The 117,146-nt window shown below is 41.3% G+C and overlaps 1 long non-coding RNA gene across 1 annotated transcript; it reads left to right on the forward strand.

The window, feature by feature from the left end:
* The first annotated feature begins 28,550 nt into the window (after positions 1–28,550).
* LOC128315537 (uncharacterized) lies at positions 28,551–93,835 on the forward strand. The gene is made up of 3 exons (XR_008298374.1): positions 28,551–29,111; positions 67,979–68,147; positions 93,750–93,835. It is a non-coding gene; the product is annotated as an uncharacterized LOC128315537 (long non-coding RNA).
* Positions 93,836–117,146: the final 23,311 nt, after the last annotated feature.

The raw sequence follows: 117,146 nt of genomic DNA on the forward strand, positions 1-117,146 counted from the left end.
TGCTTTCTTCAAGTGCTAAAGCTGCCTAGCTCGTAGACTTATTGCAAGAACAATTGTAGGGAAAATCTCAGGTCAACCAGGATACCTTGAGGATACCTCAAGGATACCCTGAGGTCACTTTTAACCAGTCCACAGCATTTGGGAATTCAGAACCAACCTACACTCAAAGTCTGGATCACTAGGGCCTACCTGCCAGCCAGGTTAACCTTCCAGACGGCCTCGTTCCAAATCTAACGAACTCACAGGGTGGCAGACGAGACCAGTGCAAATTCCTCAGTGTTCGGAATAATATCTCCCATGTCTGCTTTCCTTATTGTTAACATTCAAGAAGATAAAAGAAGGCTCCTGGCTCATGTTAGTACTCCCATAAGGGTTTTGCCGTCTATGTCCCATGCAACAAGTGCCATAGCCCCCTCAGGTATATGGGGAGCCATTACCCACATACCCCCTTCACTGTTTCTCAGAAGACATGCACAAGAAGCTGTAGAAATTGCTCCCTGTGATACACTTTTCTGTTGTTCTTATATCAATTCCCTTCTTAAAGGCTTAAAAATGCATCTAAATATAATGTTTGTATTAAATATTTATTAAATATTAACATTACTGTTAATAATGTATTATTGTATTTCATATTTGAAACTTGACATTTCTGTCAAGTTAGGCTTAACTAAATTGTTGATGTGTCTATGTAAATACTCTGATTCAAGATAAAGTCTCAGAAGGGAAATAGGATTTATACACTGGGCCTGATCTCCCCCAGGAAGTAGGGTATAAGTTATTTATCTTCCAGGCACAAATGGTTTTTAGGCCACTCTTCTCTATGTTTGGTTAGAACCTTAAGCGTTGGCCAAGTTGAACCACCAGAAAGGTTCATTTTTATGTGGGGGCAAACATGGTTTAATTTAGGACTTTCATAATAAACCAAGCCAGTATGGTAATACTACTTAACACATCTGATCTGACTTTTTCAGTGCCTACTGATACATAAAGAAGACCAGGAAGCCTAGCAAATTGAGAATCAGGCGAATTGGTTTCTAGAACCAAGTGATCAGTAGCCAGCAGTATGACCTTGCTGTCTACAAGGCTCTTGTCCATAAAAGAGGATTAAGCATTTCTGATTCAGGTATTACTGAGTTACAAAAGAGGAAAACTTCAGAGGCTAGCTGAAATAAAAGGTTCACTGCAAGGGTATGGCAGGGAATCTCATTAAGGGCAGGAAACAAAGTTTAACCAGCCTACATGACCCTGGAACTGAAAAGCTCTCTCAGCCTCTCTGGGGTTCTCAAGGTCCCTTATCGCCACTTCTCATGGTGAGCATGCTCCCAAGTACTGTCCCTCTCTGCAGCCCTGTTCTCTGTGCTAACTTGGGGTTTCTCTGGTGCCTTGCAGCTTTTGATCTACCTTGAGGCCTGGCTCCCTGCTGTTCCTTTCTCTGATCTTTCCGGAGGACTCACCTATCTTCATCTTACAGATTCAGGTTCAGTGTTCACTTGGTTCAAGAGGATGTGGGGGGTGAGGGAGTGAGTGGCCACATGGTACAAACAGCATCCGGAACCGTGGGTGGAGTCCATCTCCAACAATGGGGTGAGAGGCTGTGATTGGCCAGTCTAGCAAACTTCTGTCTTCACAGGGTTTTTGGGTTGTAAGTTCTATAATTCTGTAACCTTTTTTGTTTCTGTTACAGTTACTGAGTTGAGACAGCATGCCTCTAAAGGTACTTGGATCATCTTTCCTAAGGGAGCCTTGTAAATTCCTGCCCGACAGCAACTAGGTGTTTTTCAAGGATTGCGAGCCACTTTGGGCTTGTTGGAAGTGCAGTTCAGGCTACCGGCCACCGAGGGCGCTGTTTGTTTTGTCACTGGTTATTAAGTTTCCATTTTTCTGCGCATAAATTTCTCATCATAACTCCGTTATAGGGTTTAGAAATACTTGGATGAAAATCAAAATATATAGGAGCATTAAAAGACATCTGAAATATACTTTAGAAATAATGTCTGCAGTTAAGATATACTTTAACATTTTCCAAATTTTCAACTTTATAATTGCCAACAAAGCAGGGACTAGATCCACTGTGAAGAGAGGAAGATACATGTGTCTCAGGACTACTTTGGTCCTTTTAGAATTACAGTTATTCCAGGATAATTTTAAATTGAGGATTCATACATATACTGATCTCTAATCTTATTTTACCATTGTTGGGAAATTAAACTACTTTGTAAGAAGGGGAGCCCAAAGCTGCCTTGAAGGATCCAGCATATTGGAAACCTTTGATTTTCTGCCTTTGAGAGGCCTCCATGCGATGGGGAATGACAAGTTGCCTGGAGTACGGTAAACCCCTGGAGACCACCCCCACCCCCAACACACACACCATTTATATACTCTGTCCCTAAGAACTGGTAAAGATGAACAAAATAGTGTAACACAACCTATCCTTGAATGGGAAGTTACCTGCCAGACACGGTCCAGACATTTCGCTTCCCAATATCATCATGTGTTCATGAAGGTTACAAAAACCAAGAAATTTTAATTTCATTATAATTAGATATATGGATGTTATAATTGTTTTCTAAAAAAATGCTAAAATAAACTGAGTTTCAAAGAAACCTTGAGCCAAAGTTAAATTTTAAATTCACAGCAACTGAAATATTTCTAAATTGGTTTTAAGTGCTTATTTATTTCAATGAGATTTTAATTACAACATGACAATCATAATATTAGTACTTACTCTTCAAAACACAACACATGACATTTGATTTTCACATTAATACTATTCATAATGAAGGTGATACTTTTACAAATGGGGGAAACCTCAGACATTTAAATAATTTTTTTTAAAGAAGAGATGTTTGGTTTTTTTTTTTTAAGAGTGTTCTTTTTCTTTTCTTTCTTTCTTTTTTTAAGTTTATTTAAGTAATCTCTACACCCAACATGAGGCTCAAACTCACAACCCCAAGATCAACAGTCTCATGCTCTTCAAACTGAGCCAGCCAGGCACCCCTAAGTGATTTTTTTTTAATGTCTTTAACATTCCTTATTTGAAAGATTAGTTTCTGGAACATATTTCTCAACTCCCCTTTTTATTGCTCCATTAAAAATAATATCTATTGATCGAGGGTAAAAATTATCTATTTATATTTCTTACTATGTGCTTATTTTTTAAGCACTTTTCAATATTTAGATGAAGGTATTAACTCATTCTATCCTCCCAGCAATCTATAACATAGGTAGTATTGTTATCCTGGTTTTACAAATTAGGTAGCTATAGCCTAGAGACACTAAATAACCTGACCAAAGTTACATCATTAGTGTCAACCTAAATAAAAAGGTAAACTGAAGCAAGCTTGAATTTCCAGAAATCTAGTTTATGTGGGAAAAGCTGAGGAATTGCAGTTTGGAAAATGCATGCTATTGCAAGCTCCAGGGAGTCCGTTGAGGGTTTGGGGTATTTATGGGCAAGGAGTAAAAGCCAGAGTTCAAAAAGCAAGGTCATGGGCTTGAGGATGGGGAGATTCTTGGCATATATTCACTGGTCAGGAGGGAAGGCTCTGTCTTCTGTAAATTAGGCATTTCCAGGAAGTCAGGCTCTCAGTACTTAAGTTCTGTCCTTCTGAGGCGCTTGAATGAGATTCTCCGTTTCATACCCTCCCTTCCGCTGTAGACCGAGATCCCCTACAAGAGTTAGCAATGTGATGCCTGTATTAATTCCTAATATGAGAGAAGAAAGTATTACCCAGAAGAAACCCCTCACTTTGTCATGCTCTTAGTCCACCTCACACCCCCTGCACACCTTTGCTAGCACCTGCCCCCCTGTGCCCTGCCTTCTGTCCTGTGACAGAGGGGACTATCCACACTCCTATGCGAAGAAAGCCCTTCCACTTGGGCTGGATCGTGCCCCTCCTGCCTCTTCAGAACACGGCCCAGCATCCTTCCCTCACCCCTTAGCAGTCCCCCTCCCCACTGTATCATTTCCACCACGGATTCAAAACAATAAAAACACCTTGCTTGACTCTACTTCCCTCACTATGTCTGTTTCCCCTCTTAGCAAAACTTTTTTGGAGAGTTGTCTATACCCATCTCCAGTTCTCGTCCCTTCTGCTGGCCCACTCCAGTGGAAGTTTTTGGCCTTAATGCTGCTTCTGAGAAGCCTTATCAAGGTGACCTTCATTGCTCATTCTAAGCCCTGATCTTACTTGATTTGATAGACCTGCTTACTGTCTCCTCCCTGAAATCCTTCCTCACTTGTCCTCCAGGACAACACATGCCTGTGGTTTTCCTTACTAACCTCTTCTGGCTTCCTCAGTCTTTTTGCAACTTACCTAGTTTCTCTTCCTCTTGTAGACCTTTAATGTTTGCGTGGCCCAGGCTCTTTTCTATCCCCGTGATTTTCACGAAACCTTAGGGTTCACAGAACCTACCTGTTAGCTGATGATTCCTGATCTCTAGGCACTGGTATCAAACTCCTATTCAATGTATCTCCTTGGTTATCTAAAAGGCATCTGAACCTCAACATATTCCAAATCATACTCCTGATTTTGTCCCCCTAAAGTTGCTCCTTTCCCAGATTTATCCATCTTGGCAAATTAAATGGATACTCTATCCTTCCAGTGCTTGGGGCAAACATTTGAGTCATCCTTGACAATTTATTGTCTCTTGTATCTCATACCCCATCTGGCAGAAAATCCTATGGACTCTCTATTTTAAAAATATCCAAGGACGCCTAGGTGGCCCAGTTGGTTGAGCATCCAACTCTTGATTTCAGCTCAGATTGTGATCCCAGAGTCATGGTATTGAGCCCCATAGTGGACTCCACACTGAGCATGGAGCCTGCCTAAGATTCTCACTCTCTATCTCTCTGTCTCTCTCTCTCTCTCTACCTCTCTCTCACTCTGCCCCTGTTCCCTGTTCACACTCTCTCTCTCTCTCACCAAATCTGCTATCACCCCAGTACAAACCACTATTCTCTCTTGCCTTGCCATCCTCCTTGACTTCCTACAGGTTGTTCTCAGCATAGTAATCTAAGCGATCCTATTAATAAGTAAAGTCAGGTCATGATACCTCTTAACCCAGACCCTCAAGTGGCTCCCCATCCTATTCCTGGTAAAAGCCAAAGTCCTTATAATAATGACATCTAAAGCCCTACAACCTCCGGCCACAAGCTACCACCAGCCTTGCTGTTTGTGTAATTCTCCAGACATGAACAGGCCTCAGGGCCTTTTCACTTGCTGTTCTATCCGTGAAGTGCCCTTTCCCTGAAGGTGATACCCTCACCTTCTTCAAGATCTTGCTCAAATGTCACTTCAGTGAAGCCTACCATAACCTATTCAAAATTGCGAAACATTTCTCCCTTCCCAATTTTTCATAGCATTTTCATCATCTAACATAATATAACGTTTATTCACTTATTGTGTTGTCTGTCACAGGTGCTAACCAAGGGCGAGGGAAATCTAGAATGGATGGTAGAGAAAAGAGACCATGAGTTTCACGTACTGACTCCAGATCAGCTGCGGGAGGGGTGGGGGGGTGGGGAGCTGTGGATCGTACCACTTTGTCATGCTCTTAGTTACAGTTGGCACTGCTAGTTGATGGAGCTTGGGGTACTCTGCTGACATCTTCCAGGGTGGGTAGGGGCCAGACTGATGAGTTAAATGGAGATTTGATGGGAATTACCACTGCGCTTCCTTTAGGTCGTAAAGGTGGCACTAATTTCTGCCATTTGCCTTGGGATGTTTGTAATTTGCAGTCTTGTCCTCAGGAGGGGCATAGAGGAAGCTTCAGAGGCTCCCACTTGTCCTTCCCCAATATGATAGCTTTTAGTCACAGGCCAAGGAACTAATATATGCATGTGGACATTTTGTCAACTTCCAAGAATTGTCTATTTCAATTATACATCAGGGACCAGGGACATAACCACTGGATTGGTCCCTGGACTGAAGAGACCCACTGTGAAGTGGACCTGGGCTAGGAGTCCATTTATTACCTGGCTTCCATGCACATCTACTCTGCCAGAAGACCATGATTTGTATCATACTGGTTACCACTGTTGACTCAGACCTTATGTTCAACAGTTCTTAAAATCTTGGGCTATTTCCTTTCCCCGGGGTATGGTTACCCAAGTAAATATCTTTTGGTCCCTTTGGGGAAGGACCGGGGTAGTCATTGTCATGCAGACAATGGTGTTGTACCCAGGTGTTACAGGGTACTTCTTCCTGAGGACCTGGCCTTCCCGTTAGTAGTGGGCTCTGAGTCTGAAAATTAGTTCAGATCCAAAGCTTGTCAAAGAATTTTGATTTCTTGTTGGCACAGCTGCCCTTAGCCTCCTCATGATCTTTCTCTTGACTGTATGGATCAGTGCATCAGAATCACCTGGGGCCTTATTGAACTATAGATCGCTGGCCCCCATCCCAGTGTTTCTAATCAAGTGGGTCTGGACTGTAGCCTGAGAATTGGCATTTCTTACAAATATCCAGGTAATGTTGATGCCACTGGACAGGGGATCACACTTGGAGAATTACTGGCACAGATTGATCTTGTGTCTAGAGACTCCAGTCATTTCCCCAGCTCTCTGTGCATCTGTCTCTCTGCCTGTGGCTCTGACTTGCTGCTCAGTGAGATATTTGCTCCCGCCTTGCTTCTGATGGTTAAGCATTGTCATTTGGCCTTTGTAGGGGCAGGGACTCAGCTGTGAGCTGTCAACACTCTCAGCAGCTGAGTACTGTGTGCCGAGGTCTTGAAGGGGAAATGTGGGTGGCACCCTTCAGACCCTACCATGCATCTTCCAGCATCTGTCTTAGATGCTTCTTCCAGCATCTGTCTTAGCATCTGTCTTCCAGAGCTAGTGAGGGGAGTGAGATTTGCTTCAGGCACAAAATTCAATGGGACCCCCCCCAAATATAAGCAAGATAAATATTTTGATGCAATATTTTAAAATGAAAATGCAAGAAAATCCATGATATGAGCATAATATCAAAACTTTAAAGTCAGGAATCAATGTCACTGATTTCTCCTTTTCCTTGGGCTCCAGTATGGCTTAGCATGTGGCACTGTCCTCCCTCACTAGAATGTAGGCTCTATGAGGTAAGCAGGGATTTTGTCTGTTTTACTCACTGATGTGTCCCTGGTACTTTAGAAGAGTTCTAGGCACACTTCTAAACACACAACATAGCAGATGTTGAATAAATACTTATTGAATGAAACATTTAAGACATTTGAGAGGCGAATGACCATTTAATCTACATTTCCATATTTCTGTCTCTTTTTTTCCCTCAGTGTTTGTTCACTAGTGTTGAATGTATGCAAGAGGCCGCCTTCACCTTAGAGCCAGGAGACTTGGAGGGAATTAGGTACAATTTAGGGGAAGCTCCTGACAAAAATAGGATGTATTTAATTACAAAAGTCAATTTTGACATGTTTAAAAATATTTTCTTAATTGATTCCATCATCAGATCTAAGATATATATGTAGTGCACGTCGCTGTACTAACCACACTATTATCTGTTAGCTTATGTAATTATTAGAAAGTTTTCAGGAATGTTCTGTTGATCCTAGAAAATCTCCCTGCCTGTCCCCCCACCCCCAAGTACAGATGGATTTAGAATTCCAAGGCCAAAAGTTGAATAGAAAACCTTGATGCAGAGGGAAAATGTCATGGGCAGCAGGCTGTCCACCTCTCCTGTGTTCTGTCCCTGTGAGACCTATCAGGATCCTGGGGCAGCTCTGAGGTTGGTGTCAGTACATAGAGAGAACCTTCTGGGTATGGGCTAGATGATGTTTTGCCCGGGATGCTGGAAGAGCATGTGGCCCGAGCAGCCGGGCACTGACTCTGGTAAGTCCCTTCCTCACTGCAGGGCCCGCTGTCACCACACCCTACCTTTTTTGCACCCACAACAAATTCTAACTTCTTTTTAGCCGGTGAAGGGAACTTGGGAGTCTTTGGGTCAGATAAGAATCTCAGTGCGTTAAAGTCAACTCATACTCGCCCCAGAAAAATTTAGATTGTTTATGTCCTACCCAGGCTAGATGACAGAAGTCCTAAGCCTCCGATCTCATTTCAAAATAAAACAAAATAAAAACAAGCCTGCCTAATACAAATTTAGACACGGTGAAGGGAATGAACAGTACTCTTATCATGATGAGCACTGAGTAGTGTATAGAATTGTTGAATCACTATATTATGCACCTGAGACTAATATAACACTATGTGTTAACTCTACTGGAATAAAGAAAAATTTTAGACCTGAGGAATTTCAGAAGCAGGTGAACGGAGTCTGGTTGTCTTGCCCCTCTCAGGAGCAGGAGCCATAGATGCAGACTGTAGGGATGTTGATGGAGTTCCATCAAGCCCAGGGAGATCTGAGAAGAGCATATGATTGTGAAGATATGGGAGGATGAGGGGCACCTGGGTGGCTCAGTTGATTAACTGAGGCCGACTTTGGCTCAGGTCATGATCTTGTGTTTCATGGGTTCAAGCCCGCTTCAGGCTCTTTGTTGACAGCTGGGAGCCTGGAGCCTGCTTCAGATTCTGTGTCTGCCTCTCTCTCTGCCCCTCCCCCACTCACTCTCTGTCTCTCTCTCTTTCTCAAAAATAAATAAACATTAAAAAAAATTTAAAAAAAAATCTGGAAGGATGAGGGAACTGCCTGGTATTGAGCACCTACTGGGTGTTAGCCATCATATATAGACCCTTTATACATGTGATAGATAGATAGATGGTAGATCATTTAGTTCTCACAGGAATTCTGTGAGAAATGTTTCATTAACCCTGTTTATAGATGAAAACACAGAGGGACTAAGTTAATTTTTCCAGAGCACACAGCTAACCAATGGTGTCTGGTGGAGGAGGAACTGTTCAGTTCCAAAGCCAGTGCTCCGTCAACGACATCAGGACAGCTCCCACAAGAAATGTGACTGTATCAGGGCAAGGCCGAAGTCATCTTCCATTCAGTCATTGTGCACTTCCAGAAAGAAAAGCGTGGCACAGCGCTTTCCTGATGGTCACTGAGCCGTGGCAAGGATGCTGGGCTGAGGGCGGGTCTCCTCCCCACTAAAAGCAGAACTCGGCCGCTGCTCCGTGGTCCAAACAGGGGAACCCTCAATGCCTTGCCTCAGTTCAGCACCTCTGAAACCCAGGAACGCTGCAGGGTGGCCATCCCGTGCCACACCAAGCCAGGCCATTCGCAGCTTGTTGGGCTCCGGATACCGTCCACATATGGATGGCAAGGTGTGGCCCTGCCGAAGTTTCCTTTTTATTTTCATCAAATGTGTGCAAATATTTTTTTTCCATGAAGAAATTTTCCTCATTAAAAGGTTTTCAATTGCTGGGCCCTGGACAACTGTCCTGAGGGGGGTTGTTTGTTCGTTTCCTGCACTTGCTTGCCTTGGACAATGATCGCTCTCACAAGTGAATAGGCTGGTGGCAGGGAATCTAGGTCAGCTTGTTCTTTCTGCCGCTCACACCACTAGGGGGCACGAAGCACCTCTGATAGAGGAACTAAAAAGGCTGGAACGTGTAAATTGTCCGGCAAAAGCTGGAGGCTTGCCTGCATTCACCTCTCACGATGAAAACATTTCTTCCCAAACCAGTCTCATTGGGGCACTTGGCAGCAGCCACCCAGGCCACCTGAGCAGAATGGCGAGGGTGACTCAGGTGGCTCGCCATTTCGTCATTACAGAAAGCCTGCTCCATCTTCTGAAGACGCTGAAAATGCCGACCTAAAGAACCAGGGTGTAACTGCGCTTTGAAACCCTGTGAGCCACGAAATCAGAGTCCATTTCATAAAAGTCTATAATCTGAAAGAATATGCTCGTACAATAATGTCATTTTGGGGGGGAAGGTGGGGAGCAAGCAGTTAGACTCCAATCCTACAAGATCCTCAGAAAGATTTTGCTCATCAGAAGCTTTAAAAAATTTTCATAAAATCTCATAAAAGCAAGAGCCTGCATATTTTATTGAGATATAATTGACATATAATGTATAAGTATGAAATGTATAGCATGTTGATTTGATAATTTACATATTGCACTAAGATTACCACTGTAACTCTAGCTAACAACCTCCATCATGTCACATAATTGTCATTTCTTTTTTACAGTGAGAACAATTAAAATCTAGTATCTTAGAAACTTTCAAGTGTATAATACAGTGTTATTAGCTATAATCATCATGCTGTGCATTAGATCTCCAGAATTCATTCATCTTCTAACTGCAAGTTTTTGCATTTTGACCGACATCTCTCCAATTCACCCAGCCCCCCAGTCCCTGGAAACCACCATTCAACTCTCTATTTCTACCAGTTCAGATTTTTTAGATTCCAAATATAAGTAATATCATCACAATATTTGTCTTTCTCTATCTGGCTTAATCTCACTTAGCATGATGCCCTCAAGGTCCATCCATGCTGTCACAAATAGCAGGATGTCCTCTTTTCTCACGGCCAAATAGCATTCCATTATATATATAACATCTGACATCTTTATCCATTTGTCTGTTGATGGACACTTTGGTTGTTTCTGTATCTCAGAGACTGTGAATACTGCTGCAAGGAAGAATGCAGGTATTTCCCCAAGATCCTGTTCTCATTTCCTCTGGTGTATACCCTGGTGGAATTGCTGCATCATACAGAGTTCTATTTGTAATTTCTTAAGGACCCCCCATCCTGTTTTCCATAGTGGCTGCACCAGTTTGCATTCCTGCCAATAGCGCACAAGGGTTCCTTTTTCTCCACATCCTCACCAACATTTCTTGTCTTTTTGATAACAGCCATCTGACAGGTGTGAGATGATATCTCATCATGGTTTTGATTTGCATTTCCCTGATGATTAGTGATGTTGAGCCCCTTCTCACATACCTGTTGGCCATTTGTGTGTCTGCTTTGGAAAAATATCTATTCTGTTCCTCTGCCCATTTTTTAATCGGATTTTTTTTTCTTTTATTACATTCTGAAATGATCCCCACAATAAGTCTACTTACCATCTGTCACCAAAGTTATTACAATATTGTTGACTATATTCCCTGTGCTATGCATTACATCTCTATGACTTATTCATTTTATAACTGGAAGTTTATACCTCTTAATTCTTTTCACTTATTGTGCCAACTGCCCCACCCCCTCCCAGGAGCTCACTCACTGCCCTCCCTGTCTCCCAAGGAAAGGATACTTGGCCTCCTCTTTCTCTAAGCTGTGCTGTCTTAGGGAGAAGGGTAAGGTGGGCAAATTTCCTCTTACCCACTCAAATGCATCCAAACTCTTTTTTTTGTTTGTTTTGTTTTGTTTTTGCTCCGACAGAGTGCTGAACTTCTCCTCTAGACACTTGGGACTTCTGGATAGTCTCTCTTGTCTGTGGGTTATCTGCCCAAGTCAGCGTTTTCCAGGTGCTCCCGGATTACAGCCTGTTGAAAAGAGTTAGAGCCAGTTTCCAAGCTGCTGGCAGTTCCACAGTCCATACTGGGGTCTGTCTGCCTATTGCCCAATGCACAGGTGGGTGAGGCTCTCCCAGGTCCCTTGGTGTATGGTGCTGGGCCCCACAACTCCCGCAGAAGCAGAGTTGTGAATAGTTGCCAAACTCTAGATGTTAAAGGAGACAAAAATCTTATGCTGTCATGTTGCTGATGTCACTCCTCCCAGTGGCCTGCATGCATACTGACTGATCCATATTTAGCATCCATATAGGTGTGATGATGAAAAGAACATCAGAACATTTGTGACTGCCAGAGTACTTAATCTGAACATCAGCAAAATTGCAGAGTATCTCCTTTGTAGGACTGCTCAGCACCAACAACTATTTAATGACCTACTGTGTGCCAGACATTGTGCTAGGCCCTTTGGATCTGATAAAAGATAACACAGATATGGCTGGTCCCTGCCTCTTGCACATTACATTGTGATGAGGATCATCTCACCAGTAGGGACTTATCTAATGTGACTGCATTGTGGCACTTAATACATGTTACTTATTTTCTCCCATTCTTTCCCTCCTGTCTCTTCTTCCTCGAAAATAGAGATTGTAGGGCCAGGTCAAGATCCCCCTTGGCAATGTGGGTTTCTAGAAACAAAGAGGAGATTCATTCATACTTTACATTGTATCTGCCTTTACTTAGCACTTAGCTATTTGCCACGCTGTGCTAAGCTTGAGGGATCTATAATGGATATTGTCATTTTTTTCTGACCGCCATTATCTGATTCACCTTCCTTATTTGAGGAATTCCCCACCTTCTCTGAACAGGCTGAAAACATCAGCTACTCACCTTCCCAGCTTCTCTTGCATTCAGAGTATTGGTACTTTCAGGCTTAGCCAATCAGATACACGTACCTTAGTGTGATTTGGGAGTCAAAGAGGCCTCAAAGGAAGTAGGAAGGAAGTAGAGAGGGTGGATAATCCAAAGGGGAGGACTATAGCAGATGCTGTAACAACCTCTAGTTTCTAGCAACAGTTGGCATGCCAGTGGGAAAGCAGTTGGTGGTATGGCTTTGAATGTGGCTATGGCTGCATTTCACACCTATTTTCAAACTCAACTCTCTGATCTTCCTACTGGTTCAGTGAGCTACCCAATCCCTTTCAGCAAAATCCTTGTGTACTTAAATCAACACAGATAGGTTTTGTTCCATGTAGCTAAGAACCCCAATTGACCCAAGAGGAAAAACAAATAAGATCCTGACCTCTGTCTCTTAGGAGCTCCGTATACAAATGATTTCAATACAGTCCATGGGATGGAAGAAAGATAAGACACATTGAGGGCATCTACTATACTGGACAGTGAGAATCAGTAGTGAATACACAGCATTGCTGACCACAAGGAATTCAGTCTATTGGGAGAGACAGATTCATCAACAGATAATGGTATAGCAATGTTGTAAAGATAAAGCTAGAGATGTGCACAGGGTATGGTGGAAGCACCAAGGAAGCATACAGACCAGGCGAGGGCTGGTGGGAATGCCAAATAAAGAAGGCTTTGATGAAGAGGATGCCATATATATATAATATGCACATATATATATATATATATATATATATATATACACATATATAATATGCACACGTGCACGCTCTCAAAAAATATATATAATATACAAAATATAAATATATTTATAAAATATATTAAGATATAAAATATAAATATATAAAATAATATAAAATAATATATTTTTTTTTGAGAGAGAGAGCGTGCATGTGTGTGTATGTACAAGCTAGGGAAAGGGGCAGAGGGAGAGAGAGATAGAATCTTCATCAGTCTCCACACTTCAGCGCAGAGCCCAACATGGGGCTCAACCCCACAACCCTGGGATTATGACCTGAGCCAAAATCAAGAGTCAGACGCTCAACTGACTGAGCTACGCAGACACTCCCAAGGATGCCATATTTGAGCCAAGTCTTCAAAGAAGAGTGAAAGGAAGTCAGACAAAGGTGGAGGAGACTGGGAGGAAAGAAAACATTCCCTTGTGCAAGAGGAGAGATTCAACACAGGATATATGCAATTACACAGTTTGATGTTGCTAGGACCACTGTATTCCTAGTGAAGAATAAGAAAGTTGTCATGGGTACAGGACTGATGTGAAGTAAGAGTTGGGAATAGCTGCCTAGAAGAACAGGAGACAGTGTGGACCAGAGGTAAGGAAAAAGACTCAGGGGTGCAGAGGGCTCAGAAGAGGCTGGACACCATGATATTTTAGTGGAGCCAGCCCACATGCTCATCAGATTTTCTCCAGAAATATTTAGCTACTGGTATATAGCAGTAAGGAAGGACATTGGTCCAGAATGAGGATTTTGTTGTGAAAATGAATGCAGACATCTGAATTTAGAACCCCTGATCTCGGACCAGGTTTGCTCAGGTATATCTAGGTACGCATTTGCAACCTGCCTTTGGTTCAATGAGGGAGAAGATAGAGAACAAGGGCAAATAGGGTGGCAGGATTTAGTCTTGACTGAAATCTGTGACATATGGCCCAAATCCGTTTCATGCCCTAATATAAGGGTTTTGAATATGTTTTGAATATAAAAGAAAGTTATGATTATAAAATAAGAAGATCATCATCTCAATTCACTGACCAGAGGGGTCAAGATGTTCATCACATTTTTATAGTATGTTGACACAGCATGCATTCTGTGGAAATGAGGAAAATGTATAAGCACTTTTCAAACATTTTAAGGAAAAAGCTTGAAATAATTATACAATTTACAGAGGGCTTTCAAGGTATAAAGCACTTATTTAACCTTTATACAAGTCCTCTGAGGTAGGCCTGATTATTTACTCATTTTATAGACGGAACGACTGATAGGCAGATAACTTACTTGACTTGCGCAAGGTCCCATGGGTGGCAGGCAGGAAAGCTAAGATCTGGGCCCAGATGGTCTGCTCCAGAGGTGGTGCCCTTCTCCACACACTCTACTACCTCTCCTTGGAAATGCCCCCTCTTCTTCACTGTTATGAGATGAGTTCGTCTGTAGAATCCCTAACCTCCCTACCTCAGAATCTGATTGTATTTGGGAAAAGGGCCTTTAAGGTGTGATTATGCTAAAATGAGTCCATTTGGATGGGCCCTAACCCAATCAGATCAGTATCCTTAGAAAAAGAGGAAATTTTAGGGTGCCTGGGCGGCTCAGTTGGTTAAGCATCGACTTTGGCTCAGGTCATGATCTCACAGTTTGTGGGTTCAAGCCCCATGTGGGGCTCTGTGCTGACAGCTGGGAGCCTGGAGCCTGCTTTGGATTCTGTGTCTCCCTCTCCCTCTCTCTCTCTCTCTCTCTGCCCCTCCCCTGCTCACGCTCTGTCTCTCTCTCTCTCAAAAGTAAATAAACACTAAAAAAAGAATTTTTTTTAAAAGAGGAAATTTTGACACAGACATGTACAGAGAGAAACTGGTATGAAGACGCAGGGAGAGATGACCATCTGTAAGCCAAGGAGACAGGCCTCAGAAGACACCAATCCTGCCAACACCTTGATCTTGAACTTCTAGCCTTCAGAACCCCAAGAAAATAAATTTCTGTTGTGTAAGCCACGCAATCTGTGGTATTTCATTACAGCAGCCCTAGCAGACGATACCCTCATTGACCATCAGCTGAGAAGGAGCAGGAGAAGGGAGAGGTGAAACAGAAATAAATTTTTTAAGTGAACTACCCTCCTTATTTAAAATACGAAATATGTGCATTTCATTAGGTAAGTGAAGCTTAATTGGATCATGTTTCAAACAAATCAATCTGGAATTCACTTCTATAATGGGAGTAAAATAAAGCAGGAACTGTCTTCATTGATATTGAAGTAGTATCATAGACAGGAAAGGGCAGCTTATTTAAGGCCAAAGTGTGTTTGTTAATTAGCTGTCATCCTCTCCAGTGAGCCTACCAGGGGATGCCATAAACAATTAGGGAGCATGGATTTATTGACGGAAAGATGAGGTAAGTTGAGCACTAAGTGCACTGTGTTTCCTTAGAGGGCACAGTCCTTTCATTAATAATGAGTCCTGTCTTTCCTTATGTCTTCTGAGTTTCCCACTACACTGGAATTACTGGTGTGAAACATGAGGTCTTCCAGTAGTTATAGACAATTGAGAGATTCTTAGAAAGTGCAATAGTGTTGTATTCCAGGGGAAAAGTAATTTCCAGCATTTTTTGTTTTTCCTCTAATGAATTTTAACTCCCATGGACCAACTACCTGCAAGGTGGCTCCAGAGACTTCACTGTGTTCAGGATTCTGGAAGTACTCATAGTAGAGGCCCTTTAGATGTCTATTTTCTAAGAAATAAATTAGCAAGTGTCCCAGATACAAGTCTGAATTGTTTAAAGACTGAAAGCCTTGTTTATAGATTTGAAAAAAACTCAAACTTTGACCAGTCGGTCACATTTTCATTTCCTGTTCCATGCTTTATAGTCATGTGTTTTCTGTTTGAAAAAGTTTTTAAAAGTTTAAAAGCAGCAATTAAATATCTCATTTTTACAGAAATTATTGTTTCATTTCTTTCTACACCTGAGGGGTCTAGTTCTCCCTTGACCAACTTATTTCTTACTAACCTTGAAGGGCATCAACAGTCTGTGTAGCCAGCCTAACATAGGATTAACATGATGTATTTCCCTAGAAAACTCCATCACAGGTAGGGGAAATGGTCAAGAACAATTTTTCTTTTCTCCTCAAATGTCACTGAGTTTTGAAAATAAGATCAACTGAAGTGCCTGCATGAAAAACTACCAGATTCAGAGTTTGGAGAAGTAGAAATTTTATAGTTTTTGGAGACAATATAATACAGTGGCTGGCATTCAATCCAATCTTGTATAAATGAATGAGAAGAAAAGGAGAGGAACGTGCAGGGAGAAAGTGGCAAAAACAGAGGAGAGAAGTAGAGACAGATTGTTTAAAGGAGAAGCAATACAGAGAGAAAAGCAGAGGAAGATGTTCCCAGGCCCATAGACATGTGGACAGAGATATATATATTAAAAGGAAATATGATGGGGGGTGGGAGGGAGGGGAAAGTGGATGGGCATCGAGGAGGGCACCTGTTGGGATGAGCACTGGGTGTTGTATGGAAACCAATTTGACAATAAATTTCATATTAAAAAAAATAAAAGGAAATACTGAGGGTCATACTGGGGTCATATACCCCAACTTTCATGACACCCTACACCTCATCTATAGCATACTATTGCTTTAAAAGCTGTGTCACATTTTTCACACAAAAACAAAACAAAAAATGCAAGTTAAAAACATACATAAGAGATAAACCTTGTTCCACAAGCTAAAGTAAAATAATGTTCAAGGCCAAATCTGAAGAGACTGGATTTCTCATTTCTACATCTACGTGTGTATGTATACACACACACACACACACACACACACCCTTGATGTTTTTGAATAATGAGAGATTCTAGTGTTCTTCCAGTTGAAACACAGGATGGCTCTGCAAAGCCAGTGGGAATGAGATGTGCAGTAATAATGATTCACATCAACCCCCAGATATGCCAGCAGCTGGCTGGGCTGACATGGCCACAAACTGTCATCGCTTTGACTATAGGTAGAAGTGGCCAAAGTCTGTTTTAAACAGATTTAAATCTGTACTCGTTCTTGATTTTCTCTTCTTTCCTTTTAGAAACCTGCCCTGGCCAGGCCTGCTCCCCTCCTTTGGTCTCACCACATCTCTATTGCATGCCCACATTGTTCTAGATGCCATGCTTCATGGCCTGAATAGAATGGAAATAGTCGAGTAAAAAGAAACATCCAAACAGGGAGAAGAAGGATTTTCCAATATCTTGCCCTTGACTGGTCCCTCTTGATTAACCTCAGAGATTTGGATCAATCTTGTAATTCCCATTACCATACTTCTCATTCTCTACCTGTTGGAAGCATCTCCCTACTCTTCTTATAGGAATTATAGTATAGTGGTCTCTATATAGTACATTGGTCTTTCTGTATTTCTGTCTCTCTAGATGGCTTAACGGTATAATTTTCTCCAACTTTGATGATAGCTTAAACTAACAGTAAACTATTGAACCCTGATATATTTTAGAATGTGTTTACCTTGGAATTATTCTGAAAGCAGCCACAAGTAAAAAATCTGCTGGGAAAATACAGTAGTATTGCAACTGGTGGTTGAGAGTGAACTTGCAAACACACTTTTGTTTTCAAGTCCTCCATCCCCCAAGACATCCCCAGATCTGAGGAATTTGGTGAATTCTGGGAAAATAAAGAAGCTTGGGGATGCATGTGTTGGTGGCTCACTTAGATGTCCTGCCACTTACCCACAGACCAGGGGGAATTTCACAGCTAGTATCTATGTGGCAGAGGATGCCAGGCAACTAAGCATGGAAGTCAGTTGTGGATTTTTCTATCCTTTCATTCAGCTTTCTTTCAAAGTCTCATCTCTTTACAAGAATCATCGAAATGCCTTTCCTTTAAAGTTAACACCACAAGGAATGGAAGTCTCATTTCCTGGAAATACAGGCTGGATGGCAGCCATCCCTCAAATGAGCCCCCATGGAGAAGACTTGGAGACGTGAGCTCCCAACTCAGGTTTCCGGTGGATGCGTATTAAATCCCATGGACTGGAAGCTGAGGTCATGGATTACTTTCTCATTGCCATCATGGGTCAGCTCAGCTTATACTTCCTGTCATTATTGTCTTAGATCATGCATGACTTAATCCTTCTTAGCCCATTTCTTTACACACAGATTTCTAATCAGCTCTGAAAAAATACTCTTAGTATCTGCACATTCAAGAAGAGATGTTAATGGGATAAGGGCTGAGGAGCTGCTGTGGGTTGGCAATAGTAGGAGTCAAATAAAATAGGACAGCAGATTAGGAAATAGAGTAATGGTAAGCATTTGAGGAGAAGAAATTAAGCAGATTGGTCACCATCACGGCTAAAATGTTTCTTGCTCTGCTCTGAACTTCATTTGCACAACTGAGATAGCATGGGTTGTGGTGGGAGGAACAGGAGTTTGCTATCACATAAATACAGGTAGGAACCCTGCCTCTATCTCTAGGCTCCGTGAGATCGGACAAGTTTCTTAACCCTTCTCGGTCTCTTGTCAGGGATAATTCCAAACTTTCAAAACTGTGGCAAGAAACAAAGATCATGAAGGTACCTGGATGGCTCAGTCAGTTAAGCATCCAACTTCAGCTCAGGTCATGGTCTCACAGCTGGTGAGTTCAACCCCCGTGTGGGGCTCTGTGCTGACAGCTCAGAGCCTGGAGCCTGCTTCCGATTCTGTATCTCCCTCTTCCTCTGCCCCTCCCCTGCTTGCACTCTCTCTCTCTCTCTCAAAAATAAACAAACAAACAAACATTAAAAAAAAAAGAAACAAAGATCAGGTATTGAAGAGCAGTTGGTACAGAGAGGCACTTAGTACATGGTGAAAGGATTAATAATAATAACTGTGTGCCCAGTAATGCGCTGGCCTGATGCTCACTTTGATGGGGGCAAGGAAAAAGTAGAGATAATGAGGAAACTAGCAGGAATCCAGAGAGAGCAACATTAAACTCACGTTAGCCATTTAATTTGCCTTTGTTGTCCTCATCATGTCTTCACCAGCCTTTCCCTTAACTTCAAGTTAAATGATGACCCAAGAGATGACAAGCAAAATAATGTTAGGAATTGTGAAGTGTCTGAAAATTTTACTCTGTTCTCAAGCTAACAAATCAGCCAATCACAGCTTCACTGAAGCTGGCAGAAGTAGTGAGACTCCTGGATAGAGACAAAGGACTTTATCACAACACAGAGGGCAGCATGAACTCCATGTCCTCATAGGTTCCCTCTGAACCCCAAGTCCCATGGGAGTGATGCAGAGATGGGACCAGGTGGATGCTGTGCCCCCAGTGGGTTTATGCCACAGCTGAGGAACCATGCATTTAGAAAACCCCCAATCTTATAGTGTGTTGCTTGTGAGACAGGGAAACTGAAGGACTCCATAAACATTTGCCTTTTGCTCCTTTTCCTGATCCTATTCTAGGACCTGCCCCCCCCACCCCACTTTACACATGCCTCAGAATGCAAATAGTGTATGTCCTCTGTAAAGGATAAGGAGTTAATGATTTATTTAGAATAGATAACATGTATGGAAGGACCAGGTGAGAATGACCAAAGCTATTATATGTGTATTCCAGACCACCAGCACTAGACATCTCAGAGCCAAGACCCCTTGGCTCCCCTGGCTCCAAGGAATAATCCTTGGGCCCTCGTCTTTGTTCTAACCGGTTCTTGGATGCCTAAGAGAACACATACACCAGACCATAATCCTCAATAAAATCCCCAGATCATAAACAAAGACAAGACTCATGCTGCTTTCCTTTCCAAGTCTCCCAGACACTCCATCTGTATCTGCTCTCTCTCTATCTTCAGTAAACTCTGCTCCCACTTCCTGCTGGCTCATGTTTGATTTCTATCCTGCATGAGGCCAAGGACCCTCTTGGCTGATTCTGCTGGATCCCCTCTGGGTCTTCAGATCCAGCCTGCCAGTATCATCAGCAAACCTACCCAACCTTTCTCCCAGAGAGACATTATCTTTATTATCCTCGTCAGGAAACATACCTGTCCTCTGCCCCAGGGACTGACCCTATCTCCATCTTTCAAAACTCTTTTGTATGTAAGTATCTTGAAAAGACAGTCTGGAACAGGAGCTGTCACAAGACATATAGAAACACCACAGGGAAGTGTTCCCCACCTCCAACAAGTAAGACACAGCCAAAGGCAGAACTCAAAAGAAGACACTGATTAGGTGAGGTGTCTTAAAACATTTATTTATTTACTTCATCAATAGAATTGATAACCTCACATGGAATCTTAAATAACGTGGCTCCTGGAGTTGCCTGGGACTATAGAGAAAGACTCCATTAATGTGCTGTTTTGGAAGCCACTACCTGTACATCAGAGCACCTCAGCTGTGCTGAATGGAACATGGCACTTCCTGCTCCCAGTGCCACTGAAGAGCCTACAGTGATGCTTTCGCTCTTGCAATTTCCAATCAGTGTCTAATGGAATTTTAGCTCAGTGAAAGAAAATGCACTATGGTTATTTTGTTTTTTGTTTTGTTTTGTTTTGTTTACCTAAGGAAAAAGAAAGAAATAAGCAGCTTTGTTCCTTTCTAACTTTCTTTGGGCTTTATGAGATTAAAAATGGCTTTGGGGAAAAGATTTCTTTTAGAGGCCACTTGGATGGAATTAAGGATTATGGAATCCTGAGATTTATCCAGATCAATCTTCTTGTTAATGTGCCTTTGTGAGGTCAGATATGGTTCTCCTAATGACTTGAGAAACCTAGAGCACACACTACCAAAGAGCTTCTAGCATCTCAGATCCCACCATGGAGTACACCGTTGGTGTCCTAAAGGCAGAACCATCTCAAGGACCTTACCTTCTTGTTTGGAAGGACAGTTCTGCTCCTGTGTCAGACCACACAGGAATCGGTATCCCAAGTTTTGGTTCAATCAGCGGCAAAATGAAGTAATTGGTAAGGAATTCAGGGACTGTCTTATTTGTGAGTTTGGTGACAGAGCAGCCAGGTGTCGGTGGGAGGAAGGGGGAGGGTGATTCAGGCAATGTCTCCTGTCTCGACTTCTAACAGAAGGACACATGCCCCATAGTTACCAAAGCCCAAAATCTGGTTATAAGTCTTCCTTCTCCCTTGCATTCCACATCCAATCAGTCACAAAGTGCTGCTGATGCTTTTATTTATTTATTTATTTATTTATTTATTTATTTATTTATTCATTCATTCATTCATATAAAAATACATATTTATATACAATCCACCTGAACTTTTTCATTTTTATTGTTGCATTCTGTGAGGTAGAAATCTAATTGGATTTCTCTCAAGCTCCCAGAAGAGTTGGCAGTGTACCCTTATGACTCCCACTCCCTTCCACGGCACACTCAACACCCATGCACATACACACACACACACACACACACACACACACACACAAAAGGGGGAAACAACACTTCCTTTCATTCCATGCACGTTCTTTCCATTTGCCCAGAACTCAATTTTTCTCAGTTATCTCCAGGTGTTATCCAAGAGGACCCCCTCAAGTGTAGGTTTTCAGCACGGAGGCAGGGGCTTGGCTGGTGCAATGAAATGGGATGTTGGTGGCCCTGTCTCCGCCTGGTGCCAGCCCAGCAGAGCAAACCCAGAGAGCGTCCAGCCCCAGCTTCAGGTGTCCTAACCTCTCTCTACGGCCTGAGACAAGGCCATTCTCCTCTCAGTGGGCCGGAGCTGTGTGAGCTGAACTAAGAGGCAAAATCCGCATCCAAACTACAGATGCAAAACATGCATATGAAACCATTAATATTTAACTCTTAAGAAACATACTCCCAAAGATTACCTCCACCACAGTTCTTTGTAGCTGAGCAAATCACTATAATGCAAACTTGGAATCACACCTTCTTACTAGAATCCCGGGGTCCTAGTATTGTATTAAAATACAAATACTATGTACTTTTAATCTTTAACATTTTATGTAAATTGCATTTTATCGGTTGTCAGACATGCCTTGTGTATATGGCAAATAAATTTCAGTCTCCTGTTTTTTATACAAATCCCTTTACTTTAGATGAACTTTAAAGGGAGTCCTCCTCCCCCAGCACACCCATTCCCAAGGAAGGAGAATTGGCCTCTGTGATTTCACAGGGAGTCTGCCAGCAAGAGCTGCCTGAGAGAATAGACAATGGAGTTCTCTGTATCACTGCAGAAAGGAGAACAGAAATACTGACATTTCAATGATTATATTTGGGTCTACAGTTGCCCTGGGGCATCCCAAAGATCACTTAATAGATGAGTTTCTCTATTTTCAGAGCTTAAATTAGCTTTCAAATATCTAAAAGGTTAGAGAATATATCACTTAGAGAGGGAAACCTAGCTTCCTTCTCTGTTCCCATCAAGCACTGGTGTGTGTGTGTGTGTGTGTGTGTGTGTGTGTGTGTGTCATTTTGCATTTTTTTGCATAGATTCTGCAATGCTGGGAGCTGCAAATAGCTACAGGCATTATGTCCTCTACATAAGTTAACTACACATTAGGGTAGTTATTTCAAATATTCTGTTCTTTTTTTTTAGGATGTGTCATGGTTTTTTATTGAGCAAATATATTTACTTCAGTGTTTTAATATCAACACTCAGCACAATGCCTCACACAGAATACTGAATACATGATTACGTTACGGCCTTATACATTCTGGAATTCTACTAATAAATATGGGTACACAGAAAACCCACTCGGTAATATTCCTTAATTATCCTTTGATAAAACAGAAATTCCAGTAATGCCTATACTTCTTCACACACAGGATTGCAAGGATCTCGCTCGTGACAGAAATGAACCATATGGTTGCTGCCCTAAGGTCCCACGTTACCCAAATGTCACTGCTTTGCACATTCACAGCAGATTGTTTCCTTACCAACCACAAGAAGCTGTATCTTAAATAACTGAAGCAAAATTATAATTGTCAAATGTCAAGAACAAAGTGCATTTTTGCAAGTCAGTAGTCTTGTTTGTCATCGACTCAATATCCTGAATATTCAAAATTCAATACCCTGGCTTTAGGTTTCTGGTTCATTTGCACAAACTAATAATGCTTCACAAAGCTCAAAAGCCACTTTCGGCTGTCTTCACACTGTGAGTTCATCAGACTGCAGAATTACAAAAGTGAGTTTGTCAACCCTCTTAAAGATGTCGTGTGGACCCCTGAAGTCCCAGCCAGGGGACTGGGACAAACCCAGCTGTGGTTTGTCCACTGCTGCCACACCACAGCTCAGGTGTGTTAACCTGCCAGCTATTTCCGGCTGTGACTGAAGAGCTGACGAGGCCCTCAAGCGCGCATATCGTGCTGCAGGTTAATTTAATTAGACTAATGCCAAGCCCCAGTTTGAGCCAGCCTGACTCCGACTTGTGTTTAGAAGTGGGGCATAGGACCATAACAGTATGAATTGCATGATGGTTTTTCAGCTGAAATAAAAAGGAAGAACTTTTATGTTTAATTTCTGTGTATATATCTGAGAGAAAAATTAAGATGATGAGGACCTGTACCTCAGGTACCAGTTCCTTGGGCAAACCGAGGGACTGGGGGACCAGGACAGAAAATGTTCAGAGCACAGAAAGACCATGCCGTGGGCACGAGTGGGGGAGGGACAGAGAGAGAGAGAGAGAGAGAGAGAGAGAGGGACATAGAATCTGAAGCAGGCTTGAGGCAGCCCCGAGGTGATGCGGGGCTGGAACCATGACCTTGAGCTGAAGTCAGCTGCTTAACTGACTGAGCCACCCAGGTGCCCCTTGTGCTCCATCCATTTCAATATGGATACTTCGATTTGGTCATTTTGACCAGAATAAAACCACACTATTAACTTTTCTTTGTATTTCCCAAAATGAAAACCACTTTCTTATTGTCATCAGATGACAAAATCAATAAATACTCACTTAAAAATTATCAGGCAATGCAAAAAAGTATAACATAATAACCATCCTACATAAAACACTTGCTGGATATTTTTTGCCAGAATTTATCTGCTGGGTAGGTATAAAAAAATACTGGTTAGGTTTTCTGGGAAGCAGATTCTGAGATGGAGTTTATCGTGCAAGACATTTCTTAAGAATTGTCCCTGGGGTCAGCATCTTGTAGAAAGAAGGGGATGAGAGAGAAATGAGGTAGTGAGAGAAATGGAGCTGTATTTCGGGCCTGATGACAGCCTCAGATGACCTCACAGGGAGAGCCACGGTGAAAGTAGCCCATCAGAGTTGTTCTCTGTTAAACTAACATGGCTGCCTTGTTTTCCTGCCTCTATCAGGATGTGCCCACCAGCCTGCTCAGGAGGGTAGGACATTGGAGAGGTGACTCTGCAGTGAGGCAGTTCTTGAAGCTGCTGACAGTTGGGGCAACAAGTCCTTTTTGAAGGAGGTGGGAATCTGGGCAGTGCCTCTGTGCTGTCAGCACAGAGCTCGATGCTGGGCTCGAACCCACAAACCTTGAGATCTTGACCTGAGCCGAAGTCAGACACTTAACCAACTGAACCACCCAGGCGCCTGCTTCCTATACTTTTATAAATTCTCACACTTTCAAGTTTTCTAGTAAGTAATGTTAAAAAAAAAAAATACATGCTCTGTCCAACCCACTCCTTAATGTCGTATAATTCCCCAACCACACTGAATTACCTCATACTGAGAAACATTGTGAAGAAAATACAGTTTTTACATTTCAAAAAAATGGTCATTTTGATGTAGTTGCGTCAAGGTGGCTGCTTTAATGGTCTTCCCTCTATCAGAAATGCCATCAGAACATCTGTTAGAGTCCGTGGAAAGAAACCCTGCCTCTAGACTACAATAGGAGGCAGTGTGCTTTCCACCCCTCGCATGCTAACCTCAGGTGACCTTCCTGGGAACAAGCTATGGACATTGTAAAGTGGGAAAAATAAAGTTCCAAACAACAGCACCCGTCTTAAGCATTTTTCCTGCTCACCCCTACCTTACAGGCTTCCCAGTTCTGATCTGGATTTACACAGGTTATCCACTCTGCTTTTCCCTTCAGTTGTTTTTTGAAAAACAACTTTACTGAGATATGACTTACATATCATAAAATTCACCCATGTTAAATGCACATCGCAATGATTTTTAGTAAATTTACCAAGTCGTACAAGTTGTGTGCAATCCAGTTTAAAACATCTTCATCATCCTGGTAAAGTCCTTTATGGCCATTTATAGTTAATCCCCATTCTCATCCCCAGCCACAGACAACCACCAATCTATTTTCTATCTCCATAAAGTTGCCTTTTCTGGACATATCACATAAATGGAATCATATACCCCTCTAGTTTTGACATTGCTTCTTATCACCAATGAGAAATTCCAGATTCAACCTCAACTCTCAGAAACTGACCAGCCAGACCCAGGTTTGCATAGCTAGTAAATGACAGAGCTCTGACTCAAATCCAAGTCTTGTGATTCCAAATTCTTCCCAGTGATCTGAATGCATTTTCAATGTTGAATGGAAAATTTGGTGATGGCTGTTTAGAAAGCCTCAAGAATCACTGGCCTTCTGGGTCAGGACACTGAGTTCTTGACTCTTCTCAGCCACCAGGGGGGGCCCCAAAGATCTATCTTTGAGCTGGCTTTTGCTTGTCTGTCGCAGCTGGACATCTTAAGAAAGAGAATGTCAATTGTGACCTGAGTGGGATTTTTCTGGGTGGGTTTTTTCTTACAAAACGTTTCCTCTCTGGGTGATTGCAAATAGCAATGAAGAATAAAAGCTAGAATGTTTTGGTGCACACTGGAAATTTCTTTTCAGGCTTCTCAGACCAGGATTGCTTTTTTTAATATAATAAGAATGGGAAAATACAGACTTGATTCAGGAAACTGATGCAGAGTTCTTAAGTTATGATGATATAGCATAACAGATATTAATTATTCATAATATTAAGGGGATGTTGCTGATCTGTTGCATTTTTACATAACGAAATCGATCCTTTGAGGGAAGGGAAATGGAAACATGTTTTTAAGTTGTTGCCCAATTCCAGTTTCTGTGTAGCTAGAATTAACCAGATAATAACTCAGTATGACAACCGAATTAATCTTTTGAGAAATAATTTTATTGTGATATTTCCCCAGCTATCTGGACTAAACATGGCTGAATGTGGTTGACAATTTTGACTTTTTTTTCCAGGCTCTGAGCTGTTAGCACAGAGCCTGACACAGGGCTCGAATCCACAAACCATGAGATCATGACCTGAGCTGAAGTCAGATGCTTAACTGACTGAGCCACTCAGGTGCCCTGATAATTTTGACTTTACAAGTTACTCAGCACTGTAGTCTCCAGAATCCAGAGGGCATGTGTGCCTCTTGGCCTCCCCCAACTGAATACCTTCTACACCCCCTTCTATTCTGGATGAATGGAGGGATGGATGGATATGGCTGCTCAACAGCTAGGATGGTAGCTCCTGGGAGCATCTTCAGGAAAACTTAATGATGAATTGCACTCAGCACCATACCTGCCAGTTGTGAAAGTCACTGGAACCATATGCCTGGTAGTGCTATGTCCCTGTTCTCTTCATGGACTTCAGGATGGCCAGAATCCCGGCTGCAGCTGTGGAACCAGCATTAGGCCAGAGTCACAAGACATGGGTTTCGTGACCAGCTCTTCCATACCTTGCTGTGTGTCACTTTTCCTTTCTGTATCTCATTTGTAAAATCCATAAAATTAGCCACCTTCTACCTTGCAGAGTTGTTTCAAGGAATAAATGATTAGAAAAGAATGCTAGACAAATGCAGTGTATGACTACTATAGCAGTGGGCCCGTGCGAGAAAGAGAGAAAAGAACTCCAGGCAAAGACTCAAAAACAGAAACAGAAGAAATTCAGAGAGGGACAGGGAGAGGGAGAGAGCGAAGGAGAGAGAGAACATCACAGCTCCACAGGCACAGTCCTTCTTGCAAACACACTGTGGTACATCAAGACCTCTTTCCCCATCTTTATGCTAAGCCACCCTTCTCTGAAAAGTAGAAAATAATTCATCCCAGGTTCACAAGATGATTTTACTATTAATATCATTCAAACGTCAGAACTTCAAGAACATTTTTATGCTTTTCCAGGAGGATTAATGTGCTTTTAAAATATAAATGCCCCAACCAAATCTCAGGATTGGATGGTTCCAGTTAAAATCTCACATTCACTGAAACGCGAGGTCTGAACTGACTCACTGGAAGTGGAAGCCGTGCCTCTTACACCTAGCCTGCACTTGACAACAAAGCCATCGGTGAGAACCTGCCTTTAAGTGAGGACATTGAAAGGATGGTGCTTAGAATATTCAAAAATAGCAAACCTTCAAATTTCAGCACATCTAATTATATGCAATTAATATGCTAATTAGGAAACAGCATTCTGGCCACCTCAGAAGGGTCCCTGCTGCCTGTGGGAGGCACTTGCATTTTCACTACAGGTTTCCATCTCCACATGGCAGGCCAGTAGAACTTGGGCCACTTCATACTCTGACTAGGAAGTATTGTGTCTCTAAGAACTGATGAAACTATAATGTTGAAATAGCACTTTTTAAAAGAGTGGTAAAATACACATAAAAGTTACCATTTTAACCATTTTGTAAAATGTTTATTCATTTTTGAGAGAGAGAGAGAGAGTGCAAGCTGAGAAGGGGCAGAGAGAGCAGGTGGACAGAGGATCCTAAATGGGCTCCGCACCGTCAGCACAGAGCCCAACTTGGGACTCGAACTCACGAACTGTGAGGTCATGACCTGAGCTGAAGTCCGACGCTTCACTGCCTGAGCCACCCAGACGCCCCCCGCCCCCATTTTAATCACTTTTAAGTGCACAATGCATTGGCATTAAGTAAACTCACAAGGATGTGTAAACATTATGACTATCCATTTCCAGAACTTTTTAAAATCATCCCAAACAGAATGAAATATTAAACAAGAACTGCCCACCCCACCCAGCCCCTGGTAATCATGAAATAGCACCTATTAAAAAAGTTTTTATTTTAGTTCCGGTTAACCTACAGCGTCATATTAGCTTCAGGTGTACAAAATAGTGACTTAACAGTTGCCTACATCACCCGGTGCTCATCGGGACAAGCGCGCTCTTTAATCCCCATCACCTCGTTAACCCATCCCCCCACCCACCTCCCTTCTGGTAACCATGAAATATCACTTTTTAAGCACATTGAGTGTGTTGGAGGTGAAAAAAATCATTTCGCAGAAAGGAAAAGTGAAGGAGTCGAAAAATGGCGAAACCCCACAAGAGTTATCGTAGTGAAAACCGTAACTTTGCCCATCTTTTCCTAACCCAGAATGAACATCAGAATCGGCCAGGCACACGAAACATCGTTGCATACAGGAAGTAAAGATGATTCCCGATCGAAGACGTGTCTGCTGACCACCGAGGAAGCTCCCACAAAGGAAGGAAGGGGCAGAATCCCCCCCACCCCAGAACCCAGAGGGGTCCAGGCCAGGCTGGTAGGCGTGGCCTGCCTGGGGTCAGCAGCAGGGGCCAACCAGCGCCTCCAGAAACTTCGGTCTCAACGTTTTTCCAAAACTACACATTTCATTACTACTCAAAGGGACATTGTTCTACAGTTGGAAATACCTACACAATTACCTCTTAAATAAAATTCAGTTTCTCAGCCAACCACAATTCTTACGTTTAAAAAAGCGTGTGTAGAAAAATGTTAATGGAGATGTTAACGATAATAAGGATCTATCTTTAATCTGGACTCACGAAGTCTCTTCCTTTATACTTTATTTACGATCTTAGGCACTCAGTGTAACTGGCCCCTTTCCAGGACGCTGCTTCTACGCAAAGCACATGGATTTCATTGTGAAGAAAATACGGACACTTAAAGCCTTTCTAGGCTCCCTTCCCCCAAGGTATTTTGCTAATGTGTACCAGAACATTCTTGAAAGGAGAAAAAAAGAAAAAAAGAGCGAGAAAGAAATGCTTTGTGAAGAAAAGGATCTGCCTGTAGGCATTTCTAGCACTACTGCCTCCTGTTAATTTGCAACCTAGTTAAGAGAACCGGAAACAGTTTGTTGTGTGCGGTGCTTTCTGGAACAGCTAACCTTCATCTGAACACTTAGGACGCTCCAGCCACTGTGCTACGTTCTTCCTGTGGATAATGTCGTTTGCTGGGCACAACTACCCGATAAGGTAGGAATCATTTTTATCAATGTTGACGAAATTGAGGCTTAACGACTTGAAGCAACTAGCCCAGAGTCACACAGCGAGTAAGTGGTCTAGCCAGAATTTTTTAAATAATTTTCTTAAATGTTTATTTTTCAGAGAGAGAGAGAGAGCGAGGGGGAGGAGCAGAGAGAGAGGGACACACAGAATCAAAGCCTGGTCTAGCCAGAATTTGAACCCTAAGTAGTTTGACTCCAGGGGCCTCGCCGAGTTAAATACACTGATTTAATTTATGCAAAATTTCAATAGTATGTGTACATTTTTACTTATATCTTACAGATGAGAAAACTGGAGTTTAGAGTAGTTCATTGATTGGCCCAAGATTGCAACTATTACGTGATTGAGCAGAGAATCAGGCTTGGTGTGCTAGACCCCCAAGCCCTTGATCTTCCCCTTAAATATCTGAGCTGCTTCCATTCCCTGGGGCCACTTTATTTATTTATTTCTAAGTTTTTAGTTAAATTCCAGCTAGTTAACACACAGTGTAATATTAGTGTCAGGTCTACAATATAGTGATTCACCACTTCCTTACAACAGCCATTGCTCATCCCAATAAATGCCCTCCTTAATCCCCATGACCTATTTAACCCATCCCTCCACCCACCTTCCTTCTGGGAACCAGAACTTGACCTATTTTATTTTATTTTACTTTTTCTTCCAAATTTTTCTTTAAATTCTAGTTAGTTAACATATAGTGTAATATTGGTTTCAGGAGTAAAATTCAGTGATTCATCGCTTACATACAACACCCAGTGCTCATCATAACAAGTCCCCTCCTTAATGCCCATCACCCATTTAGCCCATCCCCCCACTCGCCTCCCTCCATCAGCCCTCAGTTTGTTCTCTACCATTAAGAGTCTCTTATGGTTTACTTTTCTCTCTCTCCCTTTTTTCACCTCCCCCTATGTTCATCTGTTTTGTTTCCTAAATTACACATATGAGTAAATTCATATGGGATTTGTCTTTTTCTGACTTATTTTGCTTAGCATAATACACTCAAGCCCCATCCATGTTGTTGCAAATAGCAAGATTTCATTCTTTTTGATGGCTGAGTAATATTCCATTTATATATATATACCACATCTTCTTTATCCATTCATCAGGCAATGGACATTTGAGTTCTTTCCATAGCTTGGCTATTGTTGATCCTGGGGCCACTTTATTTATTTACTTATAATTTTTTTTAATGTTTATTTATTTTTGAGAGAGAGAGAGAGAGACAGAACATGACAGGGGAGGGGCAGAGAGAGAGGGAGACACAGAATCTGAAGCAGGCTATAGGCTCTGAGAGAGCTGGACTTGGGGTTCAAATTCATGAACCACAAGATCATGACCTGTACCGGAGTCAGAAGCTTAACAGACTGAGCCACCCAGGCGTCCTGATTCTAGGGCCACTTTAAAAACTGAAGGGAAATTGAATTTATGTATGGCAAGAGCAGTGTAATGGCAGCTTACAACCTGCCACTAACCTCCCACCAACCTGTTGCTCCTGGGAGGGCTCCAGGGTCTGAGAGATCTTTGCACGCTTTCTTGGTCTCACCATGCAGTCTCTTGAATGGCACTTGACAGGAAGTAGATAATCAAAGTTCAATTACTGATGAGGATGAAAATAATACAAATTGTAGGCCTTGCTTACATGCTTTCTGGCTCTGATAGGAACTACCAACCAACAAATGGTGGAGATCCAGATGAAAGAAGAGAGAGCATGTGATAATACAGTAATAAGTGCTTTATGGAATGATCAAGTGCTCTTACCCTTAAACATTCGGTTTTCTCTCAGGAAAAAGCAACTCCAGTTATCTAAACTCTATAATTTAGGACAGGAGCTTTTCTCTACCCTTTGTGAAGTTCTTGCAAACTTGAAGTTATGACTCAACAAGCTTCTCTCCAAACCAAAATGTGATGTCAAATTTGGACTGAGAAAAAATTCTATAAACATATATAAATTTAATTTTTATCCTAGAATGTTAATTTTATCCATGTGACTCCTGAGAGAAAAGAATGGTTATCATCATCTGAAAATGAACATACTCTCAGTCAGGGAGCTGGTCAACTAATAATTATGGAAAACCTATGTTCAGTAAACATAGTAAAAATGATTAACCCTAGGGTAATACCGTTTAAACTGAGCAACTACTCTGGTACATGTGAACAATCAATGCTTTTTTTTTTTTAATTTTGAGAGAGAGAGAGCACAAGCAGGGGAGGGGCAGAGAGAGAGAGAGAGAGAGAGAAAGAGAATATCCCAAGCAGTGTCCATGCTGCCACCGCAGAACCTGATGCAGGGCTTGATCTTATGAACTGTGAGACCATGACCTGAGCCAAAACCAAGATATGGATGATTTACCAACTGAGCCATCCAGGTGCCCCTTTTCTTTAATATTTATAATGGACATAGCATTATACTAGTTTCAGGTGTACAACATAATGATTTGACATATGTATGTGCTGCAAAATGATCACCACACTAAGTCTAGTTAACATCCATCACTATACATAGTTATGAATTTCTTTTTCTTGTGATAGGAACTTTTAAGATTTACTCTCTGAGCAACTTTCAGATACAACATACAGTAGCTTTTGTTTCGGACTGAGATTTGAAGTCCAGGAAGAGGATGTTCAGAAAGCAAGTTGGCTACCCAAAGTAGATGGGAAAAGATAGATCCAGAACAGGGACATGTGGAGCCAGAAGCTCAGCTTCTCTTTCTTTCTTTCTGTTTCCCAAGGGCAAGAAAAGACAGATAGGGTACTGAAAGCTTAGAACTGGTAAGGCCACTAGAGCTTTCCTTTGAAGGAGCAGTAAGCAGACAAGAGCTGAAAGTACGTCCTTATCAGAAACTGCTGTAAGGAAAAGCTCTCTTTTCCTCACACATTCACCTAAGCCAGCCGTTTTCAATTGCTTCCTCCCTGGTCTATTCAGAGAGCAAGTCCCCTGGGCTAAGAGGGAAATGAAGACCAGAAGTAGGTCAGAAGACTGCCTCAGCCTCCTTGCTCCACGTAGAGATGCTTTTGTTTCTGGTTCACCTTCTTCGTTTCCTGGAGTTTGTGTTCCTGAAACTGCTCACTCAGACATAGGCCATGATGTTGTCTCCTTCTCAGTCTTTCCCTCTGACATATTTCTGCTCTATCTGTGCTGCTACTGTTCTATTGGACAGCGCAGGTGGAACCGCAGAGCACCTGCCAGCAAGCTCTTTCCCAAACGGGAAGAGGTTCCAAAGGTTGGCCTTTGGAGAGAATGCCTAAGGTCAGTGGTCAGGTTCAGGGTGGGGAAGTCAGATTGCGGGAACAGAGAAAGTGGGAATGAGGAGTGGAAAGTTGGGAATAACACGTTTCTCGGACTCACTGGAGACCACACATGCCCCGGGAGGAGGCAGTGCCCCAAGCGAAGTAACTGGAAATGAGAGGGAGCTTTGTGCCTGTGCTGGCAGTTAAGCACAGCGGGGGCGGGGATGGGGCCCCAGTGGAGTTATAGAGACTGCAGCCCAGAGGCCTGGAGGGGCTTTGCAGCTGGAAACTGAGTCTCTGAGTCACCACCAGGGGCCTTAGGGTGATGGAAGCCCTGCTGAGCACTACACGAAGGAGCAGTTGGCATGCCTCATCCTGCCCACCAGAACTTGCCTTTTTCTTTAGTGTCTGTACATTATATTCACTACTGCCTCATCCTACTCCTCTATCTTTGGCCTTCTTCCTTTATCTCTCTTTATCCTAACCTCACCTTCTGCTTTGCTCTGTAGATCCTCTCTCCCTACAGAATCCTTGCCCTCCTTATTTGCTATGTTCTGGTGCCTCTGCACACCTTCTCTCCAGCCCTGTTTTGTGCCTACATTCTAATTCTCTGACTTGAGCCACCTCCCAGACCATCCTCTCAGGTCAGCTCTCCCAGCAGAAACTTACAACAGGGGCACTACAGTTGGACTGAAATACGGTACCACTCTATTATTTCCAACCTCTTGATTCAAGGGATGGATGGGTTTTTTTCCGGCTCGTGCTCTGGAGGCTTATGGTCCTTTTAACTCAGACTGCAAATCATTGTATTAGAATCAGCATTCATCGTAAGGGATTCTTTTTTTTTTTTTTTTTAATTTTTTTTTAAAGTTTATTTTTGAGAGAGACAGATTGAGAGAGAGAGAGAGAGAGAGAGAGAGAGAGACAGAGCATGAGCAAGGGAGGGGGAGAGAGAGAGAGACACACACAGAATCTGAAAGAGGCTCCAGGTTATGAGCTGTCATCAGCACAGAGCCTGATGCGGGGCTTGAACCCTGAATGATGAGATCATGACTTGAGCCAAAGCCAGATGCTCAACTGATGGAACAACCCAGGTGCCCCTCTCTTAAGGGATAATGGCCAGGGAATTGCTGGACGCTTGTATCACTTACCCTGATGAGGCAGAGCAGAGCCACTCAGTTCAGGGACCTCTGTGGCTAGTCAAGGTCACCCACCCAGCAATCCCTACCCACCGTGTTGTTGTGAGCACTTACCTTATTTCTTCAATCATCATCTACTTCTTGAACTTACAGTTGAGGCATTCACAGCTTGGTCTCATTTATCCAAAATGCCCTGGCCCCTTCTTGTTTGCTTGACACAGGACTTTGGAATTTCTTTGTCCCTTTATGGCATCAACTCTTTTCTACGTAATTCTTTTAGCACAGAGGTCTAAAAGGATTTTGCAGAATTTCACTTTGAAGTCTATGCAGGAAATATTACTTTTAAGGACACTGGAAAAAATCTTCCAGAGTGAAATATTAATTATATCTGATATTTTTCTGGCCTTTGATGTAGAACGAAGACTGTCTTGTTTGCCTGGGACAAACAGCGCTTTCTCTCATCTCCTTTTTTTCCCAATAAACTTGAATTCCCTCGTAGCTTCTTATTTGCCTTAAGGTCAGAACACTGGAAATGTTTGTGATTTTGAAATGCAGGGTCTTTCTGACACAAGGATGAAATTGTTACAATTTTACAACTTGTCCTAGAAAAATAGAGGATTACAAGAATAAGAGCAATTGCAGGAATGATACTTATATGAACCTTGAATCCAGGTTGCATGAATTGCACTTCGCAAAGGATTGTGACCAACATTGCAAAGAAACTTATGACTCACTGAATTATTTTGATAGCAACAGAAATTACCTTGGGAGTCTCTGACACGTTAAGATTATTCTGTGTGTTATTTCTCACCAATTATAGGCCTCAAATTTTGCAATTCAAATGCTGTAAGCTTTGATGTGTCATGACCAGGGTAAGGCAAGGAGGACTTGATGCATCTTATAAAGTAATGAAATGCTATAGCATTTGTGCCTTTAGAGAAGTTTTAGAATATTCTGGTTATTATTTATAGTAATTAGTATTCATGGAGTGCTTTAGATGTTATATTACAGGTGGAATTTAGTCCTCTATACCACTTCCTTACCTTCCTCCACAAAAATAAATGGTATAATGAATTTGATATCTAACATTCTCATGCATGGTTTACATGTATATTATAAGTTAATTCATCTTTAAACAATACATACTATTGTGTCCCAAGTTTTGACATTTTATCTAAATGTAACATACTGTATAAATCCTCTTGCAACTTGTATTCTTTTTACTCCGTGTTCTGTTAAGATTTAGTCTATTGATTCACGTAATTCCAGTTTATTTATTTAAATTTCTCTAGAGTATTCTTTTGTATGACTAGACCTCAAGTTATTTATCCATATTTCCTGTTGGTGAATATTTAGGTCATTTTGATGTTTCTCACCATTACAAACAGTGTTGCAATGAACATTTCTGGACATGTTTTCTTGGGCATATTTGAGAGGATTATTTAGGATGTACACCTAGGAGAAGAATTTCTGGATTTTTAGCTTTTCTTTCACTTTACTAGACAACTGTTTTATCAAGAAAACTTTTTTAAAATGTTTATTTATTGGGGCGCCTGGGTGGCGCAGTCGGTTAAGCATCCGACTTCAGCCAGGTCACGATCTCGCGGTCCGGGAGTTCGAGCCCCGCGTCAGGCTCTGGGCTGATGGCTCAGAGCCTGGAGCCTGTTTCCGATTCTGTGTCTCCCTCTCTCTCTGCCCCTCCCCCGTTCATGCTCTGTCTCTCTCTGTCCCAAAAATAAATAAACGTTGAAAAAAAAATTAAAAAAAAATGTTTATTTATTTATTTTGAGAGAGAGAGAGAGAGAGAGTGAGCACACGTGGGGGAGGGGCAGAGAGAGAGGAAGAGAGAATCCCAAGCAGGCTCTCTGTTAGGGCAGAGCCTGATGTGGGCTTGAACTCATGGACTATGAGATCATGACCTTAGCTGAAATCAGATGATGCTCAGAAATAAGAGAGATGCTCGAAATAAGAGTCGGATGCTTAACTAACTGAGCCACCCAAGTGCCCCAGGAAAACTTTTGATTATGGGTTATAAGAAAGCTCGCTAACAGTTGTTTAAGGAAAAAGATTTAAGTGCCCTATTTTGTCAGCAAAAGACCCAGCCACTTTTAATGCTCTCACTCTTGCTACCTTAGTGTGATGGCTTTATTCGTCTTGCTTGTCACCTCATGATCACAGAATGACTTCTAGAACTCTAGTCATCACAGCCTCATTTCAGTGTTCCAAAAAAGAGAATAGAGTATGTGGAAAATGTGTTTGTTTGCTTGTTTTTGCTTTTGTTTCCCAAAGAGGAAAAAACCTTCTTAAGTTTTAGGGTTGGGCTGTTTTTGACTTAGGAGGACATGGGTGAGGAGGACAGTGGCACCTCTACCCCCGCCCCACCCTTGGATACTCTCATGTCCTGGGAACCAGGAGTTCCTCATCAGATCTCCCTTTACATTCCATTGGCTAGAATGGGTTTGCAACCCCTTGGTGTTAAGGAAATGGCAAAGCAAGTGTCTGGCAAAAGAATATGGGTTGGTTATGATCGGCTTAAACCATACACTATTCATACACTGAGCTTCAGGATGTTACTGCCCTAAATTTTTTAGGGTTTGGTAGACAAGGAAGAAGAGTGAAATGTCTAATGTTTAGGCAATTAACATCCATCCACTTCCAAACTCTGAAGAGATTGTTCCGGTTGACATTCCCAAGAACAGTATCTGAGCATTCTTGTTGGGCCATATCCTTGGCAGCACTTGGTAGTTTCTTTTATTTCAGCTTTTTTGAGGTATAATTGACCAATAAGATTGTAAGATAAATTGCCCTCACCTAGTTAAATTAACACATCCATAACAAAAATTAACACATCCATTACTTCACACATTTATTATTGATTGATTGATGAGATTTAAGTTCTACTTTCTTAGCAAACTTCAATTACATAATACAGTGTTATCAACTATAGTCACCATGGGTTTTTGAATTTTTTTTTCTTTAATGTTTATGTATTTTTAGAGAGACAGCATGAGCAGGGGAGGGTCAGAAAGAGAGGGAGAGAGAGAGAGCCCCAGGTAGGCTCCAAGCTGTCAGTGCTGAGTCCGACGTGGGATTCGATGCCGTGACCATGAGATCATGACCTGAGCTGAAATCAAGAGTTGGATGCTCAACTGACCTAGCCACCCAGGTGCCCATTCACATGTTTTACATTACATTTACATTACATCCTCAGACCTATTCATCTTATAGCTGAAAGTCTGTACCTTTTAATCTCTCCCTGTTTCTTTCACCTTCCAGTCCTGGCAACCACTTTCTACACTCTGTTTCTATGAGTTTTGACTTAAAAAAAAAATTCCTACAAATAAGTGATACCATGTAGTATCTGTCTTACTCTGTCTGGCTCATTTCACTCAGCACAATGCCCTCCAGCTTCATTCATGTTGTCACGAATGGTGAGACTTCCTTCTTTCTTATGGATAAATAATATTCCATTGTGTGTATGTATATATATGTCTATATCCATACATCCATTGATGAGCACTTAGGTTGTTTCTACCTCTTAGCTATTATATATAATGCTGCAGTGAACATAGGAGCAGAGATGATCTCTTCAAGATTTTGTTTTCATTTCCTTTCCAGAAGAGGGATTACCGGACCATGTGGTATTTCTATTTGTAATTTTTTGAGGAAACTTCATACTGTTTTCCATAGTGGCTGCACCACTTTACATTTCCACCAACAGTGCACATGGTTCTGTTTTTACCACATCCTCATCATCACTTGTTATTGCTTGTCTTTTATTATAATAACCATTTAACCAGTGTGAGGTGATATCTTATTGTGGTTTTGATTTGCATTTCCCTGATGATTCTTGATGTTGAGCACCTTTTCGTGTACCTGTTGGCCATTTGTATGCCTTCTTTTAAAAAGTTATCGTTCAAGTCCTCAGCCCATTATTTTCACCAGATTGTGTTTTTGCTATTAAGTTGTGTGATTTCTTTATATATTTTGGATATTAACCCCTTATCAGTCAACACTTGATATTCTCAGCCTTTTATTGTTTTTTTCAAAATGATGGGTATGAAATGATAATTTTTTTTAAACTTGGGATTTTGAGCATTTTGTCATACTGAGTTTTTAGTCCACTTGGAATTTATCTGTAGCATGTGGTCAGGATTCATTTTATCTGTCCTCCTCCTGTAGGGTAATTTGTTTGTTTAATATTGGGATTATCTCCGTGAATATCTGGCTAGAACTTATCTCCGAAAGTATTTGGGCCTGGTGTTTCTTTTTGAGATACATGTTATAACCCACACAAACTTATACTCATATGTATGTAGATATCAGATGTTTCTGTACATTATGTGGACTGCATATAGATTATACACATGGAGTCTGTATAATTTGTTAAGTTATATTTTTCTAAGAATTCGTACGTTCCTTCTAATCTTGAAAATTTAGCATGACGTTTTTCATCACATTTTCAATTTTTTCATCTGCTGCCTTCGTGCCTATGCTCCTTCTTCATTATAAACACTCTTCACATATTTTTTCTTTCTACTTGAGCAACATTGCCGTAGATTTGTTTATATTATTGGTCTTTCCAAAGAAACAGCTTTAGTTTTATCGACTGTCTTTGTCATATCTTTGTTTTCTTTTTGTTACTTTCTTCTTGTATCTTTGTTAGCTCTTTCCTCCTGTTTTCTTAGTGTGTATTTTGTTGCCCTTCCCCAAACTTCTCTACCTGGAAGTTTCACACTTAATTTTCTGTGTTTTCTTCTAATATGGGCTATAGATTTCCTGAAGAAAAGACTTTCGTTTCCTAGCTTGTGTAATTATTTTTTTACAGATGTGTTTTCTTACTCTGTGTATGTGTTATTTTTCCTATCATGGAAACAATAAGCCCTATATGTTCGGGAACAAGATAAATTAATAGGTAACAGATCCCAAGTGAGGCAGTGGCATTGCTCGGAGGCAGTATTTGCTTTCAGGTCACTGATGTTAGGAGCAGTCAGGCTCTCCTGTGTGTCCCTTGGTGTCCCTGCCAGGCAATATGCCACATCGAAGGGAAAAAGGTATCTGGCCAGGGCGTGTCAGTTTTTACATGCCAGGGATACTTCATGTATCTCTTTCGTTGGTGTAATCCGTCAGCACCATTTCCTCCTCTTTTCTTTCAGTTACTAGTTCCTTTACACTCCAAGCCTCAGTTATTAAAAAGGAATGAATTATCCCCAATGCTCTCCAACTCTGAGGGGAGTCAGAACCTTCTGTGACTCTCTTATCACAAGTATTATAATTCATGCTGTCTTCTCGGGGGTTTTGGCATCAAGTCTTCAAGGAGTTCTTCAGTACAAGACAACAAGCACATGTTAAATAAGCACCAGGTGGACAACAGGTTGGGGTATAAAGATAATAAAGTGTTGATAAGGGCTGAATTATGTCCCCTCAATATTTACATGTTGAAGTTCTAACCCCCAGTACATCAGTCAGTGTCTGGATTTGGAGACAGGATCTTTAAAGAGGTGACTGCAGTTAAATGAGATCACTGAGGAGGGCCCTAAGCCAATCTGACTGATGTCCTTATAAGAAGAGCGGATTAGGGCACAGACAACACAGAGGAAAGACCATGTAAAGGCACAGAGAGAAGATGGCTATCAACAAGACAAGGATAGAGTCCCTCAGAAGAAACCAACCTTGCTGACACCTTAATCTTAGACTTCAAGCTTCCAGAGCTGTGAGGAAACAAATTCCTGTTATTTATGTTTCTCAGTCTGTGGTACTTGTCATAGCAACCCTGACAAACTCATACAGGCAGATTCTCTGCGGCAAAGGCTTTCATATTCAGTAAGGGAAAATGCACGCTCAGGAATAATTTCAATGCAAGGGCAGAGTATGAGTAACCACTGTTTGAGAAGGATAAAAATGGTGCAAGGAAGGAGAGGTCACTTGTAGCTGTGGGAATCTGGGACAGTTCTCTGCAGGCAGTGGTCTTTGAGCTGAGCCTTATAGATGACACGGGAAAGATGGACATTCCAGATGGAGGAAACGACATGAGGGAGCCCAGAGAAAAGCCCAGACAGAGTCTTTTAGAAGAAAATAGTATCCTGTAGCAAGTTCTGTCTCAGTTTAGTTGCAGCTCCCAAAAGTTAGAATCAAAGGAATTGATGACACATACCTGTTTGTTCAAAGTTAAGTTTCCAGACCACCTTCACAGGACTTTCAGAGGAGGTTGGCAAAAAACCAGTTCTGCATCTCTTGGCACCTTACACAATTGGAGGATGTACAAAAGATTAGAATTTACATACAAGAGATTATTGTTGGCAAGAGATTAGAAATCTGACAGTTAATTTCTTTGGAGAAAGTTGTGGGAGTACTGTGGCAGCCCTTCTCCCTTCTGGAAGTATTTCCTTTCCTCTTGAGCCAATTAAAAGGGAACTTTAAGGACACTACTCAGAGATGTGCCCACTGGATTCTGTAAGGATGAGAGGCTGCTACTGGACCCGTGACTGGAAAATCCTAAAGTCAAAATCTATGACTGGAAAATTGTGTAGGGAATGGAAGTTGTTGGGACAAAGGGTACTTGAGTGATTATTCCCTGGGTTAGAAGTGGCCACAATGGAGAGAGAGTTAGTCTGCCCAATAGTCTTCTTAAAGCCGGCTGTGACCTTAACAGAAGGAGTGGATTTCCAAGTCCCAGGGGCTGAGGGAAGACATTGGATGGAGAAAAAAATCATCCCTATCTCAGGAGTAATGGAGGGATATATTCCAGGTGGAGCCTCCATAGATCCATAAACACACACCAAGAGAAATACCAGCTTTACACCTCTTCCAGCTGGAGGAAACCAGTGCCAGGTTCCTTGCCACAAGTGAAGGCAGTAACTGTCCTGCTCCTACCCTTGTCTCTCCCTGGGTCCCCTTCTGTGAGGATCCAGGATTAGCCCCATGAACAGAGGACAGAGAGTCATGGTCAGAAGCTCAGATACAGTAAAAAAAAAGAAGCCATCATGCTCTCTTTTCTCATAGCATCAGTTTGGAGCAGCCTTAATTGGGGAAGAGAGGCTTTGAGTGAGATTTGGAGTTCTATGTGTGACTCAACAGTTTACTGGAATGAGGCTATTATTAGGACTCCCGTTGACCACAGAACTTTTCATTATTCACAAGTGAGCTGCCTGAAACCTCACTGAGGATAGTGACGAGTGCCCCAGAGCAGGTGGGATGGGCTATGAGGGGAAGGAACCAGGTTGTCTTCTGATTGTGTCCTATGAATCCTGCTCATTCAGTGTAACAGCTACAGTAGTTTAGTTTGACATAAGAAGCAAAAAGGGGAATAGGGGAAAATACTGCTCTAAAGGTAACGAAAACTTTATGTGGGATTTTATGTAGGACTATAATGCTGTCCTGATCGTTTAGAATTTATTCTGGACACAACAGGAGAAATTAAAGATGGAGCAGAAATAGGGGCTCCTGGGTGGCTCAGTCGATTGAGCATCCAACTTTTTATTTTGGCTCAGGTCATGATCCCAGGGTCGTGGGATCAAGCCCCACTTCGGGGCTCCACACCAAGTATGGAACCTGCTTAAGATTCTCCCTGTCTCTCTCTCTCTCTCCATCTGTCCCTCTCCCCATTAATGCTCTCTTTCTCTAAAATAAGAAAAAATTAATAATAATAATAAAAAAGATGGGACATAACAAGAGTAAAGTGATCAGAGCTTCAGGCGGGCTAATGTGAAGACAAGCCATGGTGTACTTAGCAGAGGAATGCAGAGCACCCCACCCCTCACCATTTTCCTGCCAGATGCCCTAACTCCATGTTTCCAGGACTCACTTATGACCTGTACACAGGGCCCAAAAGGGGAAGCTGAAGCCAAATTATAACCCAGAGAATCTCTTTGGCTGATCTAGTATTGCCAAAATTGTCTCCATACATAACTAGCCTTTAATTTTACTTAAAGTACAAAACAGAACTCCAGGTTTGTCAAAAGTGAACACTATATTGTTAAAAAAAATTATATATATATCTACACACATATATACACACATACACATATATGTGTGTATGTATATGCATATACAGATATTTATCTTATATGTATATTGTATGAATGTATTTATATTTATATATGTGTATATATATTTTCTATATATGAAAAAAATCATAAGGAAAAGCAAAAATGATTTGTTTAAAAGTCAATATAGTTGTTACCTCTGGAAGGAAGGAAGGGGACCGTAATCGGGGAGGGACAATGTTAAAGACATAATGAGATTAATTGGTAGGACATTAAATATATTAAATATTGTTAAATTAAAAGTATTAAATATAAGAGGGTATAGAATCAAGGCCCAAGTAAAAGAGTTAATCTTTGAGATAAGCAAGGAAACTTTATCTTTTATAAGTAATGATGGAAAGGATGTCTTTACAAATTGAGAACATAGGGGAGAAGATTGAAGAAATTCAATCAGTCATTTCGGTAAAATGGAGTAAAGGTCATCTGCTGAGAGTCCGAGGAGCAGTGGGTGGTTGGGTGTCAGGCCCCCAGGGTCTGCAACACAGCTGTTGCTCAATAAATGTGTGTTGAATGAATGCTGATTAAGAGTATTTTTTAAAAAATTAGAATAAACACTGCTGGTCATTTGCTAGGAAACAAACCATGAAAGAATATAAGAATAAAAGAACACTTGGACAGCTCTGTAGGTTCAGTTGAGGTTAGTAGCATAAATCTATTGTAGTAAAGCCAACTGGCAACCCAAGAGTTCTAGAGAAGAAAGAAAATGGTGGGCTTGGAAAAGAAGGAGTAACAAAAGGGAGGCATTCTAGGGGGTTAGTAAAGGCATAATAGAAAAGGCCAGTCATGGGATCAGGCTGGCTAAAGAGGGAAATGAAGCAAAGAGGGAAATGAAACCAGCCTTAGAGGTTGAGGGACTAAAGTTCCCCTCTTCTGAAGTTTCTCTCTTTACTGGCTCTTTCCCAACACCATGCAAACTTGCTGTATTTCTCTCATCTTTAAACAAAACAAAGCCTACACTTGACCTCAGTTCTGCTGCCAGCTACTGCCCCATTTCTCTGCTCTACTTTGCAGCAGATGCCCTTGAAAGAGTCTCCTATATTTACTGTCTTAAATTTCCCTTTTCCCATTCTCTTCTAAACCCATTCCGGTCAGGCTTCTTTCCACTGAAATACTCGAGTCAATGTCACCGGTGACCTCCATTTTGCTAAATACTCTAATCAATTCACAATTCTGATTTTACTAGAGCAATCAGCAGCATTAGACATAGTTGGTCACTTCCTCCTGCTTGACACAATCTCTTCACTTGGCTTCTAGGGCACCATACCTTTGGTTTTTCTCCCACCTCTCTGGCTGCTCCTTCCTCCCTCTCCTATGCTGGCCCTCCTCTTTTCCCTGACCTGTTAACCTTGGAATATTCTAAAGTTGAATTCTCATTTATTTTCTCTTCATTATCTGTACTCCTTGGCATTGCTATCCTGCCCCAAGACTTTAACCGCCACCTATGCCTCCCAAATGTCTATCTCCTGTCCAGAACTCTTTGTTGAAATTCAGACTTGTACATCCATCTTTCACTCAACATAATAGATATCTCAAACTAATTTTTGTCCAGAACAGAACTTCTGATTATCCCTCCCTGCTCTACTCCTGCATCTGTTCCACCCATAGTCTTCCACTTTTCAGTTAATGTCAGCTCCATCCTTCCATCTGTTCAATCCAAAAGTCTTGGTGTCCACTTTTACTCTTTTTGGATACTGTAAATCCAATCAATTAGCACTTCCTGTAGGTGCTTTCAAAATATGTCTAGAAGCCAACCATTTCTCACTACACCCATTACTAGTACTCTGAGCCATCATATTTCACTTACACAATAGAATGGAATACCCAGAATATCTTGTCTTGCTTATATCTGTTTACTTCCCATCATCTCTCCCCACTTCAATCTATTCTCAACATAACAGTCAAAATGGTTGAAAATGTATTAGATCGTGGGGCATCTGGGTAGCTGAGTTGGTTGTGTTTGACTCTTGATTTCGGCTCAGCTCATGATCTCACAGTCATGGGATCGAGCCCCATATTGGGCTCGCATCGGGCTCCGCACTGACAGCACAGAGCCTACTTAGAATTCTCTCCCTCCCTCTCTCTCTGCCCTTGCCCCACTAGCGCTCTCTCTTTCTCTGTCTCTCTCTCAAAAATAAATAAATGAACTTAAAATAAAAAGTATATTAGATCTTGACATTCTTCTGTTTTAAAATCTCCAATAGCTTTCCAACATATTCCAAGTAAAAAGTATAGTCCCTCCAATGACCTATGACATCCTCCACAATCTGTCTCAAATTACTCCACTGAGCTCATATTTACCACTCCCTCTGCTTTCAGTTTTACTGTACTTCTTGTTTTTTTTTTTAAGTTTACTTATTTTGAGAGAGAGAGAGAGTGCGTGTGAGAAGGAAAGGGCAGAGAGAGAGAGGGAGAGAGAGAGAGAACCTCAAGCAGGTTCCATGCTGTCAGCACCAAGCCCAGTGTGGGGCTTGATCTCATGAACTGTGAGATCATGACCTGAACCAAAAGTAGGATGCTTAACTGACTGAGCCCCTGCATTTCTTATTATTCCTACAACAGGAATGTGTTGCTTGTCTTGCTCCTTACTTCAGGCCTTTGCTATGGCTGTTCCATGGCCTCAAATGTTCTTCTAGATCCCACAAGGCTGACTCCCTTACCTCATCCATGTCTTTGTTCAAATGTCAATATTTGATTTAAAATCACACCAGTGGTATGCTGGTAAATGTTTATCAGATGCTCTTCTGGGAAAAAAGAAGCTGAACTATGTCTCATTTGCACATTTTCATGGTGCAAATGTTCAGGAATTTCAAGTTACCAACGTGATGTCACTGAATTGATATAGCTGAATGTGGCTCTGGCAAAGAGAAGCCACATCAACTCTCAAGAGCTGGTGCAAGATGATTGTAGCACCCCACCGAATGCAACCCTCTCTCCCTGCCATTCCTTGATCCCTCTTAGTGTGCCCTATTTTTTCCAGAGCACTTATCACCTTCTCGCATAACATGTTACTCATTATTATGTCTGTGGTCTACTATCTACCTTGGGATACCATACCCCCCAAGGTATTCTTGTCTGCCTCATTCACTGATGTCTTGTCAGAACAATGCCTAACACAGAGTAGGCTATTAGTACACTGTTGAATGAATGGACTTCCTAATGAGGGGTTACAGTACAGATACAGCATTGATTGACTAGGAGAATGTACAGGACAGAGAGCAGTGGTCAGACTTGATGATAGGACTATTCAGGACAGGCATGGTCATGCTATGGAAGGGCTGAAACGGAATGAAATGGGATCGATGCCTTTGGATGTGAGAACACGGTGAAGTTAGGGAGTTCTGAAAAGCTGTCACCTACATGTAGTTTTATTTTTATTTTTGAGAGAGAAAGAGGGTGCAAGTGAGTGAAGGTGGGGGGGAGAGAGAGAGAAAGAGAGAAAAACAGGGCTCACGCAAAGCAGGGCTTAAATTCACCCAATATGGGACTCAAACTCATGAACCATGAGATCATGACCTCAGCCAAAGTCAGACGTTTAACAACTGAGCCACTCAGGTGCCCTACCGTCATGTAGTTTTAGAACCAATCTCTTTTCTTGGCAGTAAATCTTGGAAACATGGTTAGAAACCTCAGGGCTTTTTGAGATTGAATATCAGCCTGCTTGTTTTGAAGCTCTAAATTTAACTTAAAGAACATTATTTCAGAATATATCATTATTATCAGTTTGAACAAAAAGAATAATGTGCATTGAAAATGAACAAAGGGAATTTATAGATGTGCACTTACTAAAGAGAGAGAATTCTTCATAGTTTTGGGAAATTCTTTGCTGTCACTTTTCTTTGAATAATCTGCCTTTGAGACTTACTTTTAACAGTGAACATGTTAATGTGACACATTCTTCACATCCTGATCCAGGGCCTTGAACATCTGGATTTTTCTCCTTTCTTACAGTTTAGCAATTACATTTACACTGGAGCTTGTAATAAAACTTTTTTTCCTAATGTACCACAGAAATCCATTTCTTCTCCATACATTCAGTGACACAGGACAATGCCAGCAAGTGTGTGGTTTCTATGAGCTCTAAGCCTAACCAGCAATTAATTGCCATGCCTTTCTGAAACTCAGTGTTTTACTGTTCTTACACTTGGAGATAATCAGCCTCTGCCTACATTGCCCTTGATTTGAAAGCTACTTAGCCAATTAACAGCAGTCTCGAAGTCTTTATAGGAATGTTTCCTAGGGGAAGTTGTTCTCATTTATTCAATTTCTCCAAAGGATAGCTTTCATGAATGACATAAAGGTTGAGTGCCATTTATTATTCTCCTCTGATGTATTGTTGGCTTTACTGTTTGGATACAGGGCAGTCAGGATAGAAAATATTGACGTTCTGTCTACTTAATTTTATCTACTTAAAATTTTTTAAAATTTCATACCCAGTGTAAATTTCCACAATCAGAAAAGAAGACCAGAACACAGATGATAAATGTAAGTGCTGATTCTTGGCACTCAGTGAGTGCAAACCTCCACGAGCATCTCCAGAAGGACAGTGTATTGGAGATCTCCCGAAGAATCATTTTCTGCAGCTGTTTATTTTGGCCTTGTGAGAGCTTTGGCATGCAGAGTGTGGGTTGCGGTGGGGTGGCTGCTGTCAGCAATGTGACTGCTGTGAATTCCCTCCCTGACTTGGAATTCTCCTCACCCAGACCAAGAGAGGCAAGAGGCAGGTCTGAGTGGGTTACCCTCTGCCCTTTGCCCTGATGGCTGCCAGATGTTTCCATGTTGCTCACTGCCCGGCTCACTTGTCCCTAACCCACTAGCTACCTGATGGTTCCTCACGAGATTTGCATCTCCAAGGCGGGACTCTGCTGGCCTGAGCCATGCTGATGAGACCCAGGCCACAACTTCAGTTCTGTCCGCTGGCCGGTTGCCAGCCCAGTACATGTCCTTGTCACATTGTGGACAAAACCACAGATACTACTGGGTCAGTCCAAACTAATTCCCCCACACTCTTCTACAAAAAAAACAAAACCTTAAGGTCCTTGCTTTAATGATAATTTCAGTCAACAAATATTAATTTGAACACCTCATTCTGGCATCTGCCCTTCTGAGGCTTATGTGGGGAGTCAGGAAACCCATAGTAAAAAAAACAAAAAAACAAAAAACACACCCAACAAAAGAGAAGTTGTACAGAGTGCTGAATGCTACAAAGAAAACATGGTGGGAACATATATCTGAGAGAACAAGGCCCCTCAGGAAGCATAAAGAAGGTAACCAGGGGTTCAATTAGAATACAGTGGCCTCACATTTAAATGTTATGTGCTCCTATGGGGTGCCTGGGTGGCGCAGTCGGTTAAGCATCCGACTTCAGCCAGGTCACGATCTCGCGGTCCGTGAGTTAGAGCCCTGCGTCAGGCTCTGGGCTGATGGCTCAGAGCCTCGAGCCTGTTTCCGATTCTGTGTCTCCCTCTCTCTCTGCCCCTCCCCCGTTCATGCTCTGTCTCTCTCTGTCCCAAAAATAAATAAACGTTGAAAAAAAAATTTAAATAAATGTTATGTGCTCCTGGAAGCCAAGAATTACAGCACTTCTTGATACAGTGAAATCCTACTGCACATATGTCAGGCTTTTGTTCATGAAAACAGTCAGGTGAGAAGATGGAAATGGTAAGAGGTAGAATGTAAGTTTTAAACTAGGACTAGCCAGAGGAACTACATTCTAAAGGAAAACATAAATATGGAAAAGCACAGCTTCAGGTGAGGGATTTTAATGACTTTAAGCCCCACCTTTTCCCCCCAGTGAGGTGAATGTAAGTGTGGAACCGACAGAGGCAGGCCTGTGCCATCTCTGTGTGGGCACAGACTGTGCATGATGCCTGCTGGCCCCCAGGTGCTGTGTTGCTCACAGCCCCAGGCTGTTCTCCAGGAGCAGTGCCCATGCTCTGTGTCACTTGACTGTTACATTCAGACACTAGAGCCAGGTGTCTCTAGGACAGGTGTCTCTAGGTCCTCTCCCAGGACAACCAGTCCAGAGGCTGACCGGTCGTCTGTGAACTGGCCCAAGGCGATAAGCTCTGTACCAAGGATGATGATAAAGTGAGTTTGTTAATCAGATTCCCTCTCATGCTCTCTCTTGCTGGAATTAAAACTGGGAAATATGGTAGCAGGAGAAAAAGCAAGAAAGCCGAGGCCAAGAGAGAGGCTGAGGCACATTAATGCTGAGCGCTGGAGGGAAAACCATCCTTCCTCAGCCGCTGTTGAGGGGTAGCAGGAACTAGCAATATCTCCTCTCCCCAGCCCCTCTTCTCCCTCTAGCCTTTCAGTGGCTCTGGCTGACTCTAGCTGCCAGGATCTGTGTCTTTGAGTCTAAAGGCCTTGTTTGCAGAATCTATAGGCTAGAAGTACCAGGAAATCAGCACCTCTCAAGAATAGCCTTCAATCAATGGCTCCCGGGAGTCGATATATAAATACTACCCCAGGTCCTTTGCCCCTGGGGTAGGATACATCTGGGTTTCTGTTTTGCACCATTTCTTCCAGTTTCCCTGCCAGATGAAGCTTCAGTCACCTGCTGTCATAGTGGCTTAATCAGACATCCTTTATTGCCTGCCTACTACTCTATTCTCTTCCCTATTCCTCTGCAAGTATTTCCTGTACCTCCCAAATAAAGTATTCGCATATGAATTCTTATCTCAGATTCTGCTTCCCTCAGGAGGCAAGAAGGTGACTTTTAGATACTGAGTCTTGAACACCAGTTGCCAAACCCCTCCTGGGTAGCTGTGCCTGGCGTCTTGGAGCTTTTTCCTTTTACCAGGTGTGTCCTTACTCAGCAAGTGGCCATTACTAGTGACCAAAAGAACCTCAATTCTCAAGGCAGGAAACAGGTGTTTAGGGAAGGAAGAAATTTAGTGGGTTCTATCTTACAGATAGACCCATATCCTCCTTTAGGAATATTTTTGGTAAATATTTGTTTCATGCTAGGATGTTTTGTCAAAGCAAAGGCTGATTTCTAGTCAAAATATTTAATTGGGTCTTCAAAACTTCCTATCTCTGTGAAAATGTACTGTGATTGACTGCCGTGTGAACACTGACACCGTTAAAGATAGGAGGTGACTATCCTAGTACAATCTATGCGTGACATTGTTTTGGAAAATGTTAGTAACCTATGATATTGGGGGAAATTTTTTGGAGTAATACATGGTTGGTTGCGGAATTCTTATCTCTGATAGATTCCACTTGAAGAAGGCTGGAAGGGGCGCCTGGGTGGCTCAGTTGGTTGAGTGTCCGACTTTGGCTCAGGTCACGATCTCCCAGTTTGTGAGTTTGAGCCCCGCGTCGGGCACTGTGTTGGCAGCTCAGAGCCTGGAGCCTGCTTCCGATTCTGTGTGTCTCTCTCTCTGCCCCTCCCCTGCTCATGCTCTGTCTCTCTCTCCAAAATAAATAAACATTAAAAAAAATTTAAAAAAAAAAGAAGCTGGAAGACTAGGTGCTTATATTATATTCATTCTGAAGAGAAAATGTTTCTCCACAAGTTGAATCTAGACCAATTTGTGTGTGTGTGTGTGTGTGTGTGTGTGTGTGTGTGTAGTGATTACATTTTGATACATTCATATCATAAAATATTATGTTCAGGATGTCAAAAAGTGCAAAAGACCTTAAAATGTGTAAAAATAACTGCTGAGTGTTCTGTGTAACACACCCTTCCCATTATGTCCACCTTCCATTATCTCTGAGACACTTTGTACTCTAAGTTGTAGAAAATAATAATAATGCAAATGATTGTTGTCTGTAAAAATGCAAATGAGCAGTGGCACGTGCAATTGATTATTGCCCTGCAGATCTTGACCAGTTTTGCAGGCAAATTAAATTCATTTCAGCATCTCAGCACTACTTGTTTTTATTTTATAATAACATGAGAGTCGTTATTTTACCCTTTAAAAAAATTGTCCTTAGACAATGAGATGTAGGTGAAGGAAAAAAAAAAACAACAAGTTGTTCATTGGCATGAATTAATTAATGAAGGTTCCAAAGAGTAGGGGTCTTGTCTGGAAAATATTGGGAGGTGGGTTCAGAGCCAGAGGAACATCTTTAGGGTGAAGACTTCTCACGTGGAGCTAAGCATACAGGCCTTGGAAGTAAGCAGACATAGGTCCAAATTCGGATTCCACAATTTACTAGCTGTGTGGTTTTGTGTAAAACTCTTAATGCCCCTAAACATCAGTTTCCCCCTTAGTAAAACAGCAATATCTTAGGCCACTTGAAGGATTAAATGAATCGGTGCATGTTACCCTTCATGGTACCTACATGTATGAGTATGTGGTAACCCTAACTATAACAAAATATATCCCCATGTGAATTTTCAGAGTGGTACAAAAATAAAAGTTAAGAGTAGGTGTGGGAAGGCCAGGGCCAACCAGTGCCAGTCATGGTCAGAGAGATACAGGGCAAGCTGTGAGCATCAGGTAGGGTGGCAGGTGGTGGGCTGGACAGAGGGAAGTCAGCAATTACCAGGAGAGCAGTTGAGAGGCTTTGGAGGAGAAGGAAGCAACCAGTGTCCTTTCTTACTCTAAAGAGCCCAGTTCTGGAGTTCTCACACAGATTGCAGGGTCTGTAGGAGCCAGATTCAGAAGTTGGGCAGAGAAGCCATGTAGAGCAGAGAACTGAGAGAGTCTGCACTTGGGTTTTGGCATCAAGTCTGAGGTCTTGCTGGAGAGGCCAGAAGAGCCAAAGGTATGAACTGGGAAGCAGGGCTTGCAGGTAGACCGGAGAGTTCACGGCGTCAGAGTCAAGGGGGCCTGCTTACTCCCTGTCTACTCACACCAAGGTAGGTGGCAAGCCCTCCCACCCTTCACTGTAAACTGTGAACGCTGGACTTTGATTCCCTGAGGCCCCTCCAGCCCAAAGATCAGTAAGAGTGGCACGTGTGCACACATACATGAATGTGCGTGCACACACACACACACATGCACACACCCGTGCACTCACAGAACTTCTGAAGGTATCAGCAAGAGGCAGCCATGATGTAAATTATACCTGACAGGAGCGGCAGCAGCAGCAGCCACTGACTTAAACCCAGAATCAGGGTTTAAGTAGCTTGATTTCTTCTCCTCAGTGTTTTGAGGAAGTACAGATTTCTCACAAAAGAGGAAGGTGTGAACGTGTAAACGGGAGGCATATTGTTGGACAAAATGGCACAGAAGTCCCCAGAACACCATCACTGTTTCACTGCTGGGAGCCTTTTTCACTAGATGTATCTACCTGATTGCTTCTCCTTCATCTTTTTTTTTTTTTCATTGATAGTAGGGTTGGAAAATTCATATAGCATACAGCAGTGCATGTACCTCCCAAAATACAGTTTTCTGTTTAGCTGGGCAAATCCTCCTGCCAGGCTCTCACTTTTTGGAGGAAGGTGAAGTGGGAACTCCCATCTGGCCAGTTAAATATATATTCTAATTGCTTTTAATGATCTAACTTGCTCTTTTACATATCAGTACTGCATCTTTTAGATTTCTTTCCCAGTCCCTGCTCTTCCCAAGGCAGTAACTATGATCAGATATGGATATGACTTTGTGGGTTGGAAGAGGGCTTTGGGCCCATAAACATAGATCTCTTGGGCCTTTTAGACTTCGCAGAGTCCTCCAGGTATCCCTCCAGTCACAGGGCTCTGTTGGTATCTGCAGCTGAAGCCTGAGGCTGGTGGTCTGTGGCCTGTTCCCTTGGCTTCGCAGGGCCTGGTGGTCTTCACTTGCAGACTGGACCTCACTTCTGCTCTTGGTGCTACTGTGAATCCCTTTGTGTCTTAGCTGAGTTCTGCATTTGGCCTCTGGTTTACGTTGTCCATGCCATGGCCTCTGTGCAGAAGTAGCCCCACCATTTCTTCTTTGATCATCATGGCAGTTACCTTTCAGCCACAGAGGAAGAGAGGGGCCTCCGGAGACTAATCAGAGCACCCTCCCTGAGTGTGGGTGCCTGCTGTTTGCTTGGGGTCATCCTGCTTGTCTCTTTCCGGAGTTCTAATGAGGGAGTAGGGCATAAGATCCCCCTGCTTTCCATTTCTCCTCAACTAGCAGGACCTGCTTCTTTGGAATTTTGTTTGAAGAGAAGTCAGAACATACTTGACGAAGTGTTTGGTTTCTGGACTTCCATTTTTTTGCCTTCCTTCTCTCCACTGGACTGGACGGAGTGGGTCTTCCACTTCCCTTTAGTGTCCGTTTGGAATTTCTCTTGTTATTTCCTTCTTTCCTAAAACAGCAAGTCTTGCCACCTACTTATCTTCTCCCAGCCAAATGTTAACAGGAGCTACCAGCTAGGACCCCGGAGGCCAAAGTACGTTAATTAACATCACAAAGATGTGTCCCTGCATTCATTCATCTAATTATCAGGACACCCTTTACACCTCTGCACGAGAGGCACCAGGCTGACATAAGAGACACAAACAGGAGAAAGACTCTCCCTCCTCTCAGCGAGCTCTGTAGCCTGGTAGAAGAGACAGACATAAAAATGAGTAACCATAGTCCAATACAGGTGGTTCTAGGGTCAGGATGAGAAGATGCAATAGGGCACCCAGGAAGGGGTGGGTGACCCTGTGTGGATCTGAGTGGTTCTGGGAAGGCCCAGCAAAGATGACAGTTTAGAGGAACTAACCACTGAGCAAAGAAGTGTAATCCCCTCACAGGGTCAGTAGACCAGGCTGGAAAGAAAGTGCTGGACTGGAGAACAGCAAGGGTGGGAGGTGTGGTAGAAGGAAATGGTGGGGGAAGGGGTCTGGCACCAGTTTATGAGTTTGAGGCTGAAGAATTTGGACTTAATCACATGGGTAGTGGTTTTCTGTGGGAGTGACATGTCTGTGCATGGTGTAGGACACAGATCTGTGGCTGGCCTGCAAGCACGTTTGGGGAAGGGGCGTCATGTTGCGTCTGCTCCTGAGCCTGTTCCACACTGCGGTTGCTTCTCTCGCTACTCTGCTTCTTCCTACCGTTACTGATGACTGCTGCCGGTCACTGCCTGGAGCGCCAGGATTACTGTGCTACTTGGCACAATGATGCTACTTCTACATTGTCATCAGCTGAGAGGTGAATGTGGATGCCATACTCTTTTTATTTCCCTCAACACCGTCATGCAGGCCGTAAAGACATATCAGGGTTAGGGTGATGTAGAAGGTTGACATTAGAGCAAGAAATCTACTTGGAGTTGAATACGGGTTTAAATCCCATGATCTGCAATTCTTAGTGCCAGAAACCTCTGAAAGCTGATTAAAAATGTTAGGACTCACCCACAAAGGCTCCACTCTGTGATATCACTATTTAGTTATGCTTTCTGGAGCCGTTTCTGGCCACGAAGCTGAATACACTCTAAGAGAATGTCAGAGTTAACATCAGTGTGCCAGGAGCTCACATCCACAGGGAAATTAGAGCCCAATGTGGCTATAGGATTCTGGATGAAGCAGTAACATGCTAATGACAAAACAGTTTCCTAGAAACAAAGAAAGACCAAGACAGGGTGCTGCCAGGAGAAATAAAAGAGCAAGAGCCTTTTTCTAAGGTGCCTGAGAAATAAGGGCCTTTTTGCTGTAGAATTTAATCCCAGAGCAGAATTTGTAAAAAATAAAAAATTTTTTTAACGTTTATTTGTTATTGAGAGACACAGAGCATGAGCAGGGGAGGGGCCGAGAGATGGAGAGACACAGAATCTGAAGCAGGCTCCAGGCTCTGAGCTGTCAGCATAGAGCCCGATGCGGGGCTTGAACTCACAAACCGCGAGATCGTGACCTGAGCTGAATTCGGATGCCCAACCAACTGAGCCACCCAGGTGCCCTTGAGAGCAGAATTTATTTTTACCACCAGATAGCCTTCTGTTGGCAGAACTAAAGGCATTTATTTCAAGCAGCTGTCTCTTACCATTGTAGGTGAATCTTTCTCAGCAGCAAAAGTCCACACTGGGGATTAGGCAAAGATAAGGTTAAAGAACTCATTTAGGGCATAAAGGTGTAGGCCTTAAATGACAGACTTAGTAAATATAAACTGTAATAATGAGTTTTTAAATTTTTTTAAACGAAGCATACAAATACAGTCAATTCTCATTGTTTGCGGCAGTGATGTTCTAGAAGTGTCCGGTAACGCTGAATTGGCGAATACTGAACTTGTCCTTCTAGGGGAATATTCAGGGTTGTGAGTCCGGTCACAACACATTCATCAGCCGCTCAATACGTAACTTTGTTTAGTGTGTGTTTCTGTAAAAGACACCTTATTTAATGTATATTGTTGGTTCATAACATTGAACTCACAGCCAGCAGCACTGTAATTCATGCCTGAATGAAGCTTATCTAACACACATATTTCCTCCACAAGGCACATCACTTGTTGTGTTTAAGAACACTACAAAGCTCTTCAGTACTACACACAGGGACCATTTTATTTTTTTTTTTATTTTTTATTTTTTTTTATTTTTTTTTTCAACGTTTATTTATTTTTGGGACAGAGAGAGACAGAGCATGAACAGGGGAGGGGCAGAGAGAGAGGGAGACACAGAATCGGAAACAGGCTCCATCCAGGCTCTGAGCCATCAGCCCAGAGCCCGACGCGGGGCTCGAACTCACGGACTGCGAGATCGTGACCTGGCTGAAGTCAGACGCTTAACCGACTGCGCCACCCAGGCGCCCCTGGGGACCATTTTAAACAGTGAAGTCACCAACAAAAAGCACAAAAATGTGGAAACTGTGGCACTAAATACACTGCGAAAGGGTACTCACGTATACCACGAGCCTTGACCTCAGCTGGGAACATGCATGTTAAGTGACTCCAATTTTTCACCACTCTGTGCATGTTCATGACTGTCTCTGAGAGCACTGGGAACACTGGTTTGGGGGGTATGAGTAAATTTTAGTCATTGGGCAAATTCGCAAATACTGACTCTGAGAACACTAGGGATCAACTACATGAGCTTTGTGTTTGTTTGTTTTTTTTTAAGTTTTTATTTATTTAAGTAATCCCTATACCCAACGTGGGGCTCGAACTCACAACTCCGAGATCAAGAGTCACATGCTCTTCACATGCCAGCCAAGCGCTCCAGACTTTGTGTTTTCAAAAGAGAAATTTTGGTGGCAGTGTCATGAAAAACCTAAAGGAAGTGTTGCTTTAGGCAGACTATTCCATGTGTGATATGTTGTTTGGGACATAGGTGAAAGAAAGAAAAGAAATCCCCTGGAAGGCTCCCCTGTAGTTTGTAGGCTCCCAATAATTTTCTCCCTGCAAATTATTTCAAAGCTAATCAATACCTGACAGGAAAAGTTATTAAAGTAAAATATATCAATAGCAATAAAGACTTATTCAATATAACCTATAAGTCTAATTCTGGGAATCTACCCAAAGGAGACATGGGAAAAGTTTAAAAGTTTAAAACATGGGAAAAGTATATACTGAAAATGTTTGCCACAGCGTTATCTATAATTGGGGGGGAAATGGGAACAAACATAAATATTTAACAAGAGGGTTATGGTTAAGTAAATCATTATGGATATATACCAGACAACATATTATATAGTTATTTAAAATGCTCATTAAGGGTACTGTATACTCTGGCTCACACCTGTTAGGGTGGCTACAATGAAAAAAAATTGAGAAAATAACAAGTGTTGGCAAAGGTGTGGAGAAATTGGAACCCTTGCGCACTATTGGTGGAAATGTACAATGGTGCAGTTATTATGGAAAACAGTATAGAAGTTCCTTAAAAAAAATAAAAATGGAATTACCATATGATCTAGCAATCCCACTTCTGGTTATATACCCAAAAGAATTAAAAGCAGGGTCTTGAAGAGATATTCGTACACCCACATTCACAGCAGCATTATTCACCGTGGCTGAAGGGTGGAAACAACCTAAGTGTCCATCCACAATGAATGGGTAAACAAAATATGGTATATAAATAAAAAGGAAGGAAATTCAGACACGTGAAACAATACGGATGAACCTGGAGGACGTTATGTTAAGTGAAAGAAGCCAGCTACAAAAAGACACTGCATGATTCCACTTACATGAGGTACTTAGAGTAGTTAAATTTATAAAGACAGAGAGCAGAATGGTGGTTCTCAGGGACTGGAGGGCGGGAGGAATAGGGCACTGTTGCTTAATGGTGTAGAGTTCCAGTTTTGCAAGACGAAGAGTTCTGGAGACTGGTTGCACAACAGTATGGATGTGATTACACCACTGAAATGTCCACTTAAAAATGGTTCAGATGGTAAACTTTGCATTATGTGTATTTACCACAGTTATGAAAAGGAAAACTATATAGTCATAAGAAAAACATCAGGGAGCTAGCAGTAAGTCTAAACAGCAGAATCAAACATTATTAATATAACTTGATAACAATTAGCAGAAATCTATGCAAATGAAAAAATGATGAAAAAGTTCAAATGCTTACTGTGATTATATGAGTATGGTAGGATACCAGATTTTTTCTATTTTTAAAGATAAAAATATATTTGTTAAAAGTGAACTTGAGGGGCACGTGGGTGACTCAGTCGGTTAGGCGTCCGACTTTGGCTTAGGTCATGATCTCATGGTTCGTGAGTTTGAGCCCTGCGTTGGGCTCTGTGCTGACAGCTAGGAGCCTGGAGCCTGCTTCCGATTCTGTGCCTCCCTCTTTCTGCCCCTCCCCCACTTGCACTCTCTCTCTCAAAAATAAATAAACTTAAAAAAATTTTTTTAAGTGAACTTGACAGTAAAAATACGATTTGATTAAAAAATTAAGGAACATTTTTGTTCAGTGTTCTTTCTATGTATGTTAATTTTAGATTTCTGTTGAAATGGATGGCAAGAATTATTCTCTGGTTTTACTTTTTAAAAACTCCTAGTACTTGAAATATAATCAATGAAAAGTATGCTTAAAATACTCACATAGCTTAAAAAAGAAAAAAATTCTCTAGTCACAATAAATGGGTATCTAATCATTTCAGCTCAGGTTGCTCAAAAGTCACTTGAAAAGCACTCTAGGGTTTGTTGTGTTTTTTTTTTTCTTTCAAGAAGAAAATGAACAAATGAAGGAATGAGCAAGCGACTAAAGGAAACTTGCCAATCCTGCTTTCTTCAAAAGAAATGAATTGCCACATGGAAAGTAAAGATGACAGACCACAGTCACTACAGCTGCAGCAAGATAAAAAATGAGTATTAATGATTGATTTCAAATTAGCCAGCTCTTTTTCTTTTGCCCACAGCTGATGCTATAAGGAATATTGAGTCTCAAGAGATTACTGAGCTTAGGTGGCTATAATTCATCTAATCTCCATTCAAAAGAAAAAAAAAAGTCCCTGTTCTGTTCAGTTTCATGAGATTTAATGTTTTTAGCATTCTAATTGTGTTTGTGCACTCCAGTGATAAAACAGATTTTTCCCCAGACTGCTTTCCATCTGGTTGTTTTGTAACCATAAACAAATTACATTAGAACTAATTTTTTTAAAACCCAAACTCCCATTTTCTATTCTGTTTAATGTAGGTGAGTACTTGAATGAAATCTATTATTTTCTGGCTTTCCTAGTGCACTTTTATTATTTAGTTATGTGGGTGTGTTTGAATCTATCTGTATATCTGCAACTAGGAGTACACATAACACATCTATGTAAATAAATGTGTGTATAATATACACACATGTATACATATATTGGAATATATATGTGTGTGTGTATATATATATATATAACTGATATATGCAGATATATACATATACACATGTGCAAATCTCTAGCTTTTCTCTTTTATATGCCCTTTAGAGATTTTCTGTTATATTCTTTTAGACTATCATAGTTTTAGGACTTGGCTTGCAACCTCAGGTGTGTGGCAAGAGTCTGACCTCATCGCCCCAGGAAGATGGAGTTTGTTTTGACTATGTCAGGAAGGAAAGAGTTTCGTAAACGTGTCCTGGAAAACTCAGTGAGCGTGTGACGCACTGACACTGCACGGAGCACATGCTGGTATGTTGATCCCAGAGAAGCCAGGAAGGGCGACGCCTTCCACATGGTCTCTGCCCTACAGGCTGAGTGCGCCTCAGAAAGGAGCCCAGCAGCCAGAGGCCTCCCTGTTGGACCTGCTGTCAATAAAGTGCAGTCTGTGAAGATAAACCCACCTCACGTTGGTTCTTTAAAATCAGTTCTGTCTTCATTAGAAAGACACAGAGGAGCTGGGGTGGAAGGTTGGTGTGCAGCCCTCTCTCTTCCTTCTAAATCTGCTCACACTAGCCTGAGAACTCTTCTTTGGGGAAGGATGTCCTAGAGACTGGGGGCTGTCTTGTGTCCGTGAGCAGCCCAGCTCCACAATGCCAGTTGGGAACCCCAGGAAGAAGTCCCTCCTTCTGCTGTCAGCGATGGCTGGGTGCTGCCTGGTCCCCTCCAGCTGCTGCTCCCAGAACTCTGAGCACTTCTGCTGCCTGGGCAGTTTTGCACTTTAGCATTCTTAGGTAAAGACCCAATTAGGTGGATAGTTGTGGCAAGCAGGGCTCTGAATGGGCTGGGGAGGCCATTCGGGGTCCTGTTTGTACATATGCGTTAGCTACTAAGATATTATGGAGTCAGTGGGAAGAGCAGGGTGGAAGCAAAGAGAGGGTTGAAGGAGGAGAAAAGAAAAAGCTTCCCTCTGTCCCTCTTTAAACTCAGTGAAACATGTAAGCTACCCTTAGGTTTCTTTTGAATTGGGATGCTATTTTTGTAGTCACTAGAAAAAATACCAAACTTTCATGATGTCCTTGGCTTACAGGGCTTTTTGAGAGTTTCCCCTTCTGTCTGTTTCAGAATCTGGCTCCATCAAGCATCCTCTTCACATCTTCAACTTCTTTGAATTTCCAGGCTTCCTTTCTCTAGTGGCTAACCCGTAAATGCACGCAAGAGTCTCTTAGTCAAAGGAAAACATTCGTTTGAACTTGTGCTACCCTCTGTCAAGTGCCCCATTGCCCCTTCCTTTTTATGCATCTTCTTAAAAGTATGGTTTACACACACTATCCTTCACTTGCCATTTGCTCAGGGCATAACAGTCTGTCTTCTGAGCTTATCACTTTTGGAACTGCTCACCAAAGCAGTTCACCAATTTTTCACCAAAGCTATCTAATTTTCAATCCATGGGACTTTATTCATTCTTCATCTAGCTGGACCTTTTTGCTGCACTGACACCAGAGTGTAAATCATATCTGGGCAGAGATTTTGTTGCTTTGTTCACTGTTGTATCCAGAGCATTCTGGAACAGTGCCTGGCATGGAGTAGGAGCTCAATGGTATTAGTGGAATGAATGAACGGAGACTCGTTCAAGTGTCCACTCCTGGGCTTCAGTGACTTGGCACCCTCCTGGTTCTCCTCTCGGGCCATTCTTTTCAGCCCTCCTTCATGGACATCCTTTCTGTGAACATCCCTCTCTTCCGGAGTGCCTGGGTGGCTCAGTCGGTTAAGTGTCTGACTTCGGCTCAGGTCATGATCTCGTGGTTCGTGAGTTCGAGCCCCGCATGGGACTCTGTGCTGACAGCTCAGAGCCTGGAACTTGCTTCGGATTCTGTGTCTCCCTCTCTCTCTGCCCCTCCCTGCTTTCTCTTTCTCTGTCTCTCTCAAAATAAATAAACATTAAAAAAATTAAAAAAAAAATACATCCCTCTGTTCTGCTGTTCCTGAGTTTCTTACTTGTCTGCATCTCCTCTCATTCTATACCCTTTCTCTGAGTGATCTCATCAACCTTCTGTTTTAGCTCCCCAGCATACTGAGGACTCACAAATTAGATCTTTAGCCATGACCCCTCCTTTGAATTTCAGGCTCAAATGTCCGAATGTCTCTCAGTCATCTTTCTTTTTCATCCTAACAGTGCTTCGAAACCAATGTTTCTAACACTGAGACTTCAGTCTCTTTCCCCAGATCTGCTTCTCCTGATCTCTCATTTGATAGAACCTTGTCACCAGAGCTAGAGTACATGAGTAAGTGAGGTCTTAAATATGAACCCCTGCTTGGAATATGACAAGTGTTGTTCGTGTCAGGCCAACTGGAAGGGTGGGTCTGCTTCAGAGACCTGTTTACACAAAGGATTACAAGTCCCCTTGGGAAAGGACTCTTATCAAAGGAGAGATGTATGGGCAGATTAGACTGGTTTGGGATTGCTGAGTCTGGGAAACCTAATGGTCAACTTTGATTCTCTTTCTCCCTTATATGGTCCTATAGGACAGATAAGGAAACTACCTCATCATAAGTACATAAAACATTATATAGAGGGACCATAGTAGGTACGTACAATCTTCAACTTATGCCAACTTGCCTCTTGAAAAATTTTAAAAAATGTGTCTCCTTGTCCTGACTGTTTATTTGCCAATGTGCGCTCAGGCCCATTCCCAGCCTGCCTTCTATTCAGCAGGAAAGCACATTCCCCTTTCAGCTGAGAGGTTTGGCAATGGGAGGAGCCATTGGAAGCTGGAAGGTAGGCAGAAGGGAGAAGCCAGTGTAGTTCTCCCTCTTGCTCTGCCTCTGCTAGCATTTGCCCCATGACAGCTCTGGGCTGCCTGTGCTGTCTTGCAGCAGCCAGACCAGTTATAGCTCCGTCTCCCAGCAGATGGCCCAGCTTCTGGCTCTGGCTACTCTACCTCTTCCCTTTGTCTTCCAGCCTGGGGGTGACAGTGACTTGTGCTTTTGCTAGCTTCCGTACGGTGTTATTGTCCTTTCTTAGGCTTTTCATCATTTTCATCACTAGATAATCAATTCACTGTAACTGTTTCCTTCTCTTTGAAAGACCTAGGGTCATTTCTGCTTCTCTGACTGGATCCTAACTAACAGTGCCCCTTACACTTCCCTTCCTCCTCCTCACTCCTTGTGCAGACCCTGGTCATCCCGCACCTATACCTCTGTGTCATTGTCTCCTCTCTCATTTTCCTGCCTGCGGTCCCCTCTCCTTTAAGTTACCTTCCTCAAATCTGCCCCAATGATACGTCTGGAATATAAATATGATCTCACCACTGCCATGCTTACAATTCCTTTTGTGATTCCATGTACATTCAGGAAAAATTCCAGATCTGAGCTCCCCGTAGGGTATCTGCTAGCTACACATGGCTATGGAGCACTTGGAACGTGGCCCATCAAAACTGGGATGTGTGTAAGTGCAAAACACCCAGCAGGTTTTGAACATTTAGTACAAAAACAAAACAAACCAGTTTATCATCAATTACTTTTAATACTGAATATATATTGAAATGATAAAATTTTGGATATGTTGAGTTTAATAAAATGTATTATTGAAATTAATTTTATCTGCTTCTTTTTGCTGTTTTTTTTGACATGATTATTACAAAATGTAAAAATACATACGTGGCTTGCATTTCATTTCTTTTGGAAGAGCACTGCTCTAGACTACTAGAAACAGCAGATATGACCCCCCAAGAGCCACACACTGGCTTATCTCTCTAGCCTCACTGCTTATGACACCCTGCTTTTCACTTCAGGTTCTAGGAAATACTAGCAGTCCTGAGCCCCCCGGGCCTGCACCCCGCTCCCATATCGCTTAGTGTCACACTCCAAACAGCAGGGCTTGTGCTTCCCCCCATCCACAGCCTCACCCCACTGGGAAGAGGAAAGGAATGTTGGGAAGGGTCCAAGACAAACAGCTGAGGTGCTGGGAGGCTTGAAAATGTGAGACATTAGAAATTCTTGCTTCCTCCCGAATGATCTTTCTGGGTCCTCCCCTTTTCCTTTGATTCCTGCTTGGGGTGAGCTTTTGGTGCTCTTGATCCCTCACTCAACCTGGGACTGGTGGAGCACGAGAAGCCAGACCCTTCCTTCTCTTCTCTCCACTTAAAACAGGGCTATAAACTCAAGTGTATGGTCCTGTGTTTCTCATCCACTACAAACACTACATAGTGGCCCCACAGCTAATAAAATGATCTTGCCCATGGCCTGTCCTATGACTATGGCTCTCGGTTGGTAGCCTACAGTGGCAGATGGTTGAAAAATGGGATTTGAGATGTTGATCCTGAGGATGCAGAAACATGGCTAATGCACGCTGTGCTGTATCTGGGCTCTGGGCCTTTGTTCATGTGTCCTCTGCCCCTCTCTTACTCTTCTTTCTCCCTGCTGACTCCACTTGTTCTAAAAGATACATTTCAGATGTGCTTCTGGGAATACCTTCCTTATCCCTACGTATAACTCCAGTGTTGGATTTATGGCATCTTATTTTCCCAATCAGTTAAGTCTCTCCCCCTCTTTGGACTGTAAGTTTCAATAGTGGCAACCCTATTTTGTTCATCTTTGATCCCAGTGCCTCACTATAGAAGATGATGTATTAATATTACATGAATAAATGAGTAAATGTATGGATGGAAGGATGAGTGAGTGATTGATGCTTCTCTGAGGTTCTTCACAGTATCTGACACAATGCCATACACATATTTTTGGATCAATAAATAATATCATTTGAATGACTGAAAGTTGAATTCCAAGATATGCTCATTAAACTAAGCTACAGAACCAAAATAAAAACCAGATTTCTGGTCTAGCTGCCAGTACTTTTGTATGTCAGGAATGTCCCCAGATTTGGATCTAGTTTAAGGCCACTTTAGAGGTAGACCCCAGACAAATATGGAAGAGACAGATTGGTAGAGTGAAAAGCTGCCAGGGTTCCAGCAAAACAAACAGCTTATCAGCAGACAACTGTCTCTTACACATCAGTTTACACACTTCTTAATTAAGGATTACATTCATTATTGTCACTTTAATCTTGAAATGCTAGTGTACCTGAAGGTATATTGACTTGAAAGAAGGAAGCCTGAGTTATTGTTAACGTCTGACAACTATTGGCCAGGTTTTCTTGAGCAAGTCATTTACTCCCTGAATCTATTTGTTTATCTGAAGTCTGGGAGAAATAATACTCACTCTGTCTGTTTCACCAGGTTTGGTGAGAAGCAAGTTGGGTTTGATATATCAAGAGCTTTGGAAACTATACATTGTTATACAAATGTTGGGAATTAAAATTATATCTCACATTATTTCTTAATTCCTCATGGGGTTTAGAAAGGAATAGTGGAATAAGATTATAGTTTGATAGAAATATTTGCAAATTCAAGTATATCTTATCTCAGGCTACTTACCCAAATCATTCTTTAACACATATTAACCTTAAATGCCATTTTTATTGGGTGAAGTTTCAAAATACTTTAGTTATAAAAAAAATCTGTCTGTACATAGAACCCAATCTTTCTGTTATGTTGGCAGTCTCAATTAAATGCCCCGACCATGTGTTTTAATTCTGGTCTTGTTTTTTTCTCTAAATAAGATAGTCTATAGGGAAGCTGAAGAAGGAATAGGAAATACTTTTGCTAACATACAAACTCATGCATATGTGTGTGCAAACTGGTCCTTATTGAATTGAGAACTACATTTGTTTGTTTGTTTATGTCTGTTCAATATTCTCTTTTTCCATTGTTCTTATATTTATTTCATCAAATTTTAAGAATATTGTTGAAATTATAACTTGGAGGAGATGATTAATGACCCCTAAAGATAACATGTCCTAATCTCTGGAACCTATAAATGTTACCTTACATGGAAAAGGGATCTTTGTGGATATGATTAAATTAAGGGTTTTGAGATGAGCAAATTATCCTGGATTGACCAAGAGGACCCTAAAATGCAATCACAAGTGTCCTTATAAAGGAGAGACAGAGGGACATTTGACACACAGAAGAGGAGAAGACAATGTGACCAGGGAAGCAGAGATTAGAGTGACATGGCCATTAACCTAGGGATGCTGGCCACCATGAGAAACTGGAAGCAGCAAAGAACAGATTGCCCCCAGAACCTCCAGAGCGAGCAGCAATGCTGACACCTTGATTTTGAGCCACTGAAACTGATTCTGGATTTCTGGCCTCTAGAATTTTGAGAGAATAAATTGCTGTTTTTGAAGTTATCAAGTTTGTAACGAGTTGTTACAGTGACATTAGGAAACACAAACTCTTCATGGGATTCAGGAAGAAGGGCACTTAGAACTAGTTATGAGAACTAGTTATAGATTCATGATTCCCAGCCTCTTCTTCAAGATTTAATAAAAATGTGTTGATTGAGCCATGTAAGGTGCCTGGTCTGGTGCTAAGTGCAATAAGGAATATATCTAAGAAGTAAGAGATACTCTTCCCTGGAGGAGATTGTCATTTAGTTTGAAGGATCAAAACAAATAGATTAAAACTCTTAGCTCATAATTCAAGACAGTGGCTAAATTAAGGGATAAATTGTTCAGCACCCAGTACTAGGTGATGTGAACAAAATAAGCAGAGGTAAGAGCCAGGATGAACAAGGGAGGTTGTAGGCAGAGAAACCACCCACGGGATAGAAAGCTTATGGGGCGCCTGGGTGGCTCAGTCGGTTGAGTGTCCGACTTTGGCTCAGGTCATGATCTTGCACTCCGTGGGTTCCAGCCCCGCATCAGGCTCTGTGCAGAGATCTCAGAGCCTAGAGCCTGCTTCTGATTCTGTGTCTCCTTCTCTCTCTGCCCCTCCCCTGCTCAGGCTCTGTCTCTCCCACTGTCAAAAATGAATAAATGTTAAAAAAAATTTTTTTTTTTAGAAAGAAAGCTTATGAGGGGAGAAAGTAAGAAGTTCCATGGTTGGGAAGGGTTTTTTGCAAAGGAAAAATTGAGTAGTGGAATATCAACTTGATATTAGAGGAAGAAGGGAGCCTTTGGCTATTTGGGACTAAAGAGTCGAATGATGAAAACTATATCCAGGGAAGGCTCGTTTTTCTGATGGGACAAATTGCACACTCTAGTTGGTCAGTCTGCCATCCCTTAATAGGTGGAAGATGACATTATATTTTAGAATACTTTTTTTTCTGAAAATTTTCCTTGAGAAATGTTTGGGACAGCTATGGTTCTGCTTGGAATGATTGGAAATACTCTTGAGATGCCAGAAACAGGAGACTCAAATCCTTCTCTCCATACTCCCAATTAGATAGAATTGATATATCCCCAGATCTTATCAGCTAAAAAACAAGAACCTTCATCCTTTAATATCCAAAGTGCAATGAAGCCTCATTCCGTGGACAAGAAGAAACCCATTTTTCTACTGATTGCCTCTTTAGTGTTTTCTGGACATCTTAGGGGAAGAAGGTGTGTAATCTGCTGAATCCTGTCTACAAATCCTCCAGTCTAACTTGGGTCTGGCTTCCTCAGGCTGCTCTACTTCTGCATGCCTGTTGCTCTGAGCAGAGGTTCTTGTTGCTGTCTTTAGTCCTCACAGCTCAGCAAAGACCAGGCCGTGGTGGGGATAAACAGACATCCAGCACAGAGCAGCAGACACTGCTGCTAGAAGGGTGCTCCTATGGATAATGAGCCCAAATCAGTCTCAGCAAGAGGCATTAAAGGAAACTTCTATTAGGCTTCAACATGGAGGGGGCTGCTTCCTCCAAAGAGCATACCCAGACAGCTTCTTATATCAGAGTATAGTCTCAGGAAAAGAAGATCCTTCCCTCCTCTATCCTAGGCCAACTCACTCCCACATCAGGATGGCTGACAGTGGGAATATCCATCTCAGGTTGCAACTTCTTTAGTTTAATGAGGATTTCATAAATAATGTGTGGATTTTTGCTCCATATGATGGTTAATTTTATGCATCAGTTTGACTGGGCTAAGGGATGCTCAGATGGCTGATAAAATATTATTTCTGGATGTGTCTGTGAGGGTGGCTCCAGAAGAGATCAGCATTTAAATTAGTATACTTAGTAAAGAAGATAGTCTTCACCTCTGTGAATGGGTATCATCCAATCCATTCAGGGCTTGAATAGAACAAAAAAGCCAGAAAGGACAAATTTGCTGTCTCTATTCTTGAGTTTAGACATCCATCTTCTCCTGCCCTTAGACATCCATACTTCTGATTCTTGGGTTTTTGGACTCAGACTAAGAGTTATACCATCAGCCCCCTGGTTTTTAAGCCTTTGGACTCAAACTAAATTGTATCAATGATTTTCTTGGTTCTCCAACTTATGGACAATAAATTGATTATGGGAATTCTTGTCTTCTATAATCCTATGAGCCAATTCCTATAATAAAAATACACACACACACACACACACACACACACACACACACCTTAGTGGTTCTGTTTCTCTGGAAAATCATGACTAATACAGTACTTATTTGTAATAAATAAATGGTCAGTTCTACTAATTATTTTCAGTGAAAGGAAGTGTGTTACAGAGACAAATAATTGATGGCAGCTTTAATTAGTATTCCTCCAGCTTTCAAGGATAAAGTAAAACCCTGTCTCTACCATACTCCATTACGTATTTATTGAACTCTAAATGTGATTCAACAGCCTCCACCAATCAGATGCCACAAAATGAACTCCACCCTCTATCTCTCCTCTATTTGATCTTCCACTACATCTTCCTGTCTTTATTCTAAGCATTACTTTACCCATTCATCCATTTGGGGAGATGTTCAGTGTCAGCAGAAGATAGTGATCTCTTAGTGACATTCCTCAATTATCTCCTTTTTCAAAAGCACTTAGGGAAACAGAAAATGAGAACAGGGATATGGAATCAATGTTTAAGATATGCCTTGTAATTGGAGAAAGGATGGGAGGTTGAAATACTGATGAAGGTCAGGAAGGGGGAGAAATTCCAAGTCCGGGACTGTGAGAAAAAGTGAAGGTAGAGCCGTGGGAGACAAAGAGCCTGTATCAATGGTATTGAAGTGAACCAGAGGGGAGAAGGGAGAGGATGACAGACCGTGTTGAGGGCAAGCAAACAGGAGGATTGACCTCATTTCTCTTTCATTCTTTATGTGCCCTGTAAATTCTCAGGATTAAGTAATCTGAAGAAAGTAGTCCCAACAGAATAATCATACTTTTCAAGATCCAATTATAAATTAGATTTGGGCTCAGTTATTTTTATAGGAAAACGTGGCAAATGTTACCATAATCCTTTGTCCAAAGCTGTACAAATGATGCAATGTAGGAAGCCCTTATTTGTTTCCAGGGAGAAAATGATCCATGGCAGGTCAAACCATCTAGGGTCACCCAAAGCTAAACTCCAGGGATGGCTTTATTTTTTTATTTGGTAGCAGGATATTTTGAGAACAGATGGACATTGAATCTGGAACAGAGGTAGCCTTGAAGCCACTACAGAGATGGTACAATATCCAGCACTATACTGGGCATTATAAAGAAAAATAAAGAGGGAAATATGTTTTAAGCCAGATAAGCAACAGGTTGAAACCATGTTTATGGAAGACTACTTCTTAATCACAATCTGATTATGATTTATAGCTAACAGTCAAATTTTACATGAAAATTAATATGACTAGAACCAGCATTGTTTACATATAAGTTTGTTTGAACAGACTCCTAGAGTACATAGGAAATATGATCAAAATGTACACATTTTATAAGTTCAAAAATCATGACATTCTTGAGTCTGTTTCTAACTGGACTTTTGTTTTTTATTGTTTTTAATTTTTTTATGTTTATTTCTGAGACAGAGAGAGACAGAGCATGAGTGGGGGAGGGGCAGAGAGAGAGGGAGACACAGAATCGGAAGCAGGCTCCAGGTTCTGAGCTGTCAGCACAGAGCCTGACGCGGGGCTCGAACTCACAAACCGTGAGATCATGACCTGAGCCGAAGTCGGTCGCTCAACTGACTGAGCCACCCAGGCGCCCCTGGACTTTTTTTTAAAATCAAGAATACTGAGACCAAAGTTGTTGCTTCACAATCTAAGTACGTCTGATATGGACTTCATGTCTTTATCTTTTTCTCCACTAACACCATTGTCGTCGTCGTCGTCATAATCACCATCACCACCACCACCACCACCTACCATCACCAAACATTCATAAAGTGTCTACATGTTTGCGGCACTGGACTGGAAAAAGGGAAGTCAAAGGTCTATACGGCATAGTTCTTTCTTTCAGAGGGATTAGGATCCAATCAGAGAGTGCAAACACAAATTAGCAGTCAAATACAGGAGCAAAATGTATGCAGGTCAGGAGCAGCTAGGTTATTTTGCAGAAACAAATTTTGCAAAAACAAATAACCCCCACATTTTGGAGGATTATAACAACAAAGGTGATTTCTCAGTCCTTCTATATGGCCATCACAGATTGGCATGGGGGTTTTGCTCATTATAGTCACTCAGGAACCCAGGCTAATGAGGACACCTTTCTGATACTGATTTTATAATCATTGAAGCAGGAGGAAGGGAAGGTGATGAATCACCCAATGGTTCTTAGAGCTTCCTCCTAAATGTTACATTGTCACTTCTGCTCATGTGTCATTGTCTAAAGCAAGTCATGTTCACACCTGACTTCAAGGGGTGGGAAAGTTTGATTCTATCCTATGCTAGGAGAACTATACATATCTGGTGGGCAATACAAATGCTTTCCACAAAGTGTACATATTAAGAGCCAAATAAGTTATGTGGAATGAATAAATCTTTTGTAAATCTTTTCACAGGATGGAAATTTAGATGATTTGTGAAAAAATAAAAATAAAACAATATCACCTCACGTCCATCAAGATGGCTACTACAACAAAATAGCAAGTGTTGAAGAGGATGTGGAGAAATTGGAACTCTGTGCACTGGTGGTGGGAATGTAAAATAGTGCAACCGTTATGGAAAATGGTATGTTTTCTCAAAAAATTAAAAATAAAATTGCCATTTGACTTAGTAATTCCATTTTGGGGTATAGCCCAAAATATGGAACAGGGATCCAAAGGTTATTTATATACCATGTTCATGGCAGCTTTATTCACAGTAGCCAAGTGGTGGAAGCAGTCCAGGCATCCATCTATGGATGGATGAATAAATAAATGTGGTATATATATATATATATACACACACACACACACACACACACACACACAGTGGACCATTTTTCAGCCTTAAAAAGGAAGCAAATTCTGACACATGCGAAAACCTGGATGAAACTTAAGGACGTTATGTTAAGTGAAATAAGCCAGTCACAAAAAGACAAATACTGTTCAATTCCACTTAAATGAAATACCTAGAGTAGCTAAATTCCTAGAGATAGAAAATAGAAGGGCAGTTTCCAGGGCCTGAAGGAGGGAGGAAAGAGTAGTTTATTGTTTAATAGATACAAAGTTTTGGTTTTGCAAGATGAAAAGTTCTGGAAACGGATGATGGCTATGGTTGCACCATGTGAATGTGCCTAATGCCACTGAGCTATGCACTTAAAAATGGTTAAGATGGCAAATTTTACATTAAGTGTATTTTACTGCAATTACAGATAATTTTAAAATGCAAACAAAAACAACAAAAAAATTTAAAAACTTCTAGACTTTGTAAAATCAGCAGCCATTTATTTTTTTCCTCAGTCTGAGGCATCTCATTTTATATTTTATATTAGAGAGTAATTCTCTAATGTGATGCTTACACATTCCCCACTGTCCAAACCCTGGTGGCTCTGCCTGCTGCTACATTCCGAGAGTTCCTATCCTAATTAACATTTCAGTCTAATAAGATTTTCTGGCTCCTAAAGTGTGATCTATCAATTGTTGGCATATCTTGGGATATGGCCAGGCATAACCCAGTTAACTGTAGTGGAACAGGCAGTCTAGGAGGGGGTGGGGGACAAGCACAAGAACAGGTGCCAAGAAGAAATGCAGTCAGCAGAACAGGTAGCAGGGCAGGCCTACTCCACAGGGCAGGAATGAGTAGTGGGGTGATCCATTACAACAAAGTTGCAGGGTGTCCCAATGTGGAATTTAGGCAGGTGGTGGCATTCTTGGGTTCAACAAGAACTTAGGTAGGTACAGGATATTGGAGAAGTTTGTTAGCAGTTCCTTGTTTAGATTATTCCCAGAAGGGAGACTGACCAGAGTATGGCAGAGCTTCAAGCCTCAAGTGAAGACAATTTAGCAGCCTGGAAAGGCAAAATTCTCAGTACTCAGAATCCCTGTTATTAGATCTTGCCACAGAGATGGTCCAGAAAGGGTGACTGAGCCTAACTTTTAGAATTTGGGGCTGAAGTTTATACTCCTCTTGCATCAAGTCAGGATTGACTCCAGGCTGAGCAGGGCAATGGTTAGGGCCATGAGGACTGGGGGCTAGCCAACTGGTCAATGATGAATCATGAGAAAATGGAATCATTCATTTAGAGACATTGAGTTTTGGCAGCTCTTAGTATTCTCAGCAGCTTCTCAAATATAAGGAGTCTACCAGTAAAGAATCTAGCATCCTGAAGACCACAAAGCATGTAAGCATGTCAGAATTTAAAAACTTGTGACACAACATTTTGAAGTAGAAGCACTCTAAGCTCTGGGCTAGAAGGAAAAGTCTTGGCAAAACATCTATACCTAGTATTCCTCTGGTGTAAGTGACAAATGCTGTATCATCCTAACTGGCCTCATAGAGAGGAAGATCCTGAATAGAGAAACTGTTGGCCCTAGTGAGCAGACACAGTTAGAAACAGAATTTTGTATGTATGTATACATTCAATTATATGTATGTATATAATCCATTTCAAGTCCGATGGGAGTGTGCACAAAACCTGGGACTTTACAGCAAAGAGAAAGCAGCTGTACACCAGTAAAAAAAAATCTACAGACTGTCCTTCAAGTGCTTTGGTTGAGTACTTGCAGTGGAATATTATGCTGTTCTGGACAGTGCTGGCATTTTATCAAAGAGGAAACTAAGGCTGGGGAGCTTATTTTCTCAAGACCTCTTGTCTAGGTGATGGCAGTCCTGGGGTAGAATCCAGTCATGAAGGGGATAAGGAGAACTGGAGGATCCACATAAGGCTCAGCACAAGAGAGATTTGTAACTATGTGGTGATGGATGCCAACCAGACTTAATTGTGGTGATCACTTCACAATATATACAAACATTGGATCATTATGTTGTATACCTGAAACTAATATAATGTTATATGTTAATTATATCTCAGTTACAAAAAGGAGACAACCACATTTACCAGTATATGTTCATAGTCTTTCTAAAGGGAGATTATAATGTAAAAAACTAATATAGGCGGGCACCTGGGTGGCTCAGTTGGTTAAGCGTCAGACACTTGATTATGGCTCAGGTCATGATCTTAACGGTTTGTGAGATTGAGCCCTTCATCAGGCTCTGCGCTGACAGTGCAGAGCCTGCTTGGGATTGTCTCTCTCTCCCTCTCTCTCTCTGCCCCCCCCCCCCCACTCTATGTCCCTTTCAAAATAAATGAATAAACATTTAAGGCAAAAAAAAAAAAAAAAAAAAACCTTATCAAGGCATTTACTTCTAAAATTTTTTTAAAAAGAGGGCGTGGGGAAGAACGGCCAGGTCTAGTCCAACAGGAGCTCATACAGCACCCATCACCACCTGGGAAAATCTCTGTTCCAGAATTGTAGCTGAGTGGTCTCCTAGCTCAGGCTCGGAGACTAAGATTCAGTGACTGCCTTTATTCTCTAAAACAAACAAACAAACAAACAGGTAAAATGACAATTTGAAGGGTAACTGAATTCCATGATCTTTGCTGAGATGTATGAGGAAGAACCCGCCCTTCAAGGAAGCCCACTTTCCTCAGCATCCCAGTTACCCACCCTACCCTCCAGGGCTCAGCCAGCTACCTGGTCTCAGTGGCTCAGAAGGTTGGCCCCTGGCACCACTGTTGGAGGCCAGACTTCGGCTCATGATTCCTTTCCCAGGCTGAGGACAATGCCAAGTGTCAGGGCCAGCCTTGGAAGAAGAAAAAGCAGGTATTTTTTATTTAATTTTTTTAACACTTATTTATTATTTTTGAGAGACAGCATGAGTGGGGGAGGGGCAGAGAGAGAGAGAGAGAGGAAGATACAGAATCTGAAGCAGGCTCCAGACTCCGAGTTGTCAGCACAGAGCCCTACAGGGGACTCGAGTTCACGAACTGTGAGATCATGACCTGAGCCGAAGTTGGCCGCTTAACTGACTGAGCCACGCAGGAGCCCCAGAAAGCAGGTATTTTAAATAAACTCTGGATTCAGAAATGCTCTAATTCATAGTGTGGTATAATCGACAGAGAATACATCTGTATTAGTTTCCAATTGCTGCTGTAACAAATCATTCCAAACTTAGTGGCTGAAAACAGCACACATTATCTTATAGTCCTAGAGGTCAGAAGTCTGAAATGGGTCTCACTGGGCTAAAATCAAGGTGCTGGCAGGATTGTTTTTCTTTCTGGAGCATGGAGGGAGGAATATGTTTTCTTGCTTTTTCCAGTTTCTAGAGACTGCCTGCATTCATTGGCTTGTGGCTCTCTCGCATCTTCTAAGCTAACAATGGCTAATGGAGTCTTTCTTGCATGTTGTCTACTTTGACCATATTAGCATATTAATCAAAATTGTTTTAGATTCTGAATACAATAATTCCAGTATCCTTGCCATTTCTGGCTTTGATGCTTGAGCTGTCTCTTCAAACTGTGTTTTTGGTCTTTTGGTATGCCTTGTCATTTTGTAGCTGTTCATCATGTACTGGGTGAAAGGAACTACTGTAAATAGACCTTCAGTAATGTGGTGGTCAGGATGGGGAAGCATTCCACACTCCCGTGATCAGTTCTCAGTCCTCTGGTGAGCCTGTGTGTGCCTCTGGACTGTGAGCTCACAAATGTGTCTCAGTTTTTGTCTTCCCCTGCCCCATAGGTGGGAACGGATGGCTAAAGTGGGCTGGAATTGGGCATTTCCTTTCCCAGGTCAGTTAAGCTCTGAGAATACCCCAGCTGGTTAGGCTCTAGTTAACTAGTTTCCCCTGAGGGCAGGCCTTGTTAAGAACAGAGTGCTCTGGTGTATTTCAAAATGGTTCCTTTCCCTCTCCCCTGGCCAGAAGCATGAGAGGATGTTTCTCCCATATTTATTGAGGGAGCCTGGTAGAGCTCCTGGAGGTAAGTCTCACGCTGCTTTGGGCAGGTTGTTTTACCCTGGCACGGGTTCCCACCGTGTCTCCTGTCTTGTATCCCTGCTCAGGGAAGCTCTGATGCAGGCACACAGGCCTGTCTCTCTAACCTTGTGGGCAGTGGCTTGCCCTGTGTCTTCCATTCTCTTTTGGATCTATAAAGAGATGTTGATTTCCCAGTCTCTTCAGCTTTTTGTTGTGTTGTTAGGATGGAGTGGCAACTTCTGAGTTCCTTGCATGCAAAACTAGAGACCGGAAGTCTCTATGAGCCTTGCTTACATTGAATCTCTCTGACTCTGACTCTGACTCTGACTCTGCCCTCCTGCCTCCCTCTTTTACTTGTAAGGATATTTGTGATTGCATTTGTCCTAACCAACTGGTCCAGGACATTCTCCCCATTACAAGACCTGTTGATTAGCAACCTTGATTCCCTCTGCAAGCTTAATTTACCCTTGCCACATAACATAACCAACACATTCACAGGTTTCAGGGACTAGGATATGGACATTTTGGGAAGGGGCATTAATTTGCTTACCACAAGATCCTTTGTCAAAACTTTTTTGGGGAGAGGAGGGAGGGGGACAGGAAACGCTGGGCATTGTGAAGAGAGAAGCCAGGGAAAGCATCAGGACAATTATCACCATTTCCTGAACCCCAAGATGCCTCCACAATATTCTCTAAAGACTTGTTGTTCCTTCTGTCCTTGTCTCTCAGTTCACCCCAGGGGAATTGAAATTTCATGTTTGAGGAGGAGTGGGTTTCTCATTATACACAGACACAGTATGTGTTGAAGGAAAATGAAGGCAAGGGTCTTTTCCCCCCAGGGCCAGTGGATAGTGCTTCTAAATCAATAGTTTTCAAAGTACAAGTTTCAGTCCTCCGTTAATGATAGTAATGAGTCCTGAGATCAGTTTAGAGGTTGAAGAACAGCAATAGAGAAGAAGAGAGAAGGAAAAAGAGGGAGGAAGAGAGAAGGCAAGAGGGATGGAGGAGGGATGGGAGGAAGAAAAGATGGATGGAAGGAAAGAAAGAAGGAAGAGAAAAATGAAGATTATCAGGGTGCCCAACGTGTTCTAGGATAAAGATTGTTTCAGTCATATCTGCGCGCATGTGCTGGCTTATGGTGTAAGATACATGTTCACAGTAAAACCATCTAAAAATCTAGGGGCTCACGAGGCAGCTGCAGATGTTTGCATGGAGAGGCTTTCCCTGCAGAGGAGTCGCCCCTAATCACTACTGAGAAAAGTGAATCTGCTTGTCTGTGCAGAAACTGTGCAAAAGGACTTTAGGGGATTAAGGAAGCCAAAAGGATGGGAATGTGGAGAAAGGAGATCAGAACAGAAGACGGAGAGGGGCACCTGGGTGGCTCAGTAGGTTAAGCATCCAACTTTGGCTCAGGTCATGATCTCATGGGTCATGAGTTCAAGACCCACGTCCTGCTCTGTGTTGACGTTGCAAAGCCTGCTTGGGATTCTCTCTCTCCTCCTCTCTCTCTGCCCCACACCCACTCGCATGCACGCTCCAGCTCTCACCCTCTCTCAAAATAAATAAATTAAAAAAAAAAAAACAGAAGAGGGAGAGATGGGAGTTCAAAGGAAAAAGAGAAAGTGAAATGAAATTAAGAACGTTAGTCCAGTTAGATAAGAACAGAAAAAGGGTAGACTCAAAAGAAATCAGCCAGGAAGTTAAGCCTGCACTCACATGCCTTCCTGGGTGAAAGAACAAAACCCAGAAACCTCAAAAACTGGAACCCAAACCACCCTGTGATTAGTATCCCCTCTTCCTAAGGCTGTAGCACCAAACCTCAGTTTTCATGCCCGTGCAGGTGCTTGTGGCGAGAGCATGTGCACCACCGCTGGCCAGCTGGCCTTGGTGGCATTTAGCTGTTGTCACCTCCAGCTGTGTCACCTGCACCTGTGCAGTGAAATCGGAGCAGGAGGAAGTGAAAATGACAGGGGACCTGGTCTGGGTGATGGGCAGTAGGCCATGCAGCACCTAGGGGGTTTCTGTTTAATGCTTGCTGGACATTCAACGTCGACCCAGATGATCAGTTCACCACCAGCTCAGGTGCAACTGCTATTAAGCACTGTTAGACGCAGACCAGGTCCCATTAATTCTGTTACATGTAGGAGGAAACTGGGTCTTAGAGGGGTGCTAGAAATTATGCAGGAGCGGTAGGTGGCAGGCTGTGACTCTAGCCATCCTCTGACCTCCTTATAGGAGGTCACCTACAAGGACCTCTTTCCACCACAAGGACTTCTACCCTTCAAGAATGAACTTTTCAGGACGCCTGGGTGGCTCAGTTGGTTGAACATCTGACTCTTCGTTTCAGTTCAGGTCACGATCTCACGCTTTGTGAAATCAACCTGAGTGTGGAGCCTGCTCGGGGTTCTGTCTCCCTCTCTCTATGCTCCCCCAACTCTCTCTTTCAAAATAAATAAATAAACTTTAAAAAAAAAAACCACAAACTTTTCAAGGGCCCATGCCTATCATACATGGAAATTGGGTCAGCCATTTATGCCTCAGACCTCCATGTCTCCATCCCCCACCAGGTCCCTCCTCTGAGGTTGGGACAAGTGGATCTTTGGGAATACAGTGTGTAGGTTACATTTGGAGAGACTGGGGAGCCCAAGAACATGTCTTTCTCCCCTAATCAGGGTTCTGGGAAAGGCATGATGAATAGGTGAAGGCAGCCCTCTCTTCCCAAGATTAAAGTAGAACTTAAGGTCTCCTCCTTCCCCCTAAACACAGAATGCTTACAAAGAAAGGAAAGCATGATTGTCACTTCACTCCTATACAAAAATTTACAAACACCTCTTTAAGTACTATATTCACATCCAATTTTTGTTTCCTTGGTGTCACTATAATGACAGTTTACTAGTCACTATTGTTCTTTCTAGCATTTTTCCCACTTCTTTTTTCTCCTTATGTCCTCAAGCAGCCACACCTGCCTGGGAACTGAAAGATTCTAACTGAGGGTAGCACTGGGTCTGACATGAAACCTCTGGAAAAGACAGCCACTCCAGTGGATGTCTGGGAACTGGATGGGGACTCTGGAATCCTGCTCACCTGCCCATTGAAATGTCCTTAAGAAGGGAATGTCTAGAGATTGGGGACATGCGGACCTCCAGAGAGGGCATGACATGAGGTCTCCATGAATTCACTCACCTGTTGTCTCCTTCCCATGTGACAGGCTACACACTGGGTGAGAGAGAGTGTCACTGTGTTCCATCATTAGGAAGAAACATTAGATCACACAAAAGTAAGCAGAAGGCTTTCCTTCAGGACTTAGTTGAATAAACAAACAAGCAGTATGAATCTCCCAAAGAGGAATTTGGCATGAAGTCAGGGGTGGGATCCAGATTTGTGAGTCCTAGAGCTCTCTTTGGTGTCCCTTTCAAGAAAAGTAGCACTAAGTGAGGGCAAAATATTATTAATCTTGTTATACAGAAGAGGAAGTTGGTTTCAGAGCAGTCCAGGGAAGTGTGGTCCACACCACACAAAATCATGAGTAGAAATTAGGTGCACAGCTTTGGATGTTACCCATACAAATAAAGCTAATGCCTTCTTAGCTCATGGTTAATCCATCTGTATACTCCATCTTTTCTGAAAAATTTGTACTGGTTTTTCTTTTGTGGGGGGAGGTGAAGGGAGGTGAGGAGGGGAGAGTACCTAAGGGACCATGTTTCAAAAAACACTCTTCAGGAACTCTGACCTGGTCTAAACGCAAAGTCGTGGGGTCTTTGGTAGCTAGTCTGGCTCTGCCCTGAAGGGTCTGGGCACATGCTCTCATCCACTTGAGTCCCTTTTTAGCACTGCTTTTCTAATTCACTGAACAAAACAGTGGCCTTTGGACTGGCACTTGTCTGACACGAAATGATAAAGAAAAGTCACTCATGGGGCGCCCGGGTGGATCAGTCAGTTAAGTGTCTGACTTTGGCTCAGGTCACGATCTCAGTTTGTGAGTTTGAGCCCCATGTTGGGTTCTGTGCTGACAGCTCAGAGCCTGGAGCCTGCTTCGGATTCTGTGTCTCCCTCTCTCTCTCTCTGATTCTCCCCTGCTAGCTCTCTCTCTCTCTCTCTCTCTCAAAAATAAACATTAAAAAAATAATTTAAAAAAAAAAGTCACTCACACCTTGATGATGGCTTCAGGGATTTGTTGGGGTTTGTTTGTTTTAAAGTTTATTGATTTACTTTGAAAGAGACAGAGACAGCATGAGCAAGGGAGAGGCAGAGAGAGAGGGAGACCAAAAATCCTAAGCAGGCTCCGCACTGCCAGCTGCGGAGCCCGATGCGGGGCTTGAACTCGCGAAATGTGAGATCATGACCTGAGCCGAAACTAAGAGTTAGACGCTTAAGTTGACTGAGCTGCCCAGGCGCCCGGGCTTTATTGTTCTTATTGCTGTTTGATTGATCCTAGACACTGTGCAGAAGGTTGAGACCTCCCAGAAGGTGAACAGGCAGTGACACCTTCCAAAGAGAATGAGTCAATGCCTTGGGAGGCTGCTTGGAGAAACCACACGGAGAAACCACTTGGAGGACAGTTCCTTTCAGTCTGCTGGTTTTTAAAATGTTGCTCATTTCTGACTCATGTCACACAAGTCAGTGTGTGACAGTTGTCAAGGATGAACTTGGGCTGCACCTTTAAGCAAACACTGCTAATGTGTTTCTGATTACATTAGCAATGCTACTCTTTCCTGCATGTTAACTCACCACGATCGATTATCAAGAGTATATGCTCATACCGAAAGCTCATGTTAACATGTGTCTGTATCTTTCTAGCTGTAATTTGGTTTCCTACCGATACAAGTATCAATAAAATCTGAATTAAATGTAGGATGGCTGGCATAAAACTAGAACACAAAAGATTTAGATTAGCTCTGAAGATTTACTAAGAGGGACAGTTACTAAACACTGAAATAGGTTAAGGGAAATTACAGAATCTGTTTCCCTGGAGGTTCTTAAAATAAGACAATGTCTATTCTATAGAAGAATGTTCCAGGACCCTGACAGAAGGAAGATAGCCTAATTTAGCTGTCAGGGTCTTCTAACAAAAATCACAGATACCTGCTCGAGGTATCCATTGAAGAGGCTTTCCTACCCAGATGGTATTTTGATTCCTTAATGCCTTGCTGATGTTGTTTCTGTTAGGAGAATTAGAAATCCCATTCCAGATCAGACTAGCCAGGTATGAGCTTATTACCAATTCCACAGCTCCTTCTTACCAGTGTGGTGATTATACTCTATACGGTAAGGCAATTGTTGTTGTTGTTGTTGTTGTTGTTGTTGTTGTTGTGGTTACTACTATAATAATTATTGTTATTACCTACCATTTTTGAGTACTCACTCGCTATATGTCAGGCACTATGCTAGCTCTTTACACACATTACTTCATTTTCCTCACCTAACAACATCTTAAGATGAGTATTATTATATCCATTTCAGAGATATTTAAACTGAGTCTTGGAGAGGCTAAGTAGCCTGCTGATTATAGATCAGGATTCAGACCCAGGTCTACTTGACTCTAAAGCCTGTGCTTTTATGTACCACAAGGTATGGCTAATGTTTTTAAAAGCACATCAGACCCATATAGCGTTGACTCTTGCATGCAATCTCCTTGGGAAGCTATACTTTTCTGTTGGTGCTCAAAAGATGCAAGGCTGTCTTTTGGAATTGATTTCATTTCCACAGATACTCCAGAGGGTCACCAAAAATGACATATTTTCCATCAATCCCTGAAACTTTAGGTTGAGAAAGATCTTCATGACTATTGAATATTTATTTAAAAAAATTTTTTTAAGCTTATTTATTTTGAGAGAGACAAAAAGCACAAGCAGGCAAGGGGCAGAGAGAAAGGGGGGACAGAGAACCCAAAGGAGAAGGCTCTGTGCTGACAGCAGAGAATCTGACTCGGGGCTTGCACTCAGGAGCCAACTTTAGTTGCACTCAGGATCATGACCTGAGTCTAAGTTAGATGTTTAACCCACTGAGCCATTCAGGAGCCCCATTGACTATTTATCATGTAGGTGTTCTCATTAGGAAAATAAAAGCTCTGTTAAAAACTATTGAAAATGTAATAGATTATTTTGAAAATTCTCAAAATTCTTTGAAAACCCATTGAAGACATGTCTTAAGGGGGGAAAATACTTGAGGACTTTTTAAAACCAAATTTGGTGAGTTGGGAGAATAATCCACTTATAAAAAAAAACAGGAGTGAATGATAAAATAATGATGTCAGGTTTTTTTTATGTGACATTGTGACATATACAATTGTATACACCCTGTATTTCCATCACAGCCAACTGTGGCCCCGACACTGATGTTTGTCATGGAGTCTACTCAGTGACCTAGAAACGTCTCACCTGTTCAGTGACCTGTATCCAGGAAAGGGCCAAAATGATGACCTATAGGAAATGCATTAATTTAGCACCTGGTAAACTTTAGCACAAAACATATGGTGGAGGTGATGATGTTGCATGAAATATTTCCTCCCTCAGCAAGATTGCCAAAAATGTGCTCCTTTGCTATTTTCTCTATCAAAGATGTAGGAGGAAAGATTTTTTAATTTGTGCCTGTAATAGATATATTTTCCTTAAATAAGATATAGGTCAGTGATAAGCATGAACTTCATAAATATTTTTTATGGGTTTTAAAGTATTTATTTATTTTGAGAGAGAGAGAGAGAGAACAAGTGGGGGAGGAGCAGAGAGCGAGAGGGAGAAAGAGAGAATCCCAAGCAGGCTCTGCCCTGTCAGCACAGAGCCCAATGCCGGACTCAAACTCATGAACTGTGAGATCATGACCTGAGCCAAAATCAAGAGTCAGATGTTTAACCAACTGAGCCACCCAGGTGCCCCCATAAATATTTCTTATGCATATTATAAGTGGGAAAAAATTAGCCTCATTATGAAAAAAAAGCATGGTATTCTTTTGATAAGAATTTTGAATTTATTATATTTAAAGTTTTGATTCTGCTTCTAATAGAGTTTGGGTCATATGTTGGCCACAGGTAAATACAGACGGAATCAGGCTTATTTTCTGTCCCTGTTCTCCTTACACACCTTTATCAGATCTCAAGTTTTCTGTTACTGTGAATTTCTCCATTCTACCAGCCTCCTATGTTCCTAATCTTGTCAAACCTTTCCCTTCTATGATCTTGTCCAGAAAATCACCAATTTCCTGATTCCTTGCTCTACAGGGCTTCTCAAAGCCATAAGCCATAAGCCATATACTGTGTCCATTCTCCCAAAAACAAGCCAGACTGAATCGAAACTTTGTATCTAGACAATGGGAGTAGCTTTTTCCTCCCCACCTTGAGTTCCTTCTTCATGGAAGCCACCCTTGCCAACAGCAAGCACACTTTTGATCACTTGCCTGACAAAATTAAGGCAGGGTCATTCAGCAAGTATTCTATCAATTTTTTACTCACCTCATCGTCTTGTATGCCTTTACTGCGGCTACAAACCCGTTACTGTCCCTTCCCTCAAAGACCCTCTGCCTCTGAGATATCTGCAGAAGATTTGGCCTGGCACTCCCACCAGGTGATGCCACTTGTGTTCCAACACTGTTCAAGATTGTCCTCTGTCCTGATGTTTTCCCAGGGTGTATGTGGTTTCCATGGTTTTCTTCCCACAACTTGCTTTAACATCCTTTTATCCCTTAGGCACTGAATTGTACAAGACAACTAAAGGTAGAAGTTAAAATTTTACATGCAGTTGTGCTTGTATTTCTACCCTCTCCATAATTTCCTCCAGCTTCTTTCATGCAAGAGTCAATTTCCATTTTTGATGCCACTCAAGCCTTGGGCACCAACCCCCCCCTCCCCCCCACCGCCAAAAGACCTATTAGTCCCATCTCAGTCCAAGATCATCTTTAAAAAATTCCACCTTCTCCTTCAAAATGTTGAAGTCAAAAAGTCCTTCCTTGGGCTATGTGACCAAACTTCTCTTGCTAGACTTAATCCACTGAATACCTTGATTTCCTTTGTAAAGAGTTTTCTCTGTAAAGAAATCATTGGTCCTAAAAGCTGAGTTTTAAAACCATTCTCTCGGGGTGCCTGGGTGGCGCAGTCGGTTAAGCATCCGACTTCAGCCAGGTCACGATCTCGCGGTCCGTGAGTTCGAGCCCCGCGTCAGGCTCTGGGCTGATGGCTCAGAGCCTGGAGCCTGTTTCCGATTCTGTGTCTCCCTCTCTCTCTGCCCCTCCCCTGTTCATGCTCTGTTTCTCTCTGTCCCCAAAAAAATAAACGTTGAAAAAAAAATTAAAAAAAAAAAAACATTCTCTCTTTTTTCCAAATCTTATTTAAATGTTGGGTGACAAAGGAGGATTTGAGATTTTTAAAGAGCATTTTTCTCTGCACAAGCTATTAATCAATCTGAGATTAAGAGGCCTATTAAGCTATTTAGCTAGGATATGTTTATTTTTTAGGTACTGAATTCGTTAAGTACATTCATATATTATCAATTTATTTTACCCTCGAAGTAATTCTTTGAGATGGCTTTTATTATTCTCAAGTTATAGACAATGAAACCAAAGCTCAGCGCAGTTGAGCTGTGGGTTCGTCACCCCAAGCTACAAGTAAAGTAGGATTGATGCTTTGCTTTATTGCCATCTAGGCCCAGCACTCTTTCCTGCTTCCTCGCTGTTCTGTGTCACGGGCCTCTGGTTAGCACTGAGCCTCTTAGTGAGAAAGAGACAAAGGATAATGTAGCATGGTTGATGGTGGTGAGGCAAGCAGACCTATGGGGAATGTGTCATTTTGATTAGATATTACAGTCCCATATACATTTGGAACTATTTCTGGGCATTAATTCAGTTCCATTGTTTCGTCTGTGTGCTTACAGTTAGTATCACACTCTTAGTTATTGAAGCTCTCTATTTCAGTATCTGATAGGATTAGTCCCTCTCTCATTGCATTCTAGTCTCAGCCCCAGATTTTCTTCTTTAGAACCAGCTAATCTAGGGGCACCTGGGTGCCTCAGTAGGTTAAATGTCTGACCCTTGATTTCAGCTTAGGTCACGATCTCACAGTTTATGAGTCCGAGACCCGCATCGGGCTCTGTGCTAACAAAGCAGAGCCTGCTTGACATTCTCTCTCTCTCTCTCTCTCTCTCTCTCTCTCTCTCTGCCCCTCCCGCGCACACGCTCTCTCTCTCTCTTGCTCTTGCGTTTCTTTTTCTCCCTACCTCAAAGTAAATAAACGTAAAAGAAAAAAAAAAAAAAAGAACCTGCTTATCTAGTTCAAAACATCCTTATGAAGATTTTGGGTCTTCTGTCAAAACTGTAGATTAGATCAGAGAGTGTTTACATCTTGATGTTTTTTGTCTCCCTAACATAGAACACCGTAAGTTTTTCCCATTTGGGCTAGTGTTCTTTTGTGTTTGTTTAGTGTTTTCTAGCACTGGTGTCTTTTGTGTTTTTACCAGATCATAAAGGTAAATCTTTTTTTTAATCACTTTCAAAATAATCTCTCTCAGGTCATTCTCCGTATTTGAATGCTGCTGTCTTTTCCTCTCTCCTACCTTCCCTCCTTCCTTCCCTCTGTCCCCCCATCCCCCTCTCTCTTTCTTTTTCTCTCTTTCATACAGCACACATGAACACACACAGGAGCTTCTTCATTCACAGAGTCATCGAGGGCACTTGAAAGACATTTAACAGAACGGTCCAGGACCTTCTGTGATGCAATAAGGTGTTGTTTTCCCCTAGAAGAACATGACAATAGGCTGTCATAGTCTTCAGGATGGAGGGCTGTTTACCTATTTTGTCCACTGCAGTTTTCCATATGCCTAGAACAGTACTCAACATATAGTAACACTCAGTGGCTATTTGTTGAGTGGATGAATGAAAAATTCACTACGGGCCTCCCTAAATTCCTTGGAACAACAAGGTCCTTGGTTTATGTTAGCTGACAGGTCAAACTAACTCTGGGTATTTTGTTGTGCAAAGTCTGTTTAGAAGAAAAGCAGTGTGTAGACTATAATATTCTTCCTGTGTGTGTTACACTAACCTATTTCTATTAATAATAAATGCCCAAAGCTCTATTGAAAATAAATAGCCATATTCCTTTTTGCTTATTATTAGCCAGAGTCTTGAAATTCACACTTGCACAAGGATGGCTCTAAAATGGATCCTAACAGATGGGTACTTCTTGAGCTGTCGTAAGGCCGATGGAGAAAATCCAGTCAATGTGTGGGTTAAGTCTGTGAAGAACAATCCTCATTCTGATGAACCATGTTACAAAGCCGGGCACTGGGTTCTTCATCTTATACTGTTTCCTGGCAGTGTGGGAGGCAAAGTGCATGCAGGAAACACTGTCACCCTTGTGGTTTCAGTTTAGGTTGCCTTTTATGAATATGCATGAGGGGCTGGGTCTTGCTCTTGCCTCTGGAGTTTTCTTGAGTTTAACTTAACCCTCACAAACCCTCTTCCTGCCTATCTTTTGAAGACGTTCCTTGAGGGGATTTGAAAAAGTGAGTTATTTCTCCAATTGTGGAGCATTTTACTTTTTCTTTTTCTCTTAAAGATGACAAACGGCACCCTGATTTATTTTTATTCACCGTGAGTCATTTACTAGTCTTATTTTATAAATAATATTTTCTACATCTTACTCAGAGGCAGATGGGAAAGTTCAAGGAAACACCCTCTGGAAAGAGGAAAAGTATTTCAGTCTGGATTTGTACGTTGGTGCCATTGCTAGAGTCCCCTATGCACAGTGCTGCCATGAGGAAATAAACAGATGGCAAATAGTTCTTGCAAAGCAGCATTTAGAGGGGGTTTTCTTTGTTTGAGAAGTGACTGCTATTCTGCTAGTAGGGTGAACTCTGTGTATTCCAGAGAATGCAAAAAACAAGTTGGAAATGCTTTTCTAATATTCGTAAAACAGGTCACTGGGTCTAAAGGGCGCTTGGCCAGTTGGGAGCACACATACACACACTTGATAATCATTATTGCATGTTGTCTTTGCGAGAGGAAGTGGGGGAGGGGAAGGGAGCTCCTCTGAGCCAAGAGGCAGCTCCAGGAACCCACGTGGTGAACAGCATGTGCTGGGAAATGCCAGCATGTGTCGCTCCTCAACTTGGCATACAGACTCAACTCCTGTTTGACAAAATTCACAAGGCAGACAGGGAGTAGTAGGGTTGTTTTCTCTGGACAAACAGTAATGGGTGAGGAAATGGGCAAATGTAGGTTGCTATGCAGTTGTTTTGCTGTTGATGTGGGAGCAATGCCAGGCAGCACTTAGATACTGGGAACATTTTCATTAATCTGCAGAGTCCCAGCCTTTCCATAAGAGAACCCCCACTAATGTCTTTTCCTTTAATGACAATAGTTAAGGAGAAAATGTACCTTTTTCCTAGATGTGCTGCTTTTGTTTCTCCACAGGCTAATAGTCCCTTCCTGAAATCCATTATCTACCTAATCCCAGTTGTCATAGATTACCAGTTTCTAACGAACTGTTTCATTTGTTTGTTTTTAATGTTAGGCATTCTTTTTTTTTTTTAACATAAACATTTGTGTTTTAAAAATTGCTCAGCACTATTTTGGCATTTAAAGTTCATGATGTAAGAGCTGATGATTTTGCCTCGTTGTTAAGTGGTGAAATAACAGGGTCAAAGTGAGGTTAACAGGATTAGAATCCCAACTGGACTGGAGTCTTTCCTTTTTTTGAAAAATGGTGGGGGAGAAGAATAGAAGGGTGGAAGGAAGGAAGGGAGGGAAGGAGGGGAGGGGGAGGGAGGGAGGAAAAGTCTATTCAAGAGAAAGTCTTATCTGAGCTAAACCTTTTTATATGCTCTTCCTATGTCTTACTTTATTGGTTCCACAAATACCTTTCTTTTTAATTTTTTTTAACGTTTATTTACTTTTGAGAGAGAGAGAGAGAGAGAAAAACAGAGCATGAGTGGGGGATGGACAGAGAGAGGGAGACACAGAATCCAAAGGAGACTCCAGACTGTGAGCTATCAGCACAGAGCATGACACCGGGGCCAAACTCAGGAACCGTGATATCATGACCTGAGCCAAAGTCGGACGCTTAACCGACTGAGCCACCCAGGTGCCCCCACAAATACCTTTTAAGAGTACACTAGGCATTATGAATAAAATAGAAATTTTGGTTACCATTTAAGGACATACTCTGGATTTTAGTCCCCAAAACTAAATCTGTTTTTCATTTTGCACCTCATATTCTGTCTCCAATGCCATTGAAAAAATAAAATAGATTACCTGTGACTTTTATTAACACAGTTTTGTTTTATAGCAAGTTTATGGATTGTGTTTTCCCCATGTCCAGTTATCTCTACTCTGTTCGGCTGTCCTGGACCACACAACTTAATCCAAGGTCTTAGAACCATGCTGTATCATAAAAGGTCATGCAAAGTGTGCTTTTCAGTGAGTTTTTTGCAGCCTTCCATCCCAGGTCTGGATTGCTTCCTTAGCACCTCTTGCATGAACTCCAATTGCTTGTGAACTTCTCTGTCTTCCCCATAGGCTGTGAGTACGTACAAGGAAGGGCCTGTGCCTTGTTCATTTCTGAAGTGATGGCAACGTAATCAGCACTTAACAGATATTTGTAGAAAGAAATGAGTGCTGCGCAAAACATCTTTGTTTATACATTCTGACTTTATGGACTTTTTTGTTTTTATGGAATTGGATTCCAAAACTGAGTTTGTTGGTTGAAGTCTCTCTATATTTTTAATTTTACTTTAGTTTTATTTTTTTAATGTTTATTTATTTATTTTGAGAGAGAGCATGAGTGGGGGAGGAGCAGAGAGAGAGGAAGAGAGAGAATATTAAGCAAGCTTCACGCTCAGCACTCGGCACTCAATGCGGAGCCCGACACAGGGCTCAATCCCACAACCAGGAAATCATGACCTGTGCGGAAATCAAGGATGCTTAATTGACTGAGTCACCCAGGAGCCCCATTTTAATATATGTTGCTAGATTGCTTTCCAAAAAAGTTAAAGCATTTTCTCCCATATTTCCACCAGTAGTAGGTTTTATTGGTCTTCTAAATGTTTGCTAGTTTAATAGTATAATTTTTATTTTCCTGGCTATTCATCAGTTTGAGTGTTTGTTGGTGATTTAGATTTGCTGTTCTGTGAATTAACTTTTTATATATTTTGCCTATTTTGCCACATAAAAGTTTGCATTTAAATCAATATGTATAAAAACAAGTATAAAGCCCTCTTTACCTAAAAATTCCAATTGCAGGTATGTATCATACAGAAATATTTAGATATATAAACAAAAATATACATGTAAGTATCCTATTACATCCCATCTGCATAATATATGCATAAGCATCCTATCTACAAACATAAGAGCATTGTAGTAACAAAAGCTGAAGTTTTAAGAAAAGAAGGTAGTTTGATATATGGTGTTTTCTTATTATGGAACAAGAAGAAGCATTTTAAAAAATGAGGTAAATCATGTACTACATAAAGGATTTCAGCCTATTGTTAAATGAAAAAAGCAAGTTGTAGAAGAGGAATTGCATAGTACTACCCTACATTGTATATTTAGAAATGCACAAGTGGAAGAAACTGTTTGTCCTTAATCTTAGAAACAATGAGAAACTGTTTTTTGACTCACGCTGCAACAAGCAGATAGCTACTATTGTAAAAGCTAGGTCACATTCCAAAAGATGCACTGAGGTTTGTTTTTCTGTTTTTTGTTTTTTTTTAATGTTTATTTATTTCTGAGAGAGAGAAAGAGACAGAGCACAGTGGGGGAGGGGCAGAGAGAGAGGGAGACACAGAATCTGAAGCAGGCTCCAGGCTCTGAGCTGTCAGCACAGAGCCCCACGTGAGGCTCAAACCCACAAGCCATGAGATCATGACCTGAGCCTTAGTGGGACGCTCAACTGACTGAGCCACCCAGGCGCCCCTCACTGAGTTTTTATAATGTGGGAAATATATGACCAATTCGAGGTGGCAGAGAAAGAAACATAGGTAGAAAACTCAGTGAGTCAGTTCCTTGAGGGATCAATTAGTTGTGCAGTGACTAGCAAGAGGCACGATTAATTATTAATCTTATGTTTCTTTATGTGACGACTTTCTGTATTATTTGACACATGTTTCACAAACTCTGATATTGATAGCTAAAGATAGTTTACAGTTCAGATGGGTAAATTCTGTGTTTGTAGTGAAAACATTTAATAGCGTCCCTATCTTTTCAGATCCTCTCTGTTGTGTTTCCTAACTTAGATTTAGTTTGTGATAAAAGTGTATCACAAAATTCGGTGTTACTTGAGATCATCATCTCAATATAATGAGTTGGCAAGTAAATTCTGTGTTTTGTTCCCTGGATCGTTAATGTTCTCTATCATTTAGCTTTCTTATCAGTTTATTGAAAGTAGCTTAAGTTTAGCTCCGAGTGATTTGCTTCATAGGCTGTAAAGTTTTATTCCTATTTAAAGGAAGACACGCCTTTCTAATGTTTGCATTTTGCCCTCTCGAAAAGATGACTTAACTATGTAGTTTCCACAACGTAAGTGTGTATGCGTATGCCTGCAAACATCTTTTTGTATGTAAACCCTTCGAAATGAGCACTGTATGGACATAACAGCAAGCTCTTAACAGGCTTCTGTGCAGGGACAGGGAGAGAGAAAGGGGAAAAGGGATGCTTTGAGAGTTCACTTTTATTCTGAGTACTTCTATAACGTTTGATTTTTTTTTTTCAGTGAGAATTGTTTCGTTGTTTGGTATTTGTGTAATGTTCAGAATGAAAAGAGAAAATAACTAGTAATTAGCAAAAATCAATGTTTTCTGTATCTCTCAGAACAATATTCAAGGAGATGACAACTTTTTGGAGTCTAAGGATGCCCTTTAATTGTTGAGTAATTTTCTGGACAGTTATATGATAGTAGTTATACATTTAGTATCTGTTTACAAAAGAAATAATTATCTTGGGGTGTGCCTGGGTGGCTCAGTCGCCTAAGCATCCGTCTCTTGATTTCAGCTCAGATCATGATCTCATGGCACTGGGCTCTTCACTGGGTGTGGAGCCTGCTTTAGATTCTCTCACTCCCTCTGCCCCTCCCCTCAACAACAACAACAACAACAACAACAAAAAAAAAAGAAAGAAAAGAAAAGAAGAGAAGACACTACAAATCCATTTGTAGTTTTTAATCTGAAATATTATCTTGTCCATAGGGTTTCTCTCTGGTATCTCAACTCCCTTTCCTCTCATCAGTCTGGTAGATCCCAGCCTCGAGTGAGTTCACCTGTATGTCTCCCTGTGTGCACCCCACCCCACATTATCGAGGTGTCCTGGAGAAATAACACGACTAGGCCATGGGTACTCTCCAACTCCGTGTCATTAGGCCGCAGTCCCTCACAGCTGTCCAGCAACCCTCCTGTGTTTCCCTAGTCACCTTCTCTTCCACTTGCCATAGTAAATACTTCATCCACTCACCTTCTTCTCAGACATCAGCCTCCAAATAACTCACTTCTCTGATCTAGTTTTAGTTTCAGTCTTCTAGGCTAGATCCTCAGCTCTCAGCGGGTGAGAGCTTGCCTGCTTTGCTCACAGTTACCTCTCAGGACCCAGCCTACTGCTAGAGTGGGCACTCAATAAATATTTAAGGAATGAGTAAATGAGTGAATGAATGATGCTTTATAACAAATAGATGAGGAGGGATATAATGAAGGTTTCTGGGCCCCTTTGAGGGACTAGTGCTTAATGACGTGGAGCTGGCCTAGCACGCGTGGCTGCATGGTATTATTCTCCAGGGGACTGCAGTAGCGTGGGCGCACACAGGGAAACATAAAGATGAAGTCATTCAGGCTTGGGGATTTGCCAGGCTAATGAGGAGCAAGGGAGCTGAGACACGAGAGGGAGTGGTTAAAGTGAGGGACCATGGGATCTCTGCTGGGTAGGGAAGGAGTGAAGAGAGGAGGAGATAATAGGGGCAGATAGGACAAGGCTGATGTGAAGGCCTGGAATAGTCCTGATGGCCTGTGTGAAGACCAGCTAACTGAGAGCTGGAAGTGGAGGGTATTGTGGTTGGAGAGAGAAATTCTTCCCTAAGGGTTTCTGAGGTGAAGCAGTCCAGGGTGGTGGGTTGAGGGTGTGGCTGAGGTTGTATGGGGCTGAATGAATAGAGGGGTCAAAAAAAAAAAAAAAAAAAAGAGAGAGAGAGAGAGAGAGAGAGAGAGGCCTTCAGGACGCTGGATATATCACCATGTAGATGTTCCAGGTGAGGAGTAAGTCTGTTTATGGGGGAAAGCGCCACCATTTACAATGACAGCAGGGGCTGTGAGACTCAAAACCACCTCGATGAGGTGGGTTGGAAGGGGATAAAGGAATTAAATACATAGAGATGTGAAGAAAAGAAATTATTATGATGTAGGTGGTGTTGACTGATACTTCAAGTTGGAGAAAAGACTTAAAAGAGAGGAGTAAATATTGAAGAGCAGTGAAAATTGCGTGTAATTATTGGTTGTTTAAAGCAAACAGCACATAAAACAAAAATTCCAGGAAGTTCAAATACATGTCTCATCATTTGTTATTACTTGAAGATAAAAACTTAAATCATATAAAAGTTTTCTGAACCTCTCAGAAAACATAGCATCATCTCAAGGGGCTCACTTCTAGAAGGAAAACTGTAGTAACTTGCCAGTTCTAGTTCTGGTCAGGCATTCCTAGAATGCCTTGGAGTGGATTTTAGTCTCACAGGGATCCCACTTCCAGGGTATCAACAGGTCCTGACAAATAAAGCTCTTGAAAATGTTCTCTACTGCAATGCTCGGTCTGCAGACCTAGTTAATGACAGAAACACATCTACTTCATTTCTGGTACTTTGACTGCTGATAAACTTGGACTTAAATACAAACTACTGTTCCTTCTCCTCTTAGAAAATGAAACTAAAAACAACTGCCTTGTCAAAGCATCTGTGTTCTATTATTACTAAATTTAAGGCAGTTTATCAAGTATACATGACATGCAGGATCTGAGTCCTTCCCTCACAGAGAGCAGTGCCTGAGGAGCAGGGACACAGCAAGAGAAAGGCTGTGGTGCTAACAACAAAGCAGCCTCCAGCATCCCCCAAATAGCTCGGTGTTGACCGTGGGCAAAGAGCTGAGAGCAACAGTGTGGGACCGAGTTGTCAGGGAAGGCCTCCAGGCATTACATAAATGCCCAAGGAGAGAGAAAGAATTCACACCAAGGAGGGAAATTATTTATGGCATTGCAAGGGTGAAAAGATTTTTTTTTTCAAGGTCCTGGTATCTCTGATACTGTATCCTAGTGTTTAGACACATGGAGTCACCATTGCCATTAAACTATTAAAATGTGGCAGAAGACTTGGAATCTCTTCAGAGCATGTTGTAGAAGGGCTGACACAACTCCAATTATGCCTTTGGTACAAGTATCATATCAGATTGATGTCTGCAAAAGGAGAGGGATTTGGAAAACTGCATAATGGGTTCTTGTATTGTTTTTATCCTTTATTTGGTGCAATCCACACTCACCATGCCACTAGTAGCTTCCACAAAACTCAACAAGGTCAAGGTCTGTACGAAGGACTTGCTAGCTCCTTTGATCCCTCATGGAAACCTCTTAAAACCTGGATTTGATTCAGAGGTCTAAGCAAAAACCCTCCATGAAGCCGTGCCATGCCTTGTAACTAAACTTTAAGCATTTTCTCCTTCATTGTTCCTTTAGCAGAAATTATATCCCTGCTGCCCATCTATAAATTGTCCAAGCTGGAAAGGATGTTTCGTGTTTTTTTGTGTTATCTCACAGCTTGGGGAAAATTAACAGATAAAACAAGAAGTCAAAATGTAATAAGAGGGGCACTGTGCAGGATGGTGTGCATCTCTTTGGTATGAAGAAAAGACAGAGCACCCTTCATTTTCTTTTAGAGACTATTTGACCCATGGGCTTAACAAAAGCAGCAGAAGAAATGAGCCAAGAGTGGAAAAGAGTGTGTGTTGGTGATGTTGTTACTTAGCAACAGGAAGCTTCTGGCTGATGTTCTGAACTGAACAAAGGAAAGCAGCTATGACAGCATGGAATAAATGAATGGGGAGAAAATGAAAGGAAAGAAAGCAGATGCAGTGGTGGAAGAAGGCTAAGAGGGAAATGAGAAGTAAAGGAAAAGCATGGAAATGGATGTAGTAGTTACTTAAAAACCAGAATACTATGAATAAAATCATTTGGGAAAAAAAATAAATGAAATAAAGATGGAAATAGCCAGAAGAATAAGAAGCCATCTGCAGGGGAAGCTGGTAGGCAACTAATTGGTGGAAGAAAATCCTCCCATGTATTGAACTCACAGTTCCTGGAATCTGAGTTTGAGGCCATGTAGGCTTGAGGCAAGGTGCCCAGAACAAAGTCCACACCACTGAGTCTGATTAGGCTACTCAGAAGATGAGCCAGGAGGTATGATAGCTCCAGGGATATTTTGGTAGCATGTTAGAATAGGTATGAACCCATAGAATAACCCTACAATAACTTTTAGGCTTTTAGACCACTACATCAGTTCTGACCCAAAAGGGCAACCCCAGGAGAATTGGAGAAACTTTAGATCTGGCAAGAAAACTCCTAATTCCATCTCTGATTCTTTCAAAATCTTATTACAATGTCATAGCACAGAGCAGGCCAAAGAAGTATTTACTATGGATACATAAGCCTTGATGTAGTCCCAGGGCCTTTGACATGGCAGTTACATGACATCTTGTAGGCCTGGGTGTTTGTTTATATTACATGACCAGTAAACTTGTCATCTACATTTGTTTCTTAAAAGGGCAACCATGCTTCCTAGCCCATCCTCCGCATTTTTTGACCATTTACACTTGTAAGTCAAAATATCATGAGCATTTCCTCCCAGTATATGTACATTTTTATTCATAAGCAATATACATATACTATCCAATGATACGTGGGTCATTAGAATATGACAAGATAAAATTATATACATGTGTTTTTAATTTTATTTAATTGCTTAAGGGTTTTATTTTGTTTGTTAATGGAAACTTCACCTCCTTATCCTTACCTTCATTTCCCCACTCTTCCTCTAGCCTACCTACTTACCAACCACAGGGCATAAATTAGGAGGTAGCATGGAACAGGGGACATTAGTTATTTGCAGTAAATAGAAGTGGAATGACATTTTTCCATTCCCTGCTCAGAGCTATCACCTCATATTTTATAGGGATACATGGAATTATGTTATCAGCTCCCATTATTTATATTACCACCTTGTCAACTCTATATGTTATTCATTAGCTACATATAAAATAGGACTAAGTTTTTAAGTTAATCCTCTTTCAAAAACACTTCTTTTATCTATAGCATTTAATTTCTAGTTAAGCATGGCTAAACAATACACTTTTTGGTCTGCTTCTTTCTCAAATCTCACTAAACTGACAGTGAAAGGATAGGCCATGAAGAAGCAATGAAAATTATAAAAAGCTTGGTGTATCTATTACTGCATAAAAACTACCTCAAAATTAGTGGCTTAATATAACACCATTTATTAGAAAACCATTCTTGGGTCAGCAATTTGTTCAAGGTGCGGTCCGGATGACTCATCTCTGCCCCCCGTGGTGTCAAGTAGGCTTACTTGCAATTGCAATCAGTGGGCATTTAGCTGGGGTTAATAATTAGGGTGCCTTAGTTCTCCACATGGCTTCTCTAGCAGGCGAGCTCAGGCTTCCTCACGTATTGTTGAGATTCCAAAGAAGGCAAGAGCTGAAGCTGCAAAGGCTTCTTGGGGACTTGTTAGAAGTCATAGACATCACTTCTTCACTTCTGCAGCATTCTGTTGGTTAATGCAAGTAGCAAGGTGTAATAGACTGGGTTGTGTTCCTCTGAAACTCTTATCTTGAAGCCCTAACCCGCAATGTGACTGTATTTGGAGATGTACAGACTTTAAGAAAGTAGTTAAGAATAAATAAGGTGATAAGGGTGGGCCCTTCATCCAATAGGACTAAGTGCCCTTCTAAGAAGAGGAAGCAACACCAGGGATATGCATGCACAGAGAAAAGGCCTCAGCGAGGAGGTGGCCTTCTACAAGCCATGGAGAGTGGTCTCACCTGATACCAATCCTGCCAATACTTTGACCTTGGACTTCCAGCCTCCACAACTATGAGAAAATACTTTCCTATTGGATAAGCCATCCAGTCTATGGCATTTTGTTATGACAGCCTCAGAAGACTAATACACAAGCCCAGCCCAGATTTAAGGAGTAGAACATAGACGCCACCTCTTGATGAAAGGAGCTGTAAACAATTTTGTGACCATTTTTAATCTACCACATTTGAAAAATGTCAGCTTGTTTTAGAAAGTGTAAGTATATCAAGAGGAATACTTAGAGAAATGCACATATTACTCCTCCCTACCACCGCTTATTTTCTTTAAACAACTTTGTAACTGAAATTGCATCAACATTTTTTTTTTAAATTTTTTTTTTCAACGTTTATTTATTTTTGGGACAGAGAGAGACAGAGCATGAATGGGGGAGGCGCAGAGAGAGAGGGAGACACAGAATCGGAAACAGGCTCCAGGCTCTGAGCCATCAGCCCAGAGCCTGATGCGGGGCTCGAACTCACGGACCGCGAGATCGTGACCTGGCTGAAGTCGGAGGCTTAACCGACTGCGCCACCCAGGCGCCCCGCATCATTTTTTATCTAGGTAAATAAGAGGTAGTAACTTAGTAGGCATATATATAATTAGGTATAACTAGAAAATGATATCAAAGGCATAGAATTTCCCCTAGAAAGCAGAAGCCACATTATGCCAAAGCAAAGCTATATATGGAGAATAAATATAGAGGAAAAAAATGCCTTTTCTAAGATTGAGCATTAAGCTTTAAATACTGTATTAAATTTATTCTTCTCTGACTACTGAGTGAACATTTTTCATTTTCCATAGTTGTTGTACCATATCAATAGATGTTACATCATATGGACCTTTCTCCGTCCTTTTCTCTAATAAAAACCTCAATTTTATTCAGGTATTCAACCTATCCCTTTTATACAGAGGCACACTAATTAGATTGAGCCATCATGTTAATTCCTTTCCTCTATCCTAATGACCAGTTCAGAAATCCAATATTGAATGCTATTTTGTACATGCCATTTCCATGGTGACCATTATTGATGCAGAGAATGCAAATCACTCTGAATGGGAGGACTTATAATCCATGACTCTGAGATGGATGGTCTCTCTTCTACTGAACATAAACATTGTGATCTGGTGGCCACCTTAATAACCATGAGGACTGCTCACCTAAGGACAAAGGTAATACACTGAGGCTCCTGAATGTCACCTTCTGTCTAGAATTCTTCTTGTGTTATGTAATAAGTGTTCTGACTCTTTAGGCCAGTTTCATACAGGATTTTTTTTTTTTGTCTGTAGCCAAAAGAATCCTTCCTATCTGATGATGCTGTTCCTGTTTAACCTGAGGAGTCCTCAATGATCTCACATGGAATGGTTTTACAAGGCAAGTCAGTTCTTTCCATACTCCACTCCATTGCTCCTCAAAATCACCAGATCTGTAAGCAGATTGAGATCTCTGTATGCCTCACAAGATCCATTTTAAAGCAAATCTAAGAAGAGAAAACACACCCATCAGAGGAATTGAAAGACTGCTAATTTATGTTGGTAAAATATGGACAATATGTGTGGAAATGGATTCTGAGAGTACCAGACTAAGGAAGGAAGAACACAATTATAGATCAGATAGAATTTATCACTAGGGATGCAGTTATTGGAGATTCTGGATTTAATGTTCTAGCTCAAACAGTTGGAAGTTGTCTAAATTATTTGCTAAATTATCTCATGAGCTGTGCTCAACAGTAGCCCATTCTAAATGAACCTGTGATACTAGAAATTTCTTATTAAAGGGGAAGAAATCCAGAAGTTTTATGGGGATATAGATATTGGGTAGATTATCTCCTGTGAATTGTTCACCTATTCCCTGTTTCCTTTTTCTAGGGGGAGGAAGAAATGACCAGAAAACATTTCCCATACCAGGGGCTTGAGAATTGTATAGGTGTATGCAAAATCCCACTTCTTAAAAAGCACTTTGGTGGCTCTTCATATGCTGGGGTAAGAAGATAATATTCTGCGTTTGAAAAGCACTCCTGATTTCAAATTGGCATGCTAAGATGGAAGAGGGCAAGTAGTGGCACTTAACTGTCAAAGTCAAGGTGGGCATGCTGACCATAATAACAATAGAGCTGGCATGGTGTTCAAAATGATACAACTCTCAAAAGTTTCTGCAAGTTTTTTATATGTAAGAGACTCACAGTGATCAAAATAGATGATAAGTTAGGGTTCTAATTCATTTGTATAATGGAAAATACTCCAGGGTTAGTGGTTACAGTTCTAGTGGTGTGTTCTTGAACTCAGTAGTTCTGGTGGTGGCCTTTGGACACCTGCCTCTCCAATCTTTACAGTGATTTTGTAAGCACCTAATATCCTGTCTTAAAACTCTTCTACTTAAAGTACCTAGAGTGGTACAGTGCACATAACACTCACTGATGCATTCCACCAGAGCTCTAAACTCTTGCCATGATTCTTTCTTCAGTTTCTGGGTATATTATTGGGATAGATACTCTCAGAAAATGGCAGAATTCCAACATTGACTTCTGATCTATTGATTAGAAGCTACCAAAGATATTATGGTAGGAATAGTTTAGTGAAAGCTCAGGAGCTCAACCTCCCAGATCTCAATTTAAAAAAACAACTTACTGAGGGGCACCCAGGTGGCTCAGTTGGTTGAGCATCTGACTTCGGCTCTGGTCACGATCTTGTGGTTTGTGGGTTCGAGCCCCGTGTCGTGCTCTGTGATGGCAACTTGGAGCCTAGAGCCTGCTTCAAATTCTGTGTCTCCCTCTCCCTGCCCCTCCCCCCTCACGCTCTGTCTCTCTCTCTCTCCCTCTCAAAAATAAATAAAACATTAAATAACAATTAAAAATACTGTAATTTTTTAACTGCCTCTTTAAGAAAATACTGAGATGAGGCTACTGTATTTCCTATCATATCCCTACTTTGGGCCAGTGCAAAACATGGGAGAATTTTGGGGTGCCTGGCTGGCTTATTGATAGAGTGTGCAACTCTTGATCTTGAGGTTAGAAGTTGGAGCCCCTTGTTGGGCATAGAGATTACTTCAAAAAAGAAGATGGGAGAGTTTTGAGAATCCAGGGGATTACTATAGGCTGAGTCAAGTAGTAACTACAAGTACATATGATCTTCCATGTGTAGTTGCTTTATTGCAGCAAATCAACATATGCTGTGGCATACTGACTGCAGCTTTTATCTGGACAAATCTTCTTCTCCGTTCCAACACAGAGAATACCAGAAGTAGTTTGATTTCGCCTAAAGTGGCAGAAATAGATTTTCAAATCAAGATTATCTTAATTCTCTATTCTATGTGCCATAAATGAGTCTACAAGAATTAGGTTGTCTAACCATCCCCAGGGCTAAATTGGTGATAATATGCTGATGAGTTCCAGAGAGCAGAAAGTGCTGGTATCTTAGACTAAAAGTAGGCATGCCAGACGGTGGGAAATAAATCATATGTTAATACAGTGAAGTTTCTTGGGATCTGTTTTGTGTGGCATGTGAGTTTATCCTCTCCAATGTCAAGGACAATTTGTTTTCTACATCTAGAGAAAAGTGCTGTGATTAATGGTGCTGTTTAGATTTTAGAAGCAGCATATATCACATTTTGTGTGTCCTTCAGCTCTTTCCTGAGACACCTGAAAGGCTGACAGCTTTGAGTAGAGTCCAAAGGAAAATTCTCCATGTGGTCCAGGCTGCAGCTTTTCCATATGGCCTTGTAGGATCCAGTGAGGTTAGTGGCCATTAAAAATCAATTGAAGTCTGTGGTGTGGAAAGATTTAATGCAAGATTCACAGCAGAAAGATCACAGTTTTAGGACAACGCTATACCTCCTTCAGTGAATAACTGAATTCACTATTCAGTGAATAGTGCTTGGCCTGCTATTGGGCCAGCCATATACCTGGGCCATAAAAACCAGGTACTTATGAAATATAAGCTACCTATCATGAACTGAGTGTTATCTGATCTACTCAGCTATAAAGTCAAACATATCCAAGTGGAAATAGTCTGTGGGTGAGTGCATCTTAGCAGATCCTGAAAGCTCCAGTCTCACACACTGATATCTTCCTGTTATGCCTACTCATGCCACACTGCCACCTCTCCACCAACCAACCCACAGAATCATGAACAGTTAACTCTCTGAGTTAACTGAAGAAAAAGAAAAAGAGAGCATAGTTTACAGATGGCTTTGCATAATAAGCTGGAACCATTTCAAATGGATTGCTGAGTCCTACTCAGTCCCACTGAAGTGAAGGTGGAAAATTTTACCAGTAGGTACAACTTTGAGAGATATGACATCTTTGTTTTTTTTCTCTGGAAAGAGAGATAAGTTAATAGGCAGTAACAGATGATTTAGTCAGATTGACATGGACATGAAAAGAGTAAGAAGGCCAGAGGACTAGTGACAAAAAGGCTTGGGAAGAAGCATGTAGGTGGGTCTCATAAAATGGGCCCATGTGTAAAGATAGTTAGGTTCCATATACATGTCCATAATATTGACTGACAGCCCAATATCCATTCTTGTGAATAAAACTTCAATTTTATACAGGTATCCAGGCTCCTGCATGTGACTTTATACTCCAAGGAAGGCTGGTCACATTTACACCCAGCAGGTGAATCAATTAATCTAGCCAATCACAGTTATCTAATCTCCTTACGAGTGGTTGGTTTATGAGAAGCCACGTGACCCAATTTTGGCCAATAAGACATTGCAGGAAGTCTGCTGGGGGGTTAGTTCTGTGCTAGTTTCTTCATCTATTAAAAAGAAAATAAGGGGTACCTTGGTAGCTCAGTTGGTTGAACATCCGACTCTTCATTTTGAGTCAAGTTGTGATCCTGGGGTTGTGGGATGGAGCCCCGCTTCCAGCTCTGTGCCAACAGCATGGAGCCTGCTTGGTACTCTCTCTCTCTCTCTCTCTCTCTCTCTCTCTCTGTCTCTGCCCCTTTCCCCTGTTCACACTCTCAATATACAGGTAGATAGAAAGATAGATAGATACATAGATAGGTAGATAGATAGATAGATAGATAGATAGATAGATAGATAGAAAGAAAATAAGATAGTCCCTTCATCTGCCTCACTTGGAAATGGGAGTTAGCCTTACAAAAGGAAAGAGAGGGGTGCCTGGGTGGCTCAGTCGGTTAAGCATCCAACTTTGGCTCAGGTCATGATCTCCCAGTTCGCAGGTTCAAGCCCCGCATCAGACTCTGTGCTGACAGCTCAGAGCCTGGAGCCTGCTTCAGATTCTCTCTCTCCCTCTCTCTCTCTCTCTCTCTCTCTGCCTCCACTGCTCACACTGTCTCTCTCTCTCAAAAATAAATAAAAACTTTTTAAAGAATTTTAAAAATAAGGAAAGAGAGGGTTGCACTTGTGCTTGTATTGGTTGTAGCAACAACTAACTGCATCAGTGGTAGTACAGAAAGTATGGTGTTGACAGTGGCAACTGTGCAAGCTGTAATAGCTGACACTAAGTGGCAGCAGCACCCATGTCCTCACAGGACTAGTTTCGTGTTAGATTCTGGTTGTATCCCCGGCTGCATGGCTTCTGAACTGGATTGCTCTCCTGGATAGTTTGTTTTGCTTTGTTTGTTTTGTTTTGTTTGTTTTGTTTTTAACGTTTATTGATTTTTTGAGGGGAAGGAGGGGAGGAGAGAGAGGGAGACACAGAATCTGAAGCAGGCTCCAGGCTCTGAGCTGTCAGCACAGAGCCTGATGTGGGTGGGGCTCAAACTCACAAACCTCAATATCAGGACCTGAGCTGAAGTCAGACACTTCAACTGACTGAGCCACCCAGAAAGCCCTCTCCTGGACAATTTTTGAGCTAACCAATAAGCCTTTCAATAAATCCTTTTTCTGCCCAAACCAGGCATAGTCCATTTCTATTGTTTGCCGTGAGGTTCCCTGGCAGATATAGATCTTCTGGATCAAATGATCTTTGAGATATTGGTCCAAAAGAAAAGCATTTTTACAGCACTATCATTGTTTTCAGAGTTGAGTGTTTCCTTGCAAGTTTTACTTTTTGATGTTATTAAAAGTTAGGAAAGGGGCGCCTGGGTGGCTCAGTCGGTTAAGCGTCCGACTTCGGCCCAGGTCATGATCTCGCGGTTCGTGAGTTCAAGCCCCGTGTCAGGCTCTGTGCTGATGGCTCAGAGCCTGGAGCCTGTTTCAGATTCTGTGTCTCCCTCTCTCTCTGACCCTCCCCCATTCATGCTCTGTCTCTCTCTGTCTCAAAAATAAATAAACGTTAAAAAAAAAAAGTTAGGAAAGACAAATGTTCATCCACCTACCAGTAGTATCGTCTGGATCAATCTCCAGCTTGTACAAATAACTAAGGAGTAAAACATGGAAATTTTAAAAATTTATTTAAAATTAATAATGGACTAAATGAAAAATATGAAATTGGAAATGGAAAATAAAGGCAATACCTTACATAGAAGTTTTGGTGCTAGCTTTTACTTATTACTGCTCCTGAAACAAATAGGCAGAACTTTAACTCTCACAGAGACTTTTAAAATGTATCATCAGACTATCCTTTTTCATGAACTGTATGTTGTAGTTTCACCAATTTTTCAAACTATCCTGAATTCTCTGCTTTCCTTCCATCTCATCTCAACAATTTGGGCCACATGATTCCTACCTTCACAATCTTTGTATGTCTATACCTTCAGGCCAATGCTAATCAGAGGTAAGAAGAATTTAAATAGCCCCAGCCTCACATTTTGGCTTACTATATGCCAGGCATGCTTCTTGGCATTAAAGATGCTTCAGCATCCCAAAGATACAAATTTCAAGTTTTAGTAGGACTTCCTTTCTAATGATTTCTCTCCTTGCCTGCCAGCAAAAATCCCTCATGCCCTCTTCTGTCAATACATCTATACTTTGTTTCATTTCCTCTGTACTGGCCCAGCTCACTGCCATCTGTGCCCCAAGTATGGAAGTGTAGTGGGAAGTCTCAGTAAATCTATTAGATGAAAAGAAGTTGGGCATTGTTGCTTTTTCCATTTGAGAGATTAATATTTTTATTTACTTCAGATGTATTATCTTATACTTTTGTAAGACCCAGATGTTTCAAATTAGTCAATGAGGGTGAGTCTTTTCTTGTTGGGGTGGGACGGGTGGGGAGGTTGTTTTTTATAGTTGCAATGCTTAGCTCTGAACTCTGTCCTTGGGGGACTATTTTAATGCCTATATCACCTGCTGGCTTTGGGAGCAAAGGCTGATTGCTTTCAATGCTTTGTCCCATATATGGGTGCATGCCTCTTCCTTGGACATCGTTTAGTTCAACTGAGATACTTAATACCCAAATTGAACTTCACAAAAGGCTAGAATATAATTAAATGGCAATTACTAAGAGTAGGACCATAAGAGTAAATAATATAACATACATTGTATAACTTACTCATCTTCAGCTTTTAACTCATTATAGGGCTTTTTCCTTTCTGTTTTGTGTTCTGTTTCTGCAAGCCCATATCCCCAAATAGCTGGCCTTGTCACTCTTAAGACCCAGAAAGGGATGGGAACTTCCATTTACCTTAGGCCCATCATCTCAGCTCTGGATTTCTACCTGAGGGCCTCCTTCCCTGGATATTTGATCCTGGTAATAACCACAGGCTTTATGAAGGAAGAAAAGACATCTCCAGTGGCATGGCCTAACCCTACCAGTCCTATCCTGAGCACACATATCAGGTATTAGGCCTCTTTCAACTGCAGGTGACAAAAATTTATCTTAAACTTGCTTAATAAAAATACATAATTCTTTGGCAAAGATAATTGAAAAGACAGATCTTGCTTTTTCAGGCAGGGCCGAACAAGGAAGTTCAAATGACTGTCATCTGTCTATCGTCATTTGACAGAACTTTTCACGTGCTTTCTCTTTTTCTCTATCTCAGTCTTACTCTTGTTTAGAACTCTGCCCCCCTGTCTATTCTTATTTGTTTTCCTTTCCTTTAAGTCCATCTCCAAGGAAAATTGCCCACACTTTAGTAAAAATGGCATTAGCAACTTTAGATCTACCTTAAACTACAGCAGTCCCAATGAAAAGAGAATGATGCAATCCCTGCCTTTTGGTGTGGGTCCATCAAAACCTTAAGAGATGGCTCTGATTGGCCCAGTGTGGCTCTCTGAACCAATCCTGTAACTGGCAGATGGAGGCTCTGATTGGCCAGCCTAGATAACGTAGCTATTCCTGTGGAAGGAGTGCCCTGTGGTTGGCAGTTTTACTAGGAGCAGAGTGGTATTTTCCTAAAGGAAAAACCTCAAGGCATTCAAAAAGTGACAGATCCAGATACACTATGGTAGTCCCAATATTCGTTCTAGAGATGTAGGTATATAACAGCAGGAGATTATTAGAGTCATAGTAAGATAAATTTGCTATGGTCTACAGGTCAGACACAGAAAAAATTGTGAATTATTAATTATAAAACTGGTTCAGTCATAAGCAATCTGAAACATTACATCACCAGAGTTGTGGAGAATGGTCTCCAAAGTATTAGACAAGCCTAAATCCCATATAAGATCAAATGCCATATAAGGCATATCCAGAATTTAACATGAAATATTTTTGAACTTTAAATTTAATGAATTTACTTTAATTAATAATTTAAAAAATATATAAGTTATAGACCCAATTTGGCTTTCCCTGAAAACACAAGCTGAGACAAAGACTTGGCTGCAGATCATATGTTAAGGAAGTAATTCTAGGAAACAGGGAGAGTGAGACAAGAGAAGAAAAAGTCAATATAAGGGTGTGTTATTTAAGTCTCTGCTAAAGGCACAAGGACTCAGTTTGGCTGAAACTTTTGGGAAGTATGAATTTTTTTCAAAACTTTCTATCTGAGGGAAGTGAGGATGAAATATGGTTCCCACCTTGGCTAATGGCTGACATTTGCCCTGGGGAGTATTAGCATAGCTCACTTCAGGGCTGTGTTTATACGTAAGACCAGTGGCTCCAAGGCATGGAAGAGGCACAAGACCGAAAGTGGAATAATTCTATACCTGCTTGAGTTAGGATCTTGTCAACAGAAGGTGAACCTTAACACTTAATAGCTAAAAACAGAGATGGGCCAAGGGAATGGGAATGGGGCTCCAAAGTATCTGCTATATAAAATAAACATATGTGAAGACCAAATATGGTACATACATGGTTTGCCAGTATTTGATTTTCAGTCCATTGGTTTAGAAATTCACAAACTAGGGGCACCTGGGTGGCTCAGTTGGTTGAGCATCTGACTTCAGCTCAGGTCATAATCTCATGCTTCCTGAGTTCGAGCCCTGTGTCGGGCTCCCTGCAGTCAGCTCAGAGCCTGCTTAGAATCTTCTGTCTCTCTCTCTCTCTCTCTCTCAAAAATAAATAAATAAATAAACAAACAAACAAACAAACATTAAAAAAAAAATTCACAAACTAAGGGTGCCAGACTGGCTAAGTCACAGGAGTGTGTGACTCTTGATCTCAGGGTTGTGAGTTCAAGCCCCACATTGGCTGTAGAGATTACTTAAATAAATAAAACTTAAAAAAAAAAAGGAATTCACAAACTAAATTCATATCATGATCTAACCAACTTCTCAGAAACTGTAGAGATCAAATACATAAGAGGGCCAAGTTTTGCTTCTTATTTATGTATTAATTCAACCTATTTAATGGATGTTTGCCACATGCAACATGCTGGAGATATATCCAAGAACAAGATAAACAAAGTACCTGCCTCACGGAGCTTGCATTCTGGTTAGGAGATAGTCAACGAACGAGTAAGGTAATTTTAGATTATTGGGTTACAGGTGCTGATGAAAAATGAAACAGCAGAAGCTAATAGAGAAATATGGCTGTTATAGCAGATAGGGTGGTCATAGAAGGATTTTCTACATGAATGACATTTGAGGAGAAACCTGAATGAGAAGGGGCAAGGCAAATGAAGGTCTGGGAGGAACATTCTAGGCAAGATGAACAGTTTATGTAAGAGCTTGGAAGGCAGCAGGGGCTCTTATGTTTGAGGAGCAACAGGAGCAACACTGGTGAAGTCAAGAGTGAGGGAAGTAGGAAGAGATGAGGTGAAACATGTCAGCAGAGGTCAGGTCAGGCGGCGCCCTGCTGGCTATGGCAAGGGGGTAAGGCTTCATTCTTCGTGAGATGGAAGTCACCAGAAAATCTTGATCAGAGGAGGAATGAGATCTGATTTTCAATTTTACAAAACCCACTCTGGTTGCTGTGTGCAGAGTGTTCATGGGCAATTGTGTTCCCTGTATTCATGGAACACAACAAACCTGGATATTTGTGTTTTCCATGAACAAGTGACTCTCAGTCACATTTTGTTTAAAACACATAATAGGTTTCCACACAAAGTCTTACACACAACTGTTCTTACTAGCATTACTCATAATAGCTGAAAAGTGGAAACAACTCAAGTGTCCATTAACTGAGGAGTTGAAAAACAAAATGTGTTATTTTCAAGCATATATCCATACAATGGAAAGCCATTTAACAATAAAAAGAAATATTGATGCCTGCTACAACATGAACGTCAAAATCCTCAGGCTAAGAATTCAGACCCAGAAAACCACATATTACAAGATTCTATTTATATGAAATGTCCAGAAAAAGCAGATCTATAAATAGAGAAAGCAGATTACTGATTGCCTGAGGCTGGGAATGGGAACAGAGATTAACTGCAAAGGAGCAGGAGGGACTGGAATGGAGTGATGGGAATGTGGCCGTGATGGTTGCACAACATGTGAAATCTACTGGAAATCACTGAATTGCATATTTAAAACAGGTGGATTTCAAGGCATGTAAATTATACCTCAATGAAGTTGCTTCTTAAAATATATAGTTATTTCTAAATTGAGAATATATATCCTCAGATCATATAGACCCCAGGTCTCCTCAGACATTGGACTGGCTGACAGACTTCCCCCACCCCCTCGATGCCCCGCCCCCCTCTCAGAACTCCCCTTGCTTTAGACAGCAAGTGGCCCTGGTCCCCAGTGGTCTGCTTTGTGAGTCAATTGAGTTCATGTTTCTTTCTCTCCAACTTTCCTCCCTCTTAGGAGATGGTCCCCATTCCAAACATTCCCTATTTCTCTGATTTTCAGAACTTGCAGGTTGGTCTCTTCCTCTGTAAGAAATCTCTTTATCAAGTCTTCTGCCCACTTATTTCTTTCTCTCAGTTTTTGGCAACTGTTTTAAGAAACTTTATTTTCAGGGGCACCTGGGTGGCTCAGTCGGTTAAGCGTCTGACTCTTGGTTTCTTTTGGTTCAGGTCCTGATCACACAGTCGTGGGTCGTGAAATAGAGCCCCGCCTCAGGGCTTGTGCTGGGCATGGAGCTTGTTTGGGATCCTCCCTCTCTCTCTGCCCCTCCCTCTCTCTCCCTGTTTTCTTTACTGTCACCATCACTCTTTCTCTGTATTTGTTCCATGACCTGAGCCAAAGTCAGATGCTTAACTGACTGAGCCACCCAGGCACCCCTCCTGTTATATTCTTAAAGGCAAAAGGACAATCATAGATGTAGCTAAATTTCCCTGTCAGTGGAACAGAAGACAGATTCTTCATTTTTGGATCTTCCTATCACATGAAATATACAATTCTGGGAATAATTAGTATATTAATAGTCTCAATTGTCAGAGTTCACTTCTTGGTTATGAATATCTAAAAGAGTGAGATTCTGGGGCACCTGGGTGGCACAGTCGGTTGGGCGTCCAACTTCAGCTCAGGTCATGATCTTGCGGTCCGTGAGTTCGAGCCCCGCATCGGGCTCTGGGCTGACAGCTCAGAGCCTGGAGCCTGTTTCGGATTCTGTGTCTCCCTCTCTTTCTGACCTTCCCCTCCTCATGCTCTGTCTCTCTCTGTCTCAAAAATAAATAAATGTTAAAAAATAAAAATAAAAAAATAAATAAATATAAGAGTGAGATTCTAAATTCCTTTAAAATTCAGCTTACAGGAAACAATCAGGACTGCAGATCATAATGCCCTGTTATGTGAGATTATGAAATAAGGTTACTATTATGTCTTGCCCTAAGGGAGGTGGATATATACAGACATGTCAAGGCAGAGTGCATTCAGGGGCGTAAAGAAACTGTTCAGCCCTATTGGGAGAAGTGTAGGAAGAAACAATGCTGAGCTTTCATTTCCTGTGGGTTACTCATAATTTATGAGATTTCTTTGCATCTTCAAATATCTTTAAGCCTTCCATATACTTGTTAAGCCACAATAATGAAATCTAAGATCATAAACAACAAAATCTCCATTTAAGTGTGGGGTGGAATTTTCTAATGCAACCTAGGGGGAGAGTATCTCAGCAAAACAAGTTTAGTTTTATATTTTCATTTATGACTGCTAATTTTAAAATAGGCTGCTATAGAAAAGGGTGTGAGTTTGTTTTAGCCTGGTCTCCATTTCCTGTGTAAATCCTTTGGATGGGTGTTGAGTATAGATATGAAATTACTGGAAAAAAAAACAATCAAAGAGAAAATATTATTACAAAAATTAAACATGAATTTTCCACGTAGTTATTTTGAAAGGAAAATCAGTTGGCAAGGCAAAAAAGGACTTTGGCAAAATAGGTGGCCCTCACCCTCTAGGCTCCCTGAATAAAAAAAAAAAAAAAAAAAAAAGGCCCAGTTCTTTGGAAGGATCATCCCCAAAGGTAAGTAGGCTATGACCCAACAAATACCTTTTTACCCCACAGGTTGAAGTCTGTAAGAACCATATGATTAAGTTTAGGGCTTTTACTCAGTTGGCCATGCTTTTGAATCCTGCCCTTTAATTTACTATATGCTTTACAAAATTTGGTAGCTGTAGTAGACAGTTACACCCAGGTGCTAATCACCTCTTTCAGTAAGAAAAAGCATTGGAATTTACGAATGGGCATTGACCTGTCACTATCTGTTGATGAGAATATTGTGATCTTTGTCAAACCATGCTACAAATGCACCCAGATGTGGCACTGATTATCCAACATTACTGCTGGAGTTGGGAAGGGAGACAGATGAGTGGGTGCAGTGTACCTTGGGGAATATTACTCTTCATGCCCACCTGGGCCAAGTGACTCCTGCAAACAGCCAATAAAAAATTTAAAAATTAAGTTTGCATATAGAAATGTATATGGTTCATATCTTTCCATATAGGCGTTTAAAGGTGGGGGGTGGGGAATGAATTCCCACCAGCTTGGCATGAAAAAGATTGGCTTCTTCTCCAAACATTGCTTTGGAAGTCTTCCCAAAATGAAGCTGTCCAATCAAATTACTGTAATACTAAATAGTAAAAACATTGCACTAAATTTATTTATTTTTTATATTCAATTAAATTTAAGTTTTTAATGTTTTATTTTTATTTTTGAGAGAGAGCATGAGTGGGGGAGGGGCAGACAAAGAGGGAGACAGAAGACCTGAAGCGGGCTCCATGTGCTGGCCATGGCAAACCTGATACAGGGCTCAAACCCACAAACTGAGAGATCATGATCAAGCAGACGTCAGATGCTCAACCAACTGAGCCACCCAGGCACCCCATTAATGTACTATATTTAAATGTAACTATCAGATTTTTCCAACCATAGTATAAGAATCCACAAAATCATCTTGTTTAGGATTTTCAGGAAAATGCACACCTTTGTAATTTAGGATGGATCACTCCTTGGAGGCCTCCAGGAGCTCCACAATTTCTCTTAGTAGCAACTATAAGATTCCAACTGCCTTAATCTTCATGCCTGATAAAATCTTGTACCTTTCAAATTTGGGCCATAGCTCCCTATTGGGCATTGTTTGGGTTCCTTGTCCTTACTGTGGTTATTATTACCACTCTTGAAATTCAAGAAAGACACCCAAGTTCTAGAAACATTTCCAATTTGGATCTGTGAATTCCAAAAGTAATATTTTAGTATTGAGTATCTGATATTCAAGAGCAAAAATTTAGAGAAGGCTTAAAATATGTGTGTGTGTGTGTGTGTGTGTGTGTGTGTGTGTGTGTATTTCAAGAGTAGGAAGACTTAACTTTTGGACACATTATTATTTGAAGCTTCACTCACCTCTACCTGAAGCACAAACCAAAGAAATGTGAACAACTTAGTGGTAGAGGGGACACATCTGTGCCTTGTGCTTAACACTTCTTTTTGGAATTAAACTGTGGACTCTTGGAGGTAAAGCCCATATTTCACATACAGAGAGTCTGTGTTTCTGAATCCCAGCACCTAGTATAACCCTAGTACATAAAGTACTAAACACATGATTGACAAATAAATCAACAAATTAGTAAGCACGTATTTACAAACTACTGTGACTACGAAATATAAGGTCTTATTAATAAGGTCAGTTTATGATATTTAGTTTGAATAAACAGCTGCTTGGATTTCAAAAGCAACCACATTTTCAATTTCTTTGATTGTGTTTTTCTGAGATTAATAATTTTGAAATGAAAATGTGGGTGGAAGCATCTCAAGTTTGCAGGAAAGTTTCGCAGGGATATAAGTACTATTAAAATGAAAATCAGGGGGCCTGGGTGACTCAGTCAGTTAAGCATCTGACTTCGGCTCAGGTCATGGTCTCACAGTTCATGAGTTAGAGTCCCACATCAGGTGAGCTCAAGCCCACTTTGGGTGAGCTCGTGCCCTGCTTCGGGTGAACCCAAGCCCCGCTTTGGGTGAGCCCTGCTTCTCTCTCTCTGCCCCTCATAAGATTCTCTCTGCCCTTGCTCACTTGCTTCCTCTCTCTCTCTCTCTCTTAAAAAAAAAAAAAAAGGAAAATCGCAAAAATTTAAATAGTCAGTGGGAGAAAATAGAACAACTTCAACAAAAAGATTTTGAAATCTTTTTTCTTGAAAATATTAACATTAGATCTGTTTATATTAATCATGGACATGACGGGGGTTTTTTCACCCCAGATCCCTGATAATTAGTATTGTCTTGTCCAATTCCTTTCTTCCCAAACTTTCTTTCTCCATCTTAGGATTCTATAGATGTATCCAAGAGTACTTGGACACCATACACTCTAAATAAAAAACATAGCACAGTTCCTTATAAAAATGTGCTTCTGTTTGTTGTATGTGTTCTTTTTCATTTCTACATTTGACTTGTAGAAATCCACATCTTTAAATTATCATGACTGCATTCAATATTAAGGTCAACAACTGTACTTTTCTATGTTGAATTCCTGGTAAGTAAGTTTCCTATGTTGAATTTCTTGGCAACCAAGTGAAGGTTCTTTATAAACTGGACTAAATAGCTCTTATTTACTGTCAGTCCAGAATTTAGTTCTCCAAGTAAATGTCATACGCACAATAGTCTTGTTGTGGATTCAGAACCAAGTACCATTTCAACAATAGCAACCCCTCCTCATCAGTCCATGTTCTGTAGACATCTAGTTCCATCCAGGCACTGGAGAGACACCTAAGAATGTTTTTAATAGTTCTGTTAGGCCATAAATTCTGACAGATTCCCAGATGCTTAGAACTAAATTATTTTCCTGCCTACCTGTTACCTATGTTATGCACATCAGGTCCACGACTCCACCTCGAATCTAATGCATAATCTGAAATGCTGGCAGAGGTTGCTCACCAGTAGTGTAATTTTGAGGAGTTATTTTCTTTTTTCCTACATTTTCCAAATATTTTTCAAAGAGCTTGTGTTGTTTTGTAATTAGAAAATAAACTTTGTTTAGAAAAAAACAAAAGCAATTCCAAGGATAGATATCAAGATATTTTGTATACAGGAAAAGATTCTTTTTTAAAATTATTATTATTATTTCCGGCTGCCAGTGAAACTTCTGCTCTGATATTCTGGCAGACTATGAAACCATCTCAGAAAGAATTTAGCTTCTTAGTATAAATATAGAAACATCATCTTTTTCTACAAGGTTGAAAAGGTTGTCCACGTCTCTCTCCATTCAGCTCCAGGGTAGTTCAGAGTATGTTTGATTTCAAAACATGTAGAAGGAGAGGTAAGTCAGCAGCTTGCCGACCACATCAAGTCCAAATGCCTGTTCTGTTTGGTGACTACATGATTTAAACATTGAAGTTGAACACCCCTTGCATGAACATTTTGTTCCCCAGAGGCTCACCACATATTTAGGTAAGCTGCCTGGCACCTGAGGCATTTGAATTTAACACCTTTAGTTTAGCATTTAGTAGACTGAGAAATAATGTCACTGAGACATGTTAGACAAAGCAATAGTTGTGCTAATGACATCATTCTGCTTTTCATTTTGCATATGAGAAAAACTAGTTTCAGAACTAAGGAATTACATTTAATTCAGTGTCTACAGTCACATGCGTCTTGTATAACCTTATAATTTTATCCCCTTCATCTTCCTCTGTTAATCTGTTTTGCACACATTTCCTGGTTAATATTCCTAGAGCTTAACTTTACCCATGTATTTATTGTTTATTCATTCATTCTTTCTTTGCTGTGTGCCAGGAAACAAAAAATGGATAGGAAGCTCACAGTTTCACATCACCTGAAGGGGATCAGATGTGTAAATTAAAAGTAACAGGATTGCCATGGTAGGAACAGAGTTCTATAGAACCAGAGAGAATGAAGATTGTGATAATGCCTGAAAAGTTTTCCAAAGGTGGCAATTGAGTTAAGTCTTGAAAGAAGTGGACATTCAGCTGGTGAGCAACTTAGATAAAGGCATTTGAAGCCAAAGGAAGAGCAAACCCAAGGCACAAGTTCAAGGGAAGGCCTGGGAGATTCAAGGAATTGCAGTTAGTTTGGTTTGACTGGAGCACAGGGAGTAAGGAATAGGGAGAAAGGAAATACGCATTATTCATTTATTTCATGATTCATTTGATAAATTGTTTAATGACTTACTATGTGTCAAGCATTGATTATACAACAGTGATTTATATAGACAAAGCATTTGTTGCACAGAGATGACAGTCTAATAAAATACACAGAGAAGAGGCAATAAGATACAGTGTAGTAAGTGTTATGACAAAGTGAATACTGGAGGTCAAGGAAGCACAGAAGGATGTGCAGAGGTAGACAACGTATAGTAGATTTTCTGATGAGCTGCTGGTTCCCCTTCATGTGTAAAGTATTTTTTCTGGGAGTGCTGCTAGAAGACAACCCTCAAATTGTAGCATTGCTCAAGGTTATATTTCCTTCCAGGAACATCCTGCATCCAGTCCTTGATCAATGTGTTATATAAAACTCTTCCCCCCTCCCCCAAACTTGGAACATTCTGAAGGGTCATTTCAGCTACAGAGCTCCCTGTGGGGTAGGTTGAGAGGCCTTTCTGAGACTGCAGAAAAGCTCAACTCTTCCCTCTACCTACTCCGGTCTCCCTCCCTTCCCTTCCCTTCCATGAGTAGTGACCCACAAGGAATTCTCTAGTAAGTGTCCTGAACACTAGTCTCTGTTTCACACACAGTCATCTTTCCTGAACAGATTATGAAGTGTTACTGAATGCCATTTTAACTAACTTGGATTTTGTGTTAATATCAGTTGGATACACAAAGACCTTTTACCAAGGAAATAACATGATCATGTGTGTAAGTTAAAAGGGTACAAAACAGAAGAGAGATTAGTTGGAAATATCTTTAAAAAATGTAAGCGATAAATGTTTAAAATCTGAATAAAGACAATGACTATGGAGTAGAGAGAATGAAATGGATGTAAGAGGTATTCACTGGCAATATTGGCAGGATTTGGTGATTGATTACAGGTGGCAGACAAAGTAAATGTTCTACAAGATCTCCCAGAGTCTTTGGCTTGAGAAAAAGAATAAATTTTGGTGCCATTAATCAAGGTGGAAAATATAGTTGAATAAACAAGACCCTTAGTGAATATGATCAACTCATTTTTGGACCAGTTGAGTTTGAAGTCAACTCAATGTAGTAAAATGCAAGTGATGCTTGGCAGATAGTTGAAAACATGCATTGAAAGATGAGGAGAGAGGACACTACTAGACATATAGGTTTGGGGACCATTAGCATATTATGTAGTAGTTAAATACACAGATATACATGAGCTTAAAGTATCACTGTCTGCTCTAAAATGCTCAGATTTCCATAGTGCTAACCGAAGCAATTCCTGACTCCTCCAACTGGTATTCAGACAAAACAATGATGATTCAGCACTATGGACAGTGGCAAAATTGCTTGCACATCCCTGCCCCCTCCTAACCTCACCCCCCAATATTTTAGTTCTGTTAGATAAGGGTTTTATTATCTTTCCCTGTTTAACCTTGCTTTACCTCCCACCAATCCCTTGGCCCATATCATATGCTTAAGGTAGCTGTGTTAAAGTCATCTAGTTCAAGTTTTTCTTTGTTTTTATCAGATGACAACCTGAGGCCCCAAAAGGCTAAACGATTTGCTCAAAGCCACATTGTTGGGTTAGTGACAGAGCTAGGACCCAGATTTCCAGATCATTAGATCACTAATGATCTAGAACATCATTAAAATGTTCTGCTACATATAACATGGACCAGAGGCTACACATTTTTCCAAACAACAAGTTTTAAGCTAATAGTTTGTAAGAAATAACAATAACAGCAATAAAATAAAATGAACAAATAACTTTTTATCTGATTCTCTGGATCTTAGCTTAGTCTTATGCTCAGGAAAATTTTTAAAATTGGTTATATAATTATTCTATCCTCTTTTTTTAGCTTATTTATTTTGAGAGAGAGAGACACACACACAGAGATAGAGAGACAGCACGAGTTGGGTAGGGGCAGAGAGAGAGGGAGAGAGAAAATCCCAAGCAGCTGCCACACTGTCAGCACACAGCCCAATGCAGGACTTGAACTCACGAACCATGAGATCATGACCTGAGCCGAAATTAAGATTCGGACATTCAGCCGACTGAGCCACCTGGGTGCCGCTTATCCTCTGTTTTTGAAATCCTTTATTGGATATCCTAGATTTGTTCCTAATACAGCATCTTTCTTCCCATCTTATTCATTACTTTATCACTTTCTCCAAATTCTGAGAGATTTTTGGAGCTTATCTTCAGATTCATTGATTTGATTTTTGGCATTTTCCAATTTTACTCTGCTGCTTCTGTTGCATTTTTTTTTAACTTTACCAATCCTATTCTTATTTCTGAAGCAATCATTCCTAATTTCAAATTGTTCCCATTTTAAATATGTAGTGTTATCTTTTTTATTTATTATTATTATTTTTATTTACATCCAAATTAGTTAGCATATATGTAATGTTATTTTTTAAAGGGACAGCTTTATTGAGATAAAATTCATATACCATAAAATCCATTCTTTTAAACTATACAATCCAGTGGTTTTTAATATATTCATAGCATTGTACAATCATCATCATTATCTAATTTCAAAATATCTTCATCGTCTGCCAAAGAAACCCCATTTACTTATTAACAACAACTTCCTATTTCCCTAGCCTGCTCAGCCCCTGGCAATCACTAATCTACTATCTCTATGGATTTGCCTTTACTGACATTTCACATAAATAGAGTCATATAGTATGTGGTCTTTGTGTCTGGCTTCTTTCACTTAGCATGTTCATCGATACTGTAGCATGTATTAGTACTCCATTTCTTATTATTGCTGAATAATATCTGTGTGTGTGTGTGTGTGTGTGTGTGTGTGTGTAGTTTTGTTTATCCATTCATCAAATGTTTATGGACATTTGTGTTATTTCAATTTTTTGGCTATTAGGATAATGCTGGTATGAACATTCATTTATAGAGTATTGCATAAACATATGTTTTCATTTCTTTGGGGTACATTCATTTCCCTTGGGTATATACCTAGGAGTAGAATTGCTGGGCCATATGGTCACTACGTTTAACCTTTTGAAGAACCGACAAACTATTTTCCAACATGCCTGCACCATTTAACATTCCTATGAGCAATATATGAACATTCTAATTTCTCCACATCCTCACCAATACTTTTAAAAAAAATGTTTATTTATTTATTTAGAGAGAGAGAGAGTGCATGTGCAAGTGGAGGAGGGGCAGAGAGAGAGGGAGAGACAGAATCCTGAGCTCAACATGGGGCTCAATTTCACAGCTGTGAGATCATGACCTGAGCTGAAATCAAGAGTTGGGATGCTTAACCACTTAACTGACTGAGCTATGTAGGCACCCCTGTCACCAATCCTTCCCATCACCTCCCACCACCACTGGCCCCAAGAGATTGGGAGCCAGGGAAAGGGACAGAAGGAGAGGGAGGGAGAATCCCAAGCAGTTTCCAAGTTTAGCTTGGAGTCTGACTCCAAACTCAATGCCACAACCCTGGGATCATGACCTGAGCCGAAATCAGGAGTAGGGTGCTCAACCAGCTGAGCCACCCAGACACCCTTCCCCAATACTTTTTATTATCCTTTTATATTATAGCTTTCCATCTGGGTGTGAAGCAGTATCTCATTGTGTGTGTATATGTAGGGGGGAGGGATTTAATGTTTATTTACTTTTGAGAGAGAGAGAGAGACAGAGTGTGAACAGGGGAGGGGCAGTGAGAGAGGGAGACATGGAATCTGAAGCAGGATCCAGCACAGAGCCCAACTCAGAGCTTGAACTCATAAACAGTGAGATCATGACCTGAGCCTGAGCCGAAGTGGGATGCATAAGCATAACCAGCTGAGCCACCCAGGCACCCCTCTCATTGTGGTTTTGATTTGCATTTCCCTAATGACTAATGATGTTGAGCATCTTTTCATATGCTTACTGACCATTTGTCTATCTTATTTGGAGAATTGTCTACTCAGATCATTTTAAAATTGGATTGTCTTTTTATTGTTGAGTTGTAAGAGTTTTGGGTAAGGTCCCTTCTCAGTTATGTGATTTGCAAATATTTCTCGTTATATGAATTGTCTTTTCACTTTTGGAGTGCAAAAATTTTTAATTTTGATTAAGTCCAACTCATCTGTTTTTGTCTTTTTCCATTTGTGCTTTTGGTGTCATATCTTAGAAACCATTGCCTAATCCTAGGTCACACACACATACACACACACACATACATGTATATATATACATTTTTTAAAAGAGTTTTATACTTTTAGCTCTTGCAATTAGGTCTACAATCCATTTTTGTGTTAAATTTTGCATATGGTGTACATATGGCATAATGTTCTTTTGAATTTTGATAACCTAGCATCTTTCTAGTTTCTGGCATTGAGATATTTTCTAAAATTTTTTTTTTGTATTATTAACTGTTTCATGGGTGTGATCATTTAAGTTTATTCCTCTTTTTAATCTCATTTTATAGATTAAAACTAACTTTTAACTTAGAAGATGGTTCTTTTGCTTGTTCATTTTTATGATTGTGTTCATGTCCATCCATGGAGTTCACAGTTTTCAGAAATGTTTGTGGGTCAAGGCGCCTGTGTGGCTCAGTCAGTTAAGGGTCAGGTTATGAGCTCACGGTTTGTGAGTTTGAGCTCCGCGTCGGGCTCTGGGCTGACAGTGTGGAGCCTGCTTGGGATTCTGTGTCTCCCTCTCTCTCTCTCCCTCTCCCCCGCTTGTGCTCTGTCTCTCTCTCAAACATAAATAAACACTAAAAATAAATAAATAAATAAAAAATAAATGTTTGCAGGTCCTGTTAAAATACTAGGTGCAGACAAAGGGAGAAGGGAAAAGTTAAGATTTACGATAGTTCTACTCTAATAAATCGAATTCCAGCTGTCTGTTGGAGTAGGGAAAGAATTACAGCCCAAAGTGGTAGGGCCGGACTCTACCATGTAGTACAGAATTCCTCCTTGTCTTTTGTGACTTAGTATACCAAAGGTAAGCTGGATGTCATGGGATATTGCTGTATATGGACCATTTGGTAGTCTTCTCATAGCTGTTGGTAGGATTATTATTTGTCCCTCCCTGACTGCCCTATATCTCACATTTGCCTCTAGACACAGAACACTTTAGCAAGTGCCAATTCACATTCCCCATTTTTATATCTTTTTTACATATTCAGTAGTAGTTAAAACCCATAAACTCAATTTCTTTGATCAGAGCCCTTCTTTTAGCTTCTAATTTGGCTCTGTTCATTACTGAGTATTCATGGCTTAGATGCAAGCCAGTTCAGCTTCCTATTCTCCTCATCCTAAATGATTATTTTGTGGTTTTGCTGGTGTTCCCTATACTTCTCCTGCCCCCTCCATCACCTCTCCTGACCTTGGTGACTGATTTCTTGATGTTTTAGAGAATTAGACAAGGATCAGAGACCAGTTTGTGCTTCTGCTGGAGGCCCCTAGTATTTCCACATTGCCTCACCTTTCTTCATTCTTATAGTGAACCCCAATTACATTTAAAGTAACCAAGTCTTTGTAGTATAGAAGTGCCTAACACACATACAGGGACTTTGGAAGGATATTGAAGTACCTTATTCGTCTTTGTATTTCTCATAGCACTTAGCACCATGCATGCACATAACAGGTGTTCCACAAATAGGTTAAAGAATTCACTTGAGAGGCACCTGGGTGGTTCAGTCTGTTAAGCATCCATCTCTTGGTTTCAGCTCAGGTCATGATCTCATGGTTCATGTGATAGAGCCCCATATTGGGATCCATGGGGCTCGATGGAGTCTGGAGCATGGAGCCTACTTGGGATTCTCTCCCTTTCTCTCTCTCTCTCTCTCTCTCTCTCTCTCTCTCTCTCTCTCTCTCTCTCCCCTTCTCCTGCATGCTCCCTCTATCAAAATAAATAAATAAACTTTAAAAAATAGAATTTACTTGGGGTGCCTGGGTGGCTCAGTTGGTTAAGCATCTGACTCTTGATTTCTGCTCAGTTCATGATCTCACAGTTTGTGGGTTTGAGCCCCACATCAGGCTCTGTGCTGACAACATGGAGCCTGCATGGGATTCTATTTGTCTCCCTCTCTCTCTGCCCCTCCCCTGCTTGCTCTCTCTATCTCTCTCTCTCCCTCAAAATAAATAAAAATAAACTAAAAAAAAAAAAGAATTCACTTGAATAATTAAGGTAATAATGTATAAATTCTTAGTAAATAAAAAGCTTCGCCCATATTTCAAATAGCTTGAAGATAGTTTTCATCCTTATATGTATTTTGATGGTAGATTTGAAATGGTACAGATGGATATCAGTGCTTTATACACAATACTGTTTAAAGGTAATTTAGAGCAGAGAAATAACATATTCTCAGTAAATTTTAACAACAAAAGAGTTGATGGATCAATGATATGAAATTGTACTTTTGTCTTCATTGTATGAATTGAAACTAATGTTTTTCTTAGTAACAGTAGTGTTTTATATATTCTCAATACTATTCCCGAAAGGATTTACAGGGGCTGAAAAAACATACAATATAACAAATCTTAATGTAATGTAATAAAAATAGTAAGTTATAAGGAAAACATAAAAAGAGAAAATGTATGTAGGAAAAAAGATGAAACCGGGAGAGATGTTGGTAAACAGAAGCTATGGGGCAAGGTCACCTACATACACTTGCTGTGGAAGGCCCCATGTTAGGCTCTGACTTTTCCAAGCAATTTCAAGACTGCTCACAACCAGTTATAGAGTCGATGTCTATAGATTTAAACAAGCCAATTGCTCAGGATGAACACAACTTTTCCAGTTACTGAAACTAGACAGAAATTTCTCCAAAAGGTTGTTACAAAGAATATACTATAAGTGATAATGATCACCATCTTTAAAACTAACGCAGTACAACTTCATAGGAGTTATTTCTCAATATAGGTTAAAAGCACACAATTCTTTATACAGAAAGCTCAGTAAACTAATTTTAAGTTGTGCAGTGTTCTTAGCACTGACAATTACCCTGATGTTGGTCCTAATATGGAGAACATTTCCATGGTCAATTTGAAATGCTTAGATGCCTCTAATGCAGCTCAACAGCCTTGAAGAAATTTCCAAATAGGTAGGCATATTGTTAGAAAAAATACACCAAAAAAAGTAAAATAGCAAGATGTCTGTGGTTTCTGTGAGATTTCTGGTGCGAAGTGATGCATAACAACCAACCCCAAATTTCAGAGGCTTAAAAGAACAAACATTTGATTTTCTTGCTCAGGGTTTGGTCAGCTCCACATCTCCTTGTTCCTGAACCAGTGGGTAGTCAGTAGATTGCAAAAGAAAAAAAGTAAAGCCAAAGACAAACATGTGGAAAGCCTCTGTTTTCATCACGTTTGCTAACTTCAATTGGCCAGAGGAAATCACATAAGCAAGCCCAACACGGAATAGGTGGGAAAAACGGTCTGCTTCCTCTGACGGAAAGTACTGCAAAGCCAGTTGACAAATGCTGTGTAACTTTCTATCAGGGAATAATTCTATTTGCTATACCCCTTCACCTTTTGTTTTGCATTTAGTACTCTAAGAATCATACAACTTTAGACTTGTAAGGAAACTTAAAGTTTGTTGAGGACGATCTTTTCACTTTTTAGCTGTTGATTTATTTATTTTGAGAGCGAGAGAGAGAGTGGGGGTGAGGTAGAGAGGGAGACAGAGAATCCCAAGCCAGATCCATGAATCCAAGCTGTCAGCACAGAGCTCAACACAGGGCTTTATCCCACAAACTGCAAGATCATGACCCGAGCTGAAATCGAGTCAGTCACTCAACCGACTGAGCCACCCAGGCACCCCAGTCTTTTCATTTTATACATGAGTTATCTGGGGCCCAAGGAGCTTATGGGACTTGGTATAAGTCAGCTCTAAGTTCTGCTATGTTGACCTAAACGTTGTGATGCCTCGATATTCCACCTCTAAACCCTAGCTCTACGTGGAGTTTCAGGAGTTTAGTTAGTGAGATGGATAT

Source organism: Acinonyx jubatus, chromosome B2 (genome assembly GCF_027475565.1).
Source record: "Acinonyx jubatus isolate Ajub_Pintada_27869175 chromosome B2, VMU_Ajub_asm_v1.0, whole genome shotgun sequence".
NCBI classification, from domain to species: domain Eukaryota; kingdom Metazoa; phylum Chordata; class Mammalia; order Carnivora; family Felidae; genus Acinonyx; species Acinonyx jubatus.